A 144179-nucleotide genomic window follows, 5' to 3' on the forward strand; every position below is an offset into this window, starting at 1 on the left:
TCGCTCATTTTCACTGGGCTGGGGCAGGGGTTTGGAGGGCAGTGGGGTGACGGCTCCAGCTGGGGGTGCGGGCTCTGGAGTGGGGCTGGGGCTGAGGAGTTTGGTGTGCTGGAGGGGGCTCTGGGCTGGGGCAGGGGGTTTGGGGGCAGGGGGCGTGAGGGCTCTGGCTGGGGGTGCAGACTCTGGGGTGGGGCTGAGGATGAGGGGTTTGGGGTGTAGGAGAGTGCTCCGGGCTGGGACTGAGAGGTTTGGAGGGCGGGAGAGGGATTAGGACTGGAGCAGGGGGCTGGGGCATGGCCCGGGGAGGTGAGGGCTCTGGCTGGGGGTGCAGGCTCTGGGGTGGGGCTGGGACTGAGAGGTTCAGGGTGCAGGAGGGGGCTCCAGGCTGGGGCAGGGGGTTGGAGTGCAGGGGGTGTGAGGGCTCTGGCTGGGGGTGCAGATTCTGGGGTGGGGCTGGGGATGAGGACAGGGCCGATGAGAGTTGGGGGGGAAGCTGGTACAAATTACCAGGGCCCAGCAGTCCGGAAGGGGGCCTGGGGCCCGGCTTCCCCCCCCCCCCCGCCTCTCATTGGCCCTGTTTAGCCGGTCTGCCCTTGCTGGGGGGCCCCAAAAAATGTTTCACCCGGGGCCCAAACCCGCTCTTGGTGGCCCTGGATGAGGGTTTTGGGGTGCAGGAGGCTCCGGGCTGGGACCAAAAGGTTTGGAGGGCAGGAGAGGGATTAGGGCTGGGGCAGGGGGCTGGTGGGAAGGGTGAGGGCTCTGGTTGGGGGTGTGGGCTCTGGGCTGGAGCTGTGGATGAGGGGTTTGCAGTGCAGGAGGTGGCTCTGGGCTGGGATTGAGAGTTTTGGAGGGTGGGAGGAGGATCAGGGCTGGGGCAGAGGCTTGAGGCATGGGAGCAAGTGAGGGATGCAGGCTCCGGGCGGTGCTTACCTGAGGTACCTCCTGGAAGCAGCGGCATGTCCCCCTCCAGCTCCTACACAGAGGCATGGCCAGGCAGCTCTGCATGCTGCCCCATCTGCAGCCACCACCCCCGCAGCTCCCATTGGCCGCAGTTCCTGGCCAATGGGAGTGGCAGACCTGGCCCTTGGGGCAGGGGCAGCATGCGGAGCCCCTTGGCTGCCCTTATGCGTAGGAGCCAGAGTGGGGACATACCGCTGCTTCCAGGAGCCACACAGAGCCCTGCTGTGCTGTTGACCGGACTTTTAACAGCCCAGTCAGTGGTGCTGACCGGAGCTGCCAGGGTCCCTTTTTGATGGGGCGTTCCAGTCGAAAACCGAACACCTGGCAACCCTAGTTCTCACAACAAATGTTTTGGTGGCCTCTGGTGGCCACTGACACTTTTCCCTAAAATACTTGATTAACTTTAGGAAAAACAAATAAATAGCACATATACACATCCACATCATTGTAATTTATTTATGTAGGGTTTTTTTTTTTTTGCAGGCTCAATAGTAAAAATATTACTGTGAAAAGTAATATTTGTAGGTTTGTTAATATCTATCACTTTTCACAGGACACTTAGCAGCTATCTGGAAGACTGTGAAAAGTGATACTTGCATGTTTGTTAATATCAATATTAAGCCCTGGATGTGGGGGTTGGGGGAACACAGGCAGAAGCAGTGGGGGACATGGTAGGTTGGATGTGGGCCGGGGGAGACAGTAGGGCCCCAGGGCGATGGAGGGGGGAATGCGGGGCCAGGAAGGCGATGGGGTCCAGGAGCGATGGGGAGGGGTACATGGATGCGGGGCTAAGAGAGAGGAGGGTGGACAGTGGCCGCATTTGAGAAACTCTGGTTTGGATGATAATAAGTTTATCTAGTTGCATAAAATGGAAACAAATTTGGGGTTTGCAACTAATCATGGACTACAGTCACTTATGCTTAGTCCACACTTACAAGTTTTGCCAGAATAGCGATCCAAGTATCACTATACCACCAAACCCCTACTAGTGTGGGTGAGCAAAATAAGTGAGTTTGGCAGCTCAGTGAGCAAAATAAGCTATACAAGCAAAAGCACTTTTATGCCAGTATTTTTGTGTGTTTGCCCTAAGGCTTTTGCTAGCATAGAAATGTTGGGTGGTGTGGGTGTCAACATGCTATACTGTCCAAAGTTTCTAGATTAATCTTGATCAAGATAGACTTTTATTAACAATATTTTGTAATGAATATTTTCACTGTTATTGCACGTACCACGGCATCTGAGAATCTCTAAGACCTTTGCAACACTCTGCAAGGCAAGTATTATTCTGTAGATACCAAAGGCATTCGATTCCCTCTTCTGAATCTGAGCTTCCAGTATGAAACCAGCCAAGAACTTTCAAAGCTCTAAATGGTGTTTTTTTGTTGACATTTTTAAAGTTCTGATAGCCATGTTTCATGCTCAGACCAACTGCCAGGACCACAGGACACCTTTTCATACCATGGTTGGATCCTTTCTGAGCAGTTAACGACAGAATTCCCACAGGGACTTGACATCCTCTTCATTGTTTGTGCTCTTCAAAGCTGTTTTGCATTGTTTTCTGGCTTCCCTCTTATGGTTAGTGTCTATTAAAATCTGGCCAAGATTAGGTACTTAAAATGATATTTGAGCACCTACCTACGTGGCCTGATTTTCAAATGTGCTGAGCACTCAGCAGCTCACATTCACTTCAATAGCAACCTGTGATTGCTGAGCCCTGTAGAAAATCAGGTTACTTATTTAGATGCCTATTTAGGACATAGGAGTCTAGTTGTATGTATTGTTTTTAACAGGAGAATGTATTTAAATTCCAGTACCCTGGTTTGTTTTTCAGCCAATGTACTGAACACATAATCAATATGTTCAACATGTTCTTGGGTGATTCCTCAAAGCGCTATTGCTCAGTATATGCGAGTGGTGCACTGACCCTCTTCAAGGCCAGCTGGACTGTCAAGTTTCCACTCTTCACTGAGTCCCACTTGGGCTTGAGGTGTGGTTCTCCCACTCTGACTTTGAGTCACTGAGAGGTGTGCCATTAATGCCAGATGCTTTGGTCCCATATACATATGAATCAACACACTTGCATTGAGGTTTTGGCCTCACAACATTTAATGTCTTTCTTTTTTGCAGCTTCCTTCTTTGTTTGAGCTCTAGGCTCTTCTTCGTTGAGCTTTCACATGCAGAGATTGAAAACTGTGTTACAATTGTGACCTCTCACTTTAAATCCGGGGGGAGAAGATGTTTCTTGGTCATGCTTGCAGACTCAAGGCTCTGTAGGAAGCATGTAATCAGTCTGCAGCCATCCAGCCTAAAGTAAAGTGGAGTGAGCTGTACCTCTCTGTTTTTTTAGGGAGCAACCTACTTTTTTGTTTCTATTTTGGGGTTCTTGTGTGTTATTCTGAATTCTAATAAATAAAGTAGTGTTATGTTGCAACCTTCTAGCAAGCGTATTTATGTTTTTAATCTAACTTCGCTGTGTTTGTACCATGGATATAGAGAAAGTGTCTCTTGTTATTTGTTTTGCAGTAGCACCCACATTGTCCTTGATGTTTTCCATGCATATAAGAAAAGGCAGTCCCTGCCACTAAGACACAATTCTATAGACTGAGTCATGCTGTCAGACACTTATGTCTGTGCAGATTCTCCTTGAAGTCAATGGGGCTCTGCACAGGCACAAAAGTTTGGTTACACAGATCCAATTGCAGTACCTAATGTGCTGAGAGAATGTGTGGTGAATGCTGCTGGATTATTTCTTTGATAACTATGAGTCATGCCTTAGAGTGCATACTCCATCATTAGTCGTCACTGGCTGGGATGCAAAGATGTCACTCCAATCTGTCAGCTCCCCAAGATTCAAAAGGGACTCTGATATGTTTGACCCATCTGTAGATTTCAACCTCGTTGGAGTTGGCAATGACAAGTTCAATGAGGCTGAGGCTTGCGTTACCCAACACCAGGAATTTTTCCAAGTTAGTATGACTCCTGAGCAGGTAGAGTTCCAGGGGCATGATCAAAGATTCTCTGGTATGACGGCTTCATGGTACTGCCAGTCCAAAGTGGCCCTAAGAACAACATAAAAAGCCCAGAGAGGAGCTCTTGGTAGAGTAGTTGCTGCCAGGATGCCCTTATGTCACATAAGCTGACTGTGTTTTTTAGTCCCCTGGCCAGTTTGCAGCTCTTGTAAATCAGAGTGCCTTTTAGGCAGTTCTGACTTCAACCAGGGAAAAGGGCCTTGTGCAGATCCTGTAAATCAGGGGTAGGCAACCTATGGCACGCATGCCAAAGGCGGCATGCAAGCTGATTTTCAGTGGCACTCACACTGCCCGGGCAGTCCAGGGGGCTCTGCCTTTTAATTTAATTTTAAATGAAGCTTCTTAAACATTTAACCTTATTTACTTTACATACAACAATAGTTTAGTTATATATTATAGACTTCTAGAAAGAGGCCTTCTAAAAACGTTAAAATGTATTACTGGCACGTGAAACCTTAAATCAGAGTGAATAAATGAAGACTCGGCACACCACTTCTGAAAGGATACCGACCCCAGCTGTAAATGAGTTTTAAGCCCCCATTGCACATGCACCTAACTTGTGCTGTGTACACGTTGACTGTAGCCAAAGATATGGCCTATGTTATTTCTAAGTTCTTATGTCCTCCTGGTTTCTAGAGGAAGCCTGTCAGCAGGCTTAAAATGAGAAAGTTTGCAGTGTGGTGTAAATATATCTAAATGTAGGCTTTTAAGTAATCTGCATAAAAACTGTTTGGATATTTTCTTCATTTGTCTGCATCTGTCTTAAAAACAAAATCCCTGTATAGCAGCTATTTCAACCTATTGAAAAGCATGCTGATGGCAGACCAGTTTCTCTGCAGACTCTTATTACCAGGTATAGGTGGTGCTGAAAGTAGTTCCTGAAATTCTCCACTAAAAAGTTACTCCGAGTTGTGACTAATCTGATGAAAAGCTTCTCTTGGGCTACTCATTCTATTTGTGAATGTTTTCCTGGTGGTAGTGATTTAGTTTGCAGAATGCACTTAATGAGGCTGTAAGTGACTCATTCAATTTTCATCATGTTTTACAAGGATAAGTTGGGTGTTAGGGCTGCATTCGAAATGGTTTCTGAAGGTGATGATGAAATGTGTCTTAATGAGCCAATCATCTTGCCAACATTTGTCCTGGGCTTGCATGTGCTCATCCCTCCACAAGTTCAATATCAATATGTCCTGTTTTTCTTCTTTTCTTTTTTTAAATATGGAGTGGTCTAAAGGTTCCACAGAGCTTTGTTCCTTCTGACATTAACTCATAGAGCTTTGCTACATGACCAAGAAGTCCATTTCTAAATGGCTCTGATTGCCACTCTCACTCCTATGGTCTGCTGGGCCTGTTGCTCAAAGGTCATTCAGAGGAGAGGCTTTGGCTTCAACCTCATTTGTTTTGGTACAGAGGGTTTCAAAGCAGCTGTACAGGCTCCTCCCACATTTCCAAAACAATACTGCTTGGATTTGGAATCCAGAGAGAAATCTGGTTTAATTTTTGGGGGAACTGCAGAACCCAATTTCTAACTAGGTTTATCCAAATGTTCCTGCCCCTTGAGTTTTCTATTTGGGGAATCTCTCTACTTGAGAGTCATATTGTAAAAACTTTCCATGGAGGTGTTTTACTCCCCCCAAACATAGGAAATTTTCAGAAGTGTCATCTACTGGGGGGAGCTTCAGTTTGAGTGCCACCAAGTTTGAGATAATTCTGGGATTTTAGGCTAGGCACCCCAAATCAGGACACTTTTGAAAATTTTAATCATGGCTTACTGGAGGTATGTTATCCCTTCATAGTAATTTTTTTAAAAAGCTCTTAGTTCATATGGTTTTAGGCATGCTGGGTTAATACAATTACTACTTCTGCCTATTGCAGTTTATGACATTTTAAGAGACTGGAGTAAAAAAAATTTGCTTATAATTTTTGTTCTCTGAACATTCAATTAGCACTGTACTCCTTTTACACCATCATATTACCAAATAACAGCACTAAGCAAACCCTAATGGTAGCTTAATTATTAATACATCAGTCTTCCCTACCTTGTGTTAAATGATTTTCTAAAGCGGTCTTATAGAAATGTGTTTTATTCTCAAGATTTGATACCTCATTTGCAATCAAATTCTGTCTCCATTTTGCTTCTTCCATTACATGTAAACTGATACATGGACATTTGTCTTCACAAGTTATTTCATGTGACGCAAGCACATTTGGAAATTCTCCATACATATTTCAGGCTAATACTTAAGCCACTATATTGGATTTGAACTTCTGTTTCTTAAAGAGCTCCTTCAGCTGTTGTTCAGTTGTTGCTTCTTTCTGCTGCATCAGCTCTGCAGCTCCTTTGGTCACTCCCCAGTTATCTGGTTTTGACATTGAAGGACAGTATGGCCTGCCTGAAGCAGGCAACAGATTCTCCCAGTACTCTTTTCTTGCCCTAAATAAAAGAAAAATGTTTAATATTTTTAATGACGGAGTCTGAGGAAATGTTACAACAGTCTAAACTATTTTAATAACTAGATCAAAATAGTCAGTGGATTTAATTAATTTGCATAAAATTTAGCTCAATAGGAGGTCTGGATAGAGAAAGATTTATGAATTTTTTTTTTTTTTTTTTATAAACACAGCCAAAGTGCCTTCCATTCTTTTAAAGCAACATTTTAAGCCACTCACCAAATAGGTATCATGATAGTCTATATTAAATCTATCTTAAAAGTTGCTATGAATTACTTTCATGTTAATCCAAACCAAAACATATTACAATTCCTTCATTTTAAGGGGCCTCTCTAGTTATACGTTCCCAAAACCAATACAGATGCATTGAATTGTATTAAATACCAACAAATGGGGAAGGGGGGGGTGTAAATGGGGAGAGGGGAGTATAAATGTCAAGACCAATTCTGGTCAAAGTAGTCTGTGAAGACCCATTGGGCTAACAAATTAAAGATCATTAGCGTAAGAATGTAATTCTTTTAACATGCTATAAGGCAGTTGTGACATTTCACTCCATATTCTTTATGAAAATATGCTTATGATATGACATAACTGAGATGTACTTTATGCAAGATGGGTCTTGTAAGATATCATTGGAAAGGTTATAATTTATTGAATGTGATTATCCAATGTGTATGTCTGTATCGTTTCTGTATCTGAAGTTAGGAATATTGACCATGTATTTGTATTTCAACTATGCTACTTTGGGTGATGCCCACTGTTAACATTTCAGGTACAACAATGGAAAAGCCAGACAGGGCGGATGGCCCATCAGCGAGGACACTGGACTATGAAAAGGCTTGGCCTTCCTGCGGATGCTCCTACCATGACTCATGGACGCTGTGATACTATAGAGTCAGGTGGTCGTGTCACCGGATACTAACATTATCTGGGACTTCTTTTAACTTTCCACTGGAAGGGAAGGGGAGTCAAGTTTGGGAAACAAAGGATTCCCGCCTTATGTAAATCCTATTTAAGGGTGGGGAGGAAGGCAAATGGGACTCCTACTCTCCATGGCCAGTCTGCCCAAGAAGAAAGATTGCTAAAGCCACCTGAAGGCAAGGCAAGGGGGGAGTCCAGACTGACACAGGGGTCCAGTCTGAAAAGAAATATAACTGGAACTCTGAACCACAGAAACTTTACAACCTGCCTAAAACAACATTTAGGGTAAGAAATTACATTTTGTAACCTGTTTCTTAAGTATATTGAGTTTAACTTGCATATTTTGCTTTATTTGGTCAGTAACCTGCTTTGTTCTGTCTGTTATCTCTTATATTCACTTAAAATTCACTTTATTAACTAAAAAAATCTTATTGCTTGTTTATAATATAACCAAGTTTATGTAATTTCTAACTGGGAGGACAAGAAGTTGTGCATATCTCCCTCCACACTGAGGGAGGGGGCGAATTTCATAAAACCTTAGGGTTTGTACCCCTTAAAGGGAGTGAGCACCAGAGTGTTGGGGAGAGTCCCTAAGGCTGAATCTTTCCAGAGCGTAGCTCGGTCTCTCTGTGTAGCTGGGTCTGGCCCTGCCTGTGTGCTTGGTTGGAAGAGACTTGTGAGCCTAAACCAGCAAGGCCAGGTAAAGGGGACCCAGTCTGGCAGAATAAGCTGATTGAACAGGGGAGGCTCAGTTAAACCCCAGCACATCAGGTGGTATCCTAGAAGGGGGATCCAACCCATCACAGCAGTCATTTAAGTTTGTAAAAATTCTGAATGTCAAGTGTGTAGCAGTCTTCAAGGTAATATGGGACTAATACCCCTCCCCCCCATATCTATTTGTACTGGTGGAAAGGAGCAAGAAATGGAAGAGCAGCACATGCATTTATTATGTTTTCTCCATTATGGAGTTAGTATAATACCTTATACTACTTGTACTTAAGAGCCATTAGTGTCCACATTTTGTCCACATGACCACATTTTGTTTTAGCCTACAGATGGCTAGAAGAGGTTCCTGGGTTTTAACTAATGGCTACCAACTAATTAGTCTGATCTTAGGTCAGCGTACAGGACTAAGCTTCTTGGGGCAGGGACCACGTCTCCCTTCGAACATTATACAAGAGGGACATTTAAAAAAAAAAAAAAAAAAGTGTCCATGTCATAGTATTATATTACAAATATAGGTCTTAGTCTTGAAAGACAGTGCCCACAACTCACTTCAACTTCAGTGGGAATTTTTGGATTACACTGAGGGCAAGGTATCATTCTCAGGACCTGTTAGAATCAGGCTCTCATCCTAAGCATGGTTTAAACAACCTGGGGTAAAATACTGACCCCACTGAAGATAGTGGGGCCAGGATTTCACCCCTAGAGATTAGACTTGAAGTTTCAAAAGTTATGCTAATTCACATACATGTTCCAAGTTTCTCTGAAAGTTCCATAATCAAGCCATTTCACTGTTTGAGACAACACAGACCACTGTATGGAGCATATTTAATGTGCCATTTAAGATAAGTACTATAGATAATATACATACCTTGCTCTGACCCAAGGTTTGGTATGCATGCTCAAATCACTACCCCAGCTACCATGTTTCTCAGAAGCCAGGGGCAAAAATCCTCTTTCAGGGGCCAGCTCCTCAGCTATTGCTCTGATGTGATAAGGCTCAAATCCACAGCAGCCTCCAATGTATCGAATCCCTAGGTTATAGGCCTCTCTCGCATATTTTTGAACATCCCATCTGGTGACAATTCTTGGCTCCAGAGCTACAATGATATGCACCAGCTTTAACTGCAATAATACTTAGTTTTAGCAGATATTTAGTAAAATCGCTTTACATTTTCAGCTACAGTTAATTTCGCAAATGTGCAAAGTACAATGTCACAGGCATGACTGGGCTATTGCAGTAAAGATTTAAACACTGTTAACCAGGCTAGACACTACTGATGCAATATTTCATTACATTTTAGCTTTTAGGTGTTGCAATGCTCCTCTGTTGCATACTTGCCAGAAGTTTCCTTGTTCCAGAGGGATAGGGCCTGCCAAATTCTAATCTGACAAAGCCCTAAATCAAATGCCAGCTACTAGGTGGGTATTTAAGTGTAAATCAGAGAGGTCACACTTAAAATACAGGCTTTATTCATATGATCGTTACTGAAAAATGCCAGTACCACTTAAAATAATATAAATGTTTAACTCTACTCAGCTTATGTATGTGGAGTAATACCATCTCAGTGCTTTAAGGAACCCAGTGTTAATCCCCACACTTCAGAAAAAATATCAACAAATGACCACTTTGTGCCTGGGGAAACAGACTTCATTACTTTAATCTACTATATCAAAAGGCTATCAACTCACCTGCAACTGGGTGAAACACACCAGTAGCCCCTTGAACTTTTCTCACCTGCTTTTTGAGTATGAGCTAGCGAAAAGCAGATGTGGCCAGCTGCTCCGTCAGGTAACAGGCCCAATAGACTTTCAATTCCACCTCTCACATAGCAGACTACCTCTATCCTACCCTTTGTTCCCTCTGCTGCTGCTTGAGTCCAAGTGATGACAGCTATGCTTCCCTCGTCCCCCAACCATAAATTACTTGCAGGGGATCAGAAGGGCTGCATTGAGCCAATGTAGCACTGCCTCTTCCTCTGCAGCAGGCACTATGTGCAGGTGACTTAGAAGAGGGGTAAGCTCTCTCTTGTTGTTGCAGAGCTGGTGAGTGGAGTAGCAAACCCATAGGGTTGAGAAGAGACTTTGGGAAGGGGGAGAGATACAATAGGAAGAATGAACCAACACAGGAAAGGACAAAAGTGAACAGAGAAATGGGGGAGGGGAGAGGAAAGCCGGAGGCAGGAAAACCAAGAGGGAATGACTGGGGAGATGGGAGAAGAGTCAAGACTTAAAGAACAGAAGAGCAAATCCTGCAAATCCCAAAAGGGCCCTGTGGCCGCTGAAATCTGTGTGGTGCTGCTGCATGAAAGTGACAGGCTGGTTTTCAGGAGGCTGCACAGGGAGCATGAACCCCCTTACTGGGGCAGGAGACCCATGGGAAGGTACTAGAGCAGGCTTCTGCTCCACAGCAAGGAGGCAGGATTCCCTTCTCCACTTCCTCTTGCAGAAATCCACAGCATCCAAGCAAATTCCTCAGGGTGGATGCTGCTCCAGATACCACAGGAGGTTAAGAAAGGCATATTCAGAGAATGAAAAACTGTTCTTGAAAGAATAAAACAAATATTTAAAGAGGGAGAATAATCAGTCTTGGGAAGAGTGGACATTGGGAAAAGTAGGACGAGATGCTTCACTACATGAAAAAGAAAATAGTAAGTGAAATCCAAGGGGTGTTTATTAAACAAATACTCAGATTTGTGCCTAGTTCTGTAGAGTGCACCAGGGAGAGTGGAAGTGAAAGCACAAGGGGCCTCAGAGTACACCAATGCCTTGTATCTTGGTGTATCAGTGCAAAGATAATACAAAATGGGTGTAAAGTATCAACAGACCAGAATACAGAATTTTGTACCCGCTTTGCCCCAGTGTTAATGACTCTACAAAATGCAGGGCAAGAGTAACCTGAGCCCAGAGAATTTTCTCACCTCTCCCTCCTCTCCTGCAATTCTTGCCACAATCAGTCCTATGCTCAGTTTGCATGATGAGTACCAACTTAGTGCCAGCTACGGCACTAACCTCTCTAAAAGGAATGGGCTAAGAAGAGTCATATCACTAGACTTTGGCCTGCATGTTTTCAACCTCCATCCTTCCCTACAAGTGGCAGTTGTAGAAGGATGCAACAATTGCCACATTCTACATCACACTCCTCTCAGATCCACTGACTCAGACACAGTACATCTAAGAGCTTGCCACTGGGGCCATGTACTAAGCGCACGGGAAGGTATTTCTCTTGTTTTATAGAAAGTTGGTTTTATTTAGCTTTTTTAATGTGTGGTTTAATAATGGTTTGGCCATTTATAGTATTAAAAGAAAGACTGAATTTCCCCCCAGCTGAAATGAGGTTACACCACTACCTGGACCTAACCCTCTTTAGACATCATTGCACCCTCTTCTTTTGAGAAGTAGTTGGATAGGACTTCACTGACCTGACTTTTAGATTTGTAGAGAGGAGAAACTTTAGCTCTGCCAATATGCCAACATTTGTAAGCAATTAAAAGGGACACAGAGGGAAAAACAGGGACATGCAACTTTTAATCCTTTAGGGAGACAGAATGGAAAAATTGGAAAAGACTGTTCTTAAAGAAGGATAAATACTGTGGCAAACAGCAGAGCAGATGCCAACTACAGCATAGCTGACATACTCTTAGAAATTGAGACCTTGCTGGCTGGAACAGGAATAATGCACATTTCAGGCATCTAAACACTTCCTGTATAACGTCCTGTTTGTCGGCAAAGGTGGGATACTACAGCAGACAGTCTACATTAATAATCTACCATACAAACCATTTGCAATCAAATGAGTAATTGCTCTTTTTAGGTAGCAAAGGCATTCACTGTAAACTGAAACATGAAATCAATTTCTGAAAAAATAAATCTTATATACTACACATTGTTTATAATTAATAAGCCAATAACCATAATAATCATGGCAACAAATCCTTCACTGACTTCATTGGATTACAACTAGTGCATTTGTTTCTGCTAGTGCACTTGAAGTCAGAGGAGTTATACCCAGGGATGAATTTTGCTCAATGAGTTCCCAAGATCCTGGTTAAGCTTCCTAGAGTAATATGTTTTCAGAACCCAGAGAGATTAAGGCAGTGGTCTTGAAACTTTTTCCATCGCATCCCCCTTACCCATACTGGAACCTGTCTGTGTCCCCCCATGAACCAGGCTCCGGAGCCGGGGCCGGAAGCAGAGCTGCAGCTGGGAGCAGAGGCCGGGGCTGTGGCTGGGAGCAGGGCCATGGCAATAGCCTGCAGCTGTGGCTCAGGGCAGGACCAGAGCAGAGCTGGGGGCAGAGCAGGGCTCTCTCTCCACCTCCCATGGGGGCTGTCCCATGTCCCCCATGCTTCCCCAAACATTCCTATGTGCCCTGTAAGGGGGCATGCCCCACAATTTGGGGACCACTGGACTAAGGCCTGGTTTACACTAGAAAATTAAGTCCACTAAACTACACTCCGGTATGAAAAATCTATACCCCATAGCAGCAAAGTTAAACTGATCTAACCTCCTGTGTGGATAACACTAGGTCAATAGAAGAATTCTTACATTGATCTAGCTACTGCCTCTTGGGGAGGTGGATTACCGATGCTGATGGGAGAACCCTACCCATTGGTGTAAGTAGTGCCTACATTGAAGCACTGGAATGGTGCTGGTATAGTATTTCAGTGTAGACAAGCCCTAAGTTACATCCTAATGAATAGCTCATGCTTTGTCCCTTATTCCTCTAGGCTAGGTAAAGAGAGGAGATAAGATTGTCCTGGAAACTCATTGCTAGACAAACTAAGGATCTGATCGGCTTACTGCCAGCTCTAATGAACCTCTCTTGAAAGTAAAGGAAAGACATTTTAAAATACTACTTGAAAATCTAGACATTTCTAGCTAGACTAGGATTTTTTGACGCTTATGTCGTTTTCTTTCAAGATAGCTTTTGTTTTCTGGCTCCACAGTGTGTGTGGGGATCACACACACACACACACACACGCTTATTTTACCAAGCTTTGCTGTTCCCTACTTGAGAATACTAGCGATTAATTCATCTTCAAACTCCCAATACTTTCCTGTATCTTCCACTGGAAAATCCCAACACACATCCACCCCACTCCTCTAGCCTCATTTAAACCAGTTAAAGCACTGAACCTTATACCAGTGTGACAATGATACAATGCATACCCACTAACAACCCCATTTTGGGTACACATTGTACACTACAGCCCTAGGCATTGCTAGCTTGTGGATTGTAGTCGTGTCCCCCCCCCCCCACCCCCAAATGCCTGACAATTTCACAGGAAAGCATTTGAGGAACACTTTATATAGTGGGGGCTGAGAGCCATTGAACCAAACTGTCAACCCTGTAGAAGATGGAAACCACTTCAAGCTAGGGGGTGTGGCAGCACCCCCAGCACTCCTTCTTCCAGCACCTATGATTTGAGGTCTGTGATATATAGAGTATTTGCTCTCGTTCACCTGTTCGGATTGTTCCAAAGGATGCTTTGAGTGGCTCTGTCCTGCACATGGATCTATGTATGTGCCATAAGGGACAGATGCTATGTCCCCTACACTCATTCTCAATGCAGCTACCATAGTGGAAAGTTACCAACCCCTCTCCTACTGAGCAGCTGCCAATCCACTTTAGCCTTGGACTCCAAGGCATTGTTACATGGAAGAGATAAGGAGTTCAAAATACATGAATGAAAACAAAGATTTTCAGCAAATTTTTATAAGTTTACTTAAATAGTTTTCCAGCAGAAGTAAAAGCTCCCTCCCCTCATATATATCCCTATAGGAGCCAGAGATGGGAATAGTCCAGGCCTAGGTCTGGAGGGAGGCCATCCCTTCATAAAGCCAAGCAAACTTCCTCCCAGCCCTGTCTCTCCCTCCCTCAGACAATTTAGTTGGGTTGTTGTGGTACATAGATGTCCCTGCTTTAAGTGACCAGAGTGGAATAGAGGAATGACTGGGTAGTGGAGCACCATAGTGATGTATTTGCAGCAGAATAGCCTGCTGCACACCCTATCACTAATGAGCTTTCCTGTGTTCAGATCTCAGGAGAGCAGGAAATGCCCTGTCTGTCTGGGTACTGTCCCAGAAGCAATCCCCAATGAAGTAAGTACATGCCACAGAGAGTGTCTGTGTCAAAGTGTCTGCTAGTCACCCTTTGACTTTCCTCTTGCAGGTGAATTTCCTTGAGGCAAAAGAAGAAAATTTAAATTGTTATATAAATGTTTAATTTTTTTATTCTATTTTCACTTCCTTTGCTCAGAGGTTGGGGTGACAGGTGAGTAGCCACAGAGGGGGGACCAGGCAGAGCAGATCCAACTAAGTGCCAGCTTGGGTACTCTCAACCCCAGAGGCAGCCTGTATGTGAGTGGTCTGATAGCTGCCAGCTATTCCCAGATATGTTAAGTGAATAATGTTGCAGCCTAATTAAACCACATCCATTGCATCCTGTTTTTCTTCTTGCAGGTCAGACGATGACAGTAGCTCATGCATCTCTCCCATATCCCTCTGATTCTAGCTAAATACGAAGAGAGAGTGTTGTTGTTTCCATCTTTTTATTATGTGAATAGTAGCTGCATCTGTTTTCAAGGGACGTATTAATTAGCTGCCATTTAAAATAATTGTAGTTTGAAATCTTTCTGCTACTGTATTAAATTCAGTACTAGTGGTAACTTTTCTGTATCTAAGAAACAACAGCCTGAGCCATCACAGCTGTCAGTGAAAGGTAGGCAACAGAATTTGGAGACTGCACTAGGGGGACTAACTGCATTATTGCAACTGCAACACCAGCACTTGCTGCAATGGTGCTGAGTGACAGTGGTGGATGACATACAGATGTATTAAGCACTTGTGGGGTTATCAGCACTTGACCGTAGACACATGCTGTGTTAAAGGTGTAGCAGGGGCTTGCAGAAGTGCAAGCACGTCCACAATACACTAATATCGACAAGGCTGCTGCAGCAATTCCTCCTGCACAGCCGCTTTCCACCTGCCCAGAGTTTCTTGATCCTTGTGGCTGAAGCTTCTGGACAGGCTCTGAATTCTTTTCTGCTACAAGGAATGATTTTATGTTGAGTATCTGTTAGATTTGAATTAAAAAATAGTATTTGATGTGATAGACACCATGTGTTCGATATGCTGCTTTTAGCATTCAGGGAATTACTATCGTAAGTACCTGATTTTTTTTTTTTAAACCAACAAATTCAGAATAAGTGAAAGAACTTCCACTCACAGCAATCCTTAGATGAGTCCCCATTCATAAATATAACAGGCCCTATAGCAAGGAATCAGTGAAGAACATTTTGTTTAAGATTGCTTGTCCCAAAGCAAGAGGATCTGCCACAAGCTGGTAGGCCTATCTAGGAGAGGCATGAATAAGTCTAGTGCTGAACCAGCTACTTTTAAGAATAACTGATTTAAATGCAGACAAAGCTTTTGAGGACATTCCTCCTATTCCATTAAAGTTCTTGTTCTGCCCTCAGCACCCTACTATTCAAGCATCTTCCAGAAGTACATTAAGTGACTTGATCAACTTCTCCTGTCCTCTCCCCACATGAAAAAAGCAGCATGGGGTTCTCTTTCATAAGCTATATGCACACTATGTTATGCTTTTGTATTAGCAAATGCAAGGTCACAGCGTTATGCCTTGCACTTTGAATGAAAACAGGGGGAGGTTTGTGCTGGTTCTTGGAGTATACGCAAGTTTGTTCCTGAATCTTGGACCAGCTCCTACAAAAGCTCTATCTCCTGCACAAATAAACTTTGCTCCTGAGGCACAATGGAGTTGTCTAGTGCAACGATAAAGATAATGGCTATACTTCTTGTTCTAGAGCTTTGGGCTGTTTTATAGCTAACCTGAGCCCAGACCATTGAGCACCTTGAAGGTAAGTGCAGGGACCTTGCATTAGGCATATTTTGGAAAGCCATTGTAGTGAGTAGGAGACAGGCACATCAGACCTGCAATAGTCTCCTCAGCAACATGGGCTAAGAGCTTCCTTCCACCTCTCCAGAGTTCCTTGGAAGATTGGGTTTTTTGGCTGAAAGGATTAACAAGGTGTAGATACACAGTGGTACCGAAAGACAAATAGGAAACTATTGCTAAAGCTGTACAAATCCAAACAGCAAAAGCAGATTTCAACCTTAATCCAATAGCCAGTGAAAGACTCAGTAGCTTCAATATCAGGTTAAGATACCTGAAATGAAACTAGGACATGTAACAGGTCAAATTCAGACCTAGATTAGAAAACGGACTTCACTGGTATCCATTCAATTATACCAGAGTTCAATTTAGCCCCTTTATGCAGGCTCTTGGCCAGAGAGTAAGCAGTGAGAGGGGAGAATGTTGGTTCTAATCTATGGTACTGGGAATATACTAGCAGATGTCCAATTCTGGGCACAACACATTAGGAAGGATGTAGACAAATTGGAGAGAGTCCAGAGGAGAGCAGCAAAGTGAGAAAAGGTTTAGAAAACCTTAAAAATGAAGACTGGGGGGGGGGGGGGGAAAAGGGAGGGAGGGGAAAGAGACTTGATAAGTCTTCAAATAAGTTAAGGGCTGTTATAAAAAGAGGACTCTGATCAATTGTTCTCCATGTCCACTGGAAATAGAACAAAAAGTAGTGGGCTTAGTCTGCAGCAAGGGAGATTTAGGTTAGACATTAGGAAAAACTTTCTAACTATAAGGGTAGTTAAGCTCTAAAATAGGCTCCCAAGGGAGACTGAAATCATCATCATCATAATCATCAGAGGAGGAGGAGGTTAAGAACAGGTTGGACAAACATCTGCCAGGGATTACTTGGTCCTGCCTCAGTACAGGGGACTGGATTTGAGGACTTTGAGATTCCTTCCAGCCCGACAGTTCTATGATTCTAAAATTCATTTTGGTTAATAGCAACTGCTCTGACTTTCCTTGATTTGAAATTCTGCACAGGTAGTGTACGGACTGATGCCACTGCATGCACGGATACCACTGCAGCTTTATCTTTACTAAAAATCACCAATTTAAAAAATGGTCTACGTCTTACCAAAAGGAAATTCTGGAAGATCAATAAAGCCCTGCTTCCCACAGTCAGGGGTATGGAAAGCAAGTGGCTGAGACATCAGGTGTGCTTTCAGTTTAGCAGCCTCCAAGCCCTCTTTCATGAGCTTCACAGTTCTCAGGCAAGTCTCTGGATCAAAATGGCAGTTCACTCCAACAATAGAAGCACCTGTGAAAAAGACAACTTTCCAGTTATACTGCTTTCCAGGAACTGGGCAATGACTTAATAGCAATTAAAATTTTTAGCCAGAGTGAGGTTGAATGCTTTGCTTCCAAACACTACCAGTACGACCACAAGCCAATCAGAGCAAAATCAAGTCGCAAGACAGGAGATTGAGACAATCTCTTAAAATCTTGCATGGTTTCCCTCCCATTATTTAATGGGAAAGCTGTCTTTTCTGTATCTGACCCATACTGCATTCATTTCCCTCGTCTCCGGTTTTTCCCTCCAACTCATACCATCACCAGTGTTATCACGTGCCCCATCCCCTTTTCCAGCACCAACATCCAGTGGCTTTAGCCCACCTTTTTGCCCTCTGTGATCCTGGGACTGCTTCAGCAGCCCAAGTAGAGCAGTTTTAGGACTACTCAACTTTATGCCAGTTGCTTATGGCTCAGTGATCTGTTCTAGCAGCTACGGATTACCAAAGCATAGAGACTACCTGGCTATACCCCCCTTTTTGCAAGATGAATCTTGAGATGTAGAGATTATAAGGCAGGAAAGCAACCTGGTTACATTTATTAATTATAACCACTAACCTACCTAGTTGAGATGTGTACTTTTATGTTCCTTGTGTAGGTGCCTCAGTTCGTCTCATACTCCTAAAAATATATATTTTTAAGGAATATGGGGGAGGAACTTTCTTACCAGCCTTTACCAGTTGGACAGCACATTCTCCAGGTGGTACACCATGCAAGTCTCCCTCTGGACCAATGCACATGGTAGCTGCGATTGGCTTCCCAGATTCTTTTAAGGTTTCAACAGCCCATGCAGCTTCTTCAATATGTTCAAAATACTGAAAGAAAGTAAATCTAATCTATTTTCTTGTGTGTGAGGACCCAGTCTAAGTGTTACACACTCCTTAATCTCTACCCCTCCCACGCAGGTAGATCTCAGGGCCTGAGTCTCCTCTTATTTACATTGGTGTAACTGTTGACTCCAGTAGTTACTCCTGATTTACACTGCTATAAAGATGAATAGAATCAGACCCTCAGCCTCAGTCACTGGGATTTAGATTATGTTTGTACAATTTGTTCTCTGTAAACGGCTGCGCATAGCACCCCAGAGAAAGAACTATGCCTCCGAGGCTTGATTCCTTCCCTATTCCCCCTCTTGCTCCAAGTGTGTGGTCATTTGCTATTGTTTAGTGCCAGAAGCAGATTATTAACCCTCCTATCTCACCAGCTCTGCTGTTCTCTGCCCATTCCTTGTCTCCTTCACTCCCACTTGCCTGCATGGCCCCTGCTTACCCTTCCACATCTGCAGTGGAGATGTGGGGAGACCACACTGGAGCAGAGAGAGGAGAAAGGCGTTATGCCTCCTTATGCTCCTGTGTGGCCACAATCTGGCCCTGAATAATCACAAAGATCCCAATTCCACAAGGAATACCAAGAACTGTTATCAGCATCATTTGAAGGATTACAGGCCAAATACTGATGAACATCTTCCACTTCAATTGAAGTCAACAGGACTGGGAAGTGCTTAGTACCTCTCTGGATTTAGCTGCAAATGAAGACAAATGGCTCAATTTTCTATTCTCCCTTGTTCTATAGCCCCTTTACACCAGTCTGGCAGCATAAAGGAGCTGTTAAGATAGCAGGCCTGCCCAGCAGGGAATGTTGCTGATATAGGGTCTTCCCCAGATGGACAAAACTGACAGTCAGTTCCACATCATCTCCCTCAGAGGATGTGCTGGAATGTGGCCAGGGGAATGGGACCATGCCTGGAGCATTGCTGCATCCAGCTATTATCAAGGGTCATGGGCAGCAGAGTGCAAGTTAGAACAGTGTTAAAGTTCCTCTAATTTAGGATGGTAGTGGAGAAAGCACCTGGATTATGGGGAGGTGCAAAAATGTGGAGTGGAGCCCCATCACCCTCCCCTTTCATTCCTGCACAAACCAGAACAGAGATTTGGGGCTAGGGTCTCGGCTGCACTCTACACTGCAACATCTACCAGTATTGTATTTGGAAAAATATATCCGCTACTATTTGCATAAGAGCACAGTAGCAAATTTTAAAGGAGACTAAAGACTTCAAAACTGACTAAAGACTTCAATTCTAAGGAAATGTGATCAGCTGGCAAATTGCATCAACTGAAGGCCCTTTGTTTCTTTACAGTTGGATTTACCTCTGCAATTAAGAAGTCCACATTCTTTTTGGCAAAGACATCCATCTGCTTTCGAAAAATTGCTTTAACCTCAGCTTCATCCCTGCCACTCAGGTATGATGGTGTCTGACTGACTCCTCCAGCTACCAAAGCATCTCCTCCTTTAGCCACTTCCTTTGCAATGTCACAAGCAGCTTCATTCACTGCCTGGCTCTGAAATATGAGAACAGACTACATCAATACTGATTTATTACAGAGATGCCTGCATTTCAGAAGAAAAATGAGTCTTAGGAACCATAATCAGTTTCATGTTTAAAATTTCAAATTAGTTTTAGAAATAGACTTTGCTTCATTAAAACATTTCAAAGTACCACATAATGTCACACCATCTGAAAGTTGTCATAATATGAAGACATTATTTTACTAACATGCTACTAAAACAATTTAAAGGTCAACATATCATGTCCTTCAAGTTAGCTAATAGGGCACATAACTATCTTACACTGCCATCTGACACTAACATTATCGTGATTGATGCCTATGGTGGTGTGTTGTTGTAACAACATTTTGCTTTTATTTATAGTAGCATCTTGCATTTGCAAACTATTTTGCAAATATTTTTGATTAATCTCACAATTATACATTAATTTTGATAATTCTGAATATTCATCAAAAATACAAGATGGTTTTGGGATAAGCTGCATTACTAGAGAGTACCAAGTCTATCTGGTTTCTCACACTTCACCATGGATCATTAAGAAGTCTGTTGGTTAACCTGTTGTACTGGGTACCTGACTGGTTACTCACCAGTTATCACAGTATGGATATTTAAAGGTTAGTTTTTTGGTAAGTGAACTGTATATAAAAAGACAACATATTTCCAAGAGATTTTATCATACTAAGTTTTTTGGATCCCTCATAGTCAAGCCATAATTAAATTTAATTAGTATGTATACAACAATCCTCCATCAAGATATTTTATATACCCCATATAAAGATCCTCCTATGAATTTTCTGCTTATAAAATAATGCTTATATAAGCAAATATTTGGTTTTAAACAGATTCTTCTTTACAGTTCAAAAGACCACCTATGGGGCCTAATATGGATATGTTTATATATTTTTGGATTTCTATGAAAGAATGAATGTTTATAAATTGAGAAGTGTTGATTGTCTGTGGTTGTCATATCATAATTTGGAAACTCAAATTACTAAACTGGATCTTGTACATACATCTGTGAAGATCAAAAGACATTTTAACCAGAGTAGCATTAATTATCCCATTGTAAAGATAATAAATCAACAAATTTAAATATATGGGTATATAAAGGAAAATAGATATCAGTACTTAAGATTGATTAATCAATGTAGACTGAAAGCCAAGTTCCCTATACACTTAAGTTAGCAGTGCTAAGAGAATTTATGAAAACAGATTAAACAGGGAAAAAATAATAATTTGTTTAAAAGGTCATGATTTGGGATTGATAGAACAAACAGCAAGGTTCTCCCTATAGATATGGAAGCATGTCCAATCAACAAAAACAGGGATTTAAATAAAAACAAAAACCTAAAGCATTCGTCCTCTTTATGCAAACTCAATCACCTCACTCTGAATGAATTAATAAAAACATAGGTAAATATGGCACAATGTTAATGGGGATAGAAGAATTTAAGAAAAAATGTTTATAGTAATGTTAGAAATAAAGTCATTTGAATGCATTCTGATCACAGAGTAATGTATAGCCACTCTGTTTTGAGACACTCCGACATTGGGATCTTCTTGTCAAAACAATGCACAGTGCCACAATATGAGTAATGACTCAGGGCCCAGTGCTTCCTCCCTTTTGGGATATGATGAGCAACTCTTTTACATACCTACATACATTGGAAATTATTTGTATCTTCTGGGTAGAATCAGGCTCAGCATATTTATCATTAACTGGATGGAAGTATGAAGTCAGGCTGAATATAAGTTATGACAGTCTAAGTGGGCAAGACCTGATGATGTGGTATAAGAGCAGAACTAAGTATCTCATTCTGATACCCTAAAGCCACTGTGTGTGTAACCCTGATTTGTTAATTAGGCCCAAATGCTGCCCCAGCACTTAACCTGAGTAATTTCTCAGGGCATGGAGATCTCCACAGGGATGAGGGGAGGAATTTCTTCCTCTCATAGAATCCTCTCTACGTACCAAAGGCTTGAGCAGGCATGTGACCCCCTTCACAGGGAGAAGAATGAGAGGAACCACACAGTGGCAAACCCTCTATTACCAAAAGACTTGCTGTACAGGGCTCTGGCAGAGCCCTGAGCTGGAGTCCACACCCACTCTTGTACCCTAGGGGCTCACAATATCTTTCTCCTCCCCTCTGCAGCACAATCACAGTAGTTCTACTGTCAGGGCCCCTCTTCACCTAAAGAGGGGGCAAGATTTAGGACCAAAATCAATATTTTGGATGTACTGGTTATTGCTGTGTTGTAGATGATATACTCTTAGCACCTATTTATTCTTATTTATTATCCACATATTATTTTCTCTGGGATTCTTCGTAATTTCTGGGATTGGGTTGTTTCTCCAGATGCTGAAGGATTCCGTTACCACTGATCTTGCTGTTTGTGAATTCAGTCTTTAATGTAACCCATTTAAGATAAAGAACTTAGAATATTGAGTTAAGCGGAATAAAAATTTCTCCCTCTTCTCACCACTACCCACGTTTTGATTTTTTTTCCCTTTGCCGTTGTGAGCCAGAGGTCCTTCCTACCACTTCAGACTATGAAATCATAAGTCCTCCCCATTTGATTGGAATTTTTATTTCCATGCCCTTGAACATGGCTAAATTAATTCTGACAAGCTGTAAAAAGAAGTCTCTCTGTTCAAACCAGAGAAGATTATCCATTTTCCATAGATCACCATTAAAACCAGTGTTTTACTCACAGATATTTTCTCAGCTACGTAGTTGCCCCTATTTTCTAATTTATCTTCACTGGCATAAAAGGTGAATGTCTGTAAAACATTTGATCCAGCTCTGAGGAATTCCCGATGAAGTTGACGAACTGCAAGGTATTAAAAAAAGGGCAAAAAAAGTTTGATATGGTTGTTACCATTTTAGCATCTGTTTGCACAGTTACATGTTTATTGGTTAGGTTATGTTAGCTTAGAAAAGGTTCTGAATTAATGGTATTGTAAAAAAAAAAAAAAGACATCTTCTACTTAGTTTTGTAGCAGGTATAGCATCGGCAGCAAACACTGCCACCTTCTCTGTTGATTTAGCTCCTAACCTGGAGGGACAATTTATAGGGGGAAGCAGACAATTCAGTCTCCTTAGCCAGTCAAACATGCTGAGACTGTCAGTCTCCACTGCAGATCAACATCACCTTACTGATCTGTCTAATCAACCATGGAGGACCTTTTACCCTACAGTTACCCTGCCAGTAAGCTCACTCACTGAATCTTTGGCACCTTGCCTATCTTTTGCCGTAGTCTGTTCTGCAGACCTCTCAAGCTGTAGCCCCGGAATTGACATTCCTGAACGTACCCCAGAACTTGACAGCACTGCAATCAGCCATTTTGTATGTTCAACCACTGCCAGCTCAAACCCAAACATCACATAGCTAGAAATAGTTTTAGGGCCCTGAGAGGCAAAGCCATGCAGCTGCATGTTTGCAGTTTTGCTATCAGAATGAGAGGTTGGGACAGGAAGTTAAGGTTCCCTGAAAATAGAAGGAATATTTGGACAACCAACCTCGGTTTTAGGTACCTTTGACAAGTAAGTTTTATTGTTGTTCTCATTAGAAATATTTTTCTGATAAGGAAATATGAATTGTTATTGGCTGTTTCTAGGGAAATTGTTAGCCTACCAGGGAGTATTGTGAGGTATGTGCTTTGTCAGGAGAAAATTTATAAAAAGTGTAGTGAGAAAGTTTAAAGATGCTCTGAACCTACTGTGACAGCATGCTCTAATAAAAAAGTAGTTTTAGGTAAAAGCACTCTGGTTTGTATCACATATCAGACAGAGGAACTGTGTCTCCACTGATTTATTCCTGACACCACCTGGAGAGAAACAGTTAAGTTACCATTGCTTTGGATTCTGAAAACCCTGGCTAACAAAGTGTCACTTAGTAGGATTGCTTTAAGATGGTAAAGTGAAAGGGGAAAGGAAAGCAGATGTTAGCAAAAGGAAGAGGAAGTATGGAAAGAGATCAGATTAAGGGCACGTCTACACTTATGGCAGCAGTGCTGATTGAGCCATCAATACAGTGGTGTCAATTTAGCAGGTCTGGTGAAGACACACCAAGTCGATGGCAGAGGACCCTCCCAATGACTTCTGTACTCCACCTCCTTGAGAAGCATAAGGTAAGTCAGCGGGAGAGCGTTTCCCATCGACACAGTGGAGTTTAGACAGCACTGTAAGTTGACCTAAGTAACATAACTTAGATCGACTTACAGCTTTAGTGTAGACCAACCCCCTTAGATCAGTGTGAGAAAGGAAACACAGCAACTGCCCAGGAAATTAGTCAACAGTGAAGATAAGGGATCCGCTCTAGCCTGTGAAAAAAGAAAATAGTAATTGTAGCACTGTGGCCACTTATTGCTGCCTGCATGCCCCTTTTTTCTCTTTCACAGGGCTCCTTAAACTCCACACAGCTCAAAAGGAAAATTACAATATTCTCCACCTGGGGTCCAATTTATTCAGTCCCCAGGTACATACTGGCACTCCAGGCCCCAATCCCAGTTTAGTGTCTCTTTTCTTAGTTGGGGGGTTCCCAGCCCTCTTTCCCAGAGCGGGGTCAAAGTTCAATGTCTCTGCAGGAACCAGGCTTGCTCCCTACAGTGGCTTCTTCAAGCCAACTACAGCATCTCCCAGCTAACCTCCAGGCTTCCTGCCTGAAACAGCCTCTACCACTCTCCCAACCACCCTTTCTCTGCAGCTTCCTGCTGGCTTTTATATCAGAATCACTTGATTCCTCTCAGGTGGGGCTCATCTTGTAATCAGGACTGGCTTAGCCCCAAGCTCTCCAGCACACAGGCAAGCCAGCCTGTCACAGGAATAACTATCAATCTTGGAAATTAAAGGGCACAAAAGCAATATTTTATGTGAAAATGTTAGTGCACTGCCAAGCACCCTCCTCCAGAAGTGAAAGTAAGCTGGTACGCCCTGGTACAGCATACCGGCAAGAGCCGGTGCGCCATACCGGGGCGGCCCGGCTTCCCCAGGTGGCAATTTAAAGGGCCTGGGGCTCCCAGCAGCGTCTGGAGCCCCAGGCCCTTTAAATTGCCACCAGAGCCCCGCTGCTGGAGCCCTGGGGTAGCAGCAGTGGGGCTCCGGGGCTATTTAAAGGGCCGGGGCTCCCGCTGCCTCTACTGCTCTGCCCTGCCCGCTCAGGCAGGCTCCAGCAGCTATTTAAAGGGCCTGGAGCTGTAGAGACAAGAGAGCCCCAGGCCCTTTAAATAGCCCCCAGAGCCCCGATGCCGGAGTCCTGGGGTAGCAGCGGCAGCTGGGGCTTCGGTAGTGGTTTAAAGGGCCCGGGGTGGTAGCGGCGGCCAAGCCCTGGGCCCTTTAAACTGCTGCCAGAGCCCCCAGCTACCTTGGCGGGGGCACTTACCGGTATAGGGTGGGCCGGGGCTGGCTCTGACCCCGCCCATCCCCGCCCCTTCCATTTGCAGAATTTTAAAATATTGTGGGCAGGATTTTATTTATTTATTTTTTAACCTCGGGAGTATAGTGTGTATCTATATACATGGGCAAGTTTGATTCCACTCAGTAGAGGGCAGTGCTGAGCACACAAACCAGACCATTCTTATCCTGCACTCACACTCTGGAATAACCCAGGAGGCTGCTCTAACAGAACACTGCTTATACCAGCTATTACACAAGAACCAGTCAGGAACATAGCTTATTGCTCAACTTCAGAGTTCTGAAAGTTCTTCGAATCCTGCATCAAGTAGCAGTATCAAGTTTCAATCTCACATCCTTTGAACAGAGACAGTCAAAACACTCCAGGTGTGAGCAGCATTTATTTTTAATTATAATTTAAAAAAATAGGTCATTCACTCCAAACAAAGGGCCACTTCAGAATACTTCTAGGATCCACTAGTTTGTTTTTCTATCAGCCACTTTCCATGAAGGGTCATTGATACAGCTGGTCAGAAAATTGAAAATGCTTTTTACAATTTTCACAGTCCTTATAGATCCTGTTTCTGCTGTGTGACACTACTGCACACCCTCTTCTAGTGCAGTAATACTCATCATTGAAGTATGCTGGTGCCTGTGTTACAGGGTAAAATAAGTGCTGTTCTCTTGTGAGCTGATGGAAATCTTACCCTACGCTAAAACAGTTAAAACATGTTCAAGACTCACACCCTTCTGAGGGTGTGTGTGCGCACACACACATGCGTTAACTTTATTTAAAAAGTATCACAAGAATCTAGCCAACCCATCTCTGGGCTTGGCTGCTCCTAAAGTTTCTATCTTATGACAGCTGAGCTCCAGAACCTACATTGTGATAACCACAGGAGCCTTTCCCATGTCTTTTGTATCCTTCATGGGTCAACGAACTGTCAACAAGGCTGAAACAGAACTCCCTGAAGGGTTCCAACTTCTGCTAAGAGTGTGGGTCAATAAGAAAGACCACACATTCTCTTACAGCTCCTTAATAATGCTTGACTTGTTTTACCTCCCTCTCCCCACAGGCTTCAAGTGCTCTTTGCTTATGATTGTGGCAACCCAGCAGAGTGCACAGTTCACAAAAATCAAGGAACTGGTGATGCAGGTGAACCAATAAAAAAAAAAATTCATAAACATGCAAACTAGATGAATATCCCAAACAACCGGAAAAGGAATCAGCAGGATCTTAAATTTGTCAATATTTAGAGAGGAAGGATAGCTTTATGGTTTAGACACTGGCCTGAAACCTCACAATAACTGGGTTTAAGTCATCAATTGTAAGACCAGAAGGGACCATCACGATCATCTAATCTGACCTCCTACGTAACAAAGGCCAACAAATTTCACCCAGTAATTCCCAGCTGGGCTACAGACTTCCTAGGTGACTTCTGGCATGTCACAATAGCTGTGTACATTTTAAAATCTATTTGTAAAGGGGGATGTTACTTCCTTTGTCTGTCTTGTCTATTTAGATTGTAAATTCTTTAAAGGCAGGGATTGTCTCTTCCTAGGTGTATAGTGCCTAGCACAATAGACCCCATTGTGGTTGGGCCTCTAGCAACTACTGGAATCTTAACAATAATTTAAGAGTTCTTTGCAGTCATAGTTGAGGTGTATTAGCTAAAGATGTGCTGTATTTTTAAAGTTTTAAAGTACAACTCATTCAAATCATTTTTCATTTCAACCCACCATGTGGACAAAATCTGACCTCGCACATATGACCAAGCAACAGTATTAGAGATCTTGCCAGGGTTTTAGTACAGTGATACGTTTCAGAGTAGCAGCCGTGTTAGTCCGTATCCGCAAAAAGAACAGGAGTAGTTGTGGCATCTTAGAGACTAAAATTTATTTGAGCATAAGCTTAGCTTAGCTTATGCTCAAATAAATTCGTTAGTCTCTAAGATGCCACAACTACTCCTGTTCTTAGTACAGTGATAGCATTTTAAGTTGTTTACACATTTCACATTGTAGGCATTTAGGGCCCATTTCTGAACTCTCTACTCCCTACTCAGGTAACATTTCTCCCCTCTACAAAACAAAACAAACCAACCAACCAACCACAACCTTGCCCTCCCTATCTCCTTCCTCCCATGGTCTCCATTTCTTAGTCCTCATCCTCTCCTTCTCTTCCTAGGCTCCAACTTTCTTCTTCAGTTTTTTTTCCCTCCCATCCCTCTGTCCAGAGCCACCATCTCTCTTATGTGCTTTCCTTACTAGGTAGGAGGGATTTGATAGCTCTGTAGCAGTTCTCACACCAACTGGCCCAGCCAGCTGCTTCCTCTATTTTCCACACCTAATTTCTGTGTAACATTACTGTACAGGGTGGAGGAGCAAAAGTCAGCAGTGCAGAGGAGGCACCACACTGCACAGAAGAGGAAATGTTCACACTTCATATTAAGGGAATACATTTATAAATAATATATAAAGGGTTAATAAATGTAATAAGCATGTTATAGACATGAGTAATAGGTCATCAGCACATTAGTAGCAAGTGTCATAGATGGTTTTAAGCCCTGTTTAAAAGGCATTGTGAGAAGGCTTCCATATAAAGAGAGGCTCAAAGAAGATTGGAAGGATTAGAGTGAGGAGATATTAATTATTTTATAGACCTGTTATAAAGAAGGCTACTCTGGCACTCCTATTTTCTGTATTCAATTTAAGAGCACCACATTTAAAATGTATCAAAGGAAATACTTTTCTACCCATTGTAAACTGGCTTGTGGAATATGCTGCCACAGGATGTTATAAGGACTATTACGTTTCTAGAAAAGATTGCATACATAAATAGATAATAGCATCTACATTACACTTGTTATGCTATAATTTTCAATCCTCATGCTTTGAGGCAGAAGCTGATCACTTGCTAGGTCAGGAAGAAATTCCTCTTCATGGTAGAGAATTGCTCCATTAAGTGCATTTTGGGGGGGACAGAAGAAGGAGGTTACACCATCCGCTGAAGTATGTTGCATTGGCCATTGTCAGAGAGAAGATACCTAGTCTGTTCCACTTCAGCATTTCTTATGTTCTTATAGCTTTTAATTTTTTCTCATTTCACAGTGGAGTAAATCTTGAAAGTATACGAGTATAGTGGAGTATATGAAAAGATCTCTAAGCCCTTACATTCATTATTAAAAACTTCTAATTTCTTGCAGGTATTAAATAAACAAACTATCATTTTAAGTCAATACACAACTCCTAAAATAGCCCCACTACAACAAAGGTGCATGAGTCTTAAATAATCGAGCAGCTGTTTCGATACTTATTTAAAAACTTGCTAAGAATTCTAATACAAAATATGTAATTTATTATATATAATCAAAGATTTTTACATTCTCCACATGATTACAGTTTCTTGTTAAGACTGACCTGCTTCTGGGTGTTCTACTGCAGCTTCTGGAGTCCAGGGTCCAGCTTTTACATAACCTCTCTTTTCAAGAGCTATCACAAATCCTCCATCTCCAATCACAATTTCTCCAGCATCTAGACGTTCTAGAATACCCTGAATAATAAGGGAGAAAAGGTTGATGGACTGTAGCTATGTAGTTTTGTAGGCTACACACTTTTCAAGATAGGGACTCTTTCATCCTTTGTTTTTTGGAAACAGCCAAGCATAATTTGGGGGCTACTGCAATCAGAACAACAACAGCAGCAGCAGCAGCAACAACAAGTTATTGTTTCTTTAAAGCATCTTTCAGGCTTAAACAATGGCAGAAGGTTAGTTTTCAAAGAATGTAGGATTTTATTATAATAAGCATACATATAGTACCTAAGCTCCTGACTATGATCACAATTTTATTAAAAATTGAAAAATGCACCATTTCCCCCCCCCCCCCCCCAAAAATCACACATCAAGGGCCCAGTCATGCTCCCATGAAAATAAATGGTTAAAATCCCACCCATTATGGGCCCTATGTGCTCCCAAAATATTTGTTAACTATTGGAAGAGAAACACTAGTGTCCTACTTTTTTAGTAACTCATTTACTCTTCAGCTGAGATAAAGGTCACCTAGGCAATGCTGCAACACAAGTAGCTTGTGGTACAAAATGACACAACAAACGTATCATGCCACAGCTAAAAAAGCATGCCATGTAACATTTTACTGACACACATATCTGACATCTTAAAATGCTGCAATCTCATTTTAGCTTTCTGTGCAAGCTGTTTTCACTTGGTTGGATTTGCTCACACATATTTGTAAAAATCAAAGAGAACCTTGCCCATTTTGCACAGCCCAGAAGTTTAAAAAGATGCCAGGTTACAAAAAAATTCAGCTTTTTCATGTTTTGCCCCATTTCTTGTCTTGAATTGTAAGCTAGTGTAAAGAAAAAGTGAATAGTTTTCTTTTAGAATATGAATATTGGCGCAAGATAATATTGCATTGGGTTGTATCTGAAAATATTAGACGTCTCGTATTCCTCTCATTGGTTTATGTACCCAAAGACTTCTAATAAGTGGACCACAATTGCATAATATCCCTACATATTAGATTCTGCATTTGGATCTCATATTTGTTTGCATTTTATTGAAAAAACAAAAAATCAGATGTAACCAGACATTTCACAATGACTACATAGGCATGGGCCTTGGAGTTCAAAGTTTTTAGAGTTAAGGCTAGCCACATTACCCTCCATATCTACTCTTTTCAGATGGCATAATACAGTTTATTATTTTATGCAGTAGTATCTGAGCTCTGGAGGAAAATGAAAGCTTTGTGCATATACAGTTGTATGTGGTTTGAAAGCTCCTGGTAGAAGACTTTTTGCACTTTTTAGTCTCCATCCTTTGATAGATTTTCTCTTTGAGATGTGTAAAGTAAAACCTCTGTAATTAGCACTTCACTAATCCACACACCTTGTAGATTGCATATATAAAGAAGATGACCAGTTATTTCTCAGCACAGCTTTGACAGAGATCTGAGTAAGCTCTCACATTAACTTCGTTCTAAAAATTATACTGTAAGAACATTGACTTACATACTATTAGCATAAATATTTCAGACTAAAATGACATTTTCTAAATAAAGGAACAAAGTAAATTTCATAATGCAGCGTCCCTGCTATTTAAAAAAACAACAACGATTTGCTTATGTACTGTGAGCCCGATACTGCTCCAGTTAAAATCAACAATGGAAGTTTTGACATTGATTTCAACGTGAGTAGGAACAGGCCTCAACTTGCAAAATTCAGCAACTCAGAAGGCATTTCCCAGTCATTAATGTGTATTTGTGTTGTAACTCCGAAAGTTCAGAGCCTTTGTTAAGATGATTGTTTGCAAATGAATAACTGAGTGCCTAAAATGGGCCTGGCCAAGCAATCTAGAATAAATCTGCCACCTAGAACAGGAGTGAGCAAACTTTTTGGCCTGAGGACCACACCTTGGTATGGAAATTGTATGAAGGGCCAGCTGGGGCAGGGGATTGGGGTGCACGGGGGGCATGGGGACACACAGAGGAGATGAGGGCTTCAACTGGGGGTGCAGACTTTGGGTGGGGCTAGGGATGTGGGGTTTGGAGTGCAGGAGGGTGCTCCAGGCTGGGATCAAAGGATTTGGAGGGTGGTCAGGGCTGAGACAGGGGGTTGGGGCATGGGGGGAGCCTCAGGAGTGCAGGGTCCAGGTGGCACTTACCTGAAGCAGCTCCTGGAAACAGCAGCCTGCCTCCCCTCCAGAGGCGGTGCCACACTGCTCTGCATGCTGCCCCGTCCGCAGGCAGCGCCCCTGCAGCTCCTATTGGCCACGGTTCCTGGCCAATGGGATCTGCAGAGCCGGCACTTGTGGCAGGGGCAGCGTGCAAAACTCCCTGGCTGCTCCTGTTGCCAGGAGCTGCGTGGAGCTGCTGCACGCACAAAGTGGAGCAAGGCAAACCCCTGACCTCGTTCTCCGGCTGGAGCACCGGAGCGTGAAAAGCTCCCAACCCTGCTCCCCGGCAGGAGCTCGAGGGCCAGATTAAAAGGTCAGATGGGCCAGATGCAGCCCCATGGGGCCGCAGTTTTCCCACCCCTGATGTAGAAGATCATAATCTGGGTCTCTGTTTCCACGGTCTGCCAAGGAAGCTTTCACCGGGGGAGTTCACTTCAAAAGTTTAATGAAGATGGAGCGGACTGAAACTTTAAAGGGGAGGAAACATTTCAGATCACCTCATGGATTAGTTACAAGCTACTACAAAGTACCGAATACATGTTAATATGAAATATGGACACTATGTTTTAATGTGCTGAGTTAAATCAAATCATACTCTTTAATGCGAACTTGTTGGCCATTATTCTGTTAAAAATTAATTCAAGGCAGTTCTTCCTGAGAATCCTTGCTAATTGCAGAGGTAAAAAATAAACCCAAAAAAAATCACACACCACTTTTATTAAAAAAAAAAAAAATCTTTTTCCAATCCCTTTGCTGGATGAAAGCCCCACACAATCATCATGGAAAACTAACTAAGGCTTTTTAAATTTAGTCTACCTACAATTTCCTACCCAGGCTACCATGAGTGAAGTTGCACCAGTTGGTGCTAGCAATGATAGGAAATTTTAGGGATAATTGGTAGCGTAGCTACAGTTTAATTTACTGGCTATTAAGGGGAACAGTAAAAGTGCCTGTATATATAGTGTTTTATATAAAGCAAAATTGAAAAAAAAAAATTCCCTCTGATCCCTTTCATTTATAGTAATCTTAAGTGTTACTTAGAATAGTTAAAACATTTTCACACAAGTGCAATATTCCATGAACATGGTGTAATTATATGGTTTCACAGACCCTTTCATGAAGAGATATCTGGTATATGCTATTGCTCTGAAACCATCAAATTTTGTTTAGATATTGTTCAAATGTTTGGTCAATGGATTGTAACCTGTTACCATCAATCTAAGTATATTTCTTCAACTAACTGACTGTACAAAGGCTCTCTTATCTGTGTACCCTCACAAAAACTATAGGGATTTAGTCATATAAATATATGGAGGAGTAACTTTAATCTTGTACAATTACAAGGAAGCTAGGGATAGAAATCCTATCTGATTAAGAATTGTGCATATGGTATTTTAATAACGACTTAATATACAGCACTCCTAGAATTTTAAAGAATAATGAATACTGTTCATCCAGCATATCAAATAATATAAAACAACAAATTATTCAAATTTATTCCTGGTAAGAACTCAGAGGTGGCTTCATTTCCTCACTCATTTAATCAAGCCATTACATTCTAAATATGAATGTTGCAGCATAAAGTTATATAAGAGAATAATTTAATAGCTCAATGGATACATTTATGATCATGGGATTATATTTTGCTTCTGTTAACTCTTCAACTTTTCACTGTAGCTACCTATTTGTAGAAATATTTATATATTTACCTTTTGATTTAAAAACAACAATCAGACGGTTGTAAAAGTTTTTAAAAAGGTAAAGTCCTAGGTCAGTAGTTTTCAACCTGTGGACCACGGACCCCCGGGGGTCTGCAGACTAAGTCTAAGATTTCCAAAGGGGTGCCACCCACATTTGAAATTTTGTAGAGGTTTGCAAATGAAAAAATGTTGAAGACCACTGTCCTAGGAAAGAGCAGGACTGCAAATTCTGTTACTAAATGTGACAACACCTATTGAACCTGCCAACTATAGAAACTGCTTCTGGGCCTCAAATTGTCTGAAATCAGCTGATGCACCCGATGAAGTGGATTTAGTCCCGGAAAGTTTATGATCAAATAAATTTGTTAATCTCTAAATTGCCACAAAGTACTCCTCTTTGTTTTTTGCTGATACAGACTAACAAGGCAACCCCTCTGAAACCTGCCTGAAATCAGGCACTCTCCTCCCATGCCCTGGAAGGAAAGGGTCTGTGCTTGGAAGGAGGTGGCAATATCAGAGAGATGACTGATAGTGCTATTCTCAGAGCAGGATTTTGCCCCACTCAATTTGCATGATGGTTCTATTTCCCACCCCCTCCTTCGGCCATGCAGTAGCAGCAGCAGCCCCGAATGGGAGCAGGGGGCGGTGCCCGCCCATGGTAGCTCAGCGAAGCGATCCTGTTTGTTCCAACACAGCTGTGCCTCCAGACTTTGCAAGTGAAGGGCTCACACCCTTAGCGGGAGCTTTGGCGGCCGCTTCTCCTCGGGGCACATCATGGGACAGCTGGAGCAGCCACACGCAGCTACCCCCAAGAGAGCTGCCGGGCCGAGCGCTCCAGTCCCCCCAGCGGCTACAGGGAGCCTGCAAGTGGGACGGACTGGGGACTTCCTGCGCCCTCAGCGGCTCCTAGACAGGCGCGAGTCCCCGGGCATTTACCTTCTTCTTGGCGTGCTGGGGGCTCGCTCCGACAGGCGGCGACTGCATTTTTCCGGGGCGTTAGCAGCGCTGTCTTTGCACCCAGGCACTTACTGCCGGCGGCGCAGCGAGACTCGGCGTACGCAGCCTAGCCCACCCGCCCCTTTATAGCCCCGGAGGAGAGGCGGGATGTTGGGTGGATCCTGGGTGGCCGGGTCTGCCCCCAACTCCCGTTACGGAACAGGCAGCACCCTCCCTCCCTGGGACCCTGGCCCCGCTGCGGGACTGCCAGTCCTGTGTGAGCCCTGCGCGGCTCTGCCCGGGCGCACGGCGCTTTGGCCTCTTGCCCACTCCGACGTGATGTAACTTCACATTCGCTGACAGGGAAGGCAGCAGGACCTTGGTCGCTGGGGGGGCTCTGTGTCCCCGTTTCTCCCCCTCCCGCAGGGCAGCCCTGACCCCCCCGCGGGCAGGGCGGGCCCGGCTCCCTCCGCTAAGGGGATTGGCCACTGGGGGTCCCGGGGGAGGCAGTTTTCCCACCCTGCCGAGTGAGCCGAGCCAGCCCAGCCCAGCGCCTGCGAGGGTCCGGCACGCGCCATGCTGCGGGGAGCCCTGAGGCTGCTCCCACCCCAGTTGCGAGGCCGAGAGCTCGCCTTACCCCGCCGGGCGCGCCCCCTTAGCAGCGGCTCCGGCACTGCGGGGCGGTGAGTTCTGCCTGCGGGCTAGAGCCTGCACTGGGGGTGGTTCGCGACGCGCGCTCTCATCGCGTTTTTCTGGAGGGAAAATGTTGGTGCGAATGGAAGTACTTCGCTAGGCGACGGCTTCCCTGTGCACAGGCTCCACTTCCCCCAGCAGAGGTTGTATGACCCCGAGTGACAGAGGTGAGGGCGGGCGAGCTGACCTAATATAGGTCTCCCCTATTCCTAAATTCTGCCATAGCCATTTCCTTCATCGTTTTAACGGCTGAATAACAAAGTAAGTGCTGCGATTCACAGAAAAGAGGCACCCCCGAATCATACCAATCTGCTGGTTTGACAGCGACGAAGGCTTTAAAATACTAGTGAAAGGCGTCAGACAGTTTTGGCTTCATTACAAGTGAAGAGGGAAATCTATATTAGCAGCTGCTGCTAAAATTAAACATATTCATAGCGGCGCTGCATAACTTACACCCCAAAGTCTTATAGGAGCTAGCCAAGGAGCTCTCTGAACCACTTACTGTTAACTTTTAACAAATCTTAGAAACCTAGGGAAAGTGGAAGAGGATTGGTGGAATGCCAGGGCATTTCCAATGTTTAAAAAGGGAACCACAGACCATATTAGCTTGAGATCAATCGTTGGCAAAATAATGGACTGGTTAATCTGGGACTCTATCAAAGAATTAAAAGCTAAAAATATAATTAATGCCAGTTTAGCATGTTTTTTTATGGAAGGTAGGTCTTGTCAAGCGTTACCTTTTTAAAAAGAACAGGATTACAGCAACTATGTTGATTTAGTGTACCTGGATTTCTCTGTGGCATTTGATTTAGTACCAAATGACATTCTGATTTTTAAAACTGCATTACATGGCGCCATCAGGGCATACCTTAGATGGATAAAAATGGTCTCACTAACAGATCCCAAAATCTACTTAATGGAGAGATATTTCTAGAGGGGTCCACCAGGAATTGCTTCTTGATCCAACATTATTGAATCTTTTTATCAGTGATTTAGAGTAGACCATGATATAAATAGTAATCTTTGCTGCTAAAGTTTGCAGATGACACAAAAATTGGTGGGGTAATAAATAACAAGGAGGACAGGTTACTGTTACAGAGTGCTTTGAATTGCTTGGTTTAGGTGGTCACAATCCAGCAAAATGGATTTAACAAAGCTGAATTAAAGATAATATATTAGGAAACAAAGAATTCAGGCTATACCTACAGGATGGGATACACCTCTACCCTGATATAACGCTGTCCTCGGGAGCCAAAAAATCGTACCACGTTATAGGTGCAACTGTGTTATATTGAACTTGCTTTGATCCGCCGGAGTGCGCAGCCCCGCCCCCCTGGAGCGCTGCTTTACCATGTTATATCTGAATTCGTGTTATATTGGATCGCGTTATATTGGGGTAGAGGTGTACTTGATTTTGGAAAACAATGACTCAGAACAGGATTTAGGGGTCATCATGGGTAACCGCGTCAACATGAGCTCTCATTTCAAGGCTGTGGCAAAAGGGCTAATGCAATCCTAGGATTTATAAAAAGGTGACTATCAGGTAGAAGTAGGGAAGTGATTTTGCTTTTGTTCACAGCTTTGGTAACGCTGCTACTAATAGTAATACTGTGCCCAGTATTAATGTCTGCATTTCAAGAAAGATGTAGAAATACAGAAGAAAGTTCAAAGGAGGGCCACAGAAATGATCCAGGAGCTGGGCTTTTTGTTTTGGTTTGGTTTTTTTTGCCTTCCTCTGAAACATCAGAGGGTGACCACTGTTATAGATGGGGCACTGGACAGGGCGAACCGGTGTCATACGGACATAGAGTGTGAGGCCAGAAGGGATCATCAGATCATCTAGTGTTATTTTTTTTTTTTTTAAGTGGGCGGGTGAGCTAAAGGCCCCTCCCCCAGCCTAGCGGGAGGGACCACTGGACCCAGAAACCAAATGATTGCTTGGGACAACTAATGAAAAAACAGGGAGTGAGGTGACGGTTAAAGGTTCAAAATCAGGGAACCGGATGGGGACACCGAGCAGAGAATCCCGGACAGCGCCCACTGCTCCTCAAAGGTGGCAAGGGAGCCAGCGGACGCTGCCCAGTGGAACTCTGCCCGGAGACGTGAGACTAGGGAGGTACGGAAGTAGGCCCCACAGTCACAGAGCACCCCCTCGTCCAACATCCTCTCCCTGGTATTATAGATGGTGAGTTTGGCCAGGGCCAGGAAGAGGTTGACGAGGAGGTCTCGCGACGTAGTGGGGCCACGGATGGGGTGTGCATAAATGAACAGGTGTGGGGAAAAGTGCAGCCAGAACCTCAACAAGAGGTTCTGGAGGAGCCGGAACAGGGGCTGCAACCTGGTGCACTCGAGGTAAGCGTGCGCCAGGGTCTCCCTCACGCCGCAGAATGGGCAGGCCTCAGGAATAGGGGTGAACCACGCCAGGTACACGCCCGTGCTCATGGCTCCGTGGAGGAGCCGCCAACCAATGTCCCCAGCGGGCCTTGGAACTAAGGTGGAATAAAGACTGGCCCACCGGGGCTCCTCACCCTCTACAGGTGTTAGATAGTCCCACCATTTGGTGTCGGGGCGGGACACGAGGGTGAGGAGATACAACGTGTGGAGAACGAGCGTGTACAGGTGGTCCCTGGGCGCGGTTCGAAACCGGACCGGCTGCAGAGCGTGCAGCCGGCTCGGATTGTGGGAGCGGGGGAACCGGGGGGGGCTCTAGTGTTATGGGGGCTCTACCATCTAGTGTTATGAGATGGTATAGAGCAGTGGTGGGAAACCTGTAGCCCCCATGCTGCCTATCCAGGTAATCCATTGGCGGGCCGTGAGACACTTTGTTTACATTGACCGCCGGCAGACACAGCCGCCCGCAGCTCCCAGTGCCGCGGTTTGCCATTCCCAGCCAATGGGAGCTGTGGGAAGTGGCACAGGCTGCACGGACTTGCTGGCTGCCGCTTCCCACAACTCCCATTGGCTGGGAACGGCGAATCGTGGCCACTGGGAGCTGCAGGTGGCCGTGCCTGCGGACGATCAATGTAAACAAACTATCTTGCAGCCCACCAATGGATTACCCTGACAGGCCGCGTGCGGGCTGCAGGTTGCCCACCACTGGTATAGAGTGTCTGCTGCCTTAGATGCCTAGCTGGTGGTTTTGCTCAAATGCTCAGGGTCTTACTGATCACCAAATCTGGGTTCAGGAAGAATTTTTTCCCCAGTTCAGATTGGCAGGGACCTTGGGGTTCTTTCACCTTTCTCTGCATCATAGAGCATGGATTACCAGCTGGTATCATCTGGCATATCCAACCTCATCAGTTCCCTGCCATTGCAGGGACATTGGTAACACCTCGGTCTCTTCTGTTCTCTCTGCCTGTGTCATACAACTGTTTGTTTAATCTCCTGAAGACTGCAATGTTTAGTCTAACCCAATTTACTGGGCTCAACACAGGGGTGACTGGATCAAATTTACTGGCCTGTGAGATACAGGAGGCCAGACTAGATAAAGGTAAATTTTTAAAGGTAACTTTTAACTACTAGCTTAGATGAGAAGATAAAAGATCAATTTTGTATCCTGTTTGTGACTTTCTTTTTCCAGGGAAGAAAAGCCATCTTCTTTCTTGGGAACTAAATGGAAAGATACAGCAGAGATAGTGATTATTGGAGGTGGTTGCATTGGTGTAAGTCTTGCTTACCACCTGGCCAAGGCTGGCATGAAGGATGTCATTCTGCTTGAAAAATCTGAACTGACGGCTGGATCTACTTGGCATGCAGTAAGAAAAATCTTGTTAATCGCTAAGATCTCAAATACGAAAAGAGATTTCAGATGACTTGTAAAATCTGACAATAGAGCAAAGATTTTATTTCCCCCACCCCATGGCCTTCCAGAAAATCAGTTTCTCTATTATTTATCTAGTTACAAAGGATAACACTAGGTTCTGTTCCTAGATCTATGATAGACTCACTATCTGACCTTTGAAGAGTCACTTACGGTATATCTAGACTGCAGTCACTGGCTGTGATTGCAGTTTGAGCCAAGACACTTGAGCTACTTTTAATCTAGCTAGATAGGGTCACCCACAACAGTGCAGCTCTGGCAGCGTGAGTTCTGTGTGGACTAGCCCCACGAGAAATAACCCAGGGTTCTGGGAAGATTTTTACAGCCTGAGCTGAAGCTTGTGCTACCCTGGCTTTACTGTTCTGGCTCCCAAGATAGCTAGATTAAAGCTTTCTTGAGTATGTTGACTGTGATTGCATCCTGTGATTGCAGTATAGACATACCCTTAAACTACCCATGCTCCCCATCTGTAAAGTAGGATAAATGTTGGTAACGTGTTTTAAATCCAGGAGATACCCACACCTTGAATACTGCATGCAGTTCTGGTTGCCTCATTTCAAAAACAATATATATGACTTGGAAAAGTACAGAGATGGAGAACAAAAAATATTGGGGTATGGAGGAGCTTGCATATGCAGTCCCCAGATTAAAAAGACTGGGACTGTTCAGTTTAGAAAAGAGATGACTAAGTGGGGATATGATCGAGGTCTATAAAATTATGACTGGAGTGGCGAAAGTGACTAAGGAAAAGTTATTTACTGCTTCACATAACACAAGAACCAATAAGATATTTTACTTTGCCCACCTTGTCTCACAGGAACCGGGAGTCACCCAATGAAATTAATAGGCAGCAGAATTAAAACAAACATAAGAAAATACTTCTTCACTCAGTGAACAGTCCACTTGTGGACTGGGATGTTATTGACATGGGATGTTATAGCCGAAAGTATAACTGGATTCAAAAAAGAATTAGATAAGTTCATGGAGGATAGGTCCATCAACAGCTATTAAGCAAGATAGTCATGGATGCTACCCCTTGTTCTAGGTGTCCCTAAATATCTGACTGCCAGAAGCTGGGACTGGATCACTCAATAATTGCCCTATTCTGTTTATTTGCTCTGAAGCATCTGGCACTGGTCACTGTCAGAAGACAGGATACTGGGCTAGATGGACCATTGGTTTGACCCAGTATATTCTTATTGGATTCTTGGAGGGATGGTGCCACAGAAGTGAAAATAATTGTTAAAATTTATTATAGAAATGTGGCAGTACTACTATAATTCGGGTTTTTAAACTTTAATTTTTACTTAAAACAGAAATGCAAGAGATCACTATAAATTAGAAGAACAGTTTTTTTTCTTAAATTGAACAAAAATATTGTTGTCCCGCCTTTCAAATCCAATGTCTCATTCTGACACTAGCATTGCCCCTCTGTCAAGTGGTAATATAACACACATGCTTGTACTGTAGCAATACTTTATTGTACATATTTTTTTTAGTCTAAGTAGGGGAGAGAAGCAGTGAGGAGGTGACATGGATTTTTTTGACTGTGAATGGCTATCCAACTACAGAAGCAGTTTCTCCTCCCTTGGTGTTCACACCTCAACTGCTAGCAGAGCACCTCACCCTCCCTGATTGAACTAACCTCGTTATATCCATACTGATTTATACCTGCCTCTGGAGATTTCCATTACTTGCATCTGAAGAAGTGAGGTTCTTACCCACCAAAGCTTATGCTCCCAATACTTCTGTTAGTCTCAAAGGTGCCACAGGACGCTCTGTTGCTTTTTACAGATTCAGACTAACACGGCTACCCCTCTGATACTAGATTTTTTGTTGACTCCTCTGTCTTTGGCATCTGCATATGTGCAGAGAACAAAGCAGGACACTGAGGCCTGGTCTGTATTAGAAAATTAAGTTGGCTTAACTGTGTCGCTCAGGAGGTGTGAAAAATCCCTGAGTGGCATAGTTAAGCCAGCCTTACCCCCTGTGTAGACAGTGCTAAGCCAACGGAATGCTTTAATCCACCTAGATATTGCCTCTCAGGGAGACACCAACATTTCAAGTGTGGACAAGCCCTTAGAGAAGGGCCCAGAAGCATCTCAGGGAGGAGTGTGTGGTAGTTACTGGGCATTCTCAGTAGCTGTCTCTGAAGCTATGCAGAGGGTTTCCATTAAGGGCTAGCAGTCTAACAGGTTCCACACAAATCAGTGTTTGAAAGCTGAGTCAGTCAGAACTCACTAGGGAAAGGTTATAAATAAGAGGATTTGGAGACTACTCTGTGGACTCAGTGGCTGAACAGTACAGGGCTAAGATGTATCTGTTGTGAGAGCTGTGTCCCAGAGCCTGTGCCACATTGGATCCGACTCTCTATCTTGCTGAAAGCGGAGGAGATGACCAACTATGGACACCAGTACTGCAATTGCTGCTGGCCATGGAGCTCTTCGGACTGTTGTTGCTGAGTCGATTCTGAGGAGATGAAAGAAGAACTAGCTCTGAGGAGTGCAACTGACACAAATACACTTTTGGTGCCTGTAGTAGTTCCGGGGTGGGGCTTGTCCCCTCCTGGGGCGCCTGGGAGCCAGGCCGCCCCGCTACAAAGCCAACAGTTAGGGCCCAGACCCCTGGCAGGGACTGAACACACAATCAACAGTGCAGAGCTCAGGCCCTTAGGCAGGGACTGAGCACACAATTAGCAGCCCCAAATCAGGGCGGGGCAGCAAACAAATAGTCTGTCAGAGGCCCAGGCCCCTTGGACAAGGAGGAGGAGAGACTGCCACCCGGCGCGGGGTGGCAGGGGGGAACACAGCCCCACCCACTCCACTGTGTTCCAGCCCGGGGCCCTATCCGCAGCAGTCAGTCTGCCGCGCAGTCAGTGGGGATCCTGACCGCAACACACTGACATGGGTTTGGGGTCTGCTATCCCCGGGCCACTTCCCATCTTCTCCTCCATGGGTACCTGTTCCTCCTGAGTTTCATCTGCTGGGTCGCAGATCATGGGTTCCTCTGGGTCCTGAGCAGCAGGTAGGTTCGTTGCTCCCTCTGGGCCCTCGGCGGGGGGAAGCTCAGACCGCTCCTCAGGATACCGGGCTCTCGGCAGGCTCGGCCATTCCTCCTCAGGATACCGGGCTCTCGGCAGGCTCAGGCCCACGGGAGCTCGGGCACCAGCGTCTGTCCTCTCCCACTGCCGGCCAGCTACTGAGCGCTGTGGCCTGGCCTTTATACTTCCTGTCCCGCCCCTTGACTTCCGGGGGGCGGGGACAGGCTGTGGTGGCTCCGCCCACTCTGGCGGCTGTTCTGGATCGTCGCTTCCAGGGGCGCCTGGGAGCCAGGCCGCCCCGCTACAGTGCCGCAGTGCAAAATCTGAGAAGTCATCTCTGTGAACAGATTAGAGGGAAGGGTGTACGTATGTGTGTGTACTAAGATACAACTCGCACTGAAACTTATGTAACAGCAACAAAGTAGGCAAGTCTGTGTGAGAAAACGCCAGTAGAGTTACTGCATAGTCGTTAAGAAGAGTTTTCACAAGGATTCCAAATGGTGGCTGCAGATGTTTCTATATATAAATATTAATCTTCAAGGACTGTTTTAGGAGTGTAGAAAAAGGCATATGGAAGTGTAGTGAGTGCATCAGAGCTTAAGGCTCATTTTTCTGAAACTTATCCGCATGCTACAACAATCTTTTGTATACCTGATCAGGTTAATGCATTAGCCCAAGAAATTCTTAAGGCTTGTGGCATGAAAAACACACAATTTGACTCTTGCATACAAGACTAGTTTTTTGAGGTTATTGGTGTGAATCACTGCTAACCACTCTCAGGATCAAGGACACTAGTCCAGATGCCTGACAAGGAAATATTCCCTATGCAGAACTCTGATTTGAAGTGAGATCTATCAAGATGGAATGCTCTGATGAGGAGATTTTGAACAGCTGATGATTCCTTACACTCACTGAGAAATTAGAAAAAATCCATGGTGACATGGGCCACATAGAAGTATAAAAACCCATAGAGTGGATAGAGGTTGGGTTTTTTTGTTTTTGATTAGCCTCAAATGACCCAAGAAGTTGAGAGGAAATGTCAGGCTTGTAAATATTGTCTCAGGCGTGGTCTACACTACACAGTTAGGTCCACGTAAGGCAGCTTATGTCAACCTAATTATGTCAGTGTACACATTACAACCTTGTCCCACTGATGTAAGTGCCCTACTACACGGACATCATAACTCCACCTACACGAGAGGCATAGGGCTTATGTTGGTGTAGTTAGGGATGCAGTCCTTAGATCAACTGTTGGCTGTCTTGTTAATTTCACTCCGCTCCGCTGCTGCCCCGTCTCCAGTCCACGCTGGGCTGCCACCCAGGCTCCCAGCTTGGGCTGCCCCCAGGGTCCTGGCTCCTGGCTGGGAGCCCAGCTGCACCCCTGGCTCTCAGCTCCCCACTCCCCCATGGGAGCACGGCAGCTGACTGGACTCCTGGTATGGGCCTCCGGATCAGGAGCCTGTCTGCCCCCCGAGCTCTCAGTTCCCTACCAGGAGGACAGCAACCGACCAGACTCTGGGTGTGGATCTCCCTGCTGGAGGGAAGAAACCCCAGGTGGCTCCCTTCTTTCCTCCCAGGGGGTAGCTGGGCTCCCAGTGGGGAGCTACGCAGAGCTGAGAGCCCTGGCACTGTCCCCCACACTGCCCCTCTACAGTTGGTGGAAGTGCTCCTGGTGAGGATGCGCACCACTGACAGAATGAGGTTAGTGTAGACATCAGCCATCAGTAGTTACTGTGGTGGCTGTAAGTTGACCTAACATAAATTGACTTAAGATTGTAGTGTAGACATGCCCTCAGAAGGCAGGCTAACGTACAGAAGGCTGGTAAGCTTGCGCATATCCAAGCATTTGCTCCACCTGATCTGGTCTGCATTGGTTTCCTAACATTAGAACTTTATGCATTGAATACCAGGAATATTCTAGTGATTACTGACCACTTTACCAAGTATGTTAAAGTCTAACAAAAGACCAAACAGCCAGGACAGTAGCTAATGTGTTGGGGATAATTTTATAAGTCACGATGGTTTTCCTAGAAGGATATACAGTAATTGGGATGTGAACTTTGAATCAGAACTGACTGTTGAGGTGTGTAAGATGATCGCAGCTATCTGAGCCCTTGTGTGACAGTTTACCAATGAAGGAGAAATCAGCGAGGCAGAGACAGTATGCCATCTGGAAACAGCATGTAGTCAATCCCGTCTTTCAGGGGTCTCTGCCCAGCAACAATGTCCAGTTCCCAGACAGAATCTGTACCTCAGGATTTGACTCTAAGCAAACTAAGATAGACAGCAAACACCCCTGCTGCTTGCACAGTTTCCTCTGCAAGAACTGCTACCTTTCAGAGCAACACAGCTTCCCAAGACTGAACATTTGTTTGGATCTTAAATAAGATAATATTTGAGAAAATAATATTAAGCAATTGGAAGTATTGGTGCACAGCATGATGCTCATGCCATAGCTCGACATTTTCTGCCAGTGCCATAGTAGGCATTGAGAGGAAATGAGGCAGAGCCTCATGCTGCACTAGATGTGCAACTGCTCATCTCCAGATGGAGCTGGAGAAGGTAGTAGATGAAGCCTGTTCCGATGCACAGCAAAAGCAGGGAGTATAGAAAGCAGCAAGTTGCTGTCTCTAGAATTGAGTGAACAATAATAAAAAAATGTTTTTTACAACTTCTAAAGAAAGTAAATCTAAGGTTTGCAGTTAAGATTTAACCACAAAATCATAAAGGAATGAAATTCATACAAAAATAAGTATTTGATTAAAGGTCAAATTATCTAGTCAGAATCAGAACAATACCTGTGATGTAGTGACCAGTCACACAAGTTGATTATTGAATCATGAATATCAAATACTTAAATGAATACTCTCAGTGAACAGTACATAAACGAGCCATAGGTTGAAATCCATTTACACAACATCTGCAGAACAATTTTGAAGAGCAACCAAATTTGTAAAGAAACTGCAGTCTGTGGACAATATGAAAAATTCACAGACTAGATGCCTGAATTTTATTAAAAATAAAAAAAATAAAAGGTACATTTCTGAAATGAAGCTACACAACAATGTTGTATGGCCCATAAGTGTTACTTCAGCCATCTACAGACAATGTTTTCCTATAGCACTTTACACCTGGGTGGTGCTTATTTAAAGGGTGTAGCGATGGAGGCAATATGACAGCCCTGATGCAGTGGGCTTGGTGGGGGATATGCTTTTACGGGCGTTGCATGGGGGAGTTCGATTAGCTGTGTGTTGATCTGTTCATATGACAAAGGGGCCCCTAATGGGGAGCGCCATAAAAACACAGTTCACATGGCCATTTTCAATTGATATTTTATTTACAACATATTTTTATTTTATTTTTATCACATTCCTCACAAAGCTCTGTCTTTTCGGGAGGGTCTTTCCTCTACAGGATTTTATAATTTACTGAATGAAGAAGATGTTCAACATTCTGCATTAAACTTTTATACATTGATTATTTCATCTAATGTTAAGTCTGGGTTCTCTGCTGCTGTGCTTTGTCCACTAGCTCTGCCCTCTGAGCTAAATCTTCCTAGGTTAAACAGAGGCACTGCGGTGATACTGTTTAAAACACTCTCCATGCACAAATTACCACTATCATCTTTGATTGTACAGTTAAAATAAAATTAATGGAGATATCCTATCTCCTAGAACTGGAAGGGACCTGAAAGGTCATTGAGTCCAGCACTCTGCCTTCACTAGCAGGACCAAGTACTGATTTTGCCCCAGATCCCTAAGTGGCCCCTTCAAGGATTGAACTCACAACCCTGGGTTTAGCAGGCCAATGCTCAAACCACTGAGCTATTCCTCTTCCCATCAGCTACAGTTCAGTTCGCACAGGTGTGACTCCACTGGCTAGAGGCATCTACCACACACTCTGGGCAGTCCTCAAATCGCTTCTCTCTCAGGCAGTGTTTGATGATTCTGTGGGCAGCAACTTGTACAGTTGCACGCATGAAGGTTTTATGGTTACAGCCTTGCACAGGCTTGATACCATATTTCTTCCACATTGTTAGATAGTACAGGCCTGTAGAATAAGCCTCCTGTTGAAAGAACAGGAGTACTTGTGGCACCTTAGAGACTAACAATTTATTTGAGTATAAGCTTTCGTGCGCTACAGCCCACTTCATCGGATACATGTAGTGGAAAATACAGTAGGAAGATATATATATATACACAGAGAACATGAAACAATGGGTGTTACCATACACACTATAAGGAGAGTGATCAGTTAAGGTGAGCTATTATCAGCAGGAGAGAAAAATAACTGTTTGTAGTGGTAATGAAAATGGCCCATTTCCAGCAATTGACAAGGAGATGTGAGGAACTGTAGCGGTGGGGGAATAAGCATAGGGAAATAGTTTTACTTTGTGTAAGGGCCCATCCGCTCCCAGTCTTTATTCAAGCCTAATTTAATGGTGTCAATTTGCAAATTAATTCCAATTCAGCAGTCTCTCGTTGGAGTCTGTTTTTGAAGTTTTTTTGTTATAATATTGCAACTTTTAGGTCTGTAATTGGGTGGCCAGGGAGATTGAAGTATTCTTCAACTGATTTTTGAATGTTATAATTCTTGATGCCTGATTTGTGTCCATTTATTCTTTTACGTAGAGACTGTCCGGTTTGGCCAATGTACATGGCAGAGGGGCATTGCTGGCACATGATGGCATATATCACATTGGTAGATGTGCAGGTGAACAAGCCTCTGATAGTGTGGCTGATGTGATTAGGTCCTATGATGGTGTCCCCTGAATAGATACGTGGACAGAGTTGGCAACGGGCTTTGTTGCAAGGATAGGTTCCTGGGTTGGTGTTTTTGTTGTGTGGTTGCTGGTGAGTATTTGCTTCAGGTTTGGGGCTGTCTGTAAGCAAGGACTGGCCTGTCTCCCAAGGTCTGTGAGAGTGATGGATAATTCTTCAGGATAGGTTGTAGATCCTTGATGATGCGCTGGAGAGGTTTTAGTTGGGGGCTGAAGGTGATGGCTAATGGCTTTCTGTTACTTTCTTTGTTGGGCCTGTCCTGTAGTAGGTGACTTCTGGGTACTCTTCTGGCTCTGTCAATCTGTTTCTTCACTTCAGCAGGTTGAGCATCTGATTTTGGATGCGGGCAAAAACAGATCAGGCCCAATCCATTTGCTCCTCCAGAGCTGTTGATGTCCTTCTCCCAAGTCCCTCTGAAGAAACATCACTCAGCTGCTGAAAAATTTAAAATAAGAACTACATGTAAGGCATCATTGCACTTTTTTATAATGTGCTCTTAGAACTTTTTTACTCTGTGGGTCAACAAGAACCCTCTTCAGCTTGTGGCTTTACAAAAAATATTGTCTCTGCACAGGGTCAATCCAAAAGGCTTTGCAGGGGTCAGCAACCTGCGGCTCCTGAGCTGCCTGCGGGTCTTTGGCTGCCCCCTTGCAGGCAGCTGTTTTTTGAGGGGGTGGAAGGTGCAGGCTCTGGCCTGGAGGCGCTTACCATAAGCAGCTCTTGGCTGGCAATGCAGCAGGGCTCAGGCAGGCTGCCTGCCCTGGCCCCACGCTGCTTCCGGAAGCAGCTGGCTGCTGGCACGTCTCTGCGTGCCCCTTGGAGGGAGGGGGACAGCAGGTCTCCGTGTGCTGCCCGTGCCTGCAAGCACCGCCCCCGCAGCTCTGGGCAGGCAGAGACATGCCAGCAGCCAGCTGCTTCCGGGAGCTGCATGGGGCCAGGGCAGGCAGGCACCCTGCCTGAGCTCTGATGTGCCGCCGGCCGGGAGCCACCTGTTGTAAGCGCCTCCTGGCCAGATTCTGCACCTCACACCCCAATCCCCCGCCCCAGCCCGGAGCCCCCTCCTGTTTATATTCAGATTCAAACAGCTCAGTACCAAGGTAACTGTCTACTAATAAAACTCTTGGAATTTCTTGTGAAAAGGAAGCAGATGTGCTCTGTCTTTACTAGTATGTTCCAACGTCCAACAGTTTGAAAAAGTCTAAAGTCAGAAATAAAATAGATCAGATAAATACCTTCCATCAAAAAAATGACAACCACAAAGAGAAAGATAGAAGATGAACATTGAGACTTTCAAAATGATTGGACTGAGTCTTATGCTTTTATAGTGAGTTCAGCTGGACTCCCGTCGTGCCTCATTTGCAATGAAAAACTATCCAACAATAAGAAATCAAACCTAGAAAGACATTTTGAAAAGAAACATTGGATGTTTGCTGGAACCTATCCAGCTGGTGATGTGAGGAAAAAAGCAGTAGAGGAGCTCCGACGCAAAGCAGAGCAAACAAGATGTACATTTGCTAAATGGATGAAGGCGCAGAACCATTACTGCTAGTTTCATGACAGCTCAAGAAATCGTCAAACAAGGGAATCCATTCACAGATGGAGAATATGTGAAAGAATGTTTCATTAAAACATCAGAGCACCTCTTCAGCGATTTTAAAAACAAAGATGAAATAGTTAAGAATATTAGAGAAATGCCATTATCTGCGAAGACTGTAAAGGACAGAACTATTAAGATGGCCATAGACGTAAGAAGCCAGCAGGTTAGTGACATTAGATGAACACCAGGTTTTTCTATTGCCTGTCATGAGACAGGCTATGTGGATGACATTGCTCAGGTTGCCTTACTCGGCAGATACGTTAATGATCAAGGTCCTCAAGAAGAGTTGATCGTGTTATTGCCACTCAAAGAACAAACTCAGGGCGAAGATATTGCATCTGCTGTCACTGAATGTCTGAAACAAAAAGATATTGACATCAACAGAATAATTTCTATTGCTACAGATGGAGCACTGAGCATGATGGGGGCACACAAAGGTTTTGTTTCTTTAGTAAAAAAGTATGGAGCACGATGTAATTTCATTTCACTATATAATCCATCAGCATTTGTGGGAACCCATCGAGCACAATTTGAACTTGTCTTGCAAGTCCGCTAATTCAAGGATTTATGGAATTCAAAATTGAAATATCTTGTCAGTGAATTTGAAAATCTGGAAAGGCAGAAATCCACCCTGGGGCTACAACACAAGTGGTCTGAAATGGACGACCTTAAACGGCAAGACCAGATTATATTCGATGTTTGGAATTGTCTACCGGATACATACAGTCAGCTGAAGAAATACGCATTTGGGCTTCTCTCAATCTTCAGTTCAACATACTTCTGTGAACAAGTGTTTTCCAACATGAATTTAATCAAAAACAAACTGAGGAACCAACTGCAAGATGTTAGTCTTGAGTCCTGCTTGAAAATGAAAATCACGGCATATTCACCAAACATTGAGCAACTCTCTAAAGATGTCCAACAACAGAAGTCGCATTAAAAGTATTGGCGAGTAGTAATAACTTTAATATGTTCAATTATTATTAGTTGACACATTTTAATTCTACAAGTAGCTTCGCATGTGATGCAACTCTCGAAATATTTTGGTCAAAGACAAAAACAAAAAAATGGCTCTTCTTCTTTGAAAGGTTATCGACCCCTGCTCTAGCCAATTGAGCCACCGTCGCCAGGTCCTCTCTAAGCTCCTAAACGTTTTTACACACAATGTACCTGTGACTCATCTTTGTACATCCCTCCATTTGAATTGTTTGTCTCATAGTCAGGGTCCAGAGTCTCAAACAAAACCTAGGTCAACGATTTGGCTTTGTGTTTCTCCTCCACATTGTCCTTGTGATCACATTCAGCAGCAGCAATCTCTGTTGCCCTGTTCCCAAGACAAGTCTCAAACTCCTATGTGTCAACAGTATATTTGTTTCTTTAGTTCCCATAACTTCACCTGTATGATGTCTCTTCATGAGCTGCTTGTTCTGGGGCTTTTAGGTACTTCCATCTTTTATCAACAGGTCTGTACCAGCTCATCCTCTTTTAGGCCGCAGCTGTGTGATATTCTTAGCCAATAGTTTAGGACTAATGTTTCAAAAGTCCATTGGTCTGTCTCTCTAAGCATGGAGGAACTTCTGTTTAAGGGCATAAGATGATAGGGGCTATTGAACCCTGAGCTTTGTATTAGTTTTATATCTTTCCTGAGGTAGTTCTCTTACAAAATTAAAACTCAGATCAAAACAAGTGATATGATAAATAGGTAGTCTAATTTAAAAAGGTTAATGTTTTTCCCTATGATCTAAGTGTGTGAAAATTGAAAAAAAAAATTTGTAATTAGATCTTAAAAAGCTATAGACTTACTTCGACTGTAATCTGCTTTGGGCTGAACAGGCTAAAATCTGGCCTCTCTGGTATTCACAAACAAGGCAAAAGAAAACCCTCTGCATTTCCTTGCTAGCCATAGTGTAAATGCTGGGATTCAGCACAGAATTAGTGACTGCCCTGGCAATGAACCGATCAGCCTTGCATAAAATGGCACACTCTTTTACTTTGTGGTCTATATCTATGAGCAACTGAATAAACAGTGGAGACGGTCAGGCGATGAATACACCGACTACAATCACAAATATCCTAAGCAGTACCATGGATCTCTTTGAGTTATGCTTTACAACTACTAGACTTTACGCGTGTGTAAATATGTACATAAAGGATGATTGTCACCAAAATAGTAATAAAGATACTTATGTAAAATACAACCTGTTTCTTGGAATAAAGAGGCAAAATTATTGAGCATGCGTATGTTGTGGGTTCGTCCCTTTGAGCTCAGTGCTGGTCACACACAGGCCAGGCTCTGAAAGCTCCAATCACTTGCATTCTGTTTTGATGTTTTATTTCTCTCCATCCTTTCCTTGGATAATGGCGCCAAAGACTCAGCAGGAGGTGGGAGTGCAGGAAAGGGCAGCGAGACTCAGAAAGAGAAACGTACAATGAATGTTCACAGCCCCCATCCTCACTTCATACCCTCCACAGCTGGGAAGTGGGGTGGGGTCTCTCTCAGTGGGAGCTGCCACTGGGCAGGTACTTCCCAGGAGAAGCCCACTCTGATGATATCCAGTCCCACTGATCACTGTTCCCACCGGCTTCTGTGGGCCTGATCCAACTCCAATTAAGTGGTACTTGGGGAATGTGGCTGCTGTTTGATTGAAGGAGACGGGCCAAGGATTTGTAAAGGTAAATTCTATTTTTAAGCAATCTAGCTGATTCAAATGAAACCCTAGAACACAGTGCATGAGCCACGAATAGATGTTATTCTAGGACCTGCTGTTACATGCATCTGAGTCCCAGTTGAGTTGTCAAAGCCCTACTCTGCATCCCCAAGGTGTTAAGATCGAAGCTGGTGTTTCATTGCTAATTATTAATTTGTGTTCTTGCCAAGACCTCCCTTTTGGGGGGATTCCACCCACAGACTATGCAATGAGACATTGGAGATTAGAACCCCATATTCATTACTGCAGGGCTTCCCTTCCGGCAGTGTTTCTGGGATGTGTCTTGCACTGAAAGACCCTTCTTCAGGGTCCCACAAGTTCAGTGCTGGCAAGGTACCCAGGGAAACCAAGATAAGCCAACATGTTCCAATAAGTAGGAAAGCCCTGTACTTTGTATGTGCATCATAAGGCCTCCTTTTAATCAGACCTCTCTATGGCTATTGGTAGCAAACTAAAAGTGGAAGCTCCTAGGGCTACAGACATACTGCCTTCCCTAATAAACCAGATCATGTGGAACAGGCTCAAAGTTTTCTTTCCAGACATAAGAATATTTACTTTGTAAACTATTCCAGTTAACAAATCACAAATTGCCAATAAAAAAGTACACATGGTTGTGAAATTTGTTATTTTTCCAAGGGCGATCAATACCATCAAGTCCACCAGAACTATGAGATTACGTATAATCAACAATACAACTTTTTAACGTCTATACAATCAGTTGCCTTTTCTCTTAGAATAAATTTTTGTATATAGTATCAGAAAGCCATTTCCTTGAGGGATGAAAATAGGCACTTCCATCTTTAATCAACAGGTCTGTTCAAATGGCTCATCCTCTTTTATGCAATGGTTGTGTAATACTTTCTTAGCCAATAATCTAGGGTTGATACTTCAAAATACCATTAGCCTCTCTTCTTAGGTAGAGGAGAAACTTCTCTCTGTGTATACTGTGGTGAGGGGGTTGTCAAAAGGGAAGTAGGTTGCACCCTTAGTATTGAATTATACTGTTGTTAGGTTACAGTTTATCAACAAGAAAAGGCATATGGATGGCCCGTTCCCTTTGTGTTTGTGCATGTGTGTTTAGGAATATAGGCAGTAGGTCATGTGGGCCATAGCAAAGTAGCCCCTGCACCCTTCTTAAATTGTGCCCTCTCTCATTTTGGTTGTGCCTTTTAATTTCACCCAGGCACTCTGCGATAGGGCTCTAGATGTCATAACACCTCTATTTTCAGTAATTTCTCACTATTTAATGCTGTAAAACATCAAGGGTTACAACTTGTATACAACTAAAATGTAAAGTGTTATCTGAAAACAGAAAAATACTTCTTTAGGGCCCTTTGAATGTAATGATAAACAAAAACAAAAAAAATGTAATTGTTGCTTTGCTTGTGCTGCTACAAAATATCTCCATGCCTGTAGCCCCTCAAAATGTTTTTGTTAATCTTATTTTATTTACTGTTTCTGATAGTCCATTGTATGGGGGGAAATAATACCTCATAAAGTTTCTGTATAACAAATGCTTGCCCATGCTAAAGCATGATAGCCGACAAAGAATGGCTACCTACAAAACTATTTCACTAAAGAAGATGTCTGTTATCACTATTCCTTTGAAATCCAGAACAGCTCTCTTATCCCCCTGGTCTGTAGTACATGGTAAACTTTTAAAAGTTTATTTGATAAGATTAAAAACTGTATGTTTAGCAAAAGAACATGATAGTTTTATATTGGGGGGGGAATCAGGAAAGGAGGAGGAAGTGGGCTTGGAGCTGTTTCTTCAGATTACCATGTCAGAGGCTGTAGGCTTATCTGTGAACTTCATGCAGTGACAAAGCTATGGCTTTTGTCTTTTTAAATTTTTTATTTTTTTTTATCATAAAACCCGTCTGTTGTGGGTTTTGTACTGTATCCTAAATTTTAAAGCTTTCTTTACAGCTTATACGTAGAACAGGTTTTGTTTGTTTCTTTTTCTTGCACTTTTAAAATTCGTTCTGTTCTTTTCCTTTTCTACAATTTTAAAACTTTCTTTCGGTCTGCCTTTCTCTCTCAAATCTGCTTTATTTTGTAAATTATTTTAAAAGGACTTATTCTCTGTCTACTGAACTTTATTTAAAATGTGTAAAAACCTGTTTTCTTCTGAAAATCTTCTAACCGTAACACATGAAAAAACACACAAATAGTTCTAATGCACCCAATAAAGAAAAATATTTCAAAATTTCAAAATTGCTACTGGGACAAAAGTGTACATGTCCAAAAATGTGACTGGATGGCAGGACATAAATGAAAAAAGGGTCATGGAAACTTGTGAAAATTTATATGATGAATAAAGGTACAGCAGTTAAACTACTTGCCAGCACTTTTGTCTTGATGGGTTGTAATGGAGTTGCAAGGTGAAGAATTCTGTCATAAGGGGGGGAGACAAAATGGAAGAAAAAGCTCCCACAACAGGATGATTGTCATATTGTGAAGAGTTAGTCAACAGTTCTTGCTACAATAGTACTTGATGGTATTACATTAAGACAATAAAATAGTCTGCTCCAGAATATTGTGTTGTGGTACAGGTTCAAAAGGGAATGCCTATTATGTAAAACTTCAGGGTGACATAGCTTGCCTCACGACTATAGTTGAAAAAGAGAGGGATCAAAGTTATTATTGTCAGTAGTTCTGTCTCATGTCATCTAGATATTGGCTCATATAACAACAGTTTGCCTGTAGTAATGCCACACTAGGCAACACTTAAAATATTTTATTTATTTATTTATTTTATTTAGCATGCTAAATGTTCATGACACTTACAGACAATATAGCTCCTGCCCCAAGGAGCTTACATTTTGGCCTCGTCTACACTATGAGTTTAATTCGAATTTAGCAGCGTTAAATCGAATTAACCCTGCACCGGTCCACACAACGAAACCATTTCTTTCGAAATAAAGGGCTCTTTAAATCAATTTCTGTACTCCTTCCCAACAAGCGGAGTAGCGCCGAAATCGATGTTGTCATTTCGAATTAGGGTTAGTGTGGCCGCAATTCAATGGTATTGGCCTCCGGGAGCTATCCCACAGTGCACCATTGTGACCGCTCTGGACAGCAATCTGAACTCAGATGCACTGGCCAGGTAGACAGGAAAAGCCCCGCGAACATTTGAATTTCATTTCCTGTTTCCCCAGTAGAGAGCTCATCAGCACAGGTAACCATGCAGGCCAATAATCGAAAAAGAGCACCAGCATGGACCGTATGGGAGGTACTGGATCTGATCGCTATATGGGGAGAGGATTCAGTGCTAGCAGAACTTTGTTCGAAAAGATGAAATGCCAAAACTTTTGAAAAAATCTCCAAGGGCATGATGGAGAGAGGCCACAATAGGGACTCAGAGCAGTGCTGCATGAAAGTCAAGGAGCTCAGACAAGCCTATCAGAAAACAAAGGAGGCAAACGGTCGCTCCGGGTCAGAGCCGCAGATATGCCGCTTCTACGCTGAGCTGCATGCAGTTTTAGGGGGGGCCGCCATCACTACCCCACCTCTGACCGTGGATTCCGAGGTGGGGGTAATGTCATCAGCCACACCTGAGGATTCTGCAGACGGGGAAGAGGAGGAGGAGGAGGAGGATGAGCTTGCGGAGAGCACACAGCATTCCATTCTCCCCAACAGCCAGGATCTTTTTCTCAGCCTGACTGAAGTACTCTCCCAAGCCTCCCAAGCCAGGACCAAAGACCATGACCCCATGGTAGGGACCTCAGGTGAGTTTACCTTTTAAAATATAAAACATGGTTTAAAAGCAAGCGATTTTTAATGATTAATTTGCCCTGAGGACTTGGGATGCATTCGTGGCCAGTACAGCTACTGGAAAAGTCTGTTAACGTGTCTGGGGATGGAGCGGAAATCCTCCAGGGACATCTCCATGAAGCTCTCCTGGAGGTACTCTGAAAGCCTTTGCAGAAGGTTTCTGGGGAGGGCTGCCTTATTTCATCCTCCACGGTAGGACACTTTACCACGCCAAGTCAGTAGCAAGTAGTCTGGAATCATTGCCGCACAAAGCATGGCAGCATATGGTCCCGGTGTTTGCTGGCATTCAAGCAACATCCGTTCTTTATCTCACTATGTAATCCTCAGGAGAGTGATATCGCTCATGGTAACCTGGTTGAAATACAGGAATTTAATTAAGGGGACAGAGGTGGCCGTTCCTACTGGGCTGTTTGCCTGTGGCTGAAAAGAAATCCTTCCCTGTAGTAAGCCAAGTGCGGGAGGGCGGGGGGGGGGATTGGCGCTGATCTTTTCACGTGTGGGTAGCAGGGATCTTCCCTGATACCTGCCACGTGGTGGGGGGAGGGATAAAGCGATCATCCCAGAGAATTGGATGGCGGGGGGAGGGTTAGTTTGTTTTCTGCTGCTGAAGGTTAACAGGAAAACTGCAGCACTCAATGAGCTTTGCTTGGTATGTGGGAAAGGAGGCGCAGAAGCCGAAAGACAATGGCTTACCATGGCCGCATGCAAGCCGAATTCTGTTGCCCGGACCTGCGTCTGCGATCTCTAGCAGCAAAGCCACAGGCACTCAATATTAAGAGGCAAAATGCGACCTTGCACAGAAATCACATGTGCTATGTAATGTGAATAGTGTTGTTCACCGTGAAAGAGTATAAGCATTGTTCTGTAAAATGTATCTTTTAAAAAAATTCTCTCCTTTTTTCCCTCCCTCCAGCAGCTGCAAATTTTTCAAGCCTCCCTCCTCCGTCCCAAAGGCTATCTCAGATAAGGCGTTGGAAAAAGAGGATGCGAGACGAGATGTTTGCGGAAATCATGGAATCCACCCGCAATGAAAGAGCTCATCTGAATGAGTGGAAGGACACGGTTTCAAAGTATAGGAAAGATGCCAGTGAATGTGAGGACAGGAGGGACCAACGTGAGGACAGGAGGGACCAACGTGAGGACAGGAGAGACGCTCGAGATGAGAGGTGGAAGCAGGAAGATCAGAGGAGGCAGGATGCAACGCTGGGTCTGCTGCATGAGCAAACAGACATGCTCTGGCGTCTGGAGGAGCTTCAGGAACGGCAGCAGGATCACAGACTTCCGCTGCAACCCCTGTATAACCACCCTCCCCCGTCACCATGTTCCATAGCCTCCTCATCCAGACGTGTAAGAAGGCGGAGGGGGGAGGCTCCGTGCACCTTCCCATTCCACCCCAGTGGATAGCCCAAGCAAAATGCTGTCATTATTTTAACCTTTTTTTAGTGGCCTTTTCCTTCCCTCCGATCCTCCTCCCAAACCCCACCCAGGCTACTTTCTCAGTTCTCTCCTTCTTTTTATAATCAATTAATAAAGAATACATGATTTTTAAACGATAGTGACTTTATTTCTTTTGAAAGCAAGCTGTGATCGAAGGGGGAGGGTGGGTTGCATACAGAGAATGAGTCAATAAAGGGAGTGGATTTTCATCAAGAAGAAACAAACAGAACTTTCACACGGAAGCCTGGCCAGTCATGAAACTGGTTTTCAAAGCTTCTCAGATGCGCCGCGCTTCCTGGTGTGCTCTTCTAATCGCCCTGGTGTCTGGCTGCGCGTAATCAGCAGCCAGACGATTTGCCTCAGCCTCCCACCCCGCCATAAAGGTCTGCCCCTTACTCTCACAGAGATTGTGGAGCACACAGCAAGCAGCAATAACAATGGGGATATTGGTTTGGCTGAGGTCTGAGCGAGTCAGTAAAGTGCGACCTTTTAAATGGCCAAATGCACATTCCACCACCATTCTGCACTTGCTCAGCCTGTAGTTGAACAGCTCCTGACTCCTGTCCAGGCTGCCTGTGTATGGCTTCATGAGCCATGGCATTAAGGGGTAGGCTGGGTTCCCAAGGATAACTATAGGCATTTCAACATCCCCAACAGTTGTTTTCTGGTCCGGGAAGTAAACAGAGTAGTGTTCCTGAAGACACGAGCATCATGAACCCTTCCTGGCCAGCCCACGTTGATGTTGGTGAAACGTCCCCTGTGATCCACCAGTGCTTGCAACGCCATTGAAAAGTAACCCTTGCAGTTTATCTACTGGGTACCCTGGTGCTCCGGTGCCAAGATAGGGATATGGGTTCCATCTATCGCCCCACCACAGTTAGGGAATCCCATTACATAAGAACATAAGAAAGGCCGTACCGGGTCAGACCAAAGGTCCATCTAGCCCAGTATCCTGTCTACCGACAGTGTCCAATGCCAGGTGCCCCAGAGGGAGTGAACCTAACAGGCAATGATCAAGTGATCTCTCTCCTGCCATCCATCTCCATCCTCTGACAGACAGAGGCTAGGGACACCATTCCTTACCCGTCCTGGCTAATAGCCATTAATGGACTTAACCACCATGAATTTATCCAGTTCTCTTTTAAACCATTGCAGCAAAGCCATCCACTATGGCCTGCACATTTCCCAGAGTCACTACCTTTCGTAGCAGCAGCTCAATGATTGCTTTGGCTACTTGCATGACAGCAGCCCCCACATTAGATTTGCCCACTCCAAATTGATTCTCGACTGACCGGTAGCTGTCTGCCGTTGCAAGTTTCCACAGGGCTATCGCCACTTGCTTCTCAACTGTGAGGACTGCTCTCATCCTGGTATTCTGGCACTTCAGGGCAGGGGAAAGCAAGTCACAAAGTTCCATGAAAGTGCCCTTACGCATGCGAAAGTTTCGCAGCCACTGGGAATCGTCCCACACCTGCAACACTATGCGGTCCCACCAGTCTGTGCTTGTTTCCCGGGCCCAGAATCGGTGTTCCACGGATAGAACCTGCCCCATCAACAACATGATCTCCAAAGCGCCGGGACCTGCGGTTTGAGAGAAGTCTGTGTCCATGTCCATGTCCATGTCCTCATGACTCTCGTTGCCACGCTGCCGTCGCCGCCTCCTCCTTGCCTCGTTTTTCTGGTCCTGGTTCAGCATAAACTGCACGATAATGGTGTTTACAATGTTTATGACTGCTGTCTTGAGCTGAGCGGGCTCCATGCTTGCCGTGGTATGACGTCTGCTGTGTTCACCCAGGAGAAAAGGCGCGAAACAGATGTCTGCCGTTGCTTTCATGGAGGGAGGGGTGAGGCTGTACCCAGAACCACCTGCAACAATATTTTTTGCCCCATCAGGCACTGGGATCTTAACCCAGAATTCCAATGGGCGGGGGAGACTGCGGGAACTATGGGATAGCTATGGGATAACTACCCACAGTGCAACGCTCCGGAAATAGACGCTAGCCCCGGTACATGGACGCACACCGCCGAATTAATGTGCTTAGTGTGGCGGCACACATTCGACTTTATATAATCTGTTTCCAAAATTCGAATTCTGTAAATTCGGATTAATCCCGTTGTGTAGACATACCCTTTAATTCAGACAACATACTGCTTCGGATTTTCTCTTTCAAAGTCCAGCCACCATTGCTAGAACTAAGAGTCACATTTTCAATCTATTGTATTTCTGCTATTTCTCAGTGCTGAAACCTGGCTTACAAGTTCTCAGCTCCGGAGCAATGTTACAAAATTTCAGATAAATTGTGTTAGCTGTTTTAGGCACAATACTGTGAAAAAAGTTGTTTGACTTTCATTTTATTTAAATAAAAACAGTTCAGAAAGCATGAATTTTACTCTAACATTAATAGGAGACACAACTGTCAGGCCAAATTCTGCTCATATTTACACTTATCTAACCAGCTTTGAAACAAGTGGTGGTTTCCTGGGTACAAATGGGAGCAAAATTGAGACTTTGAAGGATACATAGACCTCTTCAAGCCATATTCTATCCTGAAGCCCTGTGCAATCCCAAGTCATTAGGAATAAGTCAGTCTGGACAGAATCGGGCCCTTTGTTCTTAATTTGAACAGTTGTTTTCTAAAGCAGTGCTATCATGTATCATCCCAAAAATTCTTTATGTAATCTTCTTACCATGCAAAATTCAATGTAGTATGCTGTTTAATTATTATAGAATAGTTAATAGATCACAGCACAAATTAAATAAAGTCATACTAAGGTGGTCTGGTCAAATCTGTAAGGAGACGGATTGTGTGTGTATGTAATGAAAGAAATAATGCAATTTCTATCAGAATGCTGCTGTGATAATGGGTGCAGTATAAAATCCAGAATAGAACAGAACTAAAATATAAGAAACTAAACATATAAAAATTACAGAAGAATTCTATTATAAGAATGGATTTGGGCAATATCTGTTTTGATTTTTATATGCAAATAGTCACCACATCTAGATCAGCAAGGTAGTTAATTTCTCAAATCAGACATATAAAAGAACAATCTCCATCTGGCAAAGATAGATCAAACTCTTCTTGGAATTTTAATCCTAAAGCAGGTCGGTCAGGTTATAATTGGCTCTAAATAGCACTCTTGAAACCAATAACATTCTTTATCTAAAGCCAAATAGCACTCTGAAAAGTGTGAAATTCCTTCCTACATTTAAAAAGGTCAAAGATATTACTTCCAATTTGATCCTTGTAACTAAATGCCCATGGGTATGGGTATTATTGTGTGGTGAATACATCAGAGACACTATCAAATGGTTTTGAAAAGTAATTTGTGGCCATATAACTAAATTATTATTACCATCAGCGATCACTACGACTGAATTTCACTGAATATAGAAGATTATTAAATACATCCAGGGGAGGAACAAGAGACTGATCAGGCAATTTTTGTACAAATAAAGGAAGACAGTACAAAGGTTATGATATGAATTGAGAGCAAGGAAAATACATGTAAATAGCTAGAGAAAAGTGAATGTTTTAAGGGTTAAGATATAATTTATTTCTTTATTCATTTTATTGAGCAAAACAGTAGATCAGACCTTGAGGGCCTAATTTTTAAGAAGTGATCAAGTCATAAATTAATTGCAAAAATGGCAAAAAAATTGCACTAGGTTCTGGCTCAAAAAAGTTAAAATAAAGACATTCAGATTGTGAACAATATGGAAGATACTTATGGATCCAGGCCTGTAACAAAAATAATTCACAGTAACCACAACTGAAATATATATCTTTAGGTGGATGGTTTTAAAAGGTTAGATTGTTTTCCATGGGTCTGTTTTGGGGATAAGGGTTTATACTATTGTATAAATTTTAAAATACCAAAAAGAGAGAACCCTCATAAGGAAAATTTGGAAACTACCTTCACAGTCATTGAATACATCCCCTGTAAGGGCAGGATAAAGTCCCTAGACAGAGCATTTCTAAGTTATTGTTGAATTATTACCACATTTGATCTTAGTGATGCAATATATGCTTATGGCAAAGTATAAATTGTTTTAGGAATAGCATTAAAATTAAATTCAATACAAACAGATATTTTTAAATAAAACCAAACCCTGCTAGCCTTATTCATGTGAGTATATAGGTCCCATTGACTTGAAAAATTAAAGGCTTAAGAAAAATATACAATGCAAAATAATTAGAGATGGCAAACTGAAAAATGTCAAAACCAAAAGTAGTTTTACATATGTGCTTATTTGGCAACTGTAAAGTGAAACTGTCTGCATTCTTGAAAAAATTATAAGAGGACTTTTAGGGAGACAGGATGTAATCACCTGTATTAGGATTCAGCCAGGATACGAGTGTTTATATGCTGCCTCTTGAAAACCCCATGTCTTTTTTTATTATTTGTTTATATTTTATTGATTTTTTTTCTTCCAAAAATAAGAGAAGAGCAGACAAAAAGACAAAAGAACAAAAAAGTGAAGGAACGGAAGTGAAAAAAAGGACAAAAAGTGGTAGGGATAGGAAAGGAGAGTTACATCTCAGTTTCCAGCTAGTAGAAATTATCAAAGGTTTCTAAAAAGTTAGATCAAATCTTATCAAATGTATCTGAGGTCCCTCTTCTCTGAAACATTAGCTACTTTTTAGCTCCTAGGTCAGCCAGGTTGTTGTGCCAAGCTTCTATCCCTGGAGGCAGTCTGCTCTTTTACCTAAGCAATGCAAGTCATTTGGCTGCAAGCACTGCTCTACAGAACCAAGCTTTCCATGAGTTGGAAAGTTTTTGAGACAATGGGATATATCCCAAAACACAGTTCTGAGAAGTAATTTTTCAGGAGGGATCCATTATCATATTATTCCTCTTCCCTTCTTCTAACCAAAAGGATTATATCCTGGGATTGTCCCAAAATACGGAGACCCACATCTCCAGCAGCAGTATATTTTGGCAAGGTCCATGTACTGTAGGCTATGTGAAAGAACTACAGGATTTTTAAAAACCACAGCTAGTTGCAGAGTAACAGCCGTGTTAGTCTGTATCCGCAAAAAGAAGAACAGGAGTACTTGTGGCACCTTAGAGACTAACAAATTTATTAGAGCATAAGCTTATGCATATGGATGCATCCGAAGAAGTGGGCTGTAGTCCACGAAAGCTTATGCTCTAATAAATTTGTTAGTCTCTAAGGTGCCACAAGTACTCCTGTTCTTCTTTTTACAGCTAGTTGGGAATTCAGTTTTATGTCTCATCCAAAAGATTTATGTAGAAAAATGAATAGTTTAAGCAAGGAATGAAACTATGGTAGAGAACAAATACAACGGAGATATTGTGACTTGACAAACTGATGAGAGAAGACAGGTGGAAAAACATCTGTGCATAGAAGGAGAGTGCTGGTAAACTACAAAACAATTTTATTATAAACAAACAAACAAATAAATAAAGAGAATGGTTGGCTCCAGCCATGTGTTGTTTTTCTTTGTATTGACAGTTCCTTTTGAATAACATCTGGAAAAATGCTGTTTAGAAAGGGGGAAAGAAAGCAATGCATTTCCAAAAATAATCATATGTTGTTGTTTTTTGTTTCTTATTCAAGGCTGGGTTAACAACTTACTTTCATCCTGGAATAAATCTGAAGAAAATCCATTACTACAGCATCAAACTCTATGAAAAATTGGAGGAGGAAACTGGGCAGGTGAAAGTCTTAACTTCAAAAATATTAATTCAGTTCAATATTAGTCATGCTAAAAAAATTACAGGAAGATTTAGAATGGATACGTTGTGTGTCTGTGTCTGTGTGCACATGCATATAAAGGGAGCTCTCATACCACAAGGGCTCACTTTATCTGAATGTAGTTTGCCTTCTCTATGTCTATCCTACACTCATTTTCTAGCATTTAACTCCAGAATACTATAGATGCTCCCCCACAATCCTAACTCTTAAATAGAAAACAGATTTCAAAATTTAAACACTTATTATAAGTCAGAAACCAAGCAGGCAAAGCGACTGCAGTATCATCTTTCTAGTTGAGTTAAAACAGCATTCAGGAATGAGCAATCTGACAGTTAGGCATTTCTGGTTTTAATTTAAATGGTTTGATTCTGTCCTTAATCGAGAAGATTGCTGTAGTTCATTGTATCCATTTCAGAACTGTGCTACTCTTTGGTGACTAAATCACTTTCTCCAGCCAACATTTTCCCTCCTTCATGTTTGACACTGCAACAAAAACAGTGATTCTCACTTTGCTAATCTGCCAATTTGATAATTGTCACAAAAAACCCTGTGGCCTTACCCTACTTTTCAGCAAGATTAAAGATATTAGCAGAATGTCATAGTGAATTCTGCCATTACTAGATCTAATGCATTACATTCACTCATATACTGCGAGTATTAAAGCACAAATAGTTTAAACTAGGGCTATCACACTTAACTTACATGATTAACTGACAAAAATTTATCATGATTAAAAAAATTAATCATGATTAATCACAGTTTTAATCCATTATTAATAATAGAATACCAATCAAAATTTATTAAATATTTTTGGATTTTTTCTACATTTTCCAATATATTGATTTCAATTACAACACTGAATGCAAAGTGTATAGTTATCACTTTATATTATTATTTTTATTACAAATATTTGAACTGTAAAAATGATAAGAGAAATAGTATTTTTCAGTTCACCTCATACTAGTACTGTAGTGCAATCACTTTATGACAGTGAAACTTACAAATGTAGAATTTTTGTTGTTATATAACTGCATTCAAAAATAAAACAATGTAAAACTTTAGAGTCTATAAGTTCACTCAGTTCTACTTCTTTAGCCAATTGCTCAGACAAGTTTGTTTACATTTACAGGTTTCAGAGAAGCAGCCGTGTTAGTCTGTATCTGCAAAAAGAACAGGTGTACTTGTGGCACCTTAGAGACTAACAAATTTATTTGATCATAAGCTTTTGTGGGCTACAGCCCACTTCATCAGATGCATAGAATGGACCATATAGTAAGAAGATATATATACATACAGAGAACATGAAAAAGTGGAAGTAGCCATACCAACTGTGAGAGGCTGGGGGGAGGGATAGCTCAGTGGTTTGAGTATTGGCCTCCTAAACCCACGGTTGTGAGTTCAATTCTTGAGGGGGCCACTTAAGGATCTGGGGCAAAGTCAGTACTTGCCCTGATAGTGAAGGTAGGAGGCTCAACTGGATGTGTATGACCCTTCCAGTTATAGAAGATAGGATATCTCCATTATTTTTATTTTTTTTATTTTTAAAGGCTAATTAATTAAGATGAGCTATTATCAGCAGGAGAAAAAAAACTTTTGTAGTGATAATCAAGATGGCCCATTTTAGACAGTTGACAAGAAGGTGTGACGATACTTAACATGGGGAAATAGATTCAATCTGTGTAATTACCCAGCCACTCCCAGTCTCTATTCAAACCCAAGTTAATGGTATCTAGTTAATGGTATCTTCTTGTCGACTGTCTAAAATGCTGGGCCCTGATTGCACTTGCTACAGCTGTGGCTGTTTTCCCAATCAGCCCAACTTTTACAATGCCACAGCCCTCTCCCAGGGCTGTTTTAAGCCCTTCAGAGCGGGAGCAGGGTAACCACCCCGCTACACAATGTCACCTGAAAGTGAGGACAGGTATTTGCATGGCACTTTTGTAGCCGGTAGATTGAGTGTGGGGCGGGAGAGACATGCATTGTGCCTCCACTGGTCTCTCAGAAATTCCTCATGAAAGGTAATATCACTCCAAGTTGTATTAATTTTCTGCAGCCCCTTCTCTGCAGTGGAGATACTCCTTAGAGTGGGAGGATTTCTCAGTCAGTCACCAGCTCAGTAATCTTTGGTGGTGCAGCTCCAATGGTGCCTTGCTGCAACGGAATGGAGAGAACTACCAAGGATAGCGATTGCAGAGTCACAGAATCTCCATGTGGATTGCCATGGCCTCCCAGTAGTCCCTCAACCTGTTTGCTAGGGGGTTAGCTTCATTTCCTAACAGAACAATTAGAAGAAAAAATCTTTGTGATGCGGGGTGGGGGTGATCGGGCCACAGTCACTAATGTGAACAGGCACTTTCTAACTGGATATAATTATTTATACTTCATTAAAATATCTTTATTTTTTCAGTAAAGATGTGTGGTCAGTTAACTTTTTAATGTTTATTTTCTAATATCTTCAGTGATTAAAATGCTGATTCTTATCCCTTTTAACCCAAGCAATTAGCCAAATTTAGGACCCTGTGGGTTGGTTAAGAAGAGAAACTGATGATGGAATCAGGTTTCTTTGTACACTGTTAGCAAATAAACAGGACTGCATCAAAGTCCTGTTTCTTTGAACATGGCAGGAATCAGCTGCAGAGGAGAGTTTCTCTGCTCACAGCTCTAACCAAGCCCCTTTCAGTCAGCACTCAGTGCAAAAGCTCTGTCTGGGCTTTTCACAAGGCCATGTTCCCATTGCTTATTCAAGCAGTTCTTCCTTGCTGCCTTTTCTCTCATTTTCTCTGCTCTTTCTAGTTTCTCTCCCAGACATGCAAACCTTCACAAAACAGTAGCCAGTGAAACCCCTTTGCCCACGTTTGCCTTGCACATGCTCCTAATTTGGCTGGTGACATGTGCCTTGTTTGATGTGAAGGCTGCTGTTATTTCCTAAAGGAGATTAATGGCTTCTTACAACTATCTTAAACGAAGGACAGTGTTTACATCCCCTGGTTTCAGAGAAGTTTACCCCAACTCGTAATACTGATATTGAGATGATATTTATATAAGATACTAAACATTAACTTTTAAATTTATCTGACCTATTTTTGATAATGTATAGATAAGGGAGATAGAGCCCACAAAGTTGGCTCATTAATCCAATCTTAGAGGTTCAAAATTAATAGAGAATAATGAAATACGATAGAGGATCTATTTTTTTTTTTTTTTTTTACAACTTATTTTGAAGGTAGTGTACATTTAAGTAATGTGCTCGCTCAGCTTAGGCTTTTATGTGGTAACAAATTGTTCTTTACTCCCCCCCCCAATTCTACATTTGGGGCCTGATCCTTCAAAGGGATTTAGGGCTTGTGGTCACCGTAGTCAATGGCAAAACTCCCATTGACTTCACTGGGGTAGGACCAGGTGTTTAGACTGGGATAAGACAAAGTTCTAATGATAACTCGTTCATTTATTTTTGCTATCCATGTTTTAGGCTGTGGGATTTCATCAGCCAGGCAGCATCAGAATTGCTTCCACTCCTACTAGAGTGGATGAATTCAAGTACCAAATGACGCGAGCTGGTTGGCATCCAGCAGAGCAGTGTCTTATTGGGCCTGAGAGAATACAAGAGCTGTTTCCCATATTGAACATGGAGAAGGTAAAGAATAAAATGTTGTGAAAACAACTTTCCTTGAGGTTAAATGTTGGACTTTCAAAGATATACTGCACATCCAGGGCCTGATTCTCTTGTGCACTAAGGCCCTTAGTATAAAGGGTTTCAGCTCAAGCAGTGTAAAGGGGCTTAGTGCAAATGAGAATGAGCCACCTCCCCATGTGATTTTATTAGAGCAACGTTAACAAGATCCTCTGGGGGAGTTTCTATTGCATGGGAGAGTAAATTCGGGAAGAAAGAGAAACACAGCCTGTTCAGGACACAGAGCCGAGACTCAGATCCAAGTATTCTAAGAGAAAGCTCGGCAAAGACAAATATAGTTAAGGTTGGCATACTGTTTCTGTTTTAAATCCCCTTATTTAATGGCTCAGAATTAGGTTTGGCAGAATTTTATTTTCACTTTTTTATAATTTTGCTGGATAATATGAGTGTTTATTTTTAAGCACTTTTTATTTTTATCAATTTAGATTTAAAATTTCACAGTTGCAGGAAATTGGGAGGCATCAGACAGTTGGGGGCATCTGACAGTTGGGGATGGCTGACAGCAGACACTTAGGGTACGTCTTCACTTACCGGAGGGTCCGGCGGCAGGCAATCGATGTTCTGGGATCGATCCCGGAAGTGCTCGCCGTCGACGCCGGTACTCCAGCTCGCCGAGAGGAGTACGCGGCATCGACGGGGGAGCCTTCCTGCCGCGTCTGGACCCGCGGTAAGTTCGGACTAAGGTACTTCGAATTCAGCTACGTTATTAACGTAGCTGAATTTGCGTACCTTAGTCCGAAGTAGGGGCTTAGTGGGGACCAGGCCTAAGATTTTAAAAGTTACAGCTTTGTAACTGTGAAAACACAAATTGTCAACATCACATGTCAAAATATACAAAGTAAATATCCTTAAATCAAACTCTAATAAGTTATCAAGCAGCACTTTTCTTTCTTTGCTGTCTGTACATTTCTGTTATTATCAATGGAAATATTTTTGTATGTGTATGGTGAAATCAGTGTTTACTGACATTTACTGATAAAAAATCGAATCCTCCCAAGCCTACTATAATGAAGCAGTGCTGTCATGGAGTAGGATATGAGATTGATACTGGAGACCAAGAGCCAGAGTGGAGGCACAGGGATTCTGTATGGATGGCTCCTTTCAGGTACCTTGGGATTTGCACAGGTCCTAGGGATCCATTGGACTTATGAGCAAGAACTGCAGCCCATTTTGTAGAAACAAAATCATTTTTCTAGTGGAACAATTCACAGGGAACTCTATGAGGTGAATTTTGCAAAGATTTCCTCTCATTAACTCCCTCTCTGCTAGTTTTCCCATGAGAGGGGGTTATCAGAGCCATTATTTTAATTTTTAAAACGTGGTAAATGTTTCAACAACTATCATAGATTTTCATGGAATGAGAAATGATCATACTCATTTTAAAATGTGCAAATAATCTAAACCTTCTGAATGTTACTACTTATGGTGAATAGTCTGAAACCCTTTATGAGATTTTTGGAAGACATTTGACACATTCTGTTCATTTGGGTTTCTTTCTGAAATCTTCATCCTTGGCCTCTATCTCTATAATCACAGATAGATTCTGATGCTGGAGAATCACACTTCCATAGGACAGTTACAGAATTTGCCCGTTGAAGTCTTGATAATATAATATGCTTTTAAAATTGGTTTTCAGTTGACTCAAGAAATTCAGTTTTATATGAGATGCAATGAAAGCAGCAAATTTAATTTGAATTAATCTTGTGTGATGCACTTAGGTTTTAGCTGGCCTGTATAACCCCGGAGATGGTCATATTGATCCCTATTCTCTCACTATGGCCTTGGCTGCAGGAGCCAGGAAATATGGTGCCTTGTTAAATTATCCAGTCCAAGTGACAAATCTGAGCCCTAGATCAGATGGGACCTGGGAAGTTGAAACTCCACATGGAATAATTAGAACAAACAGAATTGTGAATACAGCAGGTAAGAATTAAAAAAATACTTTGATACCTTTTAAAGTTTAAAAAATAACTGGTATAAGATCAAGTAACTCAGACTAAGCAGTAGTACTCTACTATTTGTCTTGTAGTAACGTGTGCAATATGTTTTCTAGTAACTCTCTAGTTCCTGGTGAACCCATAAAACCCATGATTTGGTATCAGGCTGTCCTGATTTTTTTAATGGGCTCTTGCTTCACAATAGTATTGTGGAAACTGAGTGCTTAGTGGAAGAAATACCTTTCAATTATCCCTGCCTAGACATTATTATTATTTGTACGGAACAAAAACATTAATAACGTTTCTTCTCTCTCTCTTTCTCTGGTTTGTCTCCAACAAAATACTAGGGGTCAGACTATCCCATTAGCTTTTACAAGACGATCTGGTGGTCTGGGTTGGGGTGGGTGGAAGGGATAAAATGCTACCGCTGCAGTATAGTCCCCTCTCCTTAAAATTATGGAACCCCACATGGGTGCTCCTTGGGAAACAAGCTGGAATGATCAGACGGGGAGGGGCAGGGAGTGAAGGGCTGGCTGCCCTCTATTATATCTTTCCTCAGAGACCTATTGGGGTGCAGCAAATAAGATAATACTGATCCTTTCAGTTTTATCTTACTCTGTGTTGCACTCAGATGTGAAACCCATATCCCTGAAGGGGAGGATTTTTACTGTTTGTTTGGTAGGTTAAACGTCCCCTTTTTAACAATATATTTTTATGCTCCATAAATATTAAGTTAAAATGATTTGTATTTATTTTCCTCTGTATGTAACTTTTAACATTCATTGTATTAAGTATTACTTATTCGGTATTAAGCAGTATATAAAAAACTCCCCTTATTACATGTGGGTAGTAACACGGCATTTTTTAGTATGATTGCCCAATACTTCCCATTATAAGACCCTATGTTCGGTTGCTTCTAACTTTGCCAAACGTTAACCTTTGGGCTGAATTTTTCCATGCCTGGTGGCTGTTTCGGGTTGATGATTTTTATTTTTTATTTTTATTTCTGCCAAAACTATTCAGCCATTTCAAAGAACAAGGCTAGGGAAAAATAAATTGTTTTGACCATGTTAAATTCTTGAGACCTCTTCTTTGAACAGTTCTAGTGCCCCCATGCTTTGGAGAAGAAACTTTAAATTTGGCAGGGAGTGGCCTATGAAAATCCACCCAAATTTGGCCAAGTTATAAGCCTTTGAAAAATGTTCAGTAGAGACTTACTAGAGTTTAACAGGTAAAATCTCCAAAGATTTCATCCTTAAGGTGTGCGTGAACCTCTCACAGATCCTAGTGTTGACCAGACTGCATATGCACCAACCTAAGGCTATGGGGACTCAGAAGGACTGCTTCCAGCTGCTCCAGGCCACGGTGGGGCCAAGCTAGGGTGACCATATGCCCATTTTGGCCGGGACAGTCCCTTTTTGAAGCCCTATCCCGACCGTCCCAACTTTTTTGGCAGAAGTGGGCAGTTGTCCCGTTTGCTCTTGCTGACGTGATCAGTTGACAAGAGCAAACAGACAAATACCCACTTTTGCCAAAAAAGTGGGGTGCGGTGTGGAGGCGGTGAGCAGCAATGCCTGCCCCTTGCAGGGAAGGGAGGCAAGGCTCTGGCAGGGGGCGGACAGGGTTTCAGCGACCAGCAACCCCAACCTCATGCGGGGGGGGGCCTCGAACAAGTGGCTCAGTCCAGCAATGTGCAGCGGGGGAGGGCTCATGCCAGCCCCGTGCAGGAGGAATGTGGGGGCACAGAGCTCGGGCCAGCCCTGTGCGGTGTCCTGTTTTCCCTTTGGGACATATGGTCACCCTAGGCCAGGCATCAGCACTGGGAGAAGGGAGTGAGTCCCCACGACCCCCCAGGCTGCATGAAGGAAGAAGCTGTCTGATTCACATTCAGAGGGGGACAAAAGTTGAACCAAGAGGGAGGGAGAGGAGTAAACGGGAATAAGGACTCTGGTGAGAATGGGACTGCAGTGAGGGAGAAACTCACTGCAGTCCCATTCTGCAGGAGAGACTGGTACTAGTTGGGAAAGGAGATGGAGATTGGGAGCTGAAGGTGAGGAAGAAGGGAGGGTGGAACTGGTAGTCAAGAGGGTGGGAAGGGGAGGCTGGGGCTTGTTGGGCAAAGAGACTGGGCCTGGGTTCTGTATAGTCAGGTGACTGGGTGTTTGAGCCAGTGAGTTGGCTGTAGGGAGCACCGATATTGCAGGAGCAAGTGGTGGTTGGGGGGGAGACTGGGACTGTCTGGACAGGAAAACGGACTAGGAACCAATGGGGAGCAAAGGGGATGGGGGAAGGAGAGACAGATCTGACATGGAGGTGGAGTGTGGATGAAGAACTGGGACTGGCTTGGCAAAGGCACTGGGACAAGGGGGAGCGGGAGGGGGAGACTGAGATTGTATGAGAAGCTTAGGATGGAAGGCTGGAAGTGGAGGTGGGGGGAGAGGCAGATAGGATGAGGAGCCAGGAATGGGGGAGTTGGGATTGACTAGGTAAAGAGACTGTGAACAAGGTGTTGGGGCAGGACGGAGGAACAGGGACAGGGTGTGGAGAGAGACTGGGAGTGGCAGGGAGATTGAGACTCAGACAGTGAACCCAGAGGGGAAAAGTAGGACTGGCTGTGCAAGGAGACTGCGACTGAGATGAGAAGTCTGAGGAGTGAAGATTGGGATTGAATGAGCAAGGAGAATAGAACTTGGAGAAGGAGCCAGGGATGGGGAGGAGACAAGGGACAAGTTAGAGGGGATGGTGCAGGAGGGGTTAAGCTTGGTAAAAACAGACAGCAGTGTCTGTGCCCACTAGAGCACACTCCGCTACAGAGCCTGGAATGGAATTCAAGATTCCTGAGTCTCACCATTCCTCTGCTGTCAGCAAATAACTGTGAAAACCAATGGTAAGGTGTATGTTTCATCCCCCTCTAGTGCTTGTCCGCACAGAGGATGACAACATACTTTTGCTATCAATTACTCCCTAAGCTTAAGCAGCAGAGGTTTGTGTGGTGGATCTAAAAGGTTCCAACCCTGCTGATGGCCCATATGGATGTCATATGATGTCACATGATGGAATTTCTGTTTTTTCTACTTTTTAAAAATCCTATGCAAGTGTATATACAAGAAAACTGCATTAAAAGAACATTATTAAGGTTGCAAAGTCAAGCACTCAGAAGTTTGGATATGCCAGAATTAAGGTGTTTCTTGCAACTGCAGTCACGCCCCATTGTGCACATGCACTGTAATAATCTTTAATTCCTTTACTGCCTGCTGTACTGCAGAGGACCATAGATCTGTTCTGGGGATGAATCAGAGTTGTATAGTAAATTGGACTGGTTTTGGTAGGACTCTAACCTCATTTGTTGCAGAAGTTGGAAACGGAAATGAATGAAGCAGGGGATTGCAGGAAAAAAATGGATTGTCTCATAAATAAGAACACTGAGTGCTGTCCTGGGGAACTGGATTTTATCCATAGAATTCCTGTGTGAGGCTGGGCAAGTCATTTAAGCCAAACTTCTTAGAGCATCTGAAGAAGTGGGTTTTTTACCCACAAAAGCTTATGCCCAAATAAATCTGTTTGTCTTTAAGGTGCCACCGGACTCCTTGCTGTTTTTGTGGATACAGACTAACACAGCCACCCCCTGATTCTTAGAGCTGGTCACTATTTGTATGTTCCTCATTTTCTGGTAGCCCAGCTTGAGACCCTGGGGCTTGATTTGCAGAAGTGCTGAGCTCTCACATCTGTACTGAAGTCAATGGGAGCTGTGTTTGAATATATGAACTGCTATATAATGCCAAGTATTCTGCAAAATCAGGTCCTAGATAGCGCAGATTGGACACTCAAAATCGTTAATTTTTTTGCCTTAGTCACACTGTGCATCAGTTCTACATCTGTAAAATGGGGATAATACCACACCTCCTCTTCACAGGGGTGGTGGGAAGATAGCTTAATTAATGTGTGTGAATCACTCAGATACTATAATGATGACCACTACAGAAAAACAGATAAGGAAATTAATAATTCTGGATTTAGAGCAGGGTTTGAATTCGTGTAATAAAGAAAGCCAATAGCCACACTTTGAACAATGAGAAAAAATATTGGAAGCTGCTCATTAATAGAGCACCATCCATCTTGTGTGTAGTATCTCACTGATAAGCATACCAGTGCCAAGGCAAACCTTACACTATGAACAGGACTATGCACAGCAAGGAAATAACAAATTTCCTACTGATCTGCGTAGCTGCAGCCTATGACTGTCCTGTTCTGGGCGGCTTTGTCTCTGCCCCAGCAGGAGCTGTGACATGGGAAACCAAAGACTGCATCTAGAGTGTACAGAAATTGTGGTATCTCTACACTTCCTGGAGGACTTAGTCTATGCACATTGTGTACTGAATAAGACGGGTCCTGTGAAAAAAATAGTTTCTGATCATCTAATTAGAGACTGTATCATATTTAAGGTTCCACAGACAACATTGATACTGGTATTTTCTATCTTTTGAGCACCTGACTTTGCAACCATAATAAGGTTCTTTTAGCATAGTTTTCTGTGTAATTATGTATGGAGTGATGGGACTGCCTACAACGGCATGTGGCCCATCAGCAACTGCCAGTAGCAAAAATCCCGAATGGCCAGAGATGAAACACTAAGTCAGGAGAGCTCTGAGTGTCAGAGAATTTTTTCCCAGGTATCTGCCTGGTGGGTCTAACTCAGTGGTTCTCAGCTTTTCCAGACTACTGTACCCCTTTCAGGAGTTGGATTTGTCTTACGTACCCCCAAGTTTCACCTCACTTAAAAACTACTTGCTTACAAAATCAGACATAAAAATACAAAAGTGTCACAACACTATTATTGAAAAATTGCTTACTTTCTCATTTTGTCTGTATGAAATTTTAGTTTGCACTAACTTCACTAGTGCTTTTTATGCAGCCTGTTGTAAAACTAGGCAACTATCTAGATGAGTTGATGTACCCCCTGGAAGACCTCTATGTACCCCCAGGGGTACATGTACCCCTGGTTGAGAACCACTGGTCTAACTGATCACCATATTTGGGGTTGGGAATGAATTTTCACCCAAGTAAGATTGGCAGAGACCCTGAGGGGTTTTTGCCTTGCTGTGCAGCATGGGGCATGGGTCACTTGCACGTTTAAACTAGTATAAATGGTGAATTCTCTGTAACTTGAAGTCTTTAAACCATGATTTGAGGACTTCAGTAACTCAGCCAGAGGTTAGGGATCTATTTCAGGAGTAGGTGGGTGAGGTTCTGTAGCCGTGTACAGGAGGTCAGACTAGATGATAACAATGTTCCCTTCTGACCTTAAAGTCTATGAGTAAGTAAACACACACAAACTTCCACAAGGTTATAAAGGTATCTTATGTCAAGTATCAAGAACACTGGGAATTAAGGGTTTTTCAGACCTCTGACAAGTTCTGTCCCTCTCTGTCATCCTGTTCTTCCTCCCTTTATCTCTCACTGTCTTCCTTAGAGGATACCATGTTTTCTTCCCTCCCATTCTGTGCTTTTCCAGCTCATCCAGTTCTGCTCCAAAATGGTTTTACTCTTTCTTAATAAAACACATGCAGCCTGGCACTAGAGCTGGATGAAACACGGGATTTCCAGTTGATGGGAAATGCTGCTATTTCAAAATTTGAGTATGGTCTGAATTGGGCCAAAACCAAATTTTTCAAAATTTACTGCCTAACTGGCCCTTCCCCCAAAAATTCATTTAGGAAATACCGACATAATATTGTATTTCCTAAACTAAATATGCTCCCCTGACCCCAACAGCTGCTGAATGAGACTGTCATTCTTGGGTAATTGTCGTTATTGCCCAGGGAAGTTGCAGGAAACCTTTCTGCTGGAATCCTGCCTTTGATTTGCCAAAAGTTTGCTGGACCCGAGATGTTTCCATGAAACCTGTTGGGTGTTCTACAAATCGGTATTTTCCAATAGAATATGTTTTATTGGAAAACTTCTGACCAGCTCTTCCTGGCACCTTTGGATCTCTAATATGCTCCAGAATCTTTTTCCCTGGCTGTCAAGTTCCTGACTTGCCTTGTCATCATTCTCAGAAGTTTTGAAGGCAGTGGGAGGTACTGGTCACTCAGCATTTTGGGAATCGGGCCACTTACTTAGGTGTCAAACTTCAGGCACCCATTTTCTAAAAACTTGGCATTAGAGCATATTGATGAAATATTGCACATTTAATAACTTTCCTTATTTTATAGTGTGATTGGCATCCTTTTGGTTGTGTTGTCAATTGTCATTATATACAGCTTTCCTCACAACTGCTTTCCAGAACTTATCATTCTTTGTAAAGCCAATCTGCAGCCTTGTGAAATCTCTTAGGCTTTTTCATTTGCTTTGATAACTTATTAAACCAAAGATATGCTTGGCTAAGCCTAATTCTAATGTGTAGCTAAGTGTTCAGCCAAACACTGAACATTTAAAGTTGATATTGCTTAACATTCTGCGTCAAGGTATGCAACCACTACTATGACCAGTATATGCTATTAACATTCTTTCAGCCAGCATTCACTCTTCATTTCAACCGCAGCCCTTCAAATCATTACGGTTAATTTTGATGCCAGCCATAGCTAGACTCGTTGCTAATTATAAGCACAGCAGGGTTAATCAGAGAGCTGTCTACTCTTTTTTTTTTTTTGCACAGTCAACATTTGCTGTGGAACTGGAATGAACAAGTTTAAACCAACTTGTAGCTGTTCCACTTGTGAGTTTTCTATTTTTAAATAAGCAGGCCCCTAATAAATAATCCCTGACATAAACTAACTGGTGTTGAACTTGCTAAGGAGGCTAGCAGTGTATTTATAATAGAGTCATTAATAAAACCTGAAGAAATGGTGATTTTATTTTAGATATGCATACTGCATATACAGATATTTGACCTCACAGCAGTTGTTCCATTTTACAACAGTTTTGGAATGTACTTAGAAATGGAATATTTATTGTTTTAACTGAATTATTTTTTCTTTTACAATATCTTACCAGACTACCATGCTATGTAAATTTGCCAAACAATACTAACACTAAATATTTTGCTCTGAGATGTTTTTAATCATTTTGATGTAGAAAAATTCTAAAGGTATAAATTATGCTTTTGCTTTAGCTATCTCTCCCAGGAGAGGGGGAGTTTGACATCTGATTTCAGTTAGAATTTTGTTTCTGAGAGCACACTCTTTCTTTAAGACTTCTTTTTTTTTTTTTGGTTCAGAATTTTTAGGCACAGAACCAATGATGGATCCCAGCTGTTGTCCTGGGCTAATTAAGTAAGCAACAATTCAATACTGCAGTACTGAATCCTACAGTCAACATAAAAAATAGCTAAGTACAATACCTATATAAGTGGATTTAAAAAGTGGTTTTGAATAACACTGGAGGTTCTGCTTATGATTAACTCCATATCCGTTATAGTCAAAAATCTATCATGAGATCATATACATACAGCTGCACGTAGTAATATATTTCAGGAAATATCTTCAATTTTAAGAAGCTGTTTACAGCATCTTATAGTGCACATTTTAAAAGGGACACAGTTAAGGCCAGTAAACCAGTTTTGTTTGCTTGCAGAGGAGCAGATACCTGTTATGCCATCCATTCGCCCTTCTTGTTCTGTTTTTCTGTGAGCAAGTAAAATAATAAAAATTACTGTAGTCCTGTTCTTGGAACATCAGTATGTCTTATTCCAGGGTGAGGCCAAACCAAAGAGGGGCTATGTCACCACATTCCCCGTAATCTTGGGTGTTTCACAATGCTATGCTGTTGTAGCTCCCAACCTAGGCTGCTCACAAACAGCCAAACAGCAGGCAGGTCACACACCCTGAGTGTCTGTGTATAGCTGCAGCCCTGGTCCATCAGCTCTGACCCCCAGCAGCCTTCCAGCAACACACTAGCCACACTCTGGCTTCCACCAGCCTTGGTTACTATGTTCAGGGTGCCCTAACACATTCTCAGTCTTGAATTTTCCCAAAACATGTGTTCTGCACTTACCAGGCCTCTCTTGGACAGTTCAGATATTAAGGTTTGTTGCTCATGTACAGAGTCAATATTCAACAGTTTGCTCCTTTATATGGAGTTACCAAAAAGTTCAGTTTAAATGAAGCACTGGGTTGGTTTAGATTAAAAAATAAAACAAGTTTATTAACAAAAGAAGATAGGATTTTAAGTGAATTCAAGTATAGGAGATAAAGTTAGAAATGGTTACAAGCGAATAAAAGTGGAAACACATCTAAAAGTCTCAAACTTAATTTAGCAAGTGTTGGTTCAAGGGTTTGCTTAACATAGCCTTTCTATGACCTACAGTCTTCCAGGAAGATGACGACTGACTTTCTTTCATCAGGATCAGTCCCGGAGTCCCAAAGGTGCTGGTGCCTTTGTCTTGTTAGGTGAAAGAGAGAGAAAGCATGGAGTTTTCTGCCCCTTTGATTTATAGTCCAGTGAACCCTTGAAATGGATTCTTCTGAAGATTATCCCTCAAAGCAAAGTTTATTCAATCAATCAGAATAAAGTGATCACTTTCAGTCAGAAAGTGACATGGAGTCTGGTGGTGAATGAGGCTCCATGCTCTTTCTTACCACCTGTGTTTGCTGAAATGCAAATTTGCTTTGTCTCCTGCTGTCTCCTCCCCCTGCTTTCTTGAGTACCCTGTTTACTACTTATATTTAAATTGAGAAAAACACATTCCTTATTTAGGATAGATATGTTTAACAACCTTAACTAGGCTGGGTTGTGTGGTTTTGTATATGTGATAACATCATACAGGGGGATTTCATAACTTTACATGTAATGCTGCTACATACATATCACCATGATGTTATTGACCAGCACATTATTAGTTTTTAAATGATACCTCATAAGGCATATTTTGTACAAAGATTATTACAGTAGTGTGTAGGGTGAGGATACAGAGGTGCTTTCGGTCGTACAGTATTTTCACAATATCTCCCTGAGTCCAAGTAATTTTTGGTGGAAAAACTATGTGGGATACTAAAGATGGGATTATTGTCATCGTCTTTCTGTTCTTCTGTACGTATTACCAGGGATTCATACCTTAAACTATTCTTATTCACAGGGGATTTGGAAATGCCTGATGTTAGGAGACTCCACTGATCCACTCCTTCCAGACTGATTTTGTGCTAGTTTACTTCATTCCATGGCATGTGCTCCCACTCACAGCCCCCACATTACAATCATGCAAAACCATGTTAAGTAATAGAGTCTTGTGAGAATATAAAAGGAGAAAGATAGCTGTATTCATAGATATTAGCACCATGAAACAGAGCAAAGATCCACATACTCCATTATCCTGTTTCCAACAGTGGCCTGTACCAAAGGCTTCTTTAAACAGGTCCATCTTGGAGAATTATGGAAAAACTTGCCCATAGACAAAGATTTTTCCTTACCTCTATTAGTGGATTGCTTATGCCCTTCTAAAAACAATTTTTATCCTATCTCATATAACTGTGTATGTTTTCATTACCCATATAAATGTCTAACCTTTTGATTCCTACTAAGGTCAGGGCTCAATTATATCTTGTGGCAATTAATTGCAAAGGTCTATTATGTATTCTGTAAAGAAAATATTTCCTTTCAAGAATTTTAAATTTGTTGTATTGTTCTTGTATTATAAAGAGGATATAAGTAGGCACAACTGATTTACCTCTTGTGTACCATTCCTTATTCTGAATACCGTTTTTTGTTTCACCTCTTGTTTATGACTTCTCTAAACAGTGGTAGTATTTTCGATCTTTTCTCCACAAAAGTGTTCTATGCCTCTAACCAGTTTTGCCACTTGTCTTTAGATGCCTTCCCCCCCACCCTTTTACATTTTTTAAAAAGAGAGGGTGAGCGGAACTGAACAAATTATTCCAAATTAGGATGTACTGCTGGTTTATATAAAGGCAGTATAATATCCTCTTTATTATGTTCTATCACATCCTTGTGCATGCTAACATTACTCTCTTTTTTGACTTTCTGTGTGCACTTATCAAAGATTTTCATTGAGCTGTCCTCACAAGTGCCCAGGCTTTTTCTGAAGTCGTTACAGTTAATTTAGAACACTGTATAGTACCGATTATTATTATTATTATTATTATTATTATTATTATTATTATTATTATTATTTAGTACAGATTATTCTTTCCAATGTACATTATCTTGCATTTGTCAGCAATGAATTATATATGTCAGTATGCTGCTCATCCATATACCATGTAGCTTCTCCAGACCACTGGGAAGATCTGCATAGTCTTCTGTATTCTTAACGAACATAAAAAATGTTGAACTCCAATGATCCCTAACCAGCAGAAGGCAAAGGAGTCTTGTGGCTGCTTTAAGTTGTACCAAGGGCCCTAGAAACCCCAAGAATCAAGGGAGTGTAAAGATGACATAGCCACATTTGATGAATCCCTTGGGTTGTAGGCATATTTGCAGTATTTTGGGGTGCACATTGTTGGGATTCCCTCCAAGACCTTTTCCACTAGGCTTATCCAGAATACCTTGTCGAGTTCTGGGAGAACACTTTATCAGTCCTCTGTGATCCAAAGCACTCAGTTTGACTCCCCATTTTGTCACTCAGGTTCCTTTATTTGGCATACAGCAACATTACGCTGAGTTGATCAGACTCAAATGTAGGAGGATGGATGTAGGGTACACCACAGTTCCGAAGTTACACAGAAACCCTCTCTTTTTACATACATTTACACATCTCATGGCATTTACTGTACATTACATCACACATTTTTGGATTGGATTGGTTTCTTTGTAATAAAATATCTAAATGTTTATTTACAAGGAAAAAAAATAAGAGAGTTATTTACAGGTTAAAGTAAGCAAACGCATACACACAGATCTAAATCCCAAAAGTGACAGAGTTGTAGTAATCTGTCAATTCAAAATGGCTTTCCAGGCAGATGCAGGGGTAACCTTTATTCTGAGTCTGATCAGCTCAGTGTAGCATTACAGTATGCCAAATAAAGGTTACCTGAGTGATAAAATCCATTCACTGAAATTTATGTTTGCATATTATCATAGTTGTTAATTGTGTTTCTTAGGCTTCTGGGCTCGTGAAATAGGCACAATGATTGGACTGCACCATCCCCTAATACCTGTTCACCATCAATATGTTGTCACATCAACTATCCCTGAAGTGAAAGCCCTGAAAACGGAATTGCCTGTGCTTCGTGACTTAGAAGGATCATATTATCTAAGACAGGAAAGGGATGGGCTTTTATTTGGTCCATATGAAAGTCAGGAGAAAATGAAACTACAGGAGTCATGGGTAACAAATGGAGTCCCACCAGGTAATTAAAAAAAAATTACATGTATCTTCAAAGCTTGATAAACTATAGAAAATAGTTTAACAATATAAAGCACAATAGCATATTTCCCTTTATAACACTGACTTGTGTGATGAGAAGTGGAAGGTATTGAAAATTTAGTTGCAACATATGCTTTTTTTGCGTATCTTTCAAAATATGACTACAGCCTCTGAGACTGAACAGAAATAACAAGCTGAACACTAAGGCAGACTATTATATATATGAATGAAATAGAGCCATAAAAACAAATGGCTTTGTCCAGCATTAGAGAAGTCTCCTGTGCCTGTCTATCTCCTTTCTGCTTCAGTGCTGAGACTTTGTGTTGTTAATGATAATAATCAGACCTATCTCTTACATAGTGCTTCTCATCAGTAGATCTCAAAATGCTTTACCATTACGGGTAATATCATTATCCCAATTTTACAGATGGGGAAACTGAGGCACAGATCAATAAATGACTTGCCCAAGGTCATCCAAAAGGTCAGTGACAGAGCCAAGAATAGAGTCCAAGGCCAAGTCTACATTACAGACCTATATTGGTATATCTGCATCGCTCAGGGATGTGAAAAATCCACTCCCCTGATAGACATAGTTATCTCGACCTAAGCCCCGGGGCAGACAGAGCTATGTCAGCAGGAGAAGCTCTTGCGGAGGTGGATTAACTATGCCAACAGGAGAAGCTGTCCTGTCAGCATAGTAGTGTCTTCAGTGCAGCTGTGCCACTATAGCTCTGTATGTGAAGACAAGCCCCAAGTCTCCTGAGTCCTAGTCCAGTGCCTGAGCTGCTAGGCTGCACTGCTTCCCCTTAGATCAAGAGAAATAAAATGAAAGCTGACTTTTAAATCCAGTTGCCCTCAGTTTGTGCTCTTCTTACAGGGAAGTGGGGTTTTGTGATGTAAAGATAGAAAAGGTGTGGATATACAGACTGATGAATTACCTACTGCTCTTGCTTATATATATATATTGTATGCATATATTTAAAACAAATATTTACAGTTTATTACAAATATATAATATGAATCAAATATTTGTGCAGGTTTTGGAAAGGAACTTTTTGAGTCTGATTTAGACAGAATAATGGATCATATCGAGGCTGCAATGGCAATGGTCCCAGTCCTGAAACAAGCAGACATCATTAACACAGTTGCTGGTCCTATCACATATTCTCCAGACATTCTTCCTATGGTGGGACCACATCAGGGTGTCAGAAATTACTGGGTAGCAATTGGCTTTGGGTGAGTAAATTCATCACACCATTAACTTTTGTCCATCATGTATTAAAGTAAAGCTAATTAAAATTGCATTCAACTTCAGCATCACTGACCTTGTTTTTTTTAAATATACTGCACACTATCCTGTGCCTGCAAGTGGCCTCAACCGTCTGATCATGTGCATCTCCTTATATTTGGCCATGTATTTGTCACCACTCCCACCCATCCTGTGGCTCTTTCTCACCAGCTCTTTTTCTGTTCTTGCTCCTTTTCTTCTGCAGCATGGAACAGTTAACCTCAAGGCCAATTTCATTGTTGCAGGAAATGAGTAGTATTTAAAATATTGTGTGCACCAAGATAGACTCTTGTCAGCACTCTTTCTTAGAGTACATCTTTCAGTTTATTTGTGCAAATAACTTTGGGCCATATTGGGTATGTCTACACACAATTAAACACCCACGGCTGACCTGGGTCAACTGATTTGGCCTCCTGGGGCTTGGGCTGTGGGGTGTAAAACTGTTGTGTAGACATTCAGGCTTGGGCTGGAGCCTGAGCTTTGGGACTCCATGAGGGGGAGTGTCCCAGAGCCAGCTCCAGCCTGAGCCAAAACATCTACACAGCAATTTTTAGCCCTGCATCCCAAGCCCCGTAAGCCCAAATCAGCTGACCCAAGCCAGCTGCAGCCATGCCACAGCTCTTTTATTCCAGTGTAGAAGTACCCATTGTCTTCTCCATGGGCTATTTTGCAGCTGCAAAGGATTGTGCAATTCCAGTTGTGGCAAGGATGAGTGCAACAAAGGAAGCTTAACATTTGAGGTGCTGAATGGAATGTTATATGTTTCGTGGAGAGGGTTGAAGAAGTACTAAGCAGAGGGTATTAAAAGGGTTATGGGAGTATTGGCTGTTGTAGAAGGGGTGTGCCAGATGAGAGTACTGGGGGTGCCAGATGTTGAGAAGACGGATACTGTAGGTGAGTGTTGTTGGATGTTAGAGGTAGGTGGTGTATACTGGGAGAAGGTACTGTTTGAGGACATCTGGGTGCTGCTGCTCATTCTTTCTCATTGTGATATTCTTACATTAACATTTTCATTAATCATGGTATACAATTTGTTCATCCTAAATTCTTTGCCACATTCAGTTACCTCAGCTGATCATTGCTCCAAGAGGAATGGATAATTGCCTAATCATCATATCAAAATCCACTAAGGCCTTATCCACTTTTTCTTCACTTTACAAACCCTCATATATAAAACTATATAAGAGATTAAGATGCTTTCCCAGGCTCCCAAAATAAAATAGATTGATCATTTTGAATTGAATAATTGATTAAGTACACTTGCTGTTTGAATTTAAGAGGTTTTAAAAATTTCACCTTTTAACTACACACTTAATATTCTTATCTAAAGCACTGGGTTCCAGAAAAGACTGCTTTGTTACATTAATTGCATTTCCTGTGGGCCCTTTTCTCCTCCCATTGAAGTGATTTCAGTGGAAATAGGATTAAGGTCTATATTGGACTGACTGGAGACAGCAGAGAGGGTTTTATTCCTATTATAAACTTAATTAAAAAAAAAGTATACATTTGTTTAGCTTCTGAATGTTACGACCCAAGGTTTAATGAGGAAATTGATGAGACAGGGGTATCTGTATTTCAGGGGTCATTGACACTCCACCGTCCCCTAGCAGAACGCTATAGAAGCAGATGTTTCCATGTATGTTGAAATTTTGTGTGTACATTGGTAGTCTTTATCTCAGAATTCCCGGTCAGAACATTGAGATTGAAGTCTTAGGGAGTGTGTGTGGTTTTTATGTAATCATTTACTATTTGTTTGAGGCCAACAGCTTGCTGCGCACTTTAATGTGTAGACAGGTTAATAATTATTATGGGTGGGACTGCTATCACTACATATTATTAAATTGCCACATACTTCCCATTATAAGACCTAGTTTTCAGTTGTTTATAACTTTGCCAAACTTTAACCAGGTAGCCTTGAAATTTTCTGTGATGACTGTCTGCCTTAGGCTGAATACGTTTCAGCTAAAACGTTTCAACTGTTTCTGAGAACAAGGCTCAGGAAAAATATATTGGTTGGCCCATGTTAAAAAACTTCTGGTGCTCTTTTGTTTGAAAAGATCTAAAGCCTCCATGCTTTGGAATAGGGACTTGAAATTTGTCAGAGGGTGGCCTTTGTGTCAGGGATGTACCTTTTGTCATCTCTGTGAAAATCCATCCAAACTTATCCAAGTTATTAGCCTGAGAAAAATCACTGATCGTATATGCTTAGTAGAGAATTGTGGGACATTCATTACAGAAATCTCTGAAGATTCCATCCATATAGACATGCTCCAGCCTTAGGCTGAGGAGGAATCTCCCTGCAATTGCAGTTCTGGGATGCTGTCGGCAGGGTTCAGTCCAGGCGCTGGAAGTGAGAGCAGGGAGCTTGTCTCTCCTGTGTTTTCAACTGTTATCCAGGCAGTGTGATGAGGAAGCTGCCTGATTCAAGTTCAAAGGTGACAAGAGCTGGATGGGGGAGTGGATGGGACAAGAGTCTGTAGAGGAGAAGTTAGGGGTATGTGGACTGAGACTGGAGGCTGGGAGGGAAGAGGTAAATTGGAACTGGGTGTTGAGGGAAGAAATGGGACACGCTGGGCAAAGAGCCTGGGACTGGGAGCCAGCGGACAGAGGAGCCTAGAGCTGGTTGGGTAAGCAGACTAAGACTGGAAACCAGTGGGGTGGGGGAAGGGAGAGGAGACACCTCTGACAAGGAGCAGAGATTTGTGGGGAGAACTGACACTGGGTGTGCAAAAAGACTGGGACAAGGGGACAGGGTGAGGGTTTTTCTTTGTCTCTGGGGCGGGCAATAAAACTAGCAGAATAGAACTGCTTCCTGTAACCTCAAAGTTACATCTATTAGAGGCAGCTAACTTAGTTGCTGAAAATGGAAATAACAGTGGCTTTGAGTAATTCCTAGACAAAACATTATCGAACAGTGCAAAGAGAATTTGTAATACTTGATGCCTTTGTTGAAAAATTTGTTTCTGTTTTAAAGATATGGCATTATCCATGCTGGAGGCGTCGGAAAGTATCTCAGTGATTGGATCCTAGGTGGGGAGCCTCCTTTTGACCTGATAGAATTAGATCCCAATCGCTATGGAAAATGGTCCACCACCCAATATACAGCAACAAAAGCAAGAGAGTCTTATGGATTTAACAACATTGGTAAGAAGATAATTTATAAAGCATTTTTTATATCCTGAAATATAGGACTTTGCACTTATGTAAAACATCTCCTTTCTTTTGTTGTGGATTAATAGAAAGATGAAGCTTGACTCTCCACTGCCTTGCAACTGGTGTAGTCACTTAGGCCTAGATGCACAAAAGGAATTAAGTGCCTAAGTCCCTACTGATGCACAAAACTGTAGCCAAACCCGGTAGGCGCCTAAATTTTCAGGGTAAAAGTTCCCTGGGTGCCTAAGTGTCTGCCTCTGAGCATGCTCACTGTTGCCTCACTCTAGGCGTCTCTCCTGCCTGCGCCCCAGAATGAGTCATAAACGAGGGGAAGATAGGCATTTGGCTGCCTAAGTCACATCTGGGGCCCAATCCAGTAGGAGCCCTGTGAGCACATCTACTGGATTGGGTCCCTCAGGCAAGTTCACAAAACAGTTGGGGTGGAAGATCTTCCCTCGTAACTTTTAGCCCAGTGGTTAGAGTACTCACCTGGGATGTGGGAGTCCTGGGAGCAGGAGGACTGGACCCTTGGTTTCCCACGTGAGCATACGAACCACCAGGCTATAGAATCATTCTTATGCTTATGCACACTCGCTCACTCTCTCTCTGGCCCAAATGACTCTTCAAGCATTTAGCCAGAGTGCAACAGCTTCAACAGCAGATACTGAATATCCCATGTCCCAAGGGCTAGAGCATTCATTTGAGAGGTGGCAGATCCCTATTTGAATCCCTTCTCCCCTCGTGTGGAGAGGGGCCTTGGAGGTCTCCCACATCCCAGGTGAGTACACTAGGCTAAAAGTTATAAAGGAGGTCCTTCTCCTTTTCTTCACCCCAACCCCAGCTTCTTGTTAAAACAGAGTAGGCACCTAACTCCAGGCGAGGGTTCACAGCTGAGAACTAGCAGAGATAGGCACCTTTCTCTGTGAGATAAGTGGGGCTTAGTACACACCCCTCTGGTCAGCAGCTCTCTGCCCAGCATGCTGGCTTTTGTGAATTGCACTCTAAGGATATGTCTACACTGCAGTTAGTCACCCATGGCTGGCCTGTGCCAGCTGACTCAGGCTCACGGGCACAGGCTAAGGGGCTGTTTAATTGTGGTATAGATGTTCAGGCTCGGGCTGCAGCCTGAGCTCTGAGACCCTCCCATCTTACAGGCCATATAGCCTAGGCTCCAGCCCGAGCCAGAACGTCTACATCACAATGAAACAGTCCCTTAGCCTACGCCCTGTGAGCCCAAGTCAGCTGGCACAGGACAGCTGTGAGTTTTTAATTGCAGTGTAGACATACCCTAAGATGTTCTCTCTCCCCATTCATTGTATAGGGAGGCTAGGCACCTAACTGAGGTGCCTAAAAGTTAGGTACTGTGACATTCAGCATCGCAACACCTAACTCCCTCTGTTCATCCAGACTTTGCAGTTGTGCAACGTGAATGGAAAATAAATAGAAAACATTACCCTTCTGATCTGGTAGCATGATACCAAATACCTCTAGAACAGAGGTTCTCAAACTGTGGTCAGCCCACCACCAGTGGTCTGCGAGCTCCATTCAGGTGGTCCGCAGATAGTTCTGTCTAAGGTGCGCGCCTGTGCGGCCGCACACAAGAGAATTAAGGTCCACCCACCTAATTAGTGGAGCTGCACAGGCATGGCTCCACTAATTAGGTGCCTGGACCCTGGAAAAGATGCACATGTAAGGTGAGGTGGTGGCCTTGGGGGAAATAGGGGGTAGGTGGGAGGAGGTAGTGGGGTGAGAAGAGGGGGTGGGGGGAATTTGGGACGTGCAGGGCTGTGGCGGCCAAAGAAAGAGGCGACTTTCCCCAGCTCCAGGGCTGCGGGTGCTGGGGAGAGACAGCCCTCCTTCCCAGCCCGAGCTCGGGGGCTGCCGCAGCAGGGGAGAGAGGGAGAGACAACCCCCCTCCTTCCCAGCCCCAGCTTGGGGGCTGCTCTGGCGGAGGAGAGGGGGCACATCTAGCACATTAGAAAGGTAAGACTACTGATATTAAAATATGAGTTGTGTGCTTTTATTTGTCAAACAAAAAATGTTAATTATTATTAAGATATTTTTTTATATAGTGCTTTTATCCAAAGTGCTTTACAGTAGTTAGCTAATGGTACAAACAGCATTTGGAAAGGTCATTAAGTGGTCTGCCGAGAGCCTCAGCAATTTTCAAGTGGTCCGCGGAAAAAAAAGTCTGAGAACTATATTAGAAATATTTATTTTAGGTATGCAGTTGCTGATTTTTTAACATGTTTTGCTTTCTTGGTGTATGATATTTAGTATGCCTCTTTTCTTTTTACCATTCTAGTTGGTTATCCTAAAGAAGAAAGGTTTGCTGGGAGACCTACAGAGAGAGTCAGTGGGCTTTATAAAGTGCTTAAATCTAAATGCTCAATGGGTTTCCATGCAGGATGGGAGCAACCTCATTGGTTCTACAAGCCTGGAGATGAGATTGGATACAAGTAAATGAACAATTATCACTTTTGTATTGGTCTATTGTCCTGAAGGCAACAGTTGATTGAATTAGGATTGATGGGAATCATATACTTTTCAGGCAGTTTAGCTAAAGAAGGTCTCAGAAGCAACTCTTTTGTTATTTTTTTGTTGTTCTGATTTTATCTATATTTTAAAATCTATATAAATTCTATAGCACACACATAGAATTACATTGTAACTTTACTAACAGCTCTGGGTAAGGGGCAGCATGCAGCTGCACTGGCCAGGAGCAGACTAGAGAACAAACTGTAACTATAAAGTCACATTTCCTCCCTTACTCCCCACTTGCTCTGCAGGGAGTAAATTATTTCACCTCTTTTCATGGAACTAGCTTGCAACCAGTGAGTAAAGGTGGCAGGGCCCAGGATCCTCTCCACCCCCTGCCTGTTTGTTTCCAGTGGGAGGTGTTTTTTTTTTTTTCTTTCCCTCAAATGGAGATATTCCATCTCCTAGAGCTGGAAGGGACCTTGAAAGGTCATTGAGTCTAGCACCCTGCTTTCACTGATTTTGCCCCAGATCCCTAAATGACCCCCTCAAGGATTGAGCTCACAGCCCTGGGTTTAGCAGGCCAATACTCAAACCACTGAGCTATCCCTTCCCTTGTATCAGGCAAGAAGCCCTGTTTTCCCATCCTCTGCTGTAGTCACAATTTGAGCAAGGCTCAGCAGGGGAGTAAAGGGAGCCCTACTTTTCCCTAAAAAGCAACAGAGGGTCCTGTGGCACCTTTGAGACTAACAGAAGTACTGGGAGCATAAGCTTTCGTGGGTAAGAACCTCACTTCTTCAGATACAAGACTCTACTTTTCCCTGCGCAGCCAGGTGAAGCCTTCAACAATCTAATCCATAATAAAGGACTCAGCAAAGTCAGCAGTAAATTTACCCAGGGTTAATTAATGAAGAACTAGAAATTTTTTCTTACACTTTAACTATTCAAACTGTTACATAGTTTATTGTTGCCAATTTTGTTTTTGACTCTCATGTTAAATGAATTAATATTTAACCCATTGTTACACTGAGGAAAATAATGGATAAACTACCTAAAATAACAGAGGGGTAGCCGTGTTAGTCTGGATCTGTAAAAAGTGACAGAGAGTCCTGTGGCACCTTATAGAAAGCTTATGCTCCAATACTTCTGTTAGTCTATAAGGTGCCACAGGACTCTTTGTCGCTTTTTACCTAAAATAAGAGAGGCTAGGTTCTAATGCTTTTGAATGACTTGCAAAAAAAGAATTTCGGGAATATATTTTGCTGAATATATCACAAAATGGCTAGACTGTAAATAAACAGATGTGTATTCTGTGTTTTATGTGCGTAAATACTCTGTTTCAGACCCAGTTTTCGACGCACAAACTGGTTTGAACCTGTGGGTCGTGAATATAAGCAGGTTATGGAAAAAGTTGGTGTGATTGACCTGACACCATTTGGCAAGTTTATTGTCAAAGGGAATGATTCGGTTAAACTGTTGGATCACCTGTTTGCAAATGTCATTCCAAAGGTAAACAAGACTGTGATAATGTTATTAACTTAGGGCCAGGCACGCTGGAAGAGTTTCAGAAATGGGAGACAGGGAAATAGAGGCATAATAATGTGACCATCTCTGCATCTCATCTCAGAAAGTTTAAAAAAAAAACACTAAAGAGGAATCCTCTGGAAATACTTTTGTGTCAAACGAGACCTTTTGCTAGATCAAGACTATATACAGCAGAGATTATATTGGATTAGCTCAGAGTAGTAAACACCTCTTAGACACCTTTGGCAGGCTCATAGCGCACACATCTTTCTGGTACCAAATCCTGCATGTCTTAGTCACATGACTCAATGGGAACAATTGTGTGAATAAGGCAAGCACAATATTTGGCTTTGATAAACAGCAAATTTAAGAAAAAAAATTGACTGTATTTGCATTGGAAATCTATTCTTCAATCAATTTTGGACTGAGAAATTTGTAACATATACATACAAATATTTATAAAGATCTTGACCAAACCTTTATTTCAAGTATCTCATTTTTAATTTCTTTCATATGAAAAATGTGAAATTTCCATTATAAACCATAATCCTGAGCAATAAGACATTAATCTTCTACTAATGAGGTTAAAAACAGAAGAAAGAGAGAGAGAGAGTCATACTTTCTAATATAAGAGCTATGGTTAAAGATTTTTGTATAACTAATGTACACAAGCATTTTGTTTTCACATTTTGCACTAAGGACCTGCAAGAGCTCAAAGAATTTATTTTGCAAATGAAATGATTATATGTTCTGCTATGTAGGTGGGTGCTACAAATATAAGTCACATGTTAACACCGAGAGGCCAAGTCTATGCTGAGCTAACCGTCTCTCACCTGTCTCCAGGGGAGTTTTTGCTGGTGACTGGTTCTGGGTCAGAGCTCCATGATCTGAGGTAAGTGTGTATATAGATAGATACAGTACACAGATAGATACAGATGGATACATCTGTGAGTGATGCCTCATTCTGTGAATTGTTCCATTGGAATCAATGGGAATACTTGCATATTTACGAACTAAACTTGAATAAGGGTGGCAAAACCAGCTCAATGTATTTATTTGTAAAGAACTTCAACAGCCTTGTTTGGTCCCCCAACTATGCCTTGGGATTTCTTAAGAAAACTTATCCGACTATATACTATAAGATTTTGAATACTGCCCTCTATTTATTTTGTGAACTTTTTGAGAGACTTCATTGTTAAGAGTTAAAACTGAACTTTTCACTAACAATTTAAATAATCAGAGGAATCTACAGTGTATGATTATGTCAGGAATTTGTATCTGTTTTAAGAGATTTCTTATGCTCACTGTGTTTACTATCTGCTCTTCTTTGTTGCCTTTGTGGTTACACACATTCTGGATCTAAAGGCATATCCATTTTAAGTCCTATAATGCTTTCAACCCTCTATTCTGGGACCACTGTTTCCCCTTTTAAAACCTCTCCTTCTCTAGCTCTGTACTAAACTGCCTCAATTATTGCACTTATCCTACATCTAAGAAAACTTATTTTACACCAATTATTAACCTGCCTTTGTGATGAAGTATACACTGCAATTGGGTCTCAAGAGAGTTCAGGGGTCCTGGAAAGAATCATACTCATAAAATCCCTCCTTTCCCGTACTTTTCTGCAGACTCGGGGATCAGGGAGGAAAGGGTAGAAGGCCTGCCAGACCCAGTTGCTTCATATACCAAGGAAGAAATGGAAGAAGCGTGAAGTAGACTGGGGAAGAGACTGCCCTGAAAACAGGAGAGTGTGGGTTGTGCTGTTCAAAGCAAATAGGCTTTCTGGTTATTTTGGGACTATTTGTGCCCCAGAAGGGAAGAACTGGGTCTGGAAGAGAGAATCTGGTGAAATGTGGTACAAGAAGTAGGATCCAGAATCCCCGTTTAGTTGTTGCTGCTCAGGAGTAATAGCAGCACTTGCAAACCTCGCTGCTCCAGCTATTATCATTGCAGTGGAAGCAACAGGAGCAAGAGCAGAAGGCTCTTGTCTGCAAAGCAACAGCAGCAGCAGTTTCAGAAGCTCCTCATTTGCATGAACACTTTATTCTTTTTAAGGCTTCCACAGGCCGTGATGGTGGAGTGGCTGAGCACTAGGCCTCCTTTCACACTGCCCTGACTATCCTCAGGCTCAGTCAGGTTGGTGTGGAGCTCCCCTCCCTGGGAATAGGCTTTAGGATTTGGCCCATCATAATTAGTAATAAATAAATATTAGTAATTGCCAGATTAATGGGTTAAAGCAGGTAGTTTGGTCAATATGTCTGGCAGCTGCCTCATACCCATGACTTCCATATTGTTTGTCTTTTCAAGTGCTGCTGAATACTTATAGGGTAATCTATTTGGGCTCTTCATTTGTGTGTGTGTACATTGCCTAGCACAATAGAGCTCCGAACTTTGGTTGGGGCCCCAAGGCACTACCACAAGATACACAAGTTTTAATTATCATCATCGTACAGAACACTTACTTTGAATGTTACAATAAATCTATGGACTATTGCCACAGGAACAAATGCTAAAATAATTACCTTGAATGAGAATGTTAATAAAACTCTTGTCCTTCACATGCAGATGGATAGAAGAGGAGGCACTGAAGGGTGGATACAATGTTGAGATTAAAAACATTACAGATGAGATGGGAGTACTTGGCATAGCAGGTCCATTTGCACGAAAGGTTCTCCAGAAACTGACCATTGAGGATCTCAGTGATTCTGCATTTAAATTTCTTCAGTCCAGATATATTAAACTTTCTGATATTGCTGCTACTGCTATTAGGATATCCTATTCAGGTAAGAGGTAGGGAAAACAGACTATCAAAATAATTGGGCAGCCAGGAAAATAACTGGTCTGACTAAAATTATGTTGAGAAGTGAAACTGATTATGTGTTTGAAAGCACTAGATTAATCAAATTATAACTAGACATAAATGAGAGAGAAACGGTACATTGATTGTCAAACATTTTCTGGTCAGGAACTGAGAAGGATTTCCAAGATCTTTCAAACAAAAAAAATACCCCAAAGTGTATATATATTTTTTTACAGAAGTAAAGGCCAGTTTCGAAAACGGTGTGATCTTTGGTAGGAAACCAGTGTTAAGGAATGATTTTGAATTACTACTAAATTAGTATGCATTTGTGGACTCCCTACTCAGACCCTACGCCACCAGCACTCCCAGCTCTCTCCGTGACACCACTTATTTCCTGAGAAAACTACAATGCATTGGTGGCCTTCCAGAAAACACCATCCTAGCCACCATGGATGTAGAGGCTCTCTACACCAACATCCCACACACAGATGGAATACAAGCTGTCAGGAACAGTATACCTGATGATGCCACAGCGCAACTGGTTGCAGAGCTCTGTGACTTTATCCTCACACACAACTATTTCAAATTTGATGACAATATATACCTCCAGACCAGTGGCACCGCTATGGGCACCCGCATGGCCCCACAATATGCCAACATTTTTATGGCTGACCTGGAACAACGCTTCCTCAGCTCTCGTCCACTCATGCCCCTTCTCTACCTACGCTACATTGATGACATCATCATCTGGACCCATGGGAAGGAGACTCTGGAAAAATTTCACCATGATTTCAACAGCTTCCACCCCACCATCAACTTCAGCCTGGACCAATCTACACGGGAGGTCCACTTCCTAGACACCACGGTGCAAATAAGTGACGGTCACATTAACACCACCCTATACCGAAAACCCACTGACTGCTATGCCTACCTTCATGCCTCCAGCTTCCATCCCGGACACAAAACACGATCCATTGTCTACAGCCAAGCACTGAGATACAACCGTATCTGCTCCAACTCCTCAGACAGAGACCAACACCTACAAAATCTTCACCAAGCATTCTCAAAACTACGATACCCGCATGAGGAAATAAGGAAACAGATCAACAGAGCCAGACGTGTACCCAGAAGCCTCCAACTGCAAGACAAGCCCAAGAAAGAAACCAACAGAACTCCACTGGCCATCACATACAGTCCTCAGCTAAAACCTCTCCAACGCATCATCAGTGATCTACAACCCATCCTGGACAATGATCCCTCACCTTCACAGGCCTTGGGTGGCAGGCCAGTCCTCTCCCACAGACAACCCGCCAACCTGAAGCATATTCTCACCAGTAACTACACACCGCACCATAGTAACTCTAACTCAGGAACCAATCCATGCAACAAACCTCAATGCCAACTCTGCCCACATATCTACACGAGCGGCACCATCACAGGACCTAACCAGATCAGCCACATCACCGGTTCATTCACCTTCACGTCCACCAATGTAATATATGCCATCATATGCCAGCAATGCCCCTCTGCTATGTACATCGGCCAAACTGGACAGTCCCTACGTAAAAGGATAAATGGACACAAATCAGATATTAGGAATGTCAATATACAAAAACCTGTAGGAGAACACTTCAACCTCCCTGGACACACAATAGCAGATTTAAAGGTAGCCATCCTGCAGCAAAAAAACTTCAGGACCAGACTTCAAAGAGAAACTGCTGAGCTTCAGTTCATCTACAAATTTGACACCAGGAGCTCAGGATTAAACAAAGACTGTGAATGGCTAGCCAACTACAAAAGCAGTTTCTCCTCCCTTGGTGTTCACACCTCAACTGCTAGAAGAGGGCCTCATCCTCCCTGATTGAACTAACCTCGTTATCTCTAGCCTGACTCACAATTGCTTGCATTTTTATACCTGCCTCTGGAAATTTCCACTACATGCATCCGAAGAAGTGGGTATTCACCCACGAAAGCTCATGCTCCTATACGTCTGTTAGTCTATAAGGTGCCACAGGACTCTTTGCTGCTTTTACAGATCCAGACTAACACGGCTACCCCTTTGATACTAAATTAGTATCTGTAAAGTGCCTTGAAAACAGAAAGCATAAATGCTAAGTTTTTATTATTTCCCCTTTTTTCTGTGCCAGTCACTTTTTATTTTCATTTGTCTCTATGTCCATCTCTACCATACTGGGCCAAATTCAGAGCTCAGTCTGAGGCAGTCCACGTTGGTGTAACTGACATCTTTATGTATTACACCAGTGCAGACTAAGACTTGAGTGATTTACCAATTGATAATTTACATGTCCCTTAAATATCATCTCTGACTTTGGCCTTCTTTCTTGTCCTCTTCTTACTGAATCGTTTATTTCCCAGGTTTGGGTCATCAGTTTAAATTAGAGCAATAGTGCCATTGTTTATGTACTGAGGTACAATTCTTTCAGGAGCTCCTGTGGGGAAGGGAAATTTCTGCACTCTCTTACTAATGAGTTCTGTGTAATAGGGAAATTTAGCCCTAATTTTCATAGCACTTATTTCTGGAGTAATAATGCTAGCACTAAATATGTATTTAATTATTATTATTATTATTATTTAATTATAGATTTGATTAGTCTGTTAATCTTGGTTTTATAACAGGTGAACTGGGTTGGGAACTCTACCATAGAAAAGAAGATTCTGCAGCTCTGTACAATGTCATCATGGAAGCAGGCCAGGAAGAAGGAATCGATGACTTTGGAACTTATGCTCTGAATGCCTTAAGGCTGGAAAAAGCTTTCCGGGCCTGGGGAGCAGAGGTTTGAAAACAGTTATTTTTACCATTCAATTTTTTTTTTATACATGTTTTAGTCGCAGCTAGATAGAAAGAATTACATTTTCTTCTGGGTATCTTAATCTGCAATAGAGAGAAATTAGATGGATTTTCTTTCAGTCAGGGAAAGCTACTATTATGATGAACTGTGTCTTTCCCAGGTAAAAATAACTGTTATACTCATTACATTTCTGGCAGAGAAACATCTATTTTGGATAAAAACAACAAGGAGTCCGGTGGCACCTTAAAGACTAACAGATTTATTTGGGCATAAGCTTTCATGGGTAAAGAACCCACATCTGAAGAAGTGGGTTCTTTACCCATGAAAGCTTATGCGCAAATAAAACTGTTAATCTTTAAGGTGCCACCGGACTCCTCGTTGTTTTTGTGGATACAGACTAACATTGCTACCCCCTGATACTTGACATCTATTTTGGATGCACCTTATTTGTTCATGGTTGTGTTGATTTCATTTTATTTTAACAAGATGTCTCATTTCTTATTGAGTTGTAGTTTTATTTTGTATGTTAAAAGATGTTACATTTTGTATTATGGATAGCATTAGGTACTCAGCTTAAAATTACACACATGCAATTCTCAGTGAATTGCACTTGGCTAACAGAAGAATTTGACCCACTGTACATAAAAAATAAAAAGGATTAAATGGAAGACTAGAAACAAAAGAAGTGAAAACAATGGGAGAACCTGTGGGGCCATCACTTATGGATTAAATATTTATTTTTCTAACAGATGAACTGTGACACTAATCCTCTGGAAGCTGGACTGGACTATTTTATCAAGTTAAACAAGGTATGTCTGTCTTATTTTAAAACTTATGTTATCTGGAAGGTTCTTTCCATAAACGTTTTAAAAGAAAAAACTATTTTCTATGCATGGCAAATACAGATATTTGTAAATGAGTGAAGCAAAGTCTTAGTGTTACACTAAAGTACAGTAACTCCTCACTTAAAGTCGTCCCGGTTAATGCTGTTTCGTTGCTGATCAGTTAGGAAACATGCTCATTTAAATTTGTGCAGTGCTCCCTTCTAACGTCTTTGGCAGCCGCCAGCTTTGTCCACTGCTTGCAGGAAGAGCAGCCCATTTGCAGCTAGCTGGTGGGGGCTTGGAACCAGGGTGGAGCGGCAGCCCCCCTATCAGCTCCCCCCTCCCGTAAGTTCCCTGTGCAGCAGCTGCCCAGCAGGTTATCAATTGCCAGCAGTTCAGCTGTTCCTTCCCCCACTGCCATGTGCTGCTCCTGCCCTTGGAGCTGCTCCCCGAGACTCCTGCTTGCTGTGCAGGGGGAGGAATAGGGGGGCTGTCAGGGTGTCCCCCTCCCCCCTGTTCCTGCACCCCGCTTACCCCATCTTCCATAGAGCAGTGGGACACATGGCAGGGCTCAGGACGGAGGGAGCTTGCTGGCAGCAGCTGCGGTCTCAGCAAGCTGATCTAATTAATAAGGCAGTGTACTTAAGAGTAGGGTCACCTTACTTAAAGGGGAAATGCACATCTCTCTCTCTCACACACACACGGTGTGTGTCTCTGTCTGTGATGCTGTCTCCCTTCCCTCCATTCCTGCTGCCTTGTAGAGTGTGAGAGTTAATCCTTGAGGACTCAGCCAATAGCTAGTTCATCATTTAGCAGTAAGGCATTCCCTAGGAAATATTCCACCCTCTGACTCCTCCACCTCAACCAAGCTTCACAATCATCATCACTGTGTACCAGTATTAAATTGTTTGTTTAAAACTTACACTGTGTGTATGTGTGTGTGTGTATATATATATATAATATAGTCTTTTGTCTGGTGAAAAAAATTTCCCTGGAACCTAACCTCCTCATTTACATTAATTCTTATGGGGAAATTGGATTTGCTTAAGTGAGGAGTTACTGTAATGCCTTTATTATGTGTAGCTTTGTTGCAAAAAAGATTTTAAATTTTTCTCCATGTTTGTTTTTGCAGAAATTATATATTAGATCAGACAGTTGTAAATGTACCATCTATGTACGTACAAATACAAGTATGTACATCTTTTTAACATATTAAAATAATAGCATTTTCAGTAGATTGGATATTTAAAGACCCTCAAGGCAAGTATCATTTTTAAAGCAGACTAATGTACTAATTGCACTGCTACATTTGTTTTATAGAAAACCGGAAATGTTTCAATCTGCCTTCTATTATTTTATGAGTTGTTCAATGCAGCAGTATTCTCTCTGATCTCATGCTATATTTATTCTGATATAGTAAATATCATGAGCAATAAATATTTCAAAAGAATTGCTCAATGTGAATTTGATGAATTAGACACAATAAGCTAAATCAGTGTTAGCATAAAACTTAGTTATAAAGCCACTTAAGAGATTGCATCAGCAAAATGGATTGCTGCATAATTCTAAACGTAGGGACTGGGACTGGGTTTAGGGCATAATATTGGTTGTATTTAAATATAAACTACAGGAATTAACATAAATTGTACTTCTCTTTACTGACAAAATTGTTTTGTGATAATTTATTGGCAAATTTTATACTGCATCAAACTTTATGTTCAAAATAATAGATGTAGTTATTGCTTTTAATGGGCCTTTCAAACTATCTAACAATTAAAATAGTATAGGTTAGACTCTGCTTTGAATTATATCATGTGAGTCCATTAATTCTGATTGAGTCATCCCAGCTTTAAATTGGTGCAAATGAAATCAGAATTTGGCACATGCCCATTGTATCTACCCTGGTTATACAGATAATAGATCAATATTTTTCTTGTGGTTACACTTTGCAATCCGATTGAAGTCTACAGAATTTCTCCAGATGTACACTGATGCAAATGATTATCCAAGAGCCTGAAATATATATGCAAAGATGTTTAATGATTATTAGAGTCTATTTCTGAAGTAATAGTTAATTTTCTTTTAAGCAGTAAGACAGAATAGGCAGTGCATTAAAAGAGCACTACGGTCAAGTGTTGCTATCCAAAGGAGAGGTTCAGTGATAGCCATAAAACTATAAAGTCTAGTTTGTACAGAAAAATAAATGTGACAACATTGTCTTTATTTAGCAGTGCATATAGTGGACATGACAGTGACATGTGAAGGTTCCAGTTGTATCCAGTTTTAAAGCCATTTTATGACAAAATATATCTCAAATTTCACAGGGTGTAATATTCAAGTTCACAGATGGTAGCAAGAATAACCTAGTACTCAGTTCCAGGGTTAAAGCCCCTGCTTTACTTTCAGCTGTAGATGCCTTGTTGGTGCCATCTCCCCTCAGTGCAAACATGACGGGTTCGTGCCAAAGCCCCCCTGGGGACGCACGTCCTCTGATGTCGGCAGGCACATCTGCAGTACATTGTGACAATGCATCCAGTTGTATCAGGGATCTCTGACAGTCCACCAAAATTGCAACTTGAATTGTTGCAACTTTTCACAGGCATAGCCCTCAGGTCGCTGTCTCACACGAAATGGACCATGTTGGTATATCAATCGCAGGACAAACGAAGCAAGGCTGATCTATCACGCTCATCATGAGGTGGAAGATTCTTTACTTCTGTATTCTGGTGGCCCCAAGCATTTATATGGGGTAGCACTACTACTGTGAGGCGAGGCCAAGTCCTCCTTGACAACCTGGACGCCCAGGTCTCCTCATTTACTTACTGCACGTCTTAAACATCGGCATGGTTACCTCACTGTCATAGTAGTCTGTGTGCCAACAGAGGAATCTGTTGACTCATTTAAAGATCATTTCTATGATCAATTGAACATCTAGTATGCACAGTCCCTCCACATGATAATCTCACGATCCTGGATGACATAAATGCAGTTACTGGCTCCCTGTGAACTGGATTTGAACAGGTCATTGGTCATTATGGTTCAGGCACACCCAATGATAACTCTGGCCGCTTGCTTACATTCTGTGCCTCCCAGAATCTTTCCATTCTTGGGTCATGGTTCAAGCAGCGACGCATACACCAGATGTCATGGATCTCTCATGATGGCATCACTCAGAAGGAGTTGGATCACATCATTACATGCGATAGGCATCTCTTCGCCTCCTTTAAAGTATATCGTGGTGCGGAATGCTCGGCGAACACAGATAACCATCTAGTGGTCGCCCGTATGGTGTTGATGCTCCAGCGAGCAGGTAAGCCCTCTGCAATGATGAAGTTTGACATCGACACACTCTGTGTGCCAGGTTTAGCCAACAGGTTTTGTATTGACATCAGCAACAGATTCTCGGCTCTAGCTAATCTGCCAGACGATGTGGAGGTTGCCTGGTCCCTGTTCACTTCTATCCTCAACCAATCTGCTGAGCAGAGGATTGGCTATAGGCATCCAGCACACCAACCATGGCTATCAGAGGAGGCCTTCCAGATAATTAAATTGAAGGCCGCAGCCCGCCAGCATGGTGATAAGTGCACTCGTAATCAGTTGAAGCGAAAATTTAGCACCCTGGCACTCCGAGATCAAGAGGCATATTATAACCAAGTGACGGAAGATGTCGAATTTGGCTTAGCCAGGGGCAACTTGAAGCCAGCATTCTGCGCCATTCGCAACCTCAGCGGTCAAGAGATAGTTACTACAAACAGCATCCTGAATGACAGCCAAAGCCATCCATATAAATCGGATGATGACATTCTCTCACACTGGGTGGAACAATGTCCTGAACCATCCTCCAGCTGCTGCTTGTTCAAAGCTGGATGATCTGGCAGTCACTGCAGTTCCGGATCCAGACATTTGTACTGATGCACCAACGTTGAAGTGTGCCATCTAAACTGAAAAACGTACACGCAGACGGTGCTGATGGCACCCTCTTAGTGCTCCTAAAATGTGCTATTGATCCTGTAGCAGAATCACTTTTGGCTATCTTTCGTCTGGTGTGGAGAACTGGAACCCTGCCAACCTCCTAGAAAGACGGTATTGTGATCTCACTCTATAAGGGCAAGGGACCGTGCTGCGAATGTAAGAGCTACAGGCCGATCACCTTGCTCGCTGTTCCAGGAAAGGTGTTTGCACATGTTTTGCTGGCACGCCTGGAGCCTTTGCTACATCGGAAGCGTCGTCCCAAACAGTTAGACTTTACGAGGAATGTCCACATTAGATGCCATTTGGGGCCTTCATTTGTTGTCGGAGATACAGCGCGAGTTCAGGAAGCTCCTGCACATAGCGTAGGTTAATCTTAAGGCTGCATTTGATTCAGTAGATCATGTTGCATTATGGAAGGCCTTAAAGGGCATAGGTGTCCCTACCACTCTGCTGGACTTGATTAGAGAGCTACATAATGGAACCACTGCCCGTGTTTGTCTGGGGAGCCGGATGTCAGTGCCTTTTAAATCAATATCTGGTGTTAGGCAGGGTTGCGTTCTGGCCCCTGCACTCTTTTGTCAGGCAATGGATTTCATAATGCAGCATTCTGTCAGGTCCATGGGCATTGAGATCGGTGATCTCTCGCTCACAGATCTTGACTATGCTGATGACGTTGTTCTTTTAGTACAGAGCCCTGACAGGTTACACGAGGCACTCCAGCATATGGAGGAGCAGTCAGCTAAGATTGGTCTCCGTGCTTCATGGTCAAAGACGAAACTGCAAAATCTAGGATCAGGTCCTCCTGCAACTCCAATCTCTTTGAACAACAAAACTGTTGAATCAGTTTCCAGCTTTTACTATCTGGGTTCTATACTTACCAGCTCCTCCAATTCTCACACGGAGATTCTCCGGATTGGCATTGCAGCATCTGCCATGGGCCGCTTACAACAGATATGGAATCAACATCATCTTAGTGCGACAACCAACTTCAGGGTTTATTCGAGCTGTATCCTTCCCATACTGTTGTATGGCTGCGAAACATGGACACTACACCGCGCAGACTGGACAAAGCTGGAGGCTTTCCACACAAAATGTCAACGTCATATACCGGACATAAAGTGGAATGACTTCATCTGTAATGCAGATGTTTTTGGTCACTCGGGTCTACAGACTACTGGAGCCATTGTCCACAGGCAGCGCCTTACACTTTTCAGACATGTCGCAAGGATGCCACAAGACGTTCCAGCAAGCGCTGTTCTCCGGGTGGCTTGTAACATCCAGGATAAAATTCTACCAACCAAGGTGTGGAGGCAGCCCACAGGCAGACCCCCTATTACATGGGCTCATCAAGTCTGTTCCGATGTTGGACTCTCAGGCCGTCAAACCTTTGCATTTGTGCAGGAACAAACCAAATGGCAAACGATTACTATGGCCAACTGTCTGGCTAAGCGTTGAAGAAGAATAGAAGGAAGCTGAAGGTTTTGACAGCTGGGTGAGGGCCACTGGATTTTTTGAGATTATACTGTATGCACAAAAAGAACAGGAGTACTTGTGGCACCTTAAAGACTAACAAATTTATGCACGTTAGCTGGGTGTTTCTCCTAAACTGATCCATTGTGAAATAGTTAATGTTATTTATACTGTCATCTTTAGATTTTAGAATCAACAACCCATTCCCATGAATTGGGAAACTACCATCTCTCAGAGGTATTGTTTAAGGTAGTCTGCAGTCCCAGGAAGACACCACTACTTCAGTTTCCACTTGGTTCACATTTTCATGGTTATCTTTGCAACAGTAAGGGCTAGAAACATTTTTTTTAAACGAAAGCTAAGATTGTGAAGCATAATTCTTTGGCAAGGGGAGAATTTCAAGGCAAATTTCAGGACTTAGAATCACAGAATACATTGGGCCCTATATATGTAGAGGCATAAAATTTCTATATTCCTTTTGAATATTATACTGGTATGTTATAAATGTGAAAGCAGGATACAGGACTGTAAAGCACTCATTCACATAAAATGGTTGATTATGACTAATACAACATTCTCAACAATAGTTTATTTTCTATAGGTTGTAATGAGAAGATATTTAATGACCATTTTTGAGCATTTATGGACATTACATTTGCCACGCTTAAGAGAAGATACATTGGGAGGAGGGAGGGAAGTGTCAGGAGGACCAGTGCTTATTGGTAAAATTTCTAAAAGGGGTGAGGCCCTACAAAAGGTCTCAAGGGCAAAGAGCGAAGTACATAGTGTGTTGTAATTAGCAAAAATGCAGTGCACAAAAAAAAAAATAGAAGAATGAAAAATACATTCCCTGGCTGGGAAGTTACTGGACTTTTAGAGTCAGGGGAAAGATCATTTTGAAGGGGAAACTTTCCCTGACTGCTGCTTCTTCCCCTATTTATAAATCACAGACTTCTTTCTAATGGGATAATTATTGAGAAGCTTTGAAAAGTTTTTCAGGTAAACACTCAAAGATTAAAATGATACTTTATCTGTGAAACACTCAGCAAAATCACAGGTCATTTTTACCATTAGGAACCAGCCTCATGTTATAGTGAAAAACTTCCATATTATTTCAAATAGCTTTCAGAAATGTACTTCCTTCAGAAAGATTTTCCATGTTTTCCAATAGCAAGATGAATGCAATATTGCCACTAGTGATGAAGAATACGATACAAAATTACTTACAGAACTGAATTTTCAATTTTCTTTTAAGCTATACACAATAGTGCCATCGTCTGGACACCAGTTGCAACAACTGGGTAGTTTAGTTAGTGGGAAGATAATTCTAGATAATGAGACACTTTGTGCTTCTACTGTCAACCTATTTGACCCATGTTGTTAGCCAGTATTTGAAGTGTTGCAGGTTATTTCTGTTATTAGGAGAAATTGATGAAGGAGTTAGGTATTTCTTTGATACAATCCTGTTTATTTACAAAGAATGTATAGTCCTGTTTCCCTGAACATAAACACAGAGATTATAATATTTATTTATTAAATAATAATATTATTTATTAACATAACGTCTTAGCTTTAGGCCATAGTGTACAAAAATAAATACGTATTTAAAAATCAACACATCACAGTAAAACAAGCAAGTTTAAAATACAAAAAGTAAAAACACAAAATCAACCTTCTCCTAAGTTCAATTAAACTTTTAAAATCACGCCCCATAAAAACAATATGCAAAAATAAAATAATAAAGGTTAGAAATACATTATTTCATATAGGTCACAAAGAACCTTTCTTTCACATACTTTTTTCTTGGTTTTGCAGCAGACCAGGCAAATAGGGCAACCAGTGTATTAATTAAACATTTTCATTACATAGCAAGTATTTTAGTTGTCGATCCCATGCAGTAACAGGCATTTGAGCCAAGAATGAGGTTAACCATTTGTTTCTCGGGTAACAGTATAAGCTGCAAGAAAGTAAATAATTCAACCTGGCCAGACCTGTATGCACAAAAATGATTTGCTGTCTATGCCAGCATAACTCCCATCCAAATAGGCTGACAGTGTGGTTTGAAAGCAGAGATCCATGAAGGCCCTCCCTAACACACTATTATTAAAAATATCAGATTTTTTGTAACCATGTATACTCTTTAGATGAGAAAGCCAAGGAGATGTATTTATTGCACAGACAACTGCTATATCCAGTTGGTTGCGAGTATTTTCCAATCTAAACATAAGGATTTCACATTCTTGACTTTAGTTCTAGCCTGAGCCCGTGCCCCCAGCCAGAGCCCCCTCCCGCACCCAAATTCCCTCCTGGAACCTGCACCCTGAACCGCCCCCCCCATCCCCATCCACTGCCCCAGCCCTGAGCCCCCTCCCTCACCTCAACCCCCTGCCCCAGTCCTGAGCACCCTTCTGCACCTAACCTCCCTCTCGGAGCCCATACCCCCTCCTGCACTCCGAACCCCTCGGCCCCAGCCTGGTGAAAATGAGCAACTGAGCGAGGATGTGGGAGAGCAAGCGACAGAGGGAGTGGGGATGGAGTGAGTGGGGATGGGGCCTCAGAAAAGGGATGGGGCCTTGGGGCGGGACAAGGGTGTTCAGTTTTTGGCAATCAGAAAATTGGCAACACTATATCCAGAGGGGGATTACAGATCCCTCTCTCCCTGCAGCCCCTTCTACTTCTCTTTATAGAAACTAATCAGCTCCTCTCCCAGGTGGGACTCATCTTTCATGGGCCTCCCAACCAGATAGCCCAATTAACCCCTTCAGAGCCTGTGTGCGGTACATACCCCATTGCAATCACCTTGTCCTTAGAATGTCTAGGACTAAATGAAGATAACGTCCCATTAACTGAGTTGGAAGAAAAAAAAATTCCTTATCCCTAGAACCCAGTTGGGCATTAAAATCTCCCAAAATAACATCTTGCTGTTGGAAACTCTTCTATAAGCAATCAATATGAGATTCAAGCCCTTCCCTCAAAGACTCATTATAAAAAGAAAGCCCAAAGGGAGCAAATAAATATTCAGGGCTATTAAAACAGAATTATCCACTAAAATAGTACTATAAATCAGAAAACAGGGATTATCAGGTGTTAATTTCCTAGTTCTGATTTTTAATTTAGTGGAGACAAGAAGGGCCAGACCACTTGCAAATCTACCCCTTAGCATGCTTAACATGCCCTTCTAAAAAAAGATTTAAAACTCAGTAAATAAAAGGACTCATACTTAGAAAGTCAAGGTTCTTGGATGAAAACTAAATCAATCTGAAATAAGTAATTCCTAAAATCCAAATCCTTGGATTTACTTTTAAGGCCAGCAGTATTCTACTAAACAATTTTGATGGGCATTTCACTGGAATCCCAATCAGGCCCATCTAATCAATCTACTTCTTCTAGAGCCTCAAGTGAAAAAGAGTTATGAAAAACTCCACCATAAATTGTGTAATTAGGCCTAATTTCCCCAGAATTATGATCCTCATCACTCGGGGTGGCTTGTAGGTCTGAGGCTGGGACATTTGCTTTCACCAGCATAATGGGATATAGTTCAGCAGAGTTTGCCTGGGTGCCTGGTCATTTATTTTGTTTAAAGGAACTGAGATTCTTTCTGATTGTACATTCATAAACTGTTTGCCTTTTACCTTTTCTATTGAATATCTTCTAAAAGAGGATAAGGAGAGCTCTCATACTCACATTTTCTTAACCGACCTCCAGTCTTTAAATTCCTTCTCCACTCTGTCTTTTGATCCTATATTAGGGAGTCCTTTTATCATTAGAACTTGGTTTCTGGGTACAGAAAACACTGCTTATTCCAGTTTTTTTTATATATTAATTAATTGTCTCACTCCTACCCAGGATAACTCCTCCTGTTTTTGTTTTGTCCTCCAGCCACTGGCATCTCTTGATTAGCATTTTGCTTAGACTGAAAATGGGCATCTATTGTAAACTATACAATACTTAATTTGCACATAAGCAGCCAGAGTGAGATAAGCGTCTCTTTCCTCCTCCTGCCTGCAAGGAGCATGTGGTTACCTTTCGGTGACCTGTCTTAACTCACAGACCTAGAGAAGGCCACACACAGTACTCATTGCAAGGTGCAGAAGGTAATGAAATGTGGCAGGAAAGAAAACAAACATTGGGTCTGATTCTCTAATGTCTTACATCATACGTAGTCATTTACAGCTGTGCAAAGTAGGTGTAAAATTCTACTGTTCTGATGTGGTATATTTTACACCCCCTCTGCATTTACTTTTCACAGGTATAAGTGGCTACACAAGCACTAAAGCAGTGAAGAATCAAGCCCATAGAGTGGTTGAACAGTAGCTTCACAACATGCTCCTCCTTGAACCAAAGACACATTGAGAGCCTTTTTATTGGGAGAGGCTCAATGATTTCAGAGACATGGGGTTACAGTGGGGTGAGAAGAAGCTGGGGGAACAACCTGTTTGCAAAAGTAGCTGTGGCCCCTTGTTTACATTTTTCAGTACTTAGATGGCTTAGTTTGTGAGAAGATCCCTGACCTCATAATGGAGGAGGTGTTTGTCTAACAATAGCAAATGATTAATGTCCACCATCCTACCACCAATGTCAACATGGGGCAGACCTAAGGGATGGCATCGTTGGCATTTGCTTACCAGGTCCCCAGGCTCCCTGAGCACTTCCAGCAGCTCCTTTTCCCCATCATAAACCACTTCTTCTCCACCTTGCTGTCCCCTTCAGAAGGAAGATGGCAGTGCTCACCCCTACCTGCACCAGACCTAGAGTAAGGTGGACAGATTCCTTGTGGCACCTCCTCCCTAGCAAGAGTGATAGAATGAAAATCTGGGGGAGGGCATGAGACAGCACTAGAGAAGAGCTGATGTCTTTGTGTGGTGTGCAGGTGAGCGAGGTAGGGAGAAGAAAGCAGAGGGTGTTGGGAAGAGATTGAGCCTTGGGTCATAGGACTGTGAGAGTGACCCTGAATTGGTGGGGATGTAGCTTTTTGTTTTGTTGATATTCAAATTAACCTCTGGGTCTTACACCCTTTCCCATCCTGCTCCCAAACTTGGCACTACCATTGGCACCCCTACCATTTATTTGTCCACTGGGTAAAGCTTTTCCCAAAATTCACCCCTGCTTCAGGCCAGCTTAAAATCAAGGGGCCAAATTCTCCATTGGTGTAACTATTAAAGGCAGTTGAGTTGTGCTGGCAGAAAATTTGTCTTTAGATCCAGACTGCTTGCATGGAGTCTGAAATCACCTGAGAAAACCCAGAATGACCCCAAAACTCTATTGTCTGCATAGAATTTATGCCTGAGTCACATTCACATTAGGCTGAATTAAAACTACCCATTTGGCTAGACATTCTGAGCTTCAATAGGGCAACTGGTCACCACTGTTTTTATCATATGCATATCTTTAGTCTGACTGCTTGTTCCTAGGAGTGGAGTTGGCAGGCAGAGCAAAGGAACTGGGCAGTCTGTCCAAATCACAGCTAAGTAGGTCTTGTTTTACACTGACTGGCCTTGACTGTGTCCTCTTTAGAAAACTGTCTTGTCCAGTGTAACTATAACTTCAGTTTGCTGCAGGAAAGGAAATCTGTCAAATATTGTGCCTAGAGGGGGATATGATCTTCAGTCATCTGTTGGCGAGGGGGTATCATTTGGAGGGTTGCCCTGAAATTATTAAAGGGTATCCAACTAAGAATAATTAATGTCAAAATATTGTATGGACTCTGTCTCCAGTGTGTTGTAATGCAATGGTTATAGCAGATTGCAGCAGATGTTGGTGCTGCCTTGCTCAGTTGGGCAGCTATGTATACAAAATTTGGCCTTGTGCCAGCATTCCTAAGTAGTCTACCAAATCAATTACAGCATTTCATTATTAAAAGGTATTTGCATATTTCTGCTACCAGCTATTTATCTTTGCTGAATGAGGTATACCATTTTTGTTTTTTAGAAGCCCAAACTTTCTCATTAGGCTAAGTTACTGATTCTTCTTCTTCTTACTAGAGAACTGTAAGAAGACATATACACTTTGAAAAGTTCAGTTTATGATTTATTCCCTTTTTCCTTCCTTTAAATAAGAAAGCATGCTTAGAAAAGGTTGGGATTAGGAACTGTACAAAGAAAGTGTAAGAAACAAATGGCACTGTCCATAAAAACCAAACATATTCTTGGCAAATACACTGTGAATTAGACTCTGCAAGGTACCAATCCATGCTATACCACGACAATGGCCCATGAATATTCATAGTAATTACATAGAGGATTGATAAAAAACAGTTTGTGCATCTTTTAGTTACTGAAAAATTCAGCCCATTATAAACTCCCTTAGAATCTTAAGCTCACTGAATAGCTAGCTCAGTTGGCAGAACATTTGGACACATTACTGAGAATGGTGATGTCTCATGCAAATCCTTTGGTTTCTCCCAAATTGCTCACCCAAGTATTCTGAAACCTGAAAAGACAGCAGCAGCAGTTTGTATTAATAGATAATGATGATGATGATAATAATTAATAATAATAATATACTTTGTGCTTACACTATATGTACTGGTTTCCATCCAAAAGTTCATTAAGACCTTGTCTATACTAGGAAAAAGCACCATATTGAAAAACCTGTTAAGACATTTTAACCATGGTGTTAATCATGATTTTGCCCTTACTGTTGATAAGGACAGTCATGTTTAACAAGATAGCTGTTATGGTTAACCCTGGGGGTTTTCTTTTCATCCAAATCACAACCAGGGCCGGCTCTAGGTTTTTTGCCGCCCCAAGCAAAAAATTTGCCACTCCAAGCTCAGGTGGGGCTGGGGCTCGCAGGCGGTGCTGGAAGTGGAGGGAGTGATGTCACCTTCTCCCAGTGCCTGCAGGGGCTTTACCCCCTCCCCCGCCCAGCCTCGCAGAGAAGCCCCGATATAAGGGGTGGCACAAGGCAGCGCAGTAGCCAGTGCTCAGATGAGGCCGTGCAGCCCCGGCTCCCCAGCAGGACTCACCCTCTCCTCCCCAGGTAGCAGCTGGGTCCTGGCAGCTCAGCTTCCGGGGCTGGGGCTTCCCCTTCCCGCTGCAGCCGGGGGTCTCGCCCTCGCCCCGTCTAAGTGGCGCAGCTCTGAGAGCACAACTGCTCCGAAAAAAAAGGATGGCCGGAATGCCTCCCCTGGAAATGTGCCGCCCCAAGCACGTGCTTGCTGTGCTGGTGCCTAGAGCCGGTCCTGATCACAACTTGGTTATTTTAAGTTACATTTACCCCTAGTGTGACAAGGACAGTTGTATTGAACAATGTGTTAGCTGGTTGTGATTAATCCTCAGGGGGAATCTAGGGTTAATTACAACCTGCTAACACATAGTTAAATATGACTCTTTGTGTACATGTGTTTAACATTGTCTTATTTAAAACCTGCTATTTAACAAGCTTTCTGACATGATGCTTTGCCCAGTGCAGACGTGGCCAATATGCTTTACAAAGTTAATTTTAGCCACATTTCTCCTCAGGAGCTTTATGTTCCTATTCTAGTTTTGAAACTGAGGCAAAGAGCAGGTAAGTGGCTTGCCTTTGGAAGAGGAGGCTCCTAGAAGGATGGCACAGAGCTGACTCTGAGTCTATTAGAGAAGCCTACGTTACTAAACATATTCCTTGATACAGTTTTACTGCCTCTTTTCACCAATATTTGAAATAATCTTTATTGTGCTTAAAATGACTTAATGAATTAATCTGCCCTGACTCTTAGGGCTTGTCTTCACTAGGAAAAAAGGTGTGTTCTTACCTTGTGTCATCTAACATGTGGTACTAACACAAGGTAAAATCCTAATGAAGACAAGGCAGTTTGTAGTTTCAACATGTGTTAGCAGGTCAGTCTAAACTCTAAGTTCCTTCTTGCGAACATGTGAAAACTCCAACTACCTTGTCTTCACTAGGATTTTGCCTTGTGTTAGTTGCCATGTGTTAGCTAACATGAGGTAAGAGCACACCTTTTAGCGAAGATGCACCCATAGTCAAGTCAGTTGGCAAGTAGATAAATACGAGGTGAATACTGTCCCTGACTTGCTCTTAAAAAGGATTTTAGATTACTCGTGAGCTTAAAGTCAGGATGTTTGGTTAGCATTATGCCTACCTCACATGCAATGCCCATGGAAGCTCCTGCTGGGGCAGCATATCTTGCACTTTAGATCTAACCAAACTACAACGCTCCTGTGATTATAGGTACAGACTGTTATTATCCCCATCTTACTAATGGAGACATTGAGAAAGAGGTTACGTATGTTGCCCAAGGTCACAGAGGGGATAAGCATCAGAGCCATGATATCGGTAAACAGCTCCTGTGTCCTCAGCTAAGCCTACCATGTCACACTTTACTCTTCACAGCTAAAACCTACATTCTAGCTAAATAGTTAAGCTCCCTAGAAAATAATCTTTTCCAATTTCAACTCCAATTACCTGAAAAGCTTAGCGTGAATATTCTTTTAAAACTGAGAAAAGATAGAACCAGGTTTAAATTTACTATGACCTTACAATTGTTTATCACCGCTCCCCCACATATAATTCTACTTTATTCCATTTTTCCTATGTTTGTTCTTATTCATTTATAGTGAGTTATAATGTACCTTTTAAGTGGAATTTTATGTTACATTATACATTTAGAGTGACAAACTAAATGGAATAGTTGCAATATACTGACTCATTTTCCTAATAAGAATAGGAAGCAATTGTTACCAAGTATAGCCAGACATGGTTAGACTGAATCAGTTTCCTAAATCTTAATTTTATTTCAGTGGACAAAATCTAAAACAAAACCAAAGGTGCATAAATGCTGGAAGTTTGTTTACTATTCAAGTCGGGCCATTTTAATCCACCCCTGCAGTTCCCATTGGCCAGGAACCGTGGTCAATGGGAGCTGCAGGGTCGGCGCGTGCGGATGAGGCAGCGCGCAGCAGAGCTGCTTGGCCGCACCTCTGCGTAGGAGCTGAAAGGGGGGGACATGCCGCTGCGTCTGGGAGCTGCTTGAGGTAAACACTGCCCAGAGCCTGCACCCCTCAGCCACTCCTCCACGCTCCAACCCCCTGCCCTGATCCCCCTCCCACCCTCTGAACCCCTCGGTCCCAGCCCAGAACACCCTTCTACACCCCAAACCCCTCATCCCCAGCCCCACCCCAGAGCCCGCACCCCCAGCTGGAGCCTTCACCCCACCCCGCACCCTACCCCCTCTGCTGCAGCCTGGAGCCCCCTCCCATACCCTGAACTCCTCATTTCTGGTCCCACCCCGGAGCCCACACCCCCTGCTGGAGTCCACACCTCAACCCCAATTTCATGAGCATTCATGGCCCGCCATACAATTTCTATACCCAGATGTGACCCTCAGGCCAAAAAGTTTGCCCACCCCTGATACAAGTGATTTGCATACCCAATTATTATAGAAATCACAAGTCTGGATTAATTTTGGTGAGAATTTCTTTAAAAAAGCATCCCAGTGTATTTTTTTAGCAGAGTCCAGGAATCCTAGAGTGGGTCATTCCTTGTCCACTCTTCCAGTCAAGAACATGCAGAATAGCAGGAAGCAGGGATCGTCAGATTGTTATTTCCAGAGGAGTCGCATAGGCTATGTCGGTGCAGAATGTGGCCGTTATATGAAAATGCCAAAACCAGGCCCTCCTTGGTACTTAGAATTGGAAGTGTACCTTTTTTAGGCAGGCCTAACCTTGACCTCATTAAAATTAATGGGATAAGGATTTAGCCTTATATGTGTAATGATAATAACAGGAACGTGCTAGAAACATTTAGAATTTATATCTTGCAAACTGCCTGCTCTAATAGTTTTCATACATTTCTCAAACTGATTAATTAACAGGTGGAAGTCAAAAAAATTTAGCAGTCATCCTTAGTGTGCCAGTGATTTGTATACTCAGTAGAGTTAACTGTCATCTATACAGTTAATCTGGAAGTGACCCGTTAAAACAGTGCACATCTGTTGTCAGGTCATACTCAAGGCTCTGATTATACTTGCTGCATTAACCTTCATGCAAACTGTTTTTCCATTTATAAATGATTGATTTATGGGAGTGTAGATTTCTCTGTAATTTTGAGTAGAAAGCACAGTGGAAATGAGAAATATTTAAACGAGTGGGTTTCTTCTCTCTTCATCCCTATTCCACCTACAAGTAACTGAAGGGGAGTAATAGAAGCACCATGATAAATACTCCAGAAAAGAGAAGGGTGAAATGACATGAGTTGAGTTCACCATAATAGGCACTATTTCAGTGCTATGTGATACTGTATTCCTCTCTGATGGACTGCAACCTTGTCGTGGTGGAGAGGCTTGTGTGGGCTAAAGACCCTCAGAGCTACATCATCTGGAGCTTTCATACTCCTGGTAGGGTCCTCCTTGGCGAGCAGGTCTGAGGCGAGGCTCCTGACTAACTGCAGTCCAAACTTCACAAGACCCGAACGGTGGATCAGGCGCATACAGAGGACCTTTTAGTACTCTGTGGCTGTGAAGGTGGATGAGGGCTGCAGCAGGAGGAAGGTCCCTGGTGGTCTTGGATCTCCTTGCTACTGGGTCAGGATTTTCCTCCTGTCAATCGCCTGCGCACTGGCTTCCCCACGTTAAAAGATTTCACACACAGGTCTCTGCCAAAGGGCTCACACCTGCCTGCACAAAGCCCTGTGGCGACAGATGAGTGGCGGTGAAGACAGGAGCAGTGATTTCTGAGTCTTTAGTCACAAATCTGCACAAAGGTGGCAGCCGTGTGACAGTCGTCTTCTGCTTGGAAGAGACAGAAGTGCATTTTGGCAGCAGCAGTTGTGACTGAGCAGGCCTTTTTAGGATCCCCTGTGCTTACCCCAAATGGGGAGGGGGCTAGAAAAGGTGCCTGAAACAGTCTGTCTCACACTTTTCTGACTGGATGGCCGCATCCAGTGGGATCACTCAACTCCGTGGCCGAAACAAGAGATATAAGACAATGAATTTCACCACCTGGAATGTCCACACCCTTATGGACTCAGCACAGTGAATGCCCAGAAAGAAGAACTGCCATAATTGCCAGAAAACTGGCAAGACTCAACATTGACATTGCAGCTCTTGGTGAGACCCGCCGGGCCAATGAGGGCTTATTAAAAGAGGATGGAGATGGCTACACCTTCTTTTGGAAAGGAAAGTTTCCTGAAGAGACATGCGGATTCACGGGATTGGCTTTGCCATAAAAAATAAGATCACCAGTCAGATTTTGGAGCTTCCCATAGTGATCAACGAGCATCTCATGACTCTTTGGCTCAAGCTCAGCAACAACCAATATGCCACAGTCATCAATGCATACATCCCAACACTTGATGATGAGGAAGAGAGCAAGGAGCAGTTTTATAGCACTCTTGATGCAGTCCTCGCAGACACACCTAAGGCAGACAAACCCATCCTCCAGGGAGATTTCAATGCCAGAGTCGGACCGGACTTCCAACTCTAGAGCAGCACATTAGGCAAAGAAGGGGTGGGAAATGTAAACCCCAATGGCATTCTCTTCATCAGCAAATGTGTGGAGCATGATCCACTCATCACAAATACCATCTTTAGGCAGAGTAACAAATTTGACACCACCTGGAAACATCTTCGGTCCAAACACTGGCACCTCCTTGACTATGTTATAGTCAGTGCCTGAGATTATGCTGATGTCCATGTAACAGGAGCCATGAGAGGTACAGATCACTGTTGGACAGGCCATTGATTAATAAGATCAATCATGTACCTGCAGCTCACTCCACCACACCGCAAACACCCAAAGACTAAGCGAAAGCAGTACGACGTCAAAGCACTTCAAGACCAAGCCAGCTGTGAGATGTTACAGCAACATCTGTCAGAGAAACTCTCTAACTTCCTGATAACATCATTGACATTCAAGAGCACTGGGCTCAACTTAAAAATACCATTCACAGTGCATGTGCTGAAACTATAGGATATTCCACTCATCAACACCAAGACTGATTTCATGAAAACAACAAGGAAATCCTAGCATTAATTCAACAGAAAAGAACTGCATTCTGTAACTGGCAAAATGATTCCTCTAACCAATGAAAACATGAGGCTTATCAACGAAAACATGAGGCTGCTCAAAGCTGAAGTCCAAAGGAGGCTATGTGACATCAAAAATAAGTGGTGGCAAGAGAAGGCCTCTGAGATCAGGGTTTCGTAGACCAGGATGACATGAGAAGCTTCTTTCAAGCAACAAAAGCTATATATGGGCCAAGCTCCAAAGGCCAAACCCCCTTACATTCCCAGGATGGCTCCACCAGCCTCAAAAACAGTGCGGCCATTAAACAACACTGGAAGGAATACTTTGAGAGCCTATTAAACTGTGAATCTATGGTTTCTGAAGATACCATTGAGTCTATTACACAACACTCAGCAGTGGAACACTGTGCTGATCCCCCATCTTCTGAGGAAGTCTGGTGTGCCATCACCCAGACACAAAAATCACATGGCTCCAGGCCTAGACGGCATCCCAGCTGAGGTTTTTAAAGCTGGTGGAACAATGCTCCAGCACAAACTTTGCCAACTCCTCGACAAAATCTGAACCTGCGAAAAAATTCCACTTGACTTTAAGAACGCCAGCATTGTTACAATATTCAAGAAAGGGGACAAATCTTTGAGCGGGAACTATAAAGGCATTGCCCTTCTCCCCCTTACCGAGGAACTCCTCCCTGAATCACAATGTGGCTTCAGGCCATCCTGAGACACAACTGACGTGATCTTTGTGACGTGACAGATTAAAAAGTGTAGAGAGTACACCTGAGAGCATTCTACACCAAAAAATTAAAAATTCTGCACTAAAAAATTAAAAATTCAGCACACTTTAAAATTCTGCAAATTTTATTTATTAAATAAATACATGTGGAGGCTCCAGCATGGCATTGGGGAACACAGGCCGCTGGCTGCATAGAGGTGGGAGATCACCATCCAGCTCCCCGACTCCAGGACACGGATTCAGCGGTTTGGCTGCACCCAACCCTGACATAGCACAAGGACCAGATCAGCCCCAGAAACACCCCAGGACCCTTCCCCTCTGTGCCAGGTGCACCAGGAGTGGGCAGGCAGACTCAGCAAGGCGGGATCCAGGTGTGGAGGGGGTTATGTGGGGGGATACAGGTGTGGGTTGAGAGGGTTCTGTGTGGGGTAGTCTGGGTGCAGGTGGCTCAGTGAGGGATCCAGGGGCAGGGAGGGATCTGGATGCACAGGGGCTTGTTGTAGGGTTCTGGGTGTAATGGTAATGGGACTCTGCAGGGAGGTCCAAGTGAAGGTGGTTGGGGCTCAACGGGGGAGGGCATCTGGATGTGGGGGGATAGAGCTCAGTGGGGGGGTCTGGGTGTGGGGTGTCCAGATGCTGGGGGTGTGGGGCTCAGTGAGGTGGGGATCCAAGTGCAGCTGGTTGGGGCTCGTTGAGGTGGGGATCCAGATGCAGGTGGCTCATTGGGGTGATCTAGGTGGAGGGGGAGTGGGGCTCATCAAGGGTTTCTTAGTGCAGAGGGGTGAGGTTCGGTGGGCATGAGGGGTTCTAGATGCACGGGGATTGGGTGGATGCGGGAGCAGCTCCCTGTACAGGGATCCCTCCCCCTGCAGATGAGGAGCAATGGGTGCAGGAAGTGGGGGGGAGGGAGTTTGCAGAGCTTCCTGCAGCCAGGGAAGAAATCCAGGGGTGGGTCTGACCCAGCCCCGGATGCCGTGCAGAGGAAGGGGAAGTTCTGTCCTCCCCAGCCCAGCTGGGGCTAGCAGCTGAGCCGAGCACACGGTAGGAAACACCATTCGGGTCTTCCCCAGTCCCATCCTCTGCCCCACAGTGATTTACCTGTCTGCCAGCTGCCCTGGGCACCCAAAACATACTGCTGGGGAGGGTCACATGACCACTCTTGTGGCTTCCCTTTGCTTCCCCATCAGAAAGTCATTTTTCTGCAGGAAAGCAGAGAAATCTGCGGGGGTGACATAAATTCAGCATATCCGCAGAATTCCCCCAGGAGCAACACCAGGAACTGTTCATGGCATTCATCGATCTAACCAAGGCCTTTGACTCTATCAATTGTGATGCCCTATGGAAGGTGCTGTGTAGGTTTGGCTGTCCATAGAAATTCATTTCCATCATCAGACTACTCCATTCTGTGCAATGGCTCAAAGACCAAACCATTCATCATTCGCACTGGTGTCAAGCAGGGCTGTGTCATTGCTCCAACACTCTTCTACATTTAACTTGCCCTGATCCTGATTCTCATCTGTGACCGCCTCCCTGATGGAATCAGGATTGAGTATCGTATGGATGGTCAAACTCCTGAATCTCTGACGTTTCCAAACAAAATCTAAGATCACGAGAATTGGCATCACTGATCCTGTGTCATTCTTGCATACACAGACGCCAACCTGCAAAGTACCCTAAATCTTTTTGCAGATGGCTATCACAGCCTGGGTCTCTCTCTCAATATCAGGAAAACCAAGGTACTCTACCAGCCCTCACATGCAAAACTACTCTTCGTACTCCACAAATTACCATCAGCGGAGAACCCCTGGAAAATGTGGACCATTTTCCATACCTTGGCAGCCACCTCCCCCGAACACCCAGCATTGACACAGAAATTGAATACAGAATTCACTGTGCCAGCGCATCCTTTGGAAGACTACTCAAACAAGTCTTCCATGATAGGGACCTGCAAACAGGCACCAAGATCTTGGTGCCTAAGGCACTTGTCATCCCCCCCCCTTCTCTATGGTTGTGAGACCTGGGTAACCTGTAGATGATATCTCAAGCAGCTGGAGTGGTTTCAACAGTGCTGCCTCAGAAGGATTCTCAGGATCAGCTGTGAAGACTGACACACTAACATCAGCCTCTCTCTGCAGTCAACATCAGCAGTATAGAAGCAGAAGTCATGAAACACCAACTCCACTGGGCTGGCCACTGTGTACATATGCCTGATACTCGCCTCCCAAAGCAAGTACTCTTCTCTCTGTTAAGTCAGGGAAGAAGGGCTCTGAGGGGGCACTGGAAGTACACCTTAAAAAGAGAGGCATTAACCCAACAAACTGGGAGGACGTAGCACAGAACAGAACACAGTGGTGTCACACCATACACCAAGCCACAGCTCACTTTGAGGAGAACAGACATGCTCGTGAGACAGAGAAGCAACAATGGAGGAAAGAAAGGGCACAACAGTCCAGCCAACAACTATGTCTCCTCCAAGATTACACCTGTCACTTCTGTGGGAAAATCTGCAGGGCACAAATTGGGCTCCTCAGCCACTTAAAAACCCACCAAAGACCCCCCTTGGCAGACATCATCCTCGCATTGAGGGATAGCCAAAGATACTGTATTCCCCAAACTGTGGGTCACAGTTCTCTCATGGGAAATTTAAAGATGATCCAGCAAAGAAGATGGTCACAGTGGGGTCGATTTGGTGTTCAGAGCTTAGTGCTGGCAGATCCCCATCTTTTTGTCACTGTTTTATTACATGGAGATCTAAAGATATGAATTTTTTATCTATTTTAATAAAACAGTCATGGAACTTTTCTTTGACAGTTTTCAGTCTGAACATCCAATAATACATCAGCATGGGCAGGAAAGGCTTGATTCTGTAATGATATGTTTATTTATTCAGCCACTACATATTTCTGTGTGGTGTATAGGGTTCCGGTCAGAGTGTGGTCCCAGGTAACAAGGGAGACAAAGTTGGCACTGAAACTACACCTCTACCTCAATATAACGCTGTCCTTGGGAGCCAAAAAAATCTTACCACGTTATAGGTGAAACCGCGTTATATCGAACTTGCTTTGATCCACCAGAGTGCGCAGCCCCTCCCCCCCCCCAGAGCACTGCTTTATCCCTGATCTACCTGTGAGAATCAGGGGAGCTGCTGTTCCTCTTTAGTGAAGCTGAGGAAGAGGGCTTCAGATGATACTGGGTAGGATGTGGCAGCGGAGGTGCTACCCTATCCCATGAAGTATTAGATCCTGTGGGGAGGAAAACACACCCTCACACAGAACACCCTAGTGGGTAGGGAGGAAAATGCTACCTCCACCTCTTAGAGCAGAGGGACCAAAGAGGAATGCGGTGGGCTATTGTCACTCTTGCAGATGGTTTTTGTGTCCAAGGAGGATGCAGGATCCCACTGAGAGGCAGGGCCACAGAGGTCTGTGTAATGATGTGCCAATGGCCTAGATTATTTCATTGAATCCTGAGAGAGGTACTGGCATTCTGGCTCAGACTACTAATGGGGCCAGTTTAAACAGCCACTTCTGCAGTATGCTGGATTTTATTGCACATGTAATTCTCCCATCATTGGAATACTGGGTCTTATAGGTCTCAGATCTAGACAAAAAAAGAGGAAAAAATATCTGATTGTGTCATGTTTGTGGACAAGAAATAATATTTGCCAAAAGGTTTGATTTAATCTATATTTTTATATAATGTTTAATTGACAAGAAAATAAGTGAAGACAAATTTAAATACTTGCATCTATAACCTTGTCGCAGAGCTTGTATAATCATTCATCATCATTATCTTCTACTTTTTCAGCCAGCAGACTTCATAGGAAAGCAAGCACTGAAGCAGATTAAAGAAAAGGGGCTTAAACGGCGACTGGTGTATCTCACCTTGGAAACAGCTAACATTGATCCAGAGGGAAATGAAAGTGTGTGGCATAATGGCAGAGTAAGTACTGTACAATGTACATCACTTTACAAGGAACTAAAATTCATTCTCTAGGACTGGAATCCCACTTTGTGTTTCAGGTTACTTTTACTGGAGCAGGACAGTTTGGGACAATAATACTATTTTTGAATTTCCATGTAGCATGGCAGGTTCTAATTGTACACCAGAGTTTGAAATATAGAATCTCTAAATATAGAATCTCTGAATCCCTCAATTGGCGGGTAGAAATCGATCTCTCGGGGATCGAATTATCGCGTCTCGTCGGGACACGACAATCGATCCACGAATTGACGCGCTTACTCCACCGGCGGAGGTAGGAGTAAGCGCCGTCGACGGGGAGCCGCGGAGGTCGATTTTGCCGCTGTCCTCACAGCGGGGTAAGTCGGCTCCGATACGTCGAATTCCGCTACGCTATTCGCGTAGCTGAATTTGCATATCTTAAATTGACCCCCCCCCCCCCGTAGTGAAGACCTGCCCTGAGAAATGGAAAAGACCTACAGTATTAGGTCACCCATTCTATCCTCTTGCAAGTACAGGATTCTACTTACAGTATATTTCAAAATTATTTGCATAGAAGAAAAGAACAAAACCACAAACCAAAGTTTAGGCCACGAGGCCATCTAAGTACAGAGTAGATGTTGAAACAGTCATTAACAGTTAATAAAAATACTCAGCATGAATATAAAATGTAAATAGCATTTGTTTCAGGTGAGATCTTAATCAAATATAATAGGAATTTAGCATCCTGCTGGTGATTTTTCCAGTGGTTCTTTGGGAGTAAGAAATTCCCAACTTACCTGATAGCACCAAAAATAGAGACTGCTATGAACTGTATGACACAAATGAGACAATGTATACTTGACTGTTGATGTTAGGGTGTAGCAGGGCAGTAACCCTGCTCCTGCCCTGAAGGGCTTAAAATAGCCCTGTGAGAGGGCTGTGGCAGGGAACCAGTAAGCCTGGGCTGATTGGGGAAGCAGCCGCAGCTGGGCCACGCCCCAGTCAGGCCGCAGCTGGCCCTATAAAGGGGCTGCTAGGCTGGAGCTCAGAGTCTCTCTCTAGATGCTGAGAGGGATGGACCTGGCTGCTGGGAGCTGAGCAGGGTATCTATAGTGGAGCAGGGCTGAGGAAAGGCCAGAGGAGCTGGGGAGCTCTGGCCTGGAAAATCCCCAGGCTGCAGGCCTTGTTAAAGGCCAAGAAGGGTACTGGGGTTGCAGAGGGCCAGCCCAGGGGTAGGCAGAGGCTCCAAACCCTCCTTACCAATGATGAGTGCCAATTATACTGCAGTCCGCCCCAGTGAGCGAGGGGCTAGATGGTGACTGGCAGTAGCCAAAGACTGAGGTGAGGTGGGGATAAGGGGTTGGGGGTTCCCTGGGAAGGGGAGACCCAGCGAGACTGTGGGGTACTGCAGGGGGCAGAATCCCGAGAGAAGAGGCACCAGGGTCCGGGAGGGACACCGGAGCCAGCAGCAAGGTGAGACACCAGCCTGCAGAGGGCGCTCCCTGCAGAGGGCGCTCTGGAGGCTGGCGAGCTAATTCCCTGGATGACCAGCAGGAGGCGCCACAGAGTGAGTCGTCGCCTCTCTACATAGGGATATAAAAATATTTAAAGTATTCAAAATAATGCAAGATGTATTTTTAAAAGTAGAAGTTAGTATGGTACAAAACCCATTGAGTGTTGGAAATAAAAGATTAATGTTTTGGGTTTTTTTTTTTTTCAGGTTGTTGGCAATACCACATCTGGAAATTACAGCTACAGTACCCAGCAGAGTCTGGCTTTTGCATATGTCCCCACAGAACTCAGCAAAGTTGGACAGAAGCTGGAAGTTGAACTGCTAGGACAAAATTATTCAGCAACCATTGTAGAGGAACCACTGGTTCTGACCGAACAAACAAGAACACGCCTTCAGAAAAAGGGTGGGAGTGCCAAGGTGTAAATCCAGAGGGCAGTTACAGTAAATTCTCCAATATCAATTGGCTTGACTTATAACCATGAAATACAAATTTCAGAGGGGTAGCCATGTTAGTCTGTATCAGCAAAAAGAACGAGGAGTACTTGTGGCACCTTAGAGACTAACTAATGTATTTGGGCAAAAGCTTTTGTTTTAGCCCACGAAAGCTTATGCCCAAATAAATTTGTTAGTCTCTAAGGTACCACAAGTACTCCTCATTCTTTTTTCATGAAATACAAAGGAGTCAAACTACTCTGGTTCCCAATCATCAAGGGTGAGATTCTCATTTACCCTATACATCCATGTAGGGAATTAAGGGGATTTAAGATGGCCCCTTGATTCATTGAGTGGACTGCCCACATAACTGCTCTGAGCACAGGGGGAGGAGAGCAGGCTCCTGTGGACACATGCTCCCCCATCCCCCCCCCAATGCTTGTGGACAGGAAGTGGGTAAAGACTCAACGGTCATTACTCAGCTTCTCCACGCTCTCGCCAGCAGAGCTGAGCTGGTGCAGAGGGGGAAGTAGTCTGCTGTTAGTATGAGCCAATAGCAAACTATTTCCCCTCTTTCAGGGTCACTTCTCTTTCCCTGGTGTGCTCCTGGGGCAGTACAGCTACACATTGCCCCCTCCCTGTAGCCTTGGCAAAGTCACAGCCTTGTCCCCAAAGGAATAGTTACTTAGTTCCACATGGACACGTTCTGTACAAAACTGAAGTTGCTCTTGAACATTGGCTTTAGAAATTATTTGTTTTAAATGCAAACTGAGTAGATAATATTTTTTCTCCAGCTGTGTTATTCTGGCAGAACTTTTGATGGATGATAGAAATTAATTCCTTCCTAATCAAGACATTTTAGAAAGGCCACTCTTCCTATTGATTGAGTATTTTGCCATGGATCAGCTAGTAGACTATATGCAACATTATTCAACATACACAATATTACTGCTCAGTTTCTGGACACAATCAAAATGCACTAACTCATTCACCATTTATTGTTTAGTTCTTCCTTTCTCTGTTAAAAATTAAGCAGCGATGATGACAACGTGTTGTCATATACAAGTAATAAGTGAACATATCTATTTAAACTGTGGTATTTCATTCAGTGTTGTTTTTGATCACCCCAAAAAGCAAGATTTTGGATACTGTAGGAGAATATAAATAATGGAAATGTATTAAATTATTATAATAAACTTGTTAATTCCATAAAATATTTAGCATATACTGAGACACAACATGATCATAATAATGCCATCCTAAAAAAACTTTTAAAAGCTAGAATATTTGTTCAGAAAGCACTCAACATTAGGCTGTTGATTGTTCTTTTCAAAGATCGTTGAAACAGAAAAAGGGCCCAAAAGTGCATAGTCTTCCAAAGGAATTGGAAACTTCTAAACCTTCAGCAAAGAAGCAGAGGATAAATAGAATATGCCAGTGGAAACACTGTTTGAATAATGAGCACCTACGTTTGTCAAAGAGTTAATGCAAGTTGACATTACATTTTGCAGTTCAGAATATCCTTTTACAAAGCAGGTCAAACTAAAGTATAAGAGCTGACAGGCTTGCACATAGAGCTATCTTGAATGAGAAATCCATTTGGAAATTATTCTATTATATTTTCATAAGTGATTTAGGGCCATTTTGCTGAACCAATCAGGGATGTTTTTTTCCCTAAAGGTGACATTATTTGTAACTGAACACTTTGTGTATTTACTTTGCCACTTTTTTTTCCCCTATGGTCATTAAAGAAAACTAGAATACAAAACAAAGCACTGCGATTTTATTTAGAGCAAGGAAAAAACCCTTAGGAATACAGGGTATTTCTCAAGAATATGCAAATTCACTATTCATTGATATGCTGGAATGTAGAATACTGTAATTACTTTGAGGCTCACACTTTTATCTTCCTAATAGGCTACAGTACACAGAAACATTTGTCAGACAATTGTGGAAGTCACCTCTGCTTCAGCAGTGACTTCCTCATTTACATGTTGAAGCTAGATGCAGGACTGCAGTTTCCTGGCTGGCTTGGGAAAAGGTGCTCTGAACAATGTGTGGGCCAGCCTGTTGGAATGCAGGAGCAGGAGAATGCCACTAGCTTCTTTCACTACCTTGTAAGGCCTGGGCAAGAGCTAACCAATTGCAATCCATGTGCTCAAAGGAGTTCAGAGACTGTTCACTGCATGCATAGTACTCCAATTAGGATGAGGAGATGAGTCAGGTCTGTAGTCCTGCAGCACTGTAGGGATCCATCCCATGATGCAACATTCATGTTCTATCTTCTGTGCACTGTGCATTCAACTACACATCTGCACTGCCATGTACTTGGATAAATGGTTAAAAAGCCCCAACTCGATAAAACAGTTAAACATGAGCTTAATTTTAAACATGTACTTAAGTCCATCCCTGTTCAGCAAAGAACTTAAATATGCACTAAGTGCTTTGCTGAATTGGGAGCCAAGACCCAAAATTTTCCTTCAGGATCCTGGAGCACAGAAAGATCCAGCAAGCTCTGAAGACTCTGAGAATTTACACTCTAAAGAGGGAACTAGCCTAACACTGCAGAAAGTAGAAATAAAAATTTTATTAAGATGACATTTAGAAAAAGTGAACAGTACAGAGTTTAAGCATAGAAGTTTCTGGTTATCAGGGAATAACGTACAGATTATCAAGGGGTGCGAAGTTCAGTTTAAGATCGGTTGGCATAAGGAATATATAATCTGCAATATCCCCAATTGGGGGTAAATGGTTGACAGGTCAAAGTACAAACATTGAGATATGACAGTATGATGTTCATATAATGGCTAAATTCGGGTGTGAAGTATAATGAGTGGATATGATGATGAGGATGGGTTGATCCTCATTTGGTGAGATTTAACGTTCAGTGAGTTTATGGTTCCAGTTCATATGGTCCAGCGGACAAAGTCTCTTGGTCCCTTTCTCGTAGTCGAAGAATGATGGCACTCCGGCTCATGCCTCCTGGTACTGTCGGTGGCCGGTGACGTGTTCGATGTAGATGTCCCTGGACCATTGGATGGTGTCTGAGACCATGAGGTGCCGCATGAGCCGTGCATAGCGTTGACCGATCCCGCAGGTCTGCAGCACATGCTCATTACAGGGGTCCCAGGCGCCCAGGGCTCTGACAATCAGGGCATCCATCTTCACTTCAGAGCCCTTCGCTCTCAGGGGGCGTACTTTTCCAGCTTACAAGTTCGGGTTTCACGAAAGGCCGGGGTTCTATTCTCAAAGGAGACCGTGACAATGACGAGGACGATCTTTTTCTGGGCCTCGTCGGTGATAACGACATCAGGTTGCAGCTGACTGCCGGTACCGGGGATGGTGCAGTTCACGGAGATCTCTCCCAGGCGTGGTGCGATGGCTTTCACCAGGCAGTTCTGGATGGCATTATGGCACAGCTGCCAGGCTCTGGAGTGGGGTTTGCAGCTGCACAGGACATGGGGCAGGGTGTTGTTGGAGTAGCCGCACTTTCTGCAACACTTTTCTCAGTTCCCGTGGCGGACAGCTTTGTTGAGTGGGACACAGTTGAGCCGGGCACAGTGGATGAACCGCCAGTCGGCAGAATGGGTGAAGGCGCCCCCCAAGTCCCTTCCCCTTCTTGGGTGCTTTCCATTTCCAGCCAACAGCTCTTAAGTTTTGACTTGATTGTGTCTCAGCCAGTTAACTCTCATCCATTTTTAAGTCTGAGGCAAAGGATGGGGGAACAGAACAACTGTGGGAAAAGATATAAAGTAGAGTATTATCTCAGCATACTGGTGATAGGCCAAAACATCTCAATGTCCCTCATTGGCCTTAACTGTGGCAAATGGGATACTGTGGGGAGCTCACTGCAAGGATAAGTAGCTACAACACCACTCCTTGGCATTTTCCAGAGCACAGAGTGGAACTACCATGTTGCGTCCGCACTGTAACGCCCACATGTAAGTCAATGATTCATAATCAGTTATGTGAAAGGCTGTTGATAGTAGTGTTTAACATGGAACAAAAGAAGAGAGGAACTCACTCATTTTGGTGGCTGTCATCACTTGTCTAGATATGTAGTGTTGTATCATCTTGTGGTGACAGGATGCAGCAAGAGGACGTTAGTGGGAACAAAACTGTATCTGAAACACATTTTTGTTCCAAGCAGATTAATCAAACAAGTGTATATGGATGGAAAATATGGAAAGGCTTTCTGTACCCCTATTTCTAACAATGCCACCATTTAAACTTAAGTAGAATAGAAAATTTGTAATAATGTAAAAATAGACAAAAATTGGAGGGCCAGAGGTTCTTTAGAAATACCCAATTAGATATCCTGCATATAAAAAGATTAAGGCATTTTTAAGAGACAGACTTTGTAATAATATAGTATGTGTCATTTACTTCTTTTTTTTTATACCGGTGTTAATATCCAGAGAGCCTTTTGGACATTACTTGTATACCTAAATTACTATACTCAGCTCTTATATACCAGGATGAGATGTGCCTTAGAAATACTTTATACGGAATTAGAAAAAATATGGATTCCATAATTCTGTCCATCTCTATGATTTCATTACCATGGATCTCAGAGTAGTATTTATTATATGGTATCTATGTCTGAAACCAGCTTGACCAGAAGGACACAGAAAATATATGTTGGCCCAGAGTTGTCCTCAGCACTGCCATTTCCAGTCCCTGTTGATGTCTGTGGTCTTGTAGAAAATTCTCTGATCTTGATAATATTTTGTCTAGATCTTTCAAGTGGAAATAGAAATAGCAGGTTACTGACAGTAGCACTATCCAGTCCTTCACTGTGCAAAATAAACTGTTTGCTATGTATGTTTGAGTCAATTAAATTTGGTGTTTGAACTTCTCTGTTATCAGTCGATTCAGACAAGAGAGCAGGGACCTTTGGAGGAGTGGGATAAATCTTTAAGAACTTAAGAAACTCTCCTAATGGAGGATGTTTACTCAGATACATCTGAGGGAAGGGAAAAGAATGGAGACCTTTTGAAAGGAGACAGAGGTATTATGAATTCTTTCTATCTAAGGTATGTTTTCAACAAAACCACACGCAGAATTAATTGGAATGAACAAGATTTCTTTGCAATGGGTAAATCTTGCAAATAATAAGGACATTAAATCTGTTAGTAAAAGATAGCTAACTCAGCAATGCAATGGTAGTTACTGCCAAGGTCTGAACTAAAGATGAGGGCAGGCTAAAGTCAGAAGTTCCCAAACTTTTTTATAATGTGGACCACATGTTAACAAAGAGAAAGTCTTGTGGATACCTCCACTCCCATTCATGGTCAAATAACGCTGTTATTTGCAACTACAGTGTTACAAGGAAAAGGAATATTAAGAAAGTATTGTTGCCCCTTTTTCCAATACTGTTGGTGTAGTCTGACACTAGCATCTCCCCTCTGCTGAGCGCTAGCAGATGTCTGAGGCCTTGCAGGTCAACTTTCCAGTGGAGGAGAAATCAGCGACATAAATTCAGAGTAGAGTCTAAGTGTAACTTTTTTATTTTCACATCAGTCCTGAAACAAAGGTGGCCAAACAGCATGCAGCCAATCCCTTCTTCACAGAATCTCAACCCAACACCACTGTCTGGTTCCTAGAGAGCATTGCTATCTCAAGAATGGACTCTAACCAGTGACCAAGGCAGAAAACAAGCACCCCTGCTGCTTGCCCAGAACCCCCTCCAGCAGCCACTGCTTCCACACAAAACCTGCATAACAAAAACTAACAACACAGCATATCTTCCCAAGACCGAACATTTGCTGACATGAGAAGCAAAACTTGTTACTATGTAAAACAGTGCCCCCTGCTGCAACAGCATTTATGTATTCTTAATTGTCTTTAATGTCAAACAAGTTTAATCACACTGTCTGATTTTGCTTTTAAATTCATCTCCTCCTCTCTTCTGTTCCATTCCTCTCTCTTTTTGTCTGGACCTCCTCTGCCCCGAACGTGACCTGCCAGCCACCTAGTCCTCTTCTCCCCCTGCCCTGGACTGGCTAGCTGATTCTCTTTTCTTCTGAACACTTCTCTCCTATTCCTCTTGTTACTTTGTTTGAAGTTGCTTATACAGAGCTCCAGTCTCTACCAGCTGTATAAGCAGCTGGAAGCAACAAGAACAGCCAGCACCAGATGCCCAGCTACCAATCATGGTCCACCACTAGTCCACAGACCACACTTTGGGAACCAGAGAGATAAGTCTGAACATGCTAATAAAGATATATTGCCATATGCTGACTTCTTCAAATGACTATAAATCAGGGATCTCTCGATTACACAAAAAGATGCTAGCCATGGAAGGAGACTGACAAAGTATTTGACCACAACAGAGATATCTCTTCCTACAACTTCATGATAACATTTCATTGCACTTTTTGTCTTTCAGTATCACTGTATTTTTATGCTACGGGAACTGTACACACATTGCTTATTGTCATACATACATAAATTTAGAATGTGGTGTCAGCAGGCATTACTATAATTTTCAAACCAGAAGGAAATCCCTTGGGATTTGTATTATACATTCTGGAAACTTTGTGCATCTGGCCAATGGGACCTTATTCACAGGAACAGCAGTTTGCTTTTTACAGAGGCTTGCTGGTCAGGGAGGAAAAAAATCAGGTTAGAATCTGTCAAACTCAATTTTCTTCTTAGTTTTACTGATTAATTTTATTTTTCAATATGGATTTTCCTCTCATCGTTTACCCACTGGCTGTACAGGCTTGGGAGTATACACATGCACAGTTTCAGCTAATTGTCAAACACATGATTGTTTGATCCTTAAATGGAAACTGAAATTCATGAACAAATGATAAATTAAGCAGAGGTTGCAGCTATTTCTGCTCTTTCACAGAACCCACAATGTTGGCTTTTACATCAAGCTGATAATTTGGTAAATAAAGTCAGCAGTAGTTTATTATATTTACTCAGGTTGCCTGAGAAGATTTTCCTGCCTGAAAAAATAACTCTGTTGACATAGCTGTTATTTCTGCTGCTGGGTTGCTTCACTTCCCATACATTAACAGTCACAAGTAATACGCTATAGCAATGAAACTGGGTGAGCTGCCTTCATTGTGCATGTGGACACAGCATTAAATAATGGCCCAGCAACCAGGGATTACATCATGCCCTCCATGTAAAGGAGAATTCTGCTATTTACTTGCATGGAGACAAAAGCTCTGTGAAACAGAACCTTGAAAACAGTTTGTAGCTTAAAATGGATGGTATGATTTGGCCCACAATTTTTAGTTTTTACTATTGTATTAAGTATACATTCAAATTGTTAAGTAAAAAGATATAGTCCACACAAATCAGTAACTTCTTTAAGTCTTCCACTGAAAAAATAAAAGGTAAAGAACATATCAAACCAAATATACTTCTCTTTCTTATCCTAATAGCACCATAAGCTTTGTCTGTGTATATATCTATCTGCATTGCTAATGTGCCCACTATTGTAGTGCCAAGGTGTTATCTACACAAATAAAGACATCCCTACAACCAGTTAGATTGAATTAATACAGTTTTAGAATATAAAAACTTGGGAACAGCAACAAACAAAACTTTTACAGTTCCCAGCAAAGAACAATTGTGAACCCAATGTGGCAGAGGAGAGATTGACATGGAGAAACTCTTTCTATGCCAGTGAAGAAAATCTGAAGTAATCAAAGAGAGATATTTCTTTAAATTGTCAGAAATGCTGAAAGACTTTCCATTAAAGAGTGAAGGAGCAGAATTGTTTGTGTATGTTGATTAAAAAGAAAACTTGTGCATAACTCTGTGGGCAAGAAAAGAGTGGTAGAAATAACTAACTGGCTACAGCCTTTAGCAGCCTGCTCCCAGATCAGGGATAATCAGCAATAACAAATAGGGGATAAATCCCAAATGCATTATGAAGCACTATTCCAAGCAGATGCTTAATATAATATATCTAACTCTGGCAGAGACCTGAGATTTCTATCCAGAATATTTCTGTAGTTCCAAAACTGTGGTCAATGGAGTACTTTCTGGTGATCCACAGAAAGCTGTTTGGACACATAGGCCCAGATCCTCTGAAGTATTTAGGCACCTAACTCCTAATTAAATGAACCTTTGAGGATCGGAGTCATAGTGATGGCTCTCTTCCTTGTTTCTAACTTCTATATCACATTTAAAGAAGCTAAAGTTACATTAAGTACTTTCTTAATATTTCTTTTCCATTAAAGCATTATAGAAGCCACAGGGATGTTATTTGATCGCAAATGGGAGGAGGGGTAGTCCACCCACCCACTCATGAACGTGAGGGGAATTGGTCATGAGATAATTTCTCTATTAAGATGTAGTAGTCTGCACTTTGAAAATGTTTGAGAACCTGTGCTTTATTTGCATCACAAGTGTTGTCAAAGTGTAACAGGGACCAAAGTGCCTCATATATCTCTGTCATATCTCCTTGAAGGGTTATGCACTGTTTCTCCTCATCACTTTTTAATGGAAAATCTTTTATCATTTCTGGAAATTTGACAAAATACTTGTCTCACACTTTGGGACATTGGAGTAGAAAGTGTCTCTCCATCTCAATCTCTTCTGTCACATTGGTTGCACATTGGTTACTCTCTGAGTTTGCACTGTACCCTGTGTCTCTCAATTTCTAACATTAGTTTATAGTCACCCACTTTGTATTTGAAGAGAGACTGCTAGCGTGATGGTTCTGTATGGAGATCTGTAGCCATCTGTCTTTTTATTTTTGATTTGTTCTTCCCAGAGATTAGCATATTTGTTTTTTTTTAAGTTTTTGAGCTAATTATTTTACCATCACTCAATTTCAAGTGGGATTGTCCGTTGATCTGGAAGGATAGTGTGTTAAGGCCTGGGAATGCTATAGTTGAGTGGATTATTGTGAAGGGGTAGTCTGCCCTTAAAGGCAGTAGGGCCTAGTGGTTAACCCACCGTGACACTTGGTATGGCCTTTTAAGGATTTGAAATGTCCAATAGAAACATATGAAGACCAAAAGGGGATAGACATAGAGAGGAACAGGTCGTAGGAAGGAGCAGTGGTTAGAAGAAATACAGGGTATAACTATGGGAAGAGGAGCAGCATAAAGGCTGCCTCCTGCCTCAGAATAGGGTAGGACTAGGGAATCGGCTGGGCTGGGACTGGATGGGAAGCCTGTACTAGCTGAGCTATACTTTGAGGGGAGATGGAAGATGTAATGGAGAATACTGAAGCCAGTCTAGAAAATTATGAAGGAGATAGCAGAGAGGAAGACAGGTCACAGATTAGGAAAAAGAAAAGGGTAGACATGCCAGAGCTAGAAGAAGAAACAGCATGCAGAAAGACAGGAAAGAGAAAAGAGAATAATCTGTTATAATAATGAAATCACTAGTCAAGGATGTGAAGATAGGGGACATAAGCCCTCTGAAAGTGGCAGAGTGGATTTAAAAAGTGCTGGAGACATAAAAAGAGCTAGAAAACTGTTAAGAGGAGGCCTATTAATCAAATGCAAAAGCAAGGAACAAATGGGGAAACTATTAAAGATTAAAATGCTAGGAAAACTGAAAGTGAGCTGCCAACTGCCTAAGTATCTGACAGAAACAAGAGAAGTTGTATATCTATCAAAATGACTGAAGAGGAAGTAAAACAAGGCATAGGGGATAAGGTACTATGTGTTGAGTGGCTAGGAGGGAAAAGAAAGCCATCCACAGCTGTGCTAGCTGCATTAAAGGAGAAACCCTCCCAGATAGGATATCAGATTTTTCAGACAAATCCATATATCCCACCCCTGGTCAGGTGCTACAGATGCCAAAGGTTTGGACATATGGCAAATGTATGAAATGGGAAAATTAGATGCAGTAAATGTGGAGGGGAGCACTCCTGTAACAATTGTGTGGAAAAGTCAGAATTAAAGCTTAACAACTGTGAAGGAAAGTGCAGTGCAGCATATGGGGTCTGCACAACTGCAAAGCAAATGACAGAAATACAAAAAACGGAAGTTAAAATGTCATATCATATGCAGATGTTACTGGAAGACAATCTAAGACCAGAAGAGGAAAGGAAACTCAGTAAGGAGAAAGAGATAAACACACAACAGAATAAATCAAATGATATAATGAGTGATACAGGGAAAACAGAAGATGTATTATGTATAGCCAGAGATCGAAGTAATACATTGCACATCACAGACAGGGAAAAAACAAAGCAAATTAAAATTATAGTTAAAGCAGCAGAAAAGTATCTACATGTTAGCAACTTATCAGTAGAATGACTTCATGCTGTTTTAAGTGAAGGAAATACTTTAGGATAAATAGAATGGTATGGTACTATTTACTGTTGAAATGCTCAGAGCCTAATAGCACATGGACAGGAACTAAAGAAAAATATCCTTGATAAGGCTACTAAACCTGGTATCATTTGCATACAAGAAACAGGGTTAATAGGAAAACTAAATTTCAGAATCCTGGGATATGGCAACTATAGGCAAAACAGGGAAGTGGAAAGGTGATGAGTATATATATTCATTAAGGAAAACCTAAATTATCTTGAAATTGAGGTTAAGAAACTAAATATAAAGTATAATACTATCGAGATCCCAATGCAAAATAAATCTGCATCTTTGAGAAAACTAGGGATTAGGGATTTGACAGAGATAGCTGAAGATGCAACAGGTCCATATATTATATGTGGATATCTAAACTGCCATAACATATTGTGGGGATGTGGAAAAAATGATAAGTACAGCAAATGTTTAGAACAATTCATTGATGAAAATAATTAATTCACTGAGTGATGGTACACCCACTAAGTTTAATGCAGTCAGTGGAAATCTCTCCCATCTAGACCTGGGAATTGTGTCCCCAATGCAGCTGGAAAGTCAACAAAGAGGAAGGAATGGGAAGTGATCACTTCTCTGTACATATAGTATATCACAGTAAAGGCAATGTTGAGGATGGAGGAAGGCCCCTGACTTGGAATATTAAAAAAAAGCAAACTGGGATCTGTTTAAAAACAAAGTAGTGAAAATATTAATGAACAATGTATAAGTGATGACACTGCAGAGTCTGGTAGCCATAAGGGAATCATGATGGCTGCAAAGTTAGCTATACCTAAGATATCAAGTCAACCTAAAGGTAGAAACAATGTACCATGAGGGAATGAGGAGTGTAAAAAGCAATTAAAGAAAGGAACAAGGCATATAAGAAAGAGAAAAATACAATGAATTGTGTGGACTTAATGAAATATAAAAGAAACAGGGCAAGTGCACAAAGGTTATTAAAAAGGGGGAAAAAAGAAAACTGGAGAGAGTTCTGTGAGAAAAATGCCACCCACCTGTCTCAACAGCTGGGGGAACTTAATGGGGCCAGTGGTGAAAGGGAGACAGTCCAAGCAGCAAGAGATGGAGACACTTGCAAAAGACAATAGGTAACTCCTCCTCCCAGGAGTCTCTGGGACCCATTGGCTAGTTGAGGGAGAAGGGTGCTGATTGGCCAGCATTCCCAAGGTCTGAGAATTTAATCTGGTGCAGGGGCCATGTGGAGCCTCTTTCAATTCCATTCCAGTAGCCCCACCTGATCTAGGAATGAGAATCCAGCCAGAGAGATGCTGCAGGTCTAGCAAATCACTTGTTTGGGGGGTCAGGAAGCATTTTTTTCTCCCATGGGCCTATTCGCAGAAGACCAGGGAGTTTTTTGCTTTCCTTGTAGCACTTTCCTCCCCAGTAAGTTAAGTAGGGATGTGCTCAGTATCTAATTGAGATACTGGGGTTGAGCTGTTTATTCGTTGCAACTTGCAGCCAGTTTCCCGTGTGGTTAAAGGAATACAATGAATGTTCTCAGAGGTAAAAGACCTGGGATTATGGTGGTGGCCCTTGGGCTCATGGGATAGGGTGAGACCTTGTGGCCTTTGCAAGCCATGGTCAGATCTTTTGGCCCTCGTGGTCTAAAGTCCTCACCCTTCTGCACCCTCTGTCCCACATTGTGTGTGTGTGAGGGGGAGGGTGCTAGGACTCACAGAAAGCTGAGTTCTGGTAGGGTAGGCTGGGGAAAGCCTATCCCGAGTTATGGATTATATGGTAAGGAGCCCTGTAACCCCTGCATTTGAACAAATGAAATGCCTGCTATAGGAGAGTATGGGTGATGGGCAGGTAGTGCCCCTCCCCTGTTTTAAAGTTTAATAAAAGCTGCAGCTTGCCACTTAATTCTATGCATGTGTCTGTCATCATTTTGCCACTGTGTTCACATCAATAAAAACTATTCTAAAACATCAGAGGTATATAGACAGATTACGACAATGAATGGAATACCAAGTATGAGCAATTCTATAACAGGCCTCATTGTAGAAGGCTAAGGGATAAAAAGCTCTAATGAAGAAAAAGTGGAAGTCCTAGGCAGAAATATTCCACAACATTAATTGTGGTGAAAATCAGATTATAGAAAGCCCTGTGAGAGGAAAAAAAATTCATTGAAGAGCCGCATGAGCACTCGAGGAGGTGTCAGGAAGATGAGGACCCAATATTAAATGAGGAAACTTTAAAGAGCTGTAGCTAAAAGCAAAAACTCTGCACAGGCAAGGATGGCATATGCAATGAAATGCTAAAACATCCAAATGAAGTGAATTTGAAAATACTGCTAAAACTGTACAATATATGGGGGGAAGCTACCAGTGGAATAGAAACATGTTTGTAGTTGCAGTGTGGAAACCAAGTAAAGTGCGAACAAGATTTGATGCATACAGGCCAATTGCCCTTACATCATGTATGGATAAAGCCCTGGAGAGAATGGTGTCTAAAAGATTAACAACATATTTACAAAGAAATGGATTTATAGATAATGTGCAAATTGGGTTCAGGAGGGGAACGAGTACAGTTGATCATATAGTAATATTAGAAACAGAAGCACAAAATGTTTGAGAAATAATGAATACAAGATGGTAGCTTTCCTGAATATGGAAGCAACATACAATACATTATGGAGAGAGGGCTTATTGCATAAAATAGCACCCCGGGGCATAAACAAAAGAATATGTAAGTGGATAAAGGATTTCTTAAGTAAAAGAACTATGCAGATTAGAGTGGAGAAAGCTTCTCTGGCATATATACAATCACAAATGGCACTCCACAGGGGAGTGTCATGATCCCTACCCTATTCAACATAATGATAAACAATCTCCCAGACAGGATGAGTTCAGGAACAAGCATTCCCTTGTTTGTAGATTTCTGCACCATATGGGTAAAAACAAAAATAGTTGAGAAGCAAATCAATGAAATACTTAGGAAAAGTGTGGAATGGAGCAATGCGGGGCTTTAAATGTTCAATTCGCAAAACTAAAGGAATTATATTTACTAAAAAGGAATATTAAAAAAGGTTGTAAGCTGTCTCTATAAGGCAGAAAATAGGTGTAGTTAAAACTATGAATTCCTGGGTGTGCCATTTAATAGCAAGCTAACATGGAAATATTGTTGATAAATGTGCTGGTAAAATCACACAGGTCTAGAACCCAGAGTTGTACTGCTAGTAGGTATTTGACAGCACCAGGCTGCCACTCAGCAGTTACAAGTACATTTGCTTCCACTTCCTGTGACCCACTCTGGACACAGACTTTGGGATATTCTACCTCAAAGGTTTGACAGACAGCAGCCCTATGGCACCTGATTGGCTCCCCACACTATATAAACTCAATGGGCATTCTAGGAAGTGTCCAGGTAATAGTGTGGATCTTCTGTAGCTGCTTCTTGCTCTTGAATTCTTGGCTTGATTTGGACTTTGCCTTCCAACTCAGACCCTGGTATTGACCCTGGCCTGAACCTAGGGTGGTCAACTCTCTGATTGCAGAAAACGGAACACCCTTGCCCTGCCCTGAGGCCCCTGCCCCACCCATTCTCCAAGGCCCTGCCCCTGCTCACTCCATCTCCCCTCCCTCCCTTGCTCTCCCCAACCTTTGCTCACTCACTCATTTTCAACGGGCTGGGGCAAGGGGGTTGAGGTGCAGAAGGGGCTGCGGGCTGGGACGGGGGTTAGGGTGCAGGAAGGGGTATGGGGTGCAGGCTCTGGGAGGGAGTTTTGGTGCAGGAGGGGGCTCAGGGCTGGGGCTGGAGGTTGGGGTGTGGGTGAAGGATCAGGCTGGGCGTATGGGCTCTGGGATGGGTCCAGAGATGAGGGGTTTGGGGTGCAGGAGGGGGCTCTGGGCTGGGAATGAGGGGTTTGGGGTCCAGGAAGGGGCTCCAGGCTGGGGCAGGAGTTTGGGATGTGGGAGGGGGTGTGGGGTGCGGGATCTAGGAGGGAGTTTGGGTGCGGGAGTGGACTCAGGGCTGGGGCAGGAGTTGGGGTGCAGGAGGGGCTCCAGGCTGGGAGATGGGAATGAGGGGTTTGGGATGCGGGATGGAGTGCGGGGGGTGGGCTCTGGGAGAGAGTTAGGGTGAGGGAGGGGGGTCAGGACTGGAGCAGGGAGTTGGGATGCAGGAGGGAGTTTGGGGTGCAGGATCTGGGGAGCACTTACCTTAGGTGGCTCCCAGAAGCGGCCGGCATGTCACTGCGGCCCCTAGGTGGAGGTGCGTCCAGATACTTGCAGGCTCCACCCCTGCAGCTCCCATTGGCCTCGGTTCCCGGCCAATGGGAGCTGCAGAGCCAGTGCTCTGGGCCTTTGTAGCAGTTTAAAGTTCAGACCTAAGCACCAAGTTTTGTCAAAATGTTTTGAAAAATCTGCAAGGCAGGCCACTATTTTTCATTGGCAAGTATCTTGGATTTCTTTACTGGTGTGTTTTAGAGTTTAAATAATTATATTATCTGGCCACATGATTTCTTCAGCTTGAATTTATGGGATTTCCTTCAGTTTTTATGTTTACATTGGTTTGCCTAATAGAGTTTGATACACTGTATTCCAAGTACTTTTCTGAGAATGTCAGTTTGCTTTTAGCTTTTCAAGTTGGATTTCTTCTGGGGTTTTGTTTGTTTGTTTTTGTTTTTTCGAAGTTTCTATCCAGATTTTACTATTCTGGATTCCTAGATTTTGTTTATATTTATTGGGTTTGAAATTTTTTTGTATATAATTTATTACCTGATATAATTTTGTTTCTAGGTTTGTCTGGTATTTGTTTCTATTGAGTTTTTTGGTTTGTGTCAGTTTCTTATTCAGATCATTCATATACTGATTTGAAATTTCTCAGTGTTTCATGCTGAACATTGCATAGATTTTCTGTGTATTTTTGACTGGGTGAGTCATTTACTTTGCTGTGGTTTTTTGACAGTCCTAGTTAAAGAACTTTTCTTGTTTTCTCCCTCTTTCTGAGCAACAGTTCTGGATCTGGTTGTGAGTGGAGGGATTGCTTTGTGATACTGTTTAGGGGTTTGTAGGTTTTTTTGTTTTTTTGTTTTTTTTTAGTAGCTTGAAGTCCATGTCTGTGCAGGGATGCATCTGTCTGGAGTTCTAGGGATGGCATTGTCAGCGTCCCTTCATAATTCTCCTGTGTCCCCATAAAAGCTTCTTTGGGGGTCTATGCAGGTTGGGTGGCGCTGGAGAGGTTGGCAGCACTGGCAGAGTCTGTCAGAGAAGGAACTTCTCTGAATTTGATGTCTGCTTGCTTTGCCATGTGGGACGTGAGGTGGGCCTGGCCACCCTGAGGCTCCTGCCCTGTGGCATGGGCAAAGCATTAGGCTGGTGACTTGCTCGGTAGAAGGCGCGGATGCTGGGCCCCTTCCTTCCCCTGCTCTGTGCGGGGGCGGGCCCCAGCCCTCGGAGGCCCGTCGCCTTGTGCAGGGGGCGGGGTGCTGAAGCCGCTGGCCCTGTGCTGGAGGCGGTGCCCGCGCAGGCCAGTTCCTGGTTGAGCGGCGGGACAGGCGGGCAGCATGCTGAGGCGGCCGGGGGTCGGGCTGGGCTCAGCGCGGCTCCCGCTGCTCCTGTGCTGGCTGCGACTCTGCCTGGCCGGCAGCGCGGCGGCCCCGCACCTGGTGGTGGTGCTGGCCGATGACCTGGGCTGGCACGACGTGGGCTGGCACGACTCCCTCATCCGCACCCCGCAGCTGGATGCGCTGGGGGCGGGCGGGGTGCGGCTGGAGCGCTACTACACGCAGCCCCTGTGCACCCCGTCCCGCAGCCAGTTGCTCACCGGCAGGTACCAGGTAGGGCAGCAACCCGGTCCCAGCGCCGCCTGGGCAGCCCGCAAGCCTAGCGGGAGCTCCGGGGGTGGGCAGGGACTCCGCTGAGTTGGCGGCGTGTGGCACTGGCTTGTCCTTCAGCTACCTTGGCAGGAGGGCCCCGCATTGGGACGCAAGCAAGGACGGGGCGTGTGAGCCTCTCCCGGCCCCTCTAAGACCTCCCCAATCTCAGCAGGGAGGCTGCAAGTCTGTACAAAGTTGTTACCGAGGGCCTGGTGCTGCTGCTGACCCCGGCTGGCAGCGTAAGGTGCCTTCCCCCGCCCCAAACAAGGGTGACACTTTGAAAAGCTCCTAAGCCCCATTGATTGTAGGGCTACCTTGTTAAGGTATTTAGGCAGCTGAAGATGCAGGCACGCACCTCATGGGGGTTTTGAATTGCCCAGATCACTTTTAGACAATGAGATTTAGGCTCCTAAAAAATGTACCCCGAGCTCTCTGAATACATTAGCTAAACCCAACAGAACTAATGGAAATTATTTTTTTAGAGCCATGTACAGAGGAAGAAAGCCCAAATTCTTGTGAGGGTCTGTTATCTTTTAGTAAAGATGACAGCGTATAGTGACAGATCATATAGACTAATTTGGGTGGGAGAGCCCTCTAGTGGGTTCTTGTAGTGTCTCCTTCTGCATGGTGGCAGGATTGTATTATAGTAGACCAGGTTGGGCAATAATTTTCGCAGGAGGGCTACTCCACAAATTTTGGTAAGTCGTCGTGGGCCGCACATTTCTACTATATTAATAGAAAGAGTGCAGGGTCTGGGAGGGAGTTTGTGTGTAGGAGGGAGCTTTGGGCTGGTGCAGAGTGATGGGGTGCAGGAGAGGGTGAGGGGTGTGGGCTCTGGGAGGGAGTTTGGTACAGGAGGAGGCTCCGGGCTGGGACAGAGGATTGGGGTGCAGGAGGGGTTGCAGGGTCTGGGAGGAAGTTAGGATACAGGAGGGAGATCCGGGCTGGTGCAGAGTGTTGGGGTGCAGGACCTGGGAGGGTGTTTGGGTGCAGGAGGGGTTCTGACCTGGGGCAGTGGATTGGGGTGTGAGAGGGGATGCCAGGTGCAGGTTCTGGACGGGAGGCACTTACCACAGGTGAGGCACTTATGATGGCTCAGGCAGGCTGCAGTCGGCTGCTGCACTGCCGACTGGGAGTGTGTCTCTGCGGCGTGCCCATTGTGGGGAGGGGAGCAGCAGGTCTCCCTGCGCTGCCTGCCCCCGCAGCTCCCATTGGCCGGTTTGCGGCCAATGGGAGCTGTGAGGACTGTGCTGGGGGCGGAGGAAGCGCATGGAGCCACCTTCCCCCCTCCCCACCAGGGGCATGCAGAGGTGTGCCAGCAGCAGCCGGCCACTTCCGGGAACGGCATGGGGCCACAGCAGGCAGGTGTGGGCCTTATCATTTTCATGCATGTATTGGAGTAAGGAAGAGCTGACAGCTGTATTTATTTATCTGAAGTTTGGACAAAAGTATAGTGTCTTCAGGCACAAACATCCTAGTGACCAAAAGTCACTTATTTGGATCTTCAGTTTCTTACATGAAAATTCTTGGTGGTGTATTCAGTCCAGTTCCTCATGAATAAGTGAGCATGTCATGAAGGACACCACTAAAATTAGAGCCTCTATAGTAGTCCAAATGGAGAGGTTAACAATTGAACCAGCATGGGGAAGAAATGTCTCACCATGGAATCACTCTCTCCAAATGTATGCGGTGGTGTAGCCATTTTGGTCCCATGATATTGCAGAGCCAAGGTGGGTGAGGTAATATCTTTTATTTGACCAACTTCAGTTGGTGAGAGATAAGCTTTCAAGCTTACACAGAGCTCTTCTTCAGTTCCGAGAAATGTTTCAATATTGTAATGAGGAAGTTGAGAGAAGGAAGAACTATAGAACTCTACTAGCTACAGAATGTAATTGATTTAAAAAATAAAGTTGAGAATCTGTGAAAAAATGATAGTGATGTATTACACTTTAGCTGTGAACCTCAAGCATGTAAAATAAGGTTCAATTTTTTTAAAGACAGTTTTAGCAAAATTGGAGCACAATTTCCAGTTTTTTTTCAGCCAACTATCAAGTTTGTACACATGGTTAAGTTTTCTCTCTTTAGATTACAAATGAGGCTCAAAGATCTGACTTCTAAAGTTCTTAATGGTAGATCAATTAGTAAGAAAATTATTGATTTTAAACATTCTTAGAATTTTAATCTTTTGAGTTGATTATAGATTTAGACTGAGTGTAGACTAGTAAATATATTACTTAAATTGATTATACCTGAAATCCTTCCCCTATTGAAGCCAATGGAAGTTTCATAATTGACTTCCAGTATGGCTGGGATTTTACCCTGTATGCTGTGGAATAGTCTGGCCATTCTAAAATGTCACTTGACATTCTGTACCTTGAGGGAGCACCCTGTAACCCCCATATTCATCATTTATATATGATTGTGATCTTGCATATAAAGCATGCCTTGTAAGGTATCAGGGGAAAGGTTATGATCTGCTGAAAGTCATTTCTCTATCCATATATGTAAATCATTAACACATATGAAGTTATGAGAATTATGTTGTATGGTTGTCACTAAAACATACTGTAAGTTGGGTATTCAGACAGATATTAGCTCCCCACAGGCAACAGCAAGGAAAGTAACTGACACTCAGGTGGGGTGTGAAACAATTCATCAACAGCCATTGTCCAGCAAGGGAGTTACAATTCAATAACTCGGCTGCATGAGGCCACACCAGGGGAATTGCTCAACCTTGCCTGGAGACTCAGGGCATATCTTCACTGGCAATGCACGTTTAATGTGGCTTGTGTAGTCACGGCATAGCATTGGGAGAGAGCTCTCCCAGTGCTCTAAAAAACCCACCTCCATGAGGGGAATAGCTACCAGCGCTGGAAGTACGGCTAAATTGGCACTTTGTAGCACTGAAACTTGCAGCGCTCAGGGGTGTGTTTTTTCACACCCCTGAGCGAGAAAGTTGTAGCACTGTAAAGTGCCAGTGTAGACAAGCCCTCAGCAATGCCCACCCAGAGATGCCTCGACTTTTGTTTTCCAAGCACATAGACTGAGGCCACATGCTGGGCCTTTCTCCTTCACCCACCTATGCTTCAAGCAACAAGGACACTCTGAAGACTCCAGCTGAGGGGACTGGCCCAGATTTCAAGGATGAAATCTGTATATTAAGGACTGCAATATCCAGTGAGAAAAACTGCTTAGTCTTGTTGTTGCCCAGTCTAATAGGATTGAGAGTTTAGACTGCGTGCTTATATATATATATATTTTTGCCTATCAATTAATATCACTTAAAATCTACCTTTTATAGGCAATACATTTGTTTAACTGTTTAGCTTTACGAGTGAGTTTGTATGAAGAGTGGGGCGAATCTGCTCAGGTTTTGCGAAGGCTGGTGTATATCCATTTTCCATTGATGAAGTGGTGAATCAATTAATAAATCTGCACTGCCCATCTTGAGCAGTGCAAGATGGTATATTCCTGAGGTACAGTCAGTGGTGAGCTGGAGCCGGTTCCCACCAGTTCACGGGAACTGGTTGTTAAATTTAGAAGCCCTTTTAGCACTGGTTGTCCCAGTTCTAAAAGGGCTTTTAAATTTAACAAAATCTCTGGCAGCTCCAGCTCACCTAGCTCCGCCTCCTCCCCTGACACTCCCCCCGGCTTCTCCTCCCCATCCCCTGCTTCCCGCGAATCAGCCGATTCACGGGAAGCAGGGCTTCCTGCAGGTGAGCTGAGCTGGAGCGGGAGCGGGGAGGGCTCCAGGTGCCGCCTGGCCTGGCTCCAGCTGCACGGCACTGCCCGGCTCCAGCCCAGCCCCGACCCTGGGCCCTGGCCCCAACTCCGTCTGCGCGGTGCTGCCCGACCTCGACCCTGGGCGCGGCTCCGGGCCGGGCCCCGACTCCGACTGCGTGGCACGAATCCGGCCCAGGCTGGGCCCTGACTCCGGGCCCTAGCCCCGACTTCGGCCGTTTGGTGCGGCTCCGGCCCCGGCAGGGGTAAGAGGCCGGGGCCGGGGGGGTTGGATAAGGCGGGGACAGGGAGCTGGGGGTGGGGAGGGTTGGATGGGGCAGAGGTTCTTGGGGGGTGGTCGGGGGATGGGGAAGGGGGGGTTGGGTAGGCACCACGTGGGAGTTCTGGGGGTCTGTTGGAGTGGTGGTGAATGGGGCAGTCAGGGGACAGGGAGCAGGGCTAGTTGGGTAGGAGATGGGGTCCTGGGGCGCAGTTAGGGTTGGTGGTCTTGGGAAGGAGTGGTCAGGGGACAAGGGGGGTGTTATGGGTTGCGGTTTCTGAGGGGGGCAGTCGGGGGCAGGACATGGGTGGGGGGGTGTACTCACTGGGTGGTTCCCTACCGGGTCTTTGGTGGCAGGTCCTTCAGCCGCCGGAGCCGTGCCGCCGAAGCCCTGGTAGGGAACCAGTTCCTAAGATTTTGGCAACTCATCACTAGGTACAGTGCTGGGAGCTGGGGGGATTTGGCTCTGGTGCCTTTCTCTGTGTGATTCATGAGTGGCTCTGGGAGCATTCATGCAATATAGCTGGGTGTTGGGTCTCCACATGCTGTTGTGCTGAGTGATCACAGCGCCTGGAGGGGTTTGCTTCTGGTCACTAGCAAGGCATTGTGAGAGACAGCCCAGGCTGGAGAGAGTTCAGGGGTCACAGCGCTCCCATAGTCCTAGGCTGCATCCCGGGGATCCCATCACAGTGACCATACTGAGTTTTTGGTTGGCTAAATAAACATATGCTTTCTTTACTAATGATGGCTAGTCATGGTACAATTGTAAGCCAACAAGTAGTACAAAAATTTTATAGTCTCTTCGGAAGAAAGCAGTGGGTTTTTATGTGATACCTGTGCATGCAATCTGTAAAGTACTTCCAGAGTCTTCTAGCAAATGCTTTATGTAAGGTGGAATTGCGAGACTCCAGGCTCATTTTATGTGTATATTTTAAAATATTGATACAGTGCTTTCATTGCATACATTGCCATCATGCTATAACTAATACCTGCATTGGGTTTATTTTTCCAAGATCCATACAGGTTTACAACACCAAATAATTTGGCCTTGCCAACCCAGCTGTGTCCCGTTGAATGAGAAACTCCTGCCTGAACTGCTGAAGGAAGCAGGATATGTTACCCACATGGTAGGGAAGTGGCATCTAGGCATGTACAAAAAAGAGTGCCTTCCAACCCGCAGAGGATTTGATACTTATTTTGGTAATGGCCAGATTTACTACTCTTTTTTTTTTTAAAGTACTTTTACTAACCATATTGAAAGGGGAAATATTTTTAACAACAACAAACTCAGAATTAATATATAGCCAGTAAAACAATGTTTTAGCTGTTGTTTCAACACATGATACCAAAATACAGCTCTCTAATTTGGCAGACTACACTCGATAAATAAATGTTGCTATCCAAAAGCCTATTGCTGAAAATGGTCTGATTTTTAAACCCACAGAAGCAAATATATTTATATTTTAAGCTCCACATTTAACTTGTCCCATTGTACTCAGTTACTCCACATGTTGCATTAGTGTGCTCTTAGAGGAAGCTTTAAACTGAATTTTTCATGTGTCTAGGTTTAGGTCAGACTTCTAACATTACTGTAGTTTGTGTATTGATTTTTTTAATAGCAGTGTCTTAACTAGAAAAAGCAATAGGCATTTTACCAGACTTGGTCATTTTTAATATATTTTCTAAATACAATATATATTTCTTGAATTCATTAGGCACTCAGATACTACCATGATCAAGGTGTTACAAGAACCTAGATAAAATTACATTTATAAAAAACTGTTAAAGGAACTTTAAAGTTGCAAAGTTAAGCACTCAAAACTTAGGCACTGCCAAAATTAGGATACCTGTGTAACTTTAATTTGGCCCAGTTATGAGTATGCATTACAACACAGTCTTTAATTGCATGAGCATATACTGTTTTTTCACAGGACCCCTTCCTCATTAAGTGACTGGTTAGTTATTAAATGTTTCCTTTTTATCTTCCACATTTCATATGTGACTCCAGGCCTTAATGTATGCCATCCAAACACTGCACTGAATACAAAACTATTTACTTTCTCCTGGGCTTTCTGTGATGCTCTCACCAAAGTATCTGAGTGCTTCATGAACATTAATGAATTTATCTTCACAACACCTCATGTCACGTTACCTGTGAGGTGGGGATAATACTGCCTCATTTTACAGCTAGGGACTTGAGGCACAGAGATTAACACCAAAATTGTTAAGTGTCTAATAATTTTGGGTGCTCATGAGAGGGAGGTAATTTATTTTTCAGAGCTCTTAGCTCTTTATATGTTAAAACCATTATTCCAATTGAGCTGTGAAGGTTCAATGCTTCTGCAAATCTGGCCCCATCTGTCTCAGGCTGAGCATTGAGAGAAACTGTCAGCTAGTGGTCCAAAATCACTAGATGCTCTTAAAACAAACAACCCCCCCCCACACACAATTTATTTCTTATTTTCAAGAGCATATTTTTGATGTTTCCTTTAGAAAGCCCTTCCATGTCTTTCTTTGACGTCCTCTGCATCTGTGGAGTTTTGCACATAAACAATATGGTATAGTTGGAAGTTGTTTGGCTAGACCTTTAGTTGTTTGGTTTGTGGTGGGAGTTCATTAGGTTTTTAGATGGAGTGGGTTAGCAGAAGAAAAGTTTTTGGTCAAAGTCCTGGATTTTGAAACTGAATCTGCCCCCATACTGAGCCTAAATTTAGTTGCCTTCAGGGTATGCTTTGCAACATTCCCCTGTTATTCTGGAGAATTTTTGGGGTGATAAAGTTAGGGTTGATTTAGGGATGAGGTTGCAAAGGGTTTTTGAGGCAATTTCATTGCTTTCAGTCAATGGGAGTTAAATCTGCGCAGTACCTTAGAAGATTGGACCCTTGATGGAAGCAAAATTTGTAGGAGATCCTTATTTTTGATTCTTAAGATCAGTAACTTATTCTGTAAAGAATTATTTCTTTCTTTCACCAGTTGGTGTCATCAGCAGATCAGAAATCACCACAGTTCGCATGGAAGGCATTCCTGTAATCTATCTATAAATGTAAACAGTATGATAATTCCAGTGTTCATAGTATCTATTTAGATATAAGCGTTCTGTACTAACAAATACAGTTTACAAAACCATAACTAAAAGTTATTCTAGTTAGCAACAGGCTCAGGACATGTGCATCATTTTAATGGTAGTATCTTTGATTTATATGCATGCCAATTTATATGTAAAGTTATTGAACTGCTCTTAACATTTTTCTGGGTTTGTATAATTGATACTTAGAATTGGATTTTGTGCTTTATTTTCAAATAAATACAAGATGAGAAATATTAAGGAATGTTGGACTGATTAGCCTTGTTTTTGAAAAAAATTGAAACTCTGAAGGAATAATTTTTCTAAGTCACAAAGGACAGTTTGCCACTCAACTCACTTTGTGCCCTTGGAAAGTCTCCTGATGTATTAGTTTATATATAGTAAATTATATGTTGGCTTGCTCACTTTGTCACCTTTTTCCTGTTCTAGGTTATCTTCTGGGAAGTGAAGATTATTATTCCCATGAACGTTGTGTGTTTATCAGTGCAAAGAATGCAACACGCTGTGCTCTTGATTTTCGAGATGGAGAAGAAGTTGCAGTTGGATTTGGAAACATGTATTCCACTAATGTATTTACGAAAAGAGCTGTAGATCTTATAGCCAACCATAAAACTGAGAAGGTACAGTAGACAGCTATTGCTTTTTTGAGAACTTACTTTATAAGTGTTTTAATATTTTCATGCACTATTTGTTTATAAGACTTGAGCTTGCTTTGTAAACAGTAGCTGATAAATATCTAGATACAGAGCTGCACTTAACTAAAAAGTTCAGCAAATAGAAATGGACAGTATTGCATTGACACTTGAATGTTCAAAGCCCTTATAGAGTAGAACCTCAGCGTTCTGAACACCAGAGTTATGAACTGATCAGGTAACCTCAGACCTCATTTGGAACTGGAAGTATGCAATCAGGCAGCAGCAGAGACAAAAAGAAAAGGCAAATACAGGACTGGTACTGTGTTAAATGTAAACTACTAAAAAAATACAGGGAAAGTTTTAAAAAAAAAGATTTGACAAGGTAAGGAAACTGTTTCTGAGCTTGTTTCATTTAAATTAAGATGGTTAAAAGCAGCATTTTTCTTCTGCATAGTAAAGTTTCAAAGCTGTATTAAGTCAATGTTCAGTTGTAAACTTTTGAAAGAACAACCATAATGTTTTGTTCAGAGTTATGAACGTTTGAGTTACGAACAACTTCCATTTCTGAGGTATTTGTAACTTTGAGGTTCTACTGTATTGTATAACGTGGTGCACATAATAGTTGAAAAGACTTCTACAGGAGATACACAGCGTAGGATGGAGCTGGATGTGAATGAAGAAGATCTTAATCATTGTGCAGAAAAATAATTAACAACATAGCTTTGTTATATATATATATAACTTCATATAAGGGACATTGTATAAATAATGTTCAAACTCACAAGCTAGGAATGTTTCCCTCATTAAAATCCATCTTCCTTATTAAGATGCAGTGTGCTAAATGTAAAATATCTTAACTTATATTATAAAAAGAAGCAAAGTTGAAGTTCTTAATTTAAAGGTCCCAGAAAAAATCCAGAATCTCTTTCACTCCTCTAATATAAAGACCTTAAACTATGACATAAACTTTTGAATTAAACACTGCAGTTCAGTTAATCCTCCACCCCCAAACTAACTTTTTTGTTGTTGTTAAAACTCACAACAAGATAGTACAAATAGACTACCTTGCTTTGGACAAGAACACAAAGAATGCTAGTATGTGGGGCTAATTGACATATTTGTAACAAATGCATTATTTTGTTTTACTGCAATCTGACATATTACATTGTTAATTTACAAATGCACATACAAAAAGGGAAACTGCTAAGTGAAGGCATGACAATTTTCAAAACTGAAACGTGTTTAAGACTGAATTTTTTGGCAGAACTTCAGCCAAAGCAGTTCAGCTGTTTTCAAGAATGAGTCTAGGAGGAAAGTGTTTTGTTAGTACTAAAAAAACAGTATCTGGTGATTTTTCTTTGAGGAGTTCTCATGGCCCAATACTTGAAATTTGGCAGAAGGGGTGGACTTTGTCAGAGAAGTGCCTTTTGTCATCTTTGTGAACATCCACCCAAATTTTGGCCAATTTATAAACCCTTGAAAAATTTAGGTTTACACATGCTCAGTAGAGACTTGCTGGAGCTTCGCAGCTACATTGAATAGAAGAGTCTGACTGCAGTAGGCATGCTCAAGCCTGGGTTGAGCAGGACGTTACCTGCAATGGCAGCGGAGGCACCAGAACTAAGAACAGGGAGCCTGTCTTTCCTGTGTTCTCAATGATGCCCTACCTTGTTCCTGCCTGTTAGGACCCAGGCAACATGGAGGAGGAAACTGCCTCATTCAGATGCAAAGGAGGGGACAAGAGCTGGGGAGGGGAGAGTTGATTGGAACTGGAGGCTGGCAAGGTGAATCGACTGGGATTGTCTGGCAGACTAGAGCTGGGGAGGGAGATGGGGAGGAAGAGGAGTCTAGGAGCCTGTGTGTGTGTAGTGGGGTGGGGGGACTGAGATGGGATGAGGAGACTGGAACTGGCTGGAAATGAGACTGGGAGCCAGTGGGGTGTAACTGAAGGCGGGGAGGTAGATATGACAAGGAGCCAGAGAGCAAACTGGGACTGTTTGGGCAAAGAGACTGAGACAAGGATGCGGTGGGGGGGAGAAACACTGAGCTTGGATGAGGAGCTCTGGGAGTCAGGTGGTATAGGAAATGTGGGTAGGTGTGGGGAGAGAAACAGATTGGAAGAGGATCTTGGAAGGGGTGATTGGGACTGATTGGAGTCACAGAGAGAATGGACCCTTTAAAGGGAGATGGGGCTGCAGCAGCTGTGCCATTATTAATTATCTGCTTCCCAGCCTGAGAGGGTGATAGTTATTCTATAAGGTCCAGGTATCCATTACACTGAGAGAGATCATTCTGGGGGTTAGAATCACAGTGAGTGGGAAGGTTCTGGGCCAAGTTTTGTGGGAGGCTTGGTACCCCAGAGGAGCCAGCTTGGGAACCCAGGGTTCTATCCTGGAGTAGAGAAACCACCGGGAGCAAGCAGGCTCCTATGGAAGGCTCTGAGTCAGGATCTGAGAATGGTATTCCAGGGGAACTAGCCTAAGGGCAGAGTATTCCATATCAGAGCAGGAAAAAAAAAACCTCAAAGATTGCCCAGAAAAGAGCTGGGAACAGGGCCCAGAGCATGAGCTGAAGAGACATCCCAAAGGGCAGAAGAACAACTTTTTTTTTTTTTTAATTTGTTTTTGATTTGGCTGGAAGACTAAGCTATGTATCCAGTACAGGCAGAGAACCTAGGAGACCCATCTCAGGGAAGGAAACTGAGGCAGAGAGTTGTAGCAGTGCCACCCTTCCCCAGCAGGGGGTGCTGTGAGGCAGCCACACCCTCTGACAGTTGGGCATGGTAATGGGAGCAGGGAGGGGGTGATTAGAACATGCTGGGATGAGAAGTCTGAGGGGTGGTGACTGGAACTGACTAGGTAAGGAGATTGGGACTGAGACGAGGAGCCAGGGGTGAGAAAGGGAAAGAACTGGCCCAGTTTGGAGAGGATAGGGCAGAATAAGGGGGAATGGGCAGGAAAGTGTTAGTGCCAGTAATGGAACCCAAGGTTCCTGAGTTTTGCCATTTCTCTGCTGTCAGCAAATATCTGTGAAACCCACTGGCAAAGCATGTGTCTTATTCCCCTCTAGTGCTGGTCCACTTAGAAGGATAACAACCTATTATTGGTATCAATTACTCCATTAGCTCAAGGTGTAGAGGTCAGTATGGTGGATTTAAATGTTTTAATCCTGCTAATGACCCATGTGGGTGTCAATGTGATTCCACATTATGGAATTTGTATTCCTTTATTTTTAAAGCCTAGGAAATTACAAAAAACTTTATTAAAAGAACAGTAAGATTGCAAAGCATGCAATTAAGTTAGGGTATGCCAGAATTAAGGTTGCCTGACACACCTTACTTAGGATCCCTTGTGTATATGCATTGTGATAGTCTTTTATTGTATGATCATGTACTATTTCTGAGTTATTAGTTTGCAGAACTTGTACAAAGAATTTACCCTGAGGTAAGACTTAGAATACAATTTAGCTTGCCAATAACTAACAGAACCAATTGCAGGAAGACACTTAGTGGAATG

The 144179-nt window shown here is 42.9% G+C and overlaps 3 protein-coding genes across 3 annotated transcripts in view; 2 read left to right on the top strand and 1 right to left on the bottom strand.

Moving 5' to 3' along the window:
- Positions 1 to 6055: 6055 nt before the first annotated feature.
- Positions 6056 to 33543, bottom strand: LOC117878734 (betaine--homocysteine S-methyltransferase 1). The gene is made up of 8 exons (XM_034773145.1): positions 33387 to 33543; positions 28479 to 28611; positions 22382 to 22500; positions 19470 to 19661; positions 17990 to 18137; positions 17108 to 17290; positions 8956 to 9184; positions 6056 to 6423 (listed from the first exon to the last, which is right to left on the bottom strand). Exons 1-8 carry the CDS (start codon positions 33432 to 33434, stop codon positions 6231 to 6233), a joined length of 1245 nt encoding a protein of 414 aa, XP_034629036.1. The 5' UTR covers positions 33435 to 33543; the 3' UTR covers positions 6056 to 6230.
- Positions 33544 to 33826: 283 nt separating this feature from the next.
- On the top strand, positions 33827 to 116974 carry DMGDH (dimethylglycine dehydrogenase). The gene is made up of 16 exons (XM_034773144.1): positions 33827 to 34069; positions 37660 to 37834; positions 60827 to 60925; positions 64434 to 64598; positions 66374 to 66578; positions 77647 to 77895; positions 78950 to 79148; positions 82175 to 82344; positions 84659 to 84812; positions 86175 to 86340; positions 87117 to 87247; positions 88921 to 89138; positions 91793 to 91950; positions 92715 to 92774; positions 114737 to 114871; positions 116592 to 116974. Exons 1-16 carry the CDS (start codon positions 33963 to 33965, stop codon positions 116805 to 116807), a joined length of 2607 nt encoding a protein of 868 aa, XP_034629035.1. The 5' UTR covers positions 33827 to 33962; the 3' UTR covers positions 116808 to 116974.
- A 15613-nt stretch (positions 116975 to 132587) lies between these two features.
- ARSB (arylsulfatase B) overlaps positions 132588 to 144179 on the top strand; it is a 112276-nt gene continuing 100684 nt past the window's right edge. The window contains exons 1-3 of the mRNA XM_034774681.1: positions 132588 to 132905; positions 137958 to 138144; positions 140459 to 140649. Of these exons, the coding sequence (XP_034630572.1) occupies positions 132633 to 132905; positions 137958 to 138144; positions 140459 to 140649 (651 nt within the window). The 5' untranslated portion in view covers positions 132588 to 132632. The remainder of the gene's footprint in view (positions 132906 to 137957; positions 138145 to 140458; positions 140650 to 144179) is intronic.

This window comes from Trachemys scripta, chromosome 6 (assembly GCF_013100865.1).
Source record: "Trachemys scripta elegans isolate TJP31775 chromosome 6, CAS_Tse_1.0, whole genome shotgun sequence".
NCBI classification, from domain to species: Eukaryota; Metazoa; Chordata; order Testudines; family Emydidae; genus Trachemys; species Trachemys scripta.

What these genes read in the sequence shown, in the direction of transcription:
- LOC117878734 (XM_034773145.1), bottom strand. Translation starts at nt 33,434, where the DNA reads ATGCAGTCGCCGCCTGTCGGAGCGAGCCCCCAGCACGCCAAGAAGAAG. An exon ending in TGGACTTCTTAATTGCAGAG is followed by an intron (nt 18,138 to 19,469) that starts GTAAATCCAACT and finishes ACTTTCTTTCAG; the next exon opens with TATTTTGAACATATTGAAGA. An exon ending in TGTCCAACTGGTAAAGGCTG is followed by an intron (nt 17,291 to 17,989) that starts GTAAGAAAGTTC and finishes TCTTTTTCACAG; the next exon opens with GTGCTTCTATTGTTGGAGTG.
- DMGDH (XM_034773144.1), top strand. Translation starts at nt 33,963, where the DNA reads ATGCTGCGGGGAGCCCTGAGGCTGCTCCCACCCCAGTTGCGAGGCCGA. An exon ending in GGAGATGAGATTGGATACAA is followed by an intron (nt 84,813 to 86,174) that starts GTAAATGAACAA and finishes ACTCTGTTTCAG; the next exon opens with ACCCAGTTTTCGACGCACAA. An exon ending in TCAGAGCTCCATGATCTGAG is followed by an intron (nt 87,248 to 88,920) that starts GTAAGTGTGTAT and finishes CTTCACATGCAG; the next exon opens with ATGGATAGAAGAGGAGGCAC.